General features: G+C 44.2%; 8 protein-coding genes and 1 pseudogene across 18 annotated transcripts; 2 read left to right on the forward strand and 7 right to left on the reverse strand.

Moving 5' to 3' along the window:
• Positions 1-14,378: 14,378 nt before the first annotated feature.
• Positions 14,379-41,671, reverse strand: pdcd6ip (programmed cell death 6 interacting protein). Of its 3 annotated transcripts, none has more exons than XM_079521756.1 (19): positions 41,278-41,671; positions 38,012-38,066; positions 37,613-37,682; positions 36,230-36,357; positions 35,022-35,175; positions 30,411-30,511; positions 27,416-27,532; positions 26,976-27,198; positions 26,328-26,451; positions 25,257-25,434; positions 24,160-24,271; positions 23,538-23,707; positions 22,349-22,597; positions 21,770-21,904; positions 20,602-20,696; positions 20,392-20,506; positions 19,237-19,427; positions 17,291-17,353; positions 14,379-15,979 (listed from the first exon to the last, which is right to left on the reverse strand). In XM_079521756.1, the coding sequence occupies exons 1-19, from the start codon at positions 41,481-41,483 to the stop codon at positions 15,781-15,783; spliced, it is 2,685 nt and encodes an 894-aa protein (XP_079377882.1). In that variant the 5' UTR covers positions 41,484-41,671; the 3' UTR covers positions 14,379-15,780. The 3 variants fall into 3 exon arrangements, 2 of the variants coding, with proteins under 2 accessions (XP_079377882.1, XP_079377883.1); XR_013791656.1 differs by lacking the exon at positions 17,291-17,353 and adding an exon at positions 18,482-18,622 and having other exon boundaries at positions 15,841-15,979; positions 41,278-41,669; XM_079521757.1 differs by lacking the exon at positions 17,291-17,353 and having other exon boundaries at positions 41,278-41,669.
• Positions 41,672-43,155: 1,484 nt separating this feature from the next.
• LOC306938954 (large ribosomal subunit protein eL36-like) lies at positions 43,156-43,590 on the reverse strand (annotated as a pseudogene). The gene has a single exon. The product of its transcript is annotated as a large ribosomal subunit protein eL36-like (transcript).
• On the reverse strand, positions 43,561-59,582 carry piwil2 (piwi-like RNA-mediated gene silencing 2). 3 transcript variants are annotated; one of them, XM_079523356.1, is made up of 24 exons: positions 59,474-59,582; positions 57,571-58,216; positions 57,312-57,417; positions 57,009-57,120; positions 56,341-56,504; positions 55,999-56,104; positions 55,444-55,554; positions 54,825-54,942; positions 54,500-54,624; positions 54,029-54,109; positions 53,750-53,863; positions 52,776-52,964; positions 52,334-52,418; positions 52,015-52,107; positions 51,573-51,713; positions 50,431-50,544; positions 50,098-50,286; positions 48,525-48,626; positions 48,283-48,399; positions 47,444-47,532; positions 47,243-47,348; positions 46,254-46,507; positions 45,732-45,839; positions 43,561-45,389 (listed from the first exon to the last, which is right to left on the reverse strand). In XM_079523356.1, exons 2-24 carry the CDS (start codon positions 58,192-58,194, stop codon positions 45,233-45,235), a joined length of 3,405 nt encoding a protein of 1,134 aa, XP_079379482.1. In that variant the 5' UTR covers positions 58,195-58,216; positions 59,474-59,582; the 3' UTR covers positions 43,561-45,232. The 3 variants fall into 3 exon arrangements, with proteins under 3 accessions (XP_079379482.1, XP_079379483.1, XP_079379484.1); XM_079523357.1 differs by lacking the exon at positions 59,474-59,582 and adding an exon at positions 59,235-59,451; XM_079523358.1 differs by lacking the exon at positions 59,474-59,582 and adding an exon at positions 58,385-58,436.
• A 1,185-nt stretch (positions 59,583-60,767) lies between these two features.
• Positions 60,768-64,911, reverse strand: LOC306938724 (leucine-rich repeat-containing protein 69-like; the record flags this gene model as incomplete). Its single annotated transcript, XM_079522990.1, has 8 exons — positions 60,768-60,875; positions 61,421-61,603; positions 61,841-61,942; positions 62,364-62,435; positions 63,249-63,444; positions 64,233-64,305; positions 64,402-64,528; positions 64,738-64,911. The coding sequence occupies 8 exons, from the start codon at positions 64,909-64,911 to the stop codon at positions 60,768-60,770; spliced, it is 1,035 nt and encodes a 344-aa protein (XP_079379116.1).
• Positions 64,912-67,826: 2,915 nt separating this feature from the next.
• On the reverse strand, positions 67,827-78,296 carry otud6b (OTU deubiquitinase 6B). The gene is made up of 8 exons (XM_079522147.1): positions 78,016-78,296; positions 75,162-75,310; positions 74,014-74,118; positions 73,496-73,696; positions 73,048-73,159; positions 72,350-72,411; positions 69,768-69,874; positions 67,827-69,118 (listed from the first exon to the last, which is right to left on the reverse strand). Exons 1-8 carry the CDS (start codon positions 78,089-78,091, stop codon positions 69,034-69,036), a joined length of 897 nt encoding a protein of 298 aa, XP_079378273.1. The 5' UTR covers positions 78,092-78,296; the 3' UTR covers positions 67,827-69,033.
• Positions 78,297-80,967: 2,671 nt separating this feature from the next.
• LOC306938725 (calcium-independent phospholipase A2-gamma-like) lies at positions 80,968-83,179 on the reverse strand (the record flags this gene model as incomplete). The annotated part of the gene is made up of 2 exons (XM_079522991.1): positions 80,968-82,622; positions 83,167-83,179. The coding sequence occupies 2 exons, from the start codon at positions 83,177-83,179 to the stop codon at positions 80,968-80,970; spliced, it is 1,668 nt and encodes a 555-aa protein (XP_079379117.1).
• Positions 83,180-84,984: 1,805 nt separating this feature from the next.
• Positions 84,985-98,713, forward strand: LOC306938846 (ras-related protein Rab-5A). Of its 2 annotated transcripts, XM_079523182.1 has the most exons (7): positions 84,985-85,276; positions 89,576-89,799; positions 90,903-91,054; positions 92,601-92,723; positions 93,509-93,602; positions 95,843-95,964; positions 96,029-98,713. In XM_079523182.1, exons 2-6 carry the CDS (start codon positions 89,634-89,636, stop codon positions 95,956-95,958), a joined length of 651 nt encoding a protein of 216 aa, XP_079379308.1. In that variant the 5' UTR covers positions 84,985-85,276; positions 89,576-89,633; the 3' UTR covers positions 95,959-95,964; positions 96,029-98,713. The 2 variants fall into 2 exon arrangements, with proteins under 2 accessions (XP_079379308.1, XP_079379307.1); XM_079523181.1 differs by having other exon boundaries at positions 84,986-85,276; positions 95,843-98,713.
• Positions 98,714-100,054: 1,341 nt separating this feature from the next.
• On the forward strand, positions 100,055-120,187 carry kat2b (K(lysine) acetyltransferase 2B). The gene is made up of 18 exons (XM_079522612.1): positions 100,055-100,378; positions 102,295-102,427; positions 103,673-103,818; positions 104,934-105,020; positions 105,850-106,037; positions 108,018-108,209; positions 109,166-109,272; positions 110,612-110,749; positions 112,125-112,261; positions 112,617-112,825; positions 113,253-113,379; positions 115,040-115,150; positions 115,735-115,878; positions 116,426-116,540; positions 117,265-117,295; positions 118,977-119,040; positions 119,217-119,301; positions 119,464-120,187. The coding sequence occupies exons 1-18, from the start codon at positions 100,178-100,180 to the stop codon at positions 119,655-119,657; spliced, it is 2,409 nt and encodes an 802-aa protein (XP_079378738.1). The 5' UTR covers positions 100,055-100,177; the 3' UTR covers positions 119,658-120,187.
• Positions 120,188-124,425: 4,238 nt separating this feature from the next.
• On the reverse strand, positions 124,426-139,437 carry LOC306938229 (shugoshin 1-like). 5 transcript variants are annotated; one of them, XM_079522298.1, is made up of 14 exons: positions 139,254-139,437; positions 137,684-137,812; positions 136,963-137,124; positions 136,534-136,712; positions 135,981-136,030; positions 135,800-135,864; positions 132,496-133,160; positions 131,780-132,095; positions 129,575-129,787; positions 128,763-128,955; positions 127,937-128,011; positions 127,176-127,222; positions 125,742-125,873; positions 124,426-125,058 (listed from the first exon to the last, which is right to left on the reverse strand). In XM_079522298.1, exons 3-14 carry the CDS (start codon positions 137,117-137,119, stop codon positions 124,808-124,810), a joined length of 2,343 nt encoding a protein of 780 aa, XP_079378424.1. In that variant the 5' UTR covers positions 137,120-137,124; positions 137,684-137,812; positions 139,254-139,437; the 3' UTR covers positions 124,426-124,807. The 5 variants fall into 5 exon arrangements, with proteins under 5 accessions (XP_079378424.1, XP_079378423.1, XP_079378426.1 ...); XM_079522297.1 differs by having other exon boundaries at positions 132,496-133,154; positions 135,981-136,036; XM_079522300.1 differs by having other exon boundaries at positions 128,763-128,886; positions 135,981-136,036.
• Between the last annotated feature and the right edge of the window lie 3,436 nt (positions 139,438-142,873).

The following is a 142,873-nucleotide window of genomic DNA, read 5'->3' on the forward strand; positions in this document are numbered from 1 at the left end:
GCACAGTGGAGACTGCTGCGTCGGTGCCGTGCTGCAAATGCATCTTTCACTCAATCATAGGAGGAGGTGATATAACGGCAAGGGTTTCTGTGTGCACTGCGCTGCTGAGAGAGAGAGAGAGAGAGAGAGAGAGAGAGAGAGAGAGAGAGAGAGAGAGAGAGAGAGAGAGAGAGAGAGAGAGAGAGAGAGAGAGAGAGTAAGGTTGCCATTGTGGTGAGAAGAGGGTCTTCTGACAATGAGGCATATTAAAGAGAAATGCATATTAATAACATACTGCCATGGAGCCTGCAAGTGTCCTAGACAGACAGACAAACAAACAAGTGTTATGTGGTTGCCTGCATATAGAAGGTTTGATTTATAGTCTACTGTAGTTGCTCACGGGTGTCGCAGTGTGTATAAATATGCAAGTATGAATCTGGGCATCAGGCATAGCACAGGACTTCTCTTTCATCTGTCATCGGGATGGCTGTGATTGACGGGTCAACATGACGGAAAACCCAAGGGTGCCTATTAAAATGCAGACATATCACATGCACGCGCGCCACGCACGCACGCACGCACGCACACTCACTCCGAGCAGGCCTGGGGCAACTAGCTGGTCAGCAACGATGATGAGTCAAAACACTGCAGAACCACAAGTGTCAGTTCTCAGTTGAGTCTATTGGAATTTGGTACTAAGGATTGATGTGTGTGTGTGTGTGTGTGTGTGTGTGTGTGTGTGTGTGTGTGTGTGTGTGTGTGTGTGTGTGTGTGTGTGTGTGTGTGTATAGCTACATTTAAACAGTAGCGCAGTACATTACTGATGGATCGGGCTAATATGACGATTTAGTACAGTATATCCAAAATTATACTCATGTACCTGTATTCAAATAAATATACAGTACTTACTTACTTACTGTCCACCACCAGTGGTGTAAAGTAACTAAGGACATTAACTCAAGTACTGTACTTGAGTACAATGTTGAGGTATCTTTTACTGTATACTTGAGTATTTCCAATTATTAATACTTTTACTTCACCTCAGGGGCAAATAGCCTATTGTACTTTTACTCCACTACAATTATTTGAAAACTTTAGCTACTAGTTACTTTATAGATTTAGATTATTATTACAATTTAAATTTACAATAACCACTTCAGATCCATCGGCCATTTGAAAATAGCCGATCTACAAGCTTGTGACGCATTGAGAGCTTGTAGATCAGCTGTTTTCCTAAGATTTGTATACATCTGAAAACTTGAAACGTGAAAGTTCTGCAATAAGCACTTTCTACTTTAGGTACTTTAAGTTCCTTTGGTATACTGCTAGTCAAGAACATTTAGAATTCCAGACTTACTTTAACCCATTCAGGACGGGACCCCTTTTGGTGTCTTAAGCATTATGTTATATTTAGATATTGAAAAATAGCAGATCTACAAGCTCATAGCTTGTAGATCTGCTATTTTTGATTTTCTTTTTAATTTATATTCTTTCAGAGTGAACGTTTTTAACTCAAATCTTTGCTTCTGGGGGGTCCCTGGAACAACATATTTTCAGACGGGGGTCCGTGGCCAAATACATATAATTCGGGGGGTCCTCGACATGAAAAAGGTTGAACACCGCTGACATAGAAACATGGGTTTTTCAGAAAACTGTCAGGATTTAGAAGATTTTCTTTTTAAAGAATCGGCCTCAGTCCTAAATAGGTGTAAAAAAACCCAATGTAAAGTACCTTTTCCACCACTGTGTAACATTGACCTGGCACAGACCTCGCTCTTCTCCGAGCGACATAGCGGGCGGGCATCACGACCATACGCTGTGTTAACTTCCGCCAGCTATTTATATGTGTTCCTAATGAGGCGAGATCGCTCTCCGCCATAGCAACGGTCTCTATGGATACCCTGCACTTGGATACCAGACTCACCATCTTGTTTTAACCCATTTGAACCGGGAAATTGCATCCCAGTGTGATTTTAGATGTTAGCTAAATATATAACATACCACATTGGTTTTAAAATCGTAAAAATGTGTGCAATTCTTTGAATATATATATATATATATCTTTTTTTTTGTGAACATTTTTGGAGCAAAAATATTTGGAGATGGTACTCAGCGGCCAAATACATATAATTTTGGGGGTTCATCCGTCCATCCATCTTCAACCGCTTATCCGTAGTCGGGTCACGGGGGGCAACAGCTCCACCAGAGAGCTCCAGACTTCCCTCTACAGAGCAACAATATTAGCAACTTCCTCCTGGGGGATCCCGTGGCGTTCCAAGGCCAGTGGGTCGATGTAATCCCTCCATCTGATCCTTGGTCTGCCCCGGGGTGTCCTCCCTAGTGGGACGTTCGTCGAGGACCTCCCTAGAGAGACGCTCGCGAGGCATCCTAACCAGATGCCCGAACCACCTATTTCGGGGGTCCTTGACATGAAAAGGTTTGAGAACCACTAATATAAGCAACATACGTTTTTTTCAGAATAGAATCGTAGAATGGGCCTCAGGTCTTAAAGGGTTAAATGTTTCATTACGGGGCTGTGCCAGAACCCCCCCCCCTCCCCTCCCCCTCCCCTCGGTGTGTCGCAGCCTAATTAGCTCAGAATTATAGCCCTGCGCTCTCAGCCCTAAGGGTGCAGAGGACGTCCGCCCACAAGCGGTTGGAATCAGTCGCCGGAACCACGTACAGTACAGTACAGTACAGCACATCCCTGTTCCATTGATCACCTCCCACCTCTCATTATGAGGCACAGTGTACTCACTGTACTGTAGCCGAGCAGAGTCCTGAGTGTGCATTTAACACAGGATCCATTTTTCACACTACAAGTTGAATTCACCCTCAGGGTTTAGGCTAGCTGCGTAGATCGTTTTTTGTCGTCTGTGTACCAATAGTTCCCCTTTTTTCTCCCAATTTAGTCATTATGTCAATTGCCGATATCTCCCCCCCCCCCCCCCCCCCACACACACACACACACACATCACTGCTGACTCCTACATGCTGGTCCTATACGGATGGTATATTGAAAACGGTAACTGGTTGGTACAACAACCAGTTCATGTATTCGTTTTAGGGTTAGGCATATCTGTCAAAAGCATAAAGCACACAAAAAAAAGCTGGAGAGCTTATTTCCAATGTGGTTTTTTGAGTGCAAACGTGTGTGTAAACTAAACTGTATTTGGGGTCTGGGTAGCAGAGACAACATCGCTACATTTCGGGGCAGAAACCTCTTATCTCCATATTCTAACCTTTTGTTTTTCCTCCGTAAATTAACGCCTAAATACTTCAAATGTGCTCCAAATGTGGCGCAAAGCGACGCGTTTTGAGCTTGTAGATCTGCTATTTCTGCTGACAAGTAAAAGTTTTGGACCTAAGGTTTCCACCTGACAGAGACGATAATGATCCATATTAGTACAGCACATTCATACAAACAAGGGGTACTGTGAAAGGAACCTGGTACAACTCAACTCAACCGATTGTTGCACAGAGCCTACTACGGTATATTGTGTGTGTTGGAGCACCTGGCCAAGCCAGAGGCACCGCCGTACAGCTTCAAACCCTCCCTCCCTAGTCTCTGTGGTGGAGAGCAGGAACTTCACCTCTGCACCACCTGAGCCACCGCCGCCGCCGCCGTCAAAACGTTCAGGTGGTGTCATTGTGTGTTCTTCTGTGCATGAAGGACACCCTAGCTGTACTTGTATTCTTTGGTATATTCAAGGTGATAAATAAGGTTTAGGCATAGTTTTACCGAGGTAATGTTTAGGAATAATAAGTTTAGGGTTAGGCATAAATGGTGCATTTATATAGCGCCTTTATCCAAGGCGCTTTATATAGATTGTGCATTACATTCACCCATTCACACACCGATTGCGGCGGAAGCCATGCAAGGTACCAACCAGCACATCGGGAGCAATTTGGGGTTCAGTGTCTTGCCCAAGGACACTTCGACATGTAGACAGGAGGAGCCGGGATTCGAACCGCCGACCCATGGATCATTGGACGACCTGCTCTACCTCTTGAGCCACAGTCGCCACATAGATTTACTGGCATAGATTTACTGAGGTTACATTTTAGGAATACCTGGTGGCGAGCGTGTTTTGGGGGCGAGCGTCCTTGTGTTCCTGAGCAGTGAGTCAGTGAGTCTCTCTCTCTGTTTGGGGTCATGCAGGTGTCGTGGCTGGAAGCTCATTTCCTGCCACACAGCGAGACAGTCAGGCAGCCAATCAATAGACGGCACAGAGGTGGTGGTGGACAGTAATGGCAGAGCGTGCACATGTAGGCCACCCACCCACACACACACACACACACACACACACACACACACACACACACACACACACACACACACACACACACACACACACACACACACACACACACACACACACACACACACACACACACACACACACACACACACACACACACACACACACACACACACACACACACACGGCAGAGTAGTGAGCGCAGACTGCACACTATGTTTACAGTAAGAGTTGTCTATGATATGGTGCCCCAGCTCAACTATTTCCGGTAATTTTCCGAGGACGGACATTGTGGGACAGCTGTACACACACACGCACACACACACACGCACACTCTCTCTGACAGGTGCAGCATTGCTGCAGCATTGTCTATAGTCTGTGAGATTCAAATCCCCCCCCAATCTCTAGTGACAGTGAGATGAAAGGGGTTAAGTAAGAGGGAGAAAACGAGGGCTGATGGACAGATAGGGCGAGTTGTGTAACAACTGGGGGTTCCGGGCAGGGGTCAGGGGTCTTTGAGGGGGTTCCAGACAGATAGGGCGAGTTGTGTAACAACTGGGGGTTCCGGGCAGGGGTCAGGGGTCTTTGAGGGGGTTCCAGACAGATAGGGCGAGTTGTGTAACAACTGGGGGTTCCGGGCAGGGGTCAGGGGTCTTTGAGGGGGTTCCAGACCTGATAGGGCGAGTTGTGTAACAACCGGGGGTTCCGGGCAGGGGGCAGGGGTCTTTGAGGGGGTTCCAGACCTGAGGGTGCCCAGCTAAATAGTTGATATTTGTTTGGAGCCTTTTACGTGGGTCTGTAACTACACTCTCAGAGATGTGTGGGTCTATGGGGGCCTAATGCATACAAATAAAAGTGGGCCGTCGTTGAAGTTAAATAGTTTGAGAACCACTGATGTAAGATATACGGGGAAAGGTAGGGGTGTGTGTGTGTGTGTGTGTGTGCGTGCGTGCGTGCGTGCGTGTGTGTATACACAGAGGAATGGGGGGCAGCAGACCCAGCGACCGGACTGACATATTTCGCATTCATTTGAAGTAAATCATAGTGTCATTAAAGCTATGAGAAGAGAAGATTACTTTGCCCTCTGCATGCATGTATGTACGTACGTGTGCCTGGCTTTAATCCCACTGAAGCAGGTGTCACCAGTGACGTCTGCCTTGTTCCCAGCAGTAGGCTACCACACACACACACACACACACACACACACACACACACACACACACACACACACACACACACACACACACACACACACACACACACACACACACACACACACACACACACACACACACACACACACACACACACACACACACACACACACACACACACACACACACACACACACACACACACTTCTCCAATGTCAGTCCCAGTAGATGGATACAATCATTCCTGAAATTCACTTATCATATCCAGTAGCTCGCTGACACACGTGTGTGGACACATGCACGCACAAACACACACATACTGGACTGACTCGATTGCACAAGAGGGCAGAGGGAGGAGGAGGCAGCACCAAATAGGACTTGCTCTGAAGAGAAAGGCGTTTTTCTCCCCGTCTGTTACAAGTGCAGCTCCAATTCCCCTCAACAGGTTACAGCACAGAAAGCTCTGCCAAAACATCCCTGGGTACAGGAATACTGCAGTCAAGCTACCCTTTAAACCTCCCTTCACAACCTTGCACGCGCACACAGGCAGGCAGGCAGGCAGGCAGGCAGGCAGGCAGGCAGGCAGGCAGGCAGGCAGGCAGGCAGGCAGGCAGGCAGGCAGGCAGGCAGACAGGCAGGCAGGCACACAGGCAGGCAGGCAGGCAGGCAGGCAGGCAGGCAGACACTTAGTACTACAGTAGCCAACGTTTGTTGTTTGCCGCCATTGTCATATATATTTGTTAATGACACGTATATATATTTGTGTTTTATTGCTTTGGCAATATTGTATCGTCCACGTTCATGCAAATGTCTCATGCCAAATGCTTTGTTGCTAATGTAATTTTGAGGGAGAGCGATAAACTATTTAGTATTATATTTTCTGGTTTGGCAATACAGGTTTCACATCCGTTATGCCCATACAACTCATTTTAATTTGATAGTGAGATTGGGGATGTTTAGGTTTTTCTCTTCCATTCTCCCAGTTGTTATAGTAACTGCATCTCTACAGCAGTCATTCTGTTATAGTAACTGCATCATTCACAGCTATTTCAGGCATCCGTCCTCTCGGGAACATCGGTATGAGCCCATGCACCTTTCAGCGTTTTCACATTGACTGTAGGACAGTGGTTTCCAACCAGTGGTCCGGGGACCACCAGTGGTCCTTGAGGAGGTTCCAGGTGGTCCCCAGCTAAAATGATGGAGAGTTGGAAACCAAAATGGTCCAACCATTTGGTTTCATTTTACGCTCTCAAGAGTTAATTATTGTTAAACATCTGCATTACTTCATTTACAAGAAGTCTGCACAATTAGAGAATGTAGAATGATTTACTTATTTTGATCAATGTGTGCCTGTTATCTCTCCTAATTGGAGAGATAATTACCAACATCAATAAAGCATGGAATTGTGGACAAAATCTTATCCAACGACAACAAAATATTATTTCGTTTTGGGGGCGGCGCAGCTAAATGTCATCAAATAGTGGTGTGGCTCAAATACCGAATAAATAATGTGCCTTGATATGAAAAGGGTTGAAAACCACTGCTGTATAGGAACTAAAGGATGACTTCGCCCATTCACAACGTATTCTTTTATAATTGATCACTTATGCTCATGATAATATGGTACCATTTTTCCCTATACTCGGTCGGTGTCTCATAGGAGGGCTGTGGACAGTTCAGAAACACCACCTATTTAGATTTGTATTAACTTTCCAGGAATAGAGAGCCTGCAGTTTCTATTAGCTTGGATTCCCCATCGATGGTGTCACTGGTATTGGCGGGTTTCTGAACTGCCCATAGCGTGTGCTTATGGATCCGACCGGGGTTCTAGGAAAACCAGCTGTGATTGATTGGTAAATGGTGCATTTATATAGCGCCTTTATCCAAGGCGCTTTACATAGATTGTGCATTACATTCACCCATACATTCACCCATTCACACACACATTCATACACTGATTGCGGCGGAAGCCATGCAAGGTACCAACCAGCACATCGGGAGCAATTTGGGGTTCAGTGTCTTGCCCAAGGACACTTCGACATGTAGACAGGAGGAGCCGGGATTCGAACCGCCGACCCATGGATCATTGGACGACCTGCTCTACCTCTTGAGCCACAGTCGCCCCTGATAGCCACTGATAGCCGCTGATAGCCGCCGTGATTGACAGTTCTTCCTTCGTATTGTTTTTTGCCGCTATGCCTAACCCTAACCTTAACATCAGTAAAACTATGCCTAATCCTAATCTAAATCCTAACCTTAACCCCAGTAAAACTATGCCAGTCAGGAAGCCAATCAGACACAGGTGGGCGGGTCTATGGGCAGGTCTTCCTAAAACCTTAGTGGAATCCATAATTTAGCGCCCACAGCCTTCCTCTGAGACACAGAGTGAATGGACAAAAATTGTACCATATTACAATGAGCATTAGTGAGGACCAATTATATAAAGATGGGTTGAAAATGGGTGACTTTAAGTCTGGGGCTAAAATGTGCTCCCATCGAGGGGTTTTTTAAAGTGTGGAACTCAAAGAAGCCTTAACCATATATCATTAATGCTTTATACCTATAATCATCATTAGCGTTTCCCAACCGGGTCGGGTGCTAATATAACACATTTTGGGCGGGAACCCCTTTTGGTGTTAGCATTATGTTATGCTTTAGCTATTGAAAAATAGCAGATCTACAAGCTCATAGCGCGCCATCGAGTGGCGCGCTACGAGCTTGTAGGTCTGCTATTTTTGAAAAACCGAAGAATGACTGACATAGAAACATGGCTTTTTCAGAAAACTGTCAGGATGTAGAAGACATTTTTAGAATCTGATCTCAGGTCAGAATGGGATAATAGGCCTGAAACGGTGAAAGGAAAAGTAGGCAGAGAGAAAAAGCAGTGCAGGCTGTAAGTACAGTATATAAAGAATAGTGTGGGGAATTTAACAATATCCTGCTAGTGTTGAATTGGTGAGCCATTAGTCGCTAGGTAATTAATACCTGTCAGCGAGCGTCGTCGTGCTCCGCTCCCCCTGTGCCTACTGCCTTTCTTCCGTTTCAGGCCAATTAAATTATGACAGTCCTCCGGTGGGAAGCGTCTTGTTAAAATTAAGGGCCTGAGATGCACGCAGACACCTTTGATAAACACGCCCGGTGCTCCAATTGGCTCTGACAGCAATGCTACGCTACTCTACACAGCAAATAGAGGGGGGGGGGGGGGGGGGGGACTGACAAATCGAGGGAGAAGTAAGGAGAGATAGTGTGTCTGTTCTAGCTGCCACTTCTACAAAACACTGAGATGTTGGATCTGATTACAAGCCCTGTAACTTCCCCCTCCAAGTTTTTACTCTAGGAGAGACACACAGAGTGTGAGAGAGAGAGAGAGAGACTGGCACGATGTTATGGGACATGTATGAGCCAAGACAGACACAGAATACTGAAGACTACTCACTGCCAGTGATGTGCGGGTACTTGGGCAGCAGAGGGACAGACAGAGACAGCTGGCAGAGAAAAAGATGAGACACCACGACAGATGAGAGAGAGAGAGAAAGGAGAACCTGTGGATTGAGAAATAACTATCTTGAAAACAGTAGGCTATACAACAGAAGAGATCCTTTAGGATTTGAACGATTCTGTGTTCCTTTAACGATTACCTTTATCGATTCCTATAGGGAGGTTCCAAATGGACATTATGGACACACACAGAGGCCCCTTTTCCACCGGTTGGTTCCCAATGGGAACCGGTTCAGTTCTTTTTGGTTTTTAGTCCATGAGCCTGCAGAGCTCCAAAATTGGAACGTTAATTATGAATTGAGTGGGCAAAACCATACCTATATTAATTTGTTATCACCATGAAACTTACACGAAGACAATGATTTATTGTATTACAAATTTTACATTTTTTTAATTAATATGCAAATGAGGCATTAGGAAAATATGCAAAATAATCGAAAATATGAAAAACCTACTACTGTGGAAGGGTTATCATGTATTAAATTTACTTGTATTGATCCTATAGACAATTTACTATAGGTCTAGTTTGCCCACCAATTTTGGAGCTCTGGCTCAAAAAAACCAAAAAGAACTGAACCGGTTCCCATTGGGAACCAACCGGTGGAAAGGGGGTCTGAGTGTGTACATTACAGAGGTGCCCAAAAGGTAGATCGTGATCTACCAGTAGATCACAAAGGCTGTGCAGGTAGATCACATGACATTGCCCTAAAACATATATAATTTAAATAAAAAAATATATAATTTGGCATCTGACACTTGAATTAAGGTGACTTGATTGATTGATTGACATAAAAAATGGCCTGTTAACCCACAACAGAATACTTTGTTTTCAAGAGTGTTGTGCACAAAGATCAGTAGCATTAGAATGTTACATACAAAAACAAAAACTATTTCCATTTCCCCCCCCTATATTTCCCATTCCAAGTGTGTTTGTCATGTTCTTTAAACTATTTTCAGCAATGAGATCCAGTTGCACTGGTCACTTAGAACAGGGGTTCTCAACGTTTTTGGCCGGGGACCCCCGGAAATGCTTTGGCAATGTCTCGGGACCCCCGCCCCGCCCCCTCCCGACCCCCAATATAAATTGACTGCTGCAATAACCTTAAACCATTTTGGGCGGGAACCCCTTTTGGTGTTTTAAGCATTGTTATAATTTAGCTATTGAAAAATAGCAGATCTACAAGCTCATAGCGCGCCACCGAGTGGCGCGCTACGAGCTTGTAGGTCTGCTATTTTTGAAAAATCGTGAAAATAACATTTTTAAAAAGAAAACCCCGAGGGGTCGCGACCCACGGGTTGAGAACCCCTGACTTAGAAAGTAGCTCTCAAGTCAAAAAGGTCTGGGCACATCTGGTGTACAACATGGAACCAAATGGACCCTGGACCCATGTGTACTCTCAGAGTTATGGTGGTCCTTGAACTAAAGTATGAGAACCACGCAGACGTCAAGTCCACATACAGTTCCGGAAACGGTTCCTGAAATGGTTTCAAATGTGATGGAACCGATTCCGGTTCCCGATCCCAAGTTCCCAACCCTATAAAGAGTAGAAGCGGGGCGACTGTGGCTCAAGAGGTAGAGCAGGTCGTCCAATGATCGATGGGTCGGCGGTTCGAATCCCGGCTCCTCCTGTCTACATGTCGAAGTGTCCTTGGGCAAGACACTGAACCCCAAATTGCTTCCGATGTGCTGGTTGGTACCTTGCATGGTTTCCGCCGCAATCGGTGTATGAATGTGTGTGTGAATGGGTGAATGTAATGCACAATCTATGTAAAGCGCCTTGGATAAAGGCGCTATATAAATGCACCATTTACCATTTAGAAGCGAATACTTACAGTTTACACTTATTCTTGGTCGCAGGTAGCCATTGTACAAGCTCACATTGAGACACGCCGTGAGCTATGAATTGATTGCATAATTCCTAGGCCTGGCCTAAATGGAAACAAGACTGCAAGGCCTGTTTTTGGTGCTATCCCTGGACTGGACTGACGCCGTTACTGTTTTTACATTCCGGTATCTGACTCTGTCCTAATAAACTATTCAATCAATCAAGCTTGTAGATTGTCTATTTTTGGCATGCAACCAGGTATAAATCAGGCTTGGGAGAAGTAGAGTTGTAACTCACTAAGACCAGAAGGTGGTTAAAAAAATAAATCACACCCGTGTGAAGTGAGGGGTATCTTATCATCATACATCATCTCATTCCTCTCATTCCTCAGTCCTCGCTTTTGTCTTCAATGTTTGTATTTACACAAACACTCAAAACTGCATGGCCATTCATTGTCAATGGCATTCAATGTTTGTGTTTACACAAACACTCAAAGCTGGACATAGGAGGGGACAGCGCCCCTCAAGATAAATAAATAAAAAAGTGTTTTCAGAAAAGTGTAACGGATGTGGAGTCCATGAAGATGGATGAAACGGAGAGGGGAGCGACGGGGGGGACAGAGAGAGGTAGAGCGATGGATGCAGGCAGGGGGGCCGGCACTTCTCTGCCAACATACATCTCCATGCATCCATCCATCCAGACGTCACACTGCGCTGCCATCTGCCTCACATACTCACACGGATATTGGAAGTGGGTCTCCAAATAACTGGAAAACACTAAGGGACGGAAATTCCACACGTCTATTTTAAAATTTCTACTATAATGGCCCTCAAGTATAGTAACACACACGTACGCACGCACGCACACGCACACTGTCTGGTTGAATTGTCTGTAAAAAGTGTCTTTATGTATGAAGTGTACTTTGTGAATCGCGGACCCCCTTGAAAACGAGATGGTTCATCTCAAGGGATTGTTCCTAATAAAGACATTTCAGACACTCAGGAGGAATAGATATGAGATAATTAGTGTCTCCTGACACTGAACAAATAGGCCTATCTGGGGATGAGATCCTGTTCGTTGTGACAAATGACCTGCGTGGGAAAGGGGGGGGATGGGGGGGGGGGGTTGTATGAGATGGTGACCTCACCATAACGGCATCATGATGTCATTTAGGTTGGCGTGGGAAAGGGGGGGGGGGATGGGGGGTTGTATGAGATGGTGACCTCACCATAACAGCATCATGATGTCATTTAGGTTGGTCTTACACAGGGGTCATCGCCATGCTGGTGCATGGTGGACATTTCTGTCAACGTAAAGTTTTTGCCACAGACAAAACTGAGTGGAAAAATGAGTGGACAATATTATACCAGAAACACGTTAAGAACTAACCCCGAATGACCATAACGGGTCTGTGACTCTGAGAGTGTACTAATGGAACCAAATGGACCCTTATGGGTCCATTTGGTTCCATTAGTACACTCTCAGAGTTAGGGGGGGGGTCCTTGCAAATAAAACATTTGAGAACCACTAGTACTCGTTGGACTCCTAATATGCCATAGCATCGTAGCTAATCAGTGTCATACTGTACATATTCTGAAGAAAACCTGGAGACTGACATTCAGTAATAGCCATTGGGTCAAATATATAATGGTGTGTAAAAAAGAAAATCTAAAATGTTCCACAGAGAAGACCAAGTATTTGGGACACATTTGTCTAGGCATAATGATGACCCCTTACAACTACTAACTCAGGTAAACTCATGACTCTACTGTAGCAGTGCGTAAGCTACAATACTGCCCCCTTGTGGCCATTTGCCACCAGTGTAAATGGACACAAAATTGCTTTTCTTTCGACCAGTTGTTTGCTCCACTGGTTTTATGTCATTTAGATTACTGCTCAGTATTATGGTCATCTGCGTCTAATGTTTTGCTTAAATCTTTTTACATGTTGCTTAAAATAAGGCTGCCAGACTGGTTCTGGTGTGGAATACATGCATGAAGGTCTTAAAGACTTTGTTAGTTTATTTTCATAATTATTAAAACACAGACTGCTAAACCAGTAAGACGCCTAAGGCGAGGTTGCGTGCACACATCCGCCTCATTGACGGCAGACTGCTGGGCGAACGCTGGCGCTTTGGCATGCGGGGTCAGATCAACATGGAATGAATTCTGTACTGGCCATTTAAGGAGCATGTCTTGAGTGTACAGGGTTTGATGAGGCCAGATCAACATATGGAATGTCAGGTCAGCTCTATATATAGAGATCTAAGGGTGGTAGCGGGGACTTTGTCTTGAGTGTACAGGGTACTTTGATGAGGGTCGGGCCTTAATTTCCGTCAGAATAGGTTCTGACATATATCCATATATGGAGATCTAAGGGTTTGAGGTCAGATGTGGAGTTGCTGGCCAATATTGAATTTCATTTTTTCCTTTCGTTCTCCCTTTTGTTTGTTTTTTTGTTCTCTTGTTTTTGAGCTCTTATATTATATTTATTATATGTATCTTGTTGTTTGTTCTCTCATTATTTTGATGTAAAGGTGAAGTCAGGTAATGGCTGGTAGCAGTGTATCAATTATGTGATTTTTTTTAGGGGAAGGTATTAATAAGATGTATGTATCTTCTTCCTGCTCCTTTTCCTTCTTTTATGGAAAATGTAAAAAAACTAAAGTAGTAATAAAATGATAATCATGTAAAACCATAAATGAAAAATAAATATTGATGAAATCAAGGATTTCCATATATGGGCTTAATTACAACAGCAGATCGCATGATTTACTATACGACATCAGATGTCATAGTGATGTCACGAGACCTGTGCACCATATATGGGGGCTTTCCCATGTATGGGGATTTTGAGTGATACACTGACTGACTGACAGGAATTGCACGTTTTCAAAGTAAATGCGACCTGCGGTTTTCAATTTTTCATATAATAATAATATTAATATAACTTGCTGCTCAAATATGCATACATATTCCACTCGTTGGACGAGAGGTTGACTGATGACTTTACCTCTACCTAAGTTTAATTCCACAAAGAGCTGCATTTTATAGGCTAATAGTCTTCCAGGTGATATACGCAACACCAAAGAAAAAGCCTGTTTTAAAAGGAAACTTAAAGATGGAATGCCAAAGTGCCATAAATCACGGCACTCCGTCTTTAAGATATACTGTGCGCTATTATTACAAATGTATCCGAATATAAATTGAAATCATCTAAGCATACTGTATATAGCTTGCTTTTTAGGAGAAAAAAAAAGAAAATGTAATGATATTTTAAAATATATTTTCGTGAACGGAAATGGCAGCTTCCTTACTCAGATTTCGGGAGGTGTAGTTCCAGACTATATAGCATTCGGAGATTGTAGAATAGTTGTCTGGCTACTCGAGACTAGGGAGCTTGTTTTAAAGCAAACTTTAGCCAAGAGAGGCACCGTCAAGCAGGACAAAGCGAGCGAATCACTGTGCCGAATGTGCGAAGTCCCTGCTGTTGCATCTTACTGGCTCACCTGCCAGTGAGGAGCCCCCACCGGGAGGACGTAGAGCCTTCGTCCTAGTCCTCCCGCCAAACACTCTCCTCCGACAGGTGCCGCTGCCCCAAACTGGACACAAGAAGTCTCGACAAAGACAGGAGTCAAAAACACAGTAGAACACGTAAAGCATGCTGCCCATATACAGAGATGTTTTTTAATCACATTAGAAGAAAAACAAAAATAACAAATTTCCAAATAAACACAAAGAGCATGAAGCCTAGATTTACGTTCCGTCACACAACCGGCGTCGCACGGCAAAAACGGCAGACCTACAAGCTCATGACGTGTCGCATCCGCGGCGCGCTATGAGCTTGCAGGTCTGCAATTTTTTGTCGCGCAATACCGCCTGTGCGACGAGCCACGAATCGGGCTTTTAAGAGTGCATCAAAACGAGAAGTGTCTTGGTTAGGGTGTAACCACATAAACAGTCTTTATTTATATATATATAGAATATGTATATATTTACTTATAGAACCAATTATCCCAACTTCTACAGCCGTGTACAGCCTCTGATTGTAAAACATTAATATACCAACGTCCCCTGGGTGAGAGAGAGAGAGAAAGTAGAGAAAGAAAGAGAGAGCCAGAGTGAGATGGAGAGAGAGAGATTTCTTCTCTCAACAGTCATCATATACGTTTAGAAAACCTATAAACCCACAGGCTGCTTGGTTTCTACAGGTTTGTACATCAGTGATGTACGACCATTACAAAAATAGGAATATAGCTGACGGCGGGGAAGGGGATGCATGGGGGGGGGGGTCTTTATGGTCGCGCTGATGGCGGCCAATCAGTGGCGTGCACTCCCCAAGATCAGGAAGAAAGAAAATCTACCCCGAAGAGAGAAAGGAACAAACAAAAAACATGTGCACCCCTTCACCCGCCCTGGGATGCCCTATCCCAGAGTCCTCTAGTGCTGTACAGCCATCCAGCCCGGAAAACAAAAGGACATCCGTCATCGGCAGACAGGACTTAAAATGAAGTTCAGGATTTTTTTATTTATTTAAACCGTAAGAATTTAAACAAAAATCTTTAGAAAACAACAGAAGTACATTAATAATAAAACAATCTACCGGTAAACGGGGTTAGTGCATGGAGTGCAATAAGACCAGGGAGGAGAGAAGATGATGTCGGCCGGCTTAAGAAGCACGATTTATACTTTGTCTTAAGTCGACGTCGCTTTGCCCAATTATTAGCGGGTCTACTAGTGACTTGTAGCTCTGCTATTTCAGGCACGCGGCATCGCTGTACGTGTGTGTTAGGTCAACAGAATAAAGGGGGGGAATTGGGGGGGGGGGTGTTAAGACTGAGCACAAAGCCGTGCCGCCACAGTCCTCAATTTGGCTGCTTGTTAGTGCGAGAGAGAGAGAGAGAGAGGACGAGAGAGGGTCAGAAGAAGACGAGAAGAGGTGCAGGGGGTGTTGATGGGAGTAGTGGCGGTTATTGCTGGGGCGTATTTTACGTCGTCCCCTGCCGGAGTTGCGGCGGCGGGGAGAAAAACACGAACGGGGGGGCGAGTGAGAGAGAGCAGGTTACTGCTGTGGGTAGTAGGGCTGTTGCTGGGGGGGCTGCTGGGGGTAGCCGGGGTAGGGCTGTCCGGTGGGGGGTGCTCCGGGGTAGCCCTGCTGCTGTCCTGGGGCTGCCTGGTAGGGGTTGTAGGCCATGGGCTGCATCTGGTTGTACTGGCCGTAGGCAGCATAGGGGTTGTAGCCCATGGGCACCTGGTAGTACCTGTAGACACGCACGTACGAACACGCACGCACACACACACACACACGACAAAGAGCAAGTCAAATAGGAAATATATTTGGGGGAGACCCGACAGGTGAATGGTTAGGGTAGGGTGGATGCCAAATGGGCTCCTACGCCTATTCTCTCTTTCAAATACCTTTAAAAATAAAAACATCAAGGAAATGTTTGACGAAATTCCAAGTAACTTTTTTTAAAGTTAAAATTTGATCATCACAATATCAGCTAGAGTCTAGAGTCAAGTTCAGTCCGTCTAGCAGCTAGACGGACTGAACGCAGTACAGTGCACACCTCCACAACATGATGCAATTAACCATGCACAAGATTCTGTGAGTTTTATTGCCATTTTTAACCCCACACCATATGCCATGAATTGAATTGTCACCTATGTTATAGGTCCGTGACAAACAGTGATCAACTGAACAATATCTTCTGGGCTGCGTTTGCAAACAGGCAGGAAGGGCACGCACCAACATGGCAGAGGTGCTGACCATGGAGCAAAATAGAGGCTGTACGACTGGAAGCCACGATGCAGACAGTATTTCACGAGAAAGCACAGTTTCAAACCCAACAGGTCTTCTTTAAAGCTGGATTTGCAACAACCTGGGTTGAGTTATCATCATGCCAGTCAGTTATTATGATAATAGTCTCTCTTGAGCCAGACTGGTGCCTCACACAACGTTCAGATGCTTCCGTCACACAGTCTGTGCAAAGGAAGCGTATCTATGTTCCCTGTGTTCTATGTTCCCTGTGTTCTATGTTCCCTGTGTTCTATGTTCCCTGCGTTCTATGTTCCCTGCTTACAACACTAACCCCCTTTGGTAAGCACCTATGTGGGGAACATAAAACTCAGGGGACATAGGGATGACCCTGCAGAAAACGATCAAGGGGCAAAGTGGATGTCCCGCCCCCTCCCCTGTAAATCAACTTAAATCGCCGAATTAGAATTAGTCAACATATATAGCTTGATGCTTATCAGAAATGGGATTTAAAGAATGTTTGAAAGATTTCTTTAGATACATTTTCGTGAACGGAAATGGCGAACAGATGACGCCTTCCTTTCTCGGCTTTCGTGAGGTATAGTTCCAGACCCCCTATATAGCATTCAGAAATTGTGGAATAGTTGTCTGGCTAGTGGCTACGCGAGACTATTATGATAATGACCACATGCTTTGTAATAAAGGTTAATAATAGATAAGGTTCATCACCATCCCAATCCCATCAGATTGGGATGACACTAGTTATATTCCCTCACACGTAGGGAAACACCAGCTTGCTTTCCAAATGCCATACCTTAGGTCAGCGGTACTCACTGGCGGGGACCACGCGGGGTAAGGGTGGTGGACCCTTACGCCTCTGTAAGAGGAGAGCATCACTTATTTGTAGGGCAGTGCTAAGTAGATCAGGGATTCCCAACACCGTTCTACACTGGCCTTTTCTTGGGTGTCTTCTCAGATATTAATACCTGCGTCTCGATAACTCGACTCCTGTTCTGCTTCGGGATCCATTCTTCCTTTATTTGTGTGGGTCTTCAATCAGCTGCCCATCAATGCAACGTCTCCTCCTCAATCAGCTGCCCATCAATGCACCGTCTCCTCCTTCATCTGTCTCTCCCAAAGCCTACATCCTTCCTTCCTTCCCTCGTTTTATTTTCATCCCATGATTTTGTAACCTGTTTTTCACCCGGTGCCAATTGTCTAAGCAGTAATCCTGGGCTCTACTCTCCCTCTGCCAACCTGGGGAGAGCCCCGAACTGAGCACATGCATCCTTCAATGCATGAGGAGTGAGCAGGCTGCTTCTTATCACCTGACAAGGGGGGGGGGGGAGATTTTCCCCGGTACGTGTGGAAGGAACACGATATTCCAACCAGATTGTTTCCCCTCCATCAGGCTGGCCAAGGGGAGGCAGTAATAGTATAGAGACCAGGATTACTGCATGCTTTTTGTGAGGGTACCTACCCTAGGGCAGTGGTTCCCAAAGTGGGGTCCGGGGACCCCACGGGTACTTGAGGGAGTTCCAGGGGGGACCCAGCTAAATGATCATTTGGAACCAAATGGACCCTTATGGGTCTGTAACCCATAAGGGTCCATTTGGTTCCCCTCTCAGGGTTACATTTACATTGATTTTACAATATGAATTGGGGTCTCAGAGATAGAAATCCCATTAAATGGGGGTCCGTGAGACTAATGCATATCAAACTAGGGGTGAAAATGGTTGAAAATCACTGCTAGAGCCGTAAATATCTTCTGTTATGGGGGTCCTTGGCATACCTTTTCAAATGGGGGTACGCAGGATAATTAGTGTCAATTTGGGGGTCCTTGGACATGAACAAATTTGAGAACCACTGCCCTAGGGCACAGGGGATACAGGGTTGTGAGGGTACCTACCCTAGGGGACACAGGGTTGTGAGGGTACCTACCCTAGGGGACACAGGGTTGTGAGGGTACCTACCCTAGGGGACACAGGGTTGTGAGGGTACCTACCCTAGGGGACAGGGGACACAGGGGACACAGGGACAACTTCTCCTTCTCTCTCTCCTCTAGGGGACAGGGGACACGGGGACAACTTCTCCTTCTCTCTCTCCTCAATTCCTCCACCACCAAGACGTCCATCTAATCCACCAACTGTAATAATGACCGTACTGTTACAATATGACGACGCAAACCATTTCTACTGGTACTAGCTTAGAGCAGTGGGTGCCATGGCGTGCAAGTCCATGGGTGCCTCCGAAGACTTTGATAATAATTTGGAAATGTATCCATATCACTTCCGTTCAACAACTTAGACCCCCTTTCTTAGTAAGACGGACCACCAAGGCTCCTCGCCAAAAATAGCCCGATCTACAAGCTTACAACGCTCGATGCGTTGTGAGCTTGTAGATCTGCTATTTTTGGTGAAAGTTCCCCCCAGAATAGGGATGCTGGGGTTCAAGTGGAATAAATGTCAAGTATGAAGTTATTTTCAATCAAGTAGCGGTTGTCCTATGCGATTCTTGATTGAGAGAGCTTAAATAAACCAAGCCTGAAATAACCTGCATGTCTTCTTACCTATATGACCTTCCAGTCAAACCCGACAAACAGACAGAATGAAAATGTGGCTTCAGTCATCTGGTAAAATCAATAAGGAGCACTGTAGTACGCGATCCTAAAATGAGTCCCATCCAGAACTAAACCATACACAGACGCACTGCGGGTCCAGGACATGGAGCGGGGCGTGTGTGTGTGACAGGACAACTTACGGGGCATATCCCTGGTAGGTGGGATACGGTGGTCCCTGCGCCTGGGTCATCGGGGCCATGGGGGGGTTGCCCGTGGGAGGGGCGTTGGGCGGAGGGTTGCCGCCGGGCGCCACGGAGGCAGCCTGTGGGGTGACACTGGGTGGAGGTGGTCTGGCAGGAGGCTGGGGTTTGGACTGGGGCTGCTGCTGGGCCTGGGAAACACACACACACACGTCATCAAATTATTGGCTTAGGAATGAGACAAAAACTAAAAAATATCTTTGAATTCAAGGCTCCATGGCGTGAGTAATCGATAGGAAAAAAGGCTTTTGGAGGTGAACTATCCCTTTAGTTTAAACTCTACTTGGACAGATTTTTTCTGGCTACACCAAAACGGTTTGCTTAAAATAACTGACCAACAAGAGCTTGTAAATCTGCTATTATTTGGCTAATGTCTTCCCCAGAATAATATGGACGCTGGGGTTCAAGTGGTTTCCCAGAGAAATTACATCTGGCCACAAAAGATCACAGGATCTACTGGATATGTCGAACTGACATATTGAGCCTATGACACACAGTGTGGCTTCCCCCCAATAGGCTACCTTCACATTCAGTAGATCCTGTGATCTTTTGTGGCCAGATGTAATTTCTTGGGGTCTAGGAGGACTATAGTAAATAATAAAAAAAGAAATCACTATAAAATTTAGTAAACAAATACATATTTAGCCCCATGCTCGAATGCCCACGCGTCAAAAACAGCTAAAACAAAAGAAATCAGCAAATGAAAAAAATATCATCTTTTACTTTCTCTAATAACAACCTAAAGCATGAACCTTGGTTGAAAAAAACTAAAGTTGTTCTTGTAATGTACCCATTTTGACCTGAGATCAGATTCTAAAAATGTCTACATCCTGACAGTTTTCTGAAAAAGCTGTTTCTATGTCAGTCGTTCTTTTTCAGAACGCTATTTTTCAAAAATAGCAGACCTACAAGCTCGTAGCGCGCCACTCGGTGGCGCGCTATGAGCTTGTAGATCTGCTATTTTTCAATAGCTAAAGCATAACATAATTCTAACACCAAAAGGGGTTCCCGCCCAGAATGGGTTAATAAGATTGTCTGCATTTTGTTAGTTTTGCTTGAAATGTGTAGTTTCTCCGACGTGGACGGGCTCCTTACAAAGACTGTCCTGGGTGCGGGGGTGGGTCCGGGGGCGGCGGCCATGTTGCTCTGGTAGGCGGGAACGTTGATGGACGGTGCGCTGGGCTCCCGTGCGATGCTCTGCTGCAGCTCCCTGGAGGACAGCAACACAACATCAGACAGCTGTTCAACCTTTTGGGGGCTGGTAGACACATACAAACACACAGTGTGTTCTAATGGATTACATACTTGAGCAGTTCATCCCTTTCTGTCTTGCGAGCGAAGACGATGTCACTGCACTTATTTTGGAACTTGAGCAGTATCTCTGTTAAGCCATTGTAGAACTGGGAGGGGAGGGGGGTAAAAAGAACAAGAGAAAATAACAAATAAATGAATACATAAAGTAGTAGCAAGTCAAGAGTGACCACAAAGGGCAACCCATGGGTACAGTGAGAACGCTTCTTCTGGAGACATCGATTTCTGATGAACCTTGTGACACCGACCACAATCATCTGGTTCCCTGCTGTACCTTTGACTTTACTGCCGAACAGACGAACAAACCTGCAATGGAATGAGGTGAAAACGTAACAGCGACACATCGCTAACATCCGTTAGCGTAGTTCAGAATGCCTGAGTAGCACTGTAGCACGTGATCATACAGTGAGATGACTGATAGTAATCCATACAACGTGGAATGGGGGTGAGTGGCATAGCCCCGGTCCCTGGGCCTAGGTTAGTGGGTCAATGGACGACCGAAAATAGGGATTATATGGTTATATATGTCAGTGGTTTTCAACCAGTGGTCCAGGGACCACCAGTGGTCCTTGAGGAGGTTCCAAGTGGTCGCCAGCTAAATGGAGAGTTGGTAAACAAATGGACGATGGATACACAATCCATCTACACAATTAGAGAATGTAGAATAATTATTATTGTTATTTTGATCAATGTTTGGTCATCAATATAGCATGACATTTTGTACAAAATCTTATCCAAATCTTTAGTTTTGGAGAGAGGCTAAATATCATCAAATGGTGGTCCGTGGCTCAAATACTGAATAAGTAATGGATCTTGAGTTGAAAGAGATGCATTTGTGTCCCGTGTCGTGCGGTCATTAAGATACCTTGGTGCTGGCCTGGGCCGGCACCAAGGCTGGTAGTCCCGACGACCTTTGCTGTGTGTCCTCCCCATCCATCTCTCTCCCCCTTTCCTGTCTAACTACTGCAAAATCTATCAATAAAGGCAAAAAGCCCCCAAAAATATCTTTAAAAAAAAGAAGAAAAAAGAAGAAAAGATAGCTTGGTGCCTTCGTGCAGATTGTTTGTGATAGAGATGAGTTTGTGTGGTGCGGTCATTAGATACCTTGGTGCCTTCGTGCAGATTGTGATAGAGATGAGTGTGTGGTGCGGTCATTAGATACCTTGGTGCCTTCGTGCAGATTGTTGCTGATCTCTACGTAGCTGTCGTGGGCGGCGGCCAGCTTCTTCAGCACCTCCTCTCTGGCGTTGGCCTCCGTGTTGGACTGCTTCAGGCTGCTGAACTCCTGGTGGGACGTCTGAAAGGGAAGGGCACAGTCCGTGTTTAATGTCAGAAAGGGAAGGGCAGAGTCTGTGTTTGACTAGCTCACACCTAGACATTCTTTGTAGCACGTCTACATGCTCTGGGGTCAGTGGCTGAAAAGCATGCTTTTCCGATTCCGTCTGGGCCATCTGACAGCAGGTTATAAAATATAAAACTGTAGGGCTGTATGTCACAAATGTCTTTGTATATTGCAGTTATTTGTCATATCTGCCTTCAATTCAATTCAATTCAATTCAATGCTTCTTTTTTTGATTACCAGGCAAACAGAAATGTATTCTTTATTTATATGTTCCCAAGTTCAATGCCAAAAACACAAATCGTTAATTGCATTTATTTGTGTGACAATTAATCGTCAACATGAATTTGTAATCGTATAAGCCCTACCTACATCTGTGTGTGTGTGTGTGCGCGCGTGTACCTGCACTTGTCCCAGCAGGTCCTCTTGTGTGCGGAGGCTGGCCTGTACCCTCTGGTTGTAGGAGCCGTAGAGCTGGTCGAGCTGCGACAGCGACAGCTGCTCCTCGTTGATGCCTCCGTCCTGGGACAGCGCCGTCAGGAAGCAGGAGGACATGTCAAAGGTCACCGCCTTGATCTCCCCCTCCAGCACCTCCCTCTCCCGCTTCACCTCGTCCAGCTGGGACAGCTGTGCGCGCAGCACGTTCACTACCTGAAGAGGACGGACACAAACACACACGGTCAGAGAAAAGATAATTCTCTCAAGCCAGACAACTCTTCCATTATCCGTAAAACGCTACTGAAGAGTAGCCTTGTAAAACGTTCTGCACTGCAACGTTCGTCATTTCAGAATTGCGATTCTTTTAACCAGTAGAGACACAAGTCTTTTATCCAAGAATGAACTGGCCAAGAAAGAGGTGGGCAGGTTACAAAAGACTAGTCTTGCGTGGCCAGAATGTTGCCTCCAACAATGTTCAAATGCTTCCGATCATACAGTCTGGAGCACGGTTCTGTTGATGATCAAGCGAATGTTAAGCCTCCTCCCCAATTCCGTTTTGTCTTTACAGTCACGCAAATGTATCCCAATATAAATCACAATCATCTAAGCATATATAGCTTGCTGCTTTAGCAGAAATGGAAAATAAAAATATAAAAATGTATTTAAAAAACATATATGTTTGTGAATGGAAATGACGAACAGATGCCAGCTTCCTGTCTCGGATTTCAGGACTCCAGACTCTACATAGCATTTGGAGATTGTGGAATAGTTGTCTGGCTACGCGTGACTGCAACAGACATAAAAGGACTATAATGTAGCCTTATGCATTACAAGGCGTTGCAATGCAATTAGCACACAATGCAATTAGCACGTGTAGAATGATTCATTGTTTTGGTGCATGACTCTGGCGCTGAACTAAGTATAAATCAGATATAACTCCAACCTGACAGACCACCTCCACTGACAGCTAAATGTCTAATCCTAACCCCAACCTGAATTGTAAACCTCGAAAAACCCTTTTTGACCACAAATCAAGAATTTCTCTTGAGGACCAGCTAAATAGGTTTCCCAATGTATCTTTCCCAAATTCTACGAGACTTACTGGGACATTAGGCCCTCACAAGTATAGCAATACAAGTACACACACACACACCTCGCTGCCCTGCAGGGTCTTGGTGGGGTTGGCAGAGGGGATGGCAGCTACCAGCTCGTTCTCTGGTTTGCACAGCAGGGCGATCATGTCACAGTGGGTGTTGTAGCGCTCGCGCACCATCTGGTCCGCCTGGGTGGCCTTGTCCAACGCACCGCGGAAGTTAGTGCCCTCTGGAGGCCAGGCGCGGAGGGGAGGAGGAGAGGAGGGGAGGAGGAGAGGAGAGGAGAGGAGAGGAGGAGGAGGGTGGAAATGGTTTACGCTGCAGTTATATGGATGTTGTATCGTTGCCGTTAGGCAGAAACCTCTAATCTCCATATTTAAGACTGAGACCAGATTCTACAAAATGTCTTCTGGTCTCAGTCTTAAACTACAGCGTCGCACAACAGTATCAAAGGAAACATATCTACAATAGCTCGAAATGTGTTGCGTTTTGAGCTTGTCAACCTGCAACTTTTTCTGTTTTTGAATTTGAATCTCTAAAAGTAACAGTTTTGGATATATGAGGTTTCCACCCCGACAGAGACAATATATATACATATAACTGCACTGATGACAAAAAATCACTAATCACACTACTATGCTAAAGTTGTGTGTGTGTGTGTGTGTGTGTGTGTGTACCTACCTGCTCGGAGGGGCTTGTAAAGGTCTCCAGAGGGGGTTCTGTTCCAGCGCTGGCTGAACTTGGCTCTCAGATCGCTGTCTGTGGTCTCTTCATCATCTAGCACCCTTAGAGACTGATGGACAGACACACACACACACATCAGTGCTTGGTAACAGTCACTCCGCTCCACTGTAGGCTACCACCCAGTAGGGGAAATTATGTTCTCCTCTGATTGAATCTAAACATAATAATTCATATCTTGCTACACAATTTCTATTTATGCGATAATGGAAGCCATAGTTCTCACGATAAAAAAAAATCTGCCGGACTGTCCACAGCCCTCCTATGAGGACCGAGTAGATTCTTTTTTTGGTATTTTATCATGATAGGTTGAAAAGTGGTGAAGTGTTCCTTCCTTGCGTACGGTTACGTTAAAGTTTTGAGGGTTGAGCGGCATGTCAAGGTCAAGACTCGTCGTTTGTGAAAGTCAAGGTCCTCACGCACTGCCAGCAGCGTTTGATTGGTGCAATTAATCTGCATTAATTCAAACTGCTGTTTGTGTGACGTGTACACGATTCACGACACGACATCCGTCACGCTCCGGGTGTGTTAACGACCTCTAGGCTCAACTAGAGGCCATGATAGGAACTTGAGATAAAGAAAGCTACCATTGAGAACGATAGTTTCCCAAACACTGTGTTGGGACCCATGTGTGGGTCGCGGACACATTGTTACGGGTCCCCTTAGTTTCTGTTTCCTACATTTGGTTTTTAATTATTATTATTTCAAAACATTTAAAAAAAAAACATTCCCAAAAAAGCAAAACTTTTCATGAATTAAAAACAAAATCCAATGATTTTTTTCAGTAATGTCATGAAGAAATAAAAGACAAATCAAAGAAATTCCATAAATTAGAACAAATATTTAAGAAGTAATCTACAAGCTCACAACGTGGCGCGAAGAGCTTGTGAGCTTGTAGATCTGCTATTTTCACTAGTGAATATCTAATTTCTGTTTTGGGTCACCGCCTGAAAAGTTTAGGAACCACTGTGATAGTGCATAGTGCATAGTGTGTGTGTGTGTGTGTGTGTGTGTGTGTGTGTGTGGCACCACCTAACCTCATCCAGGATCTCTCTGTTGCGGGTCAGCAGTTCCGGCAGGTCTCTGATCAGCTGTTCGATGCTCTGCAGCCCCCCTTGCTGGACGACGCCTCTGGCCTTCTCTGCGATGGACTGTGGGATGGAATCTCCAGACAGGTCCTCCAGGGCGGCGGGCAGGTTCAGGGACGCCAGCACCCTGTCGCACCCACACAACAATATCCATTAACCCACTTAGACCAGCACCCTGTCGCACCCACACAACAATATCCATTAACCCACTTAGACCAGCACCCTGTCGCACCCACACAACAATATCCATTAACCCACTTAGACCAGCACCCTCATTAAAGAGCCCCACAATTATATGTATTTGGCCGCCGACCCCCATCTCAAAATATGTTGTTCCAGGCACCCCCCAGAAGCAAAGAGTTGAGTTCAAAACGTTTCGCTCTGAAAGAATATATTCAAACATTTGGGCCACATTTTCACGATTTCTCAAAAATAGCAGACCTACAATGTCTGCAAAAGCAGAAAGCACTCTCACACTCCAGATTAGATGAAAGTCTTTCGGTGCAGGGCTCGATAATGCAATAGAAGTGAAGACATAGCCAGCACACAATGCATGTCCTTGTGAAAATGACATGTATTGTGTTGTTGGCCAGAGCATACGAGTGGAGTGGAGTGGGAGTTTGATAAATAATAACAATTGATCATTCTATTGTGCCCCTATCCCGGCGCCCAGGCCATTAACCAAGGGGCCAGTGAGGCTATTCAACGTTGAAGCTCTGGGCCCTAGTGGTAGGAGGAGGGACTACAGGCGGACCCATGGATTCATGACCGGGAAACCCCGTGCAGCTGGGCTTTAACATTGAGCACTCGGTTGCACTTCCGCATTTGACCACCAAAATTTGGTGGTCAAATGCGGAAGTAGACGTTCTGAGACGGTACTTCCGGCAGTCTTCCGGGTGCTTCAAAACTCCACTGACATGAATAGCTGGGGGGGCGGAGCTTCGCGCCAGTTCAGTCTCTATCCTTTTATATACTCTATGCCATTAAACAACCACACAGAGGGTCAAACACACAGCGTACCCGTTGCAGAGGTTGGTGGCCTCCCTCATGGTTCCCACCAGTCTGTTGATGGTCTCCGCCTTCCTCTGGCCGTACACGCTCATGGACTGCTGCACGGCCATGGGAACCATCTTCTCAAACAGGTCTGGACAAACACATTGGATGAAAGATAAATACAATCTCATGACTGAAAATGTGTGTATGTCCTAATGTGCGACTTGTGAAACAGTGTCAAAGAAAGGAGCCCCTCACACTAGCGCTGATTCCTAAACAATTAACACAGTATGTAAAATGGTGATGTTTTGGTAATATTGCTCCTCCTGTTCTACATGCTGCCAACCAGGTGAAGAAATCACAGACTGTGACTTTGAACCATTCGAGACCATTAGGGTTTGATGGAAAATTATTCTAAACATATTGCTAGTTTGACCACGTCAAATGCTCTAATCTTTATGAAAGAAATTACCGAAAATAGCCCATCGACGAGCAGGCATTGAGACGAGCTCTCCAACGTAGATCGGCTATTTTCGCTGAGCAACACGATTCCATAGAAGACATGCATGGCTTCTATCATGGAATCCAAACGACTGAAATTCATCGTGGCGACTGAGAACTTTATTCCATTCCATGCAAAGCGTGTGACCTGTGATCTGAGCCCCGGCATCTTACCCGTGAACTTCTGACTGAGGGGGGGCGTGATGACGGTGGCCTTGACCAGCGCTGCCTTGCCAATGTGCTCCAGGTCCTTGACCTCTGGCACGCGGTCGTGGTAGATGAAGTCATTGTCCTTCTTGGCGGCGGCAAGAGCGCGGTTGATCTTGTCGCTCAGGTCCTTGACGCTCACGTACTCGTCGTAGCGAGACGCCACCGTCTTCACGAGCTCCGCTGCATGCTGCGAGTGGCAACAGTTGAAAATGAGTATATACAGTTTGAGGGGGTACAGTAAGGCATTGTGAAAATAGAGCAATGTTACATTGTGTCGTTATATGCATGTAAAGCTTTTTGAAACAACTTTGAATTTAAATAGTATACCAAATAGTGACAAAAGGTATGTCGATGAACATGTTTCGTCATAGTTTTAGTCGGCGAGAATAACACGTTGGGCGTACCTGCAGGCGTGCAATCTCCTCTCCGAATCGTTTCTTCTGCTTGGCCAGGATGCTCTGGTGCAGCTCGGCATTGGCCTGCATGATGCAGTGCTTAGCCGCCAGCACGGGCAGCACTTCCTGAAAATAAAAATACTGACCAGGGAGAGCCAACCACAGAGCAACACACAAACACACACACACGACACCAACACACACAGATATATCCACATACACACACATATATACACACACGCGCGATGGCAAGGCAAGGCAAACCACAAAACGGCACGGCACACAGACAGCGAGGTCAAATCACGGAAGCACAAACACAAACAAGCACAAGCGGTAAGGAGGAGTGCACGTACAGCCACACAGACATGCGCACACACATGCACACAATCATCATCACCACCACGAGGGATGCATAAAGAAAAGGAAGACAGCGAGAGAGAAAACAGAACAGGCCATGAGTGTTTAACCTTTCAGCAACATCCGCTCAACCTGCATCAAACGTTCCATGGCCATCTGCTTGTGTGTGTGTGTGCGTGCGCGTTGCGTGTCAGCGTGTGTAATTATATTCTCATCTGTTCATCAGGAAAGTGAATAGAGGCTGAATTTAAAATGCTTGTTAACACATTGAGAGCCCACGCAAAACTGCCCCAAAAATCACTTTCACCTAGAAAATCCATTCACATTTTTTATAATTCAGCTGACTGTGGAGACACATGCTGGAACTTTTTACGTTGAAATGTTTTATAGTTTCTGAGTTATTTAATTTAAACGCCAAATGCATTCTCAATGGCGAAAACACAAACTTTGGCACCACGTAAAAAAATCAAAAAAAATCATTGTTATGATTTTTTTTTTGAAAAAAAATAAATATATATATATATATATATATATATATATATATATATAAAAATATATATATATATATTTATTTATTTTCAAAGACGTCCACAGACGTCTTGGGTTCTGCCCGTGCGGTAATACCAAAGACGTCCACAGACGTCTTGGGCACAAAATGTGTTAAAAAGCAGGAAGTGGTTCCTGTCGTCCGTGACCTGGGATCATCTTTTACAAGAATAGAAGAATTGGGAGAGGTCAAATACATATCCACCCTCGAATAATTGTGGATTCAACCATAGCAGCGCTGTGTAGCCTGCGTTCGGGGCGGGCGACTGCCCGGATATAACGTTACAGAGTCTGACCATTGTTTGTTACCCAATGTGCATCATTTCCAAATTTGAACCTACCCCCAAAGAAAAGGAATTCCAGTTTAGAGTATCAACTTGTTCTAATCGGTCTAAAAAGTGTTTGTTTGTGTGTGTGTGTGTGTGTGTGTGCGCGCGCGCGTATGGTGCGTGCATGCGCATTGGCCATGCTGTGAGAACGTCGTCAGTAAGCCGTTATCAGAATTCAGAACACCTTCATTAGACGCTACCAAATAGACCCCGCCCCTCATCAAAGGGTGGTGAGAAAGATCCAATCGCAATGCAGTTTTAATGGTAATCATCATAACAGAGACCCAATCAGAATGAGGAGGACAGGACAGAAAACAAAGAGACCAATGAGGACAGAGAGAAGTTGTGATGGGGACAGGCCCACGCCCAGAGTGCCGGCTGCTGCAGTGCTGCACTTCATCTCAAATACACACATCATACAGTATATGTACTAATGCACATGTCAGTCGCACACACACATGGACGGTCAAACATACCCAGAGCACCTCTGTTGAGCTTATCCCATTTTGGGCGGGAACCCCTTTTGGTGTTTTAAACATTATGTTATAATTTAGCTATTGAAAAATAGCAGACCTACAAGCTCATAGCGCGCCACCGAGTGGCGCGCTACGAGCTTGTAGGTCTGCTATTTTTGAAAAATCGTGAAAATATTTATTTCAGAAAACTGGAGAATTTAGAAGATTTTTTTTAAATTCTGAATGGGTTAAAGGACTAGATAGATCTGCACTGAATGGGACATGAGACTATTGATTGGTCCAAGTAGGTGAGATACTAATACTATCCTACCGACAAGGTGTTGTGTCGGTATTCTGTGGGCTGATGATGGTGATGGCTACTATTTGTGGTCGATAAAGTATAGTTTTTCACCGTGACGGAAGGGGAGCCGTCTCAGGTGAACTTGAGCCGCGAGAGGCACCACTGAGCGAGCGAGAGAGTTGCCGTGACGAACGTTGTGGAGACTGCTTGCCATGGTGTTTTGTAACCCGACTCTGCCAGATGGGGCAGCAGAGAGTACACTGGGTTCCCCCCTCCTCCTGCTCCCATCTGCGAACTCTCAGGCAGACTTGATGCTCCGGCCACCAAACGGCCTGGCCAATCAGCGGCAGCTAGAGGCGGGGAACAAGGCACCCAGTGTACTCTCTGCTGCCCCATCTGGCGGAGTCAGGTTAGGTGTTTTGTGGAGACTGGCCAGAAAGCCATCATCAACCCACAGAATAACGACAGAACACTTTACTGGTAGGTCAGTATTTCACCTACCAATCACCTAGACCAATCAATAGTGTGATTAAATGTGATAAATCTCCCATTCGGTGCATTGACCCATTTGAAGGCGCTGCCCAGACTCTCAACAACAATGTTGAGATATCCCTTTATTTTTTTTATGTAGTTTCCTATATTTTGTTTTTAATTATTATTTTAAAGGATATTTTAAAATTCACAAAAACATCTAAAATGTTCACGAGTTAAAAACAAATTCAAACGTTTTTTCAAAACAATTCCATTAAAAAAAAACAATAGTAGTGAAAATAGCAGATCTACAAGATCACAACATGTTTCATCGCAATGTGTTGTGAGCTTGGAGATCGGCTAGTTTCACTATAGTTTGGGTCCCGGGGAGATTTCTCTTTTGGGTCTCGAGCTAAAAGGTTTGGGAACCACTGCTCTACAACATTGTAAATGCAGTGATAGCCCCACGTCTCAACAGAACACAAAGTCAAGAGCGTTCTGTGTGTGTGTGTGTGCGTGCATGTGCGTTTGTGCGCTGTACATACCTTAGGAAGATTCTCTTTGTACTGACATTGCTTGAACGCGTCGCCATAGAAATCTGCTGCCTGATTGGCCAACTTAGCGATGCTGGCATCTTTCATTTTATCTGTTGGAGAGAATAAGCAAGAAAACACAAGCCAGTGTTGGAGTTGCAAAAAGGCAAGCGTATGTATTTAACCACTTTCCACCTGGCATCCATATTTTTGGGCAAGTCATTGTAGGTAAATTCTTAAATAATCTTCCACAAACTTAAAAAAGAAAATACGGAAAATAGATTGTAGAATCTACGTCACGATGCGGATGCGATGCTTTGAGTTTGAAGATTTAGTTGTATGATACAAGTATATAGGTCTTAGTGCTTAACAGTTGTGCTGTGGTTTGATGCATGATTATTTGGCTATGGACATGTGCACATACAGAATTATTATGATTTGGCTATGGACATGTGCACATACAACATTATTATGATTATTTGGCTATGGACATGTGCACATACAACATTATTATGATTATTTGGCTATGGACATGTGCACATACAACATTATTATGATTATTTGGCTATGGACATGTGCACATACAGAATTACAGCACAACCTCTCCAGTCTTTCAGAGCAGCGTTCAGGTTCAGGTTTATTTGTCATATGTATAGATACAGAGTATAAATACAATGCAAATTATTTTGCTCAGAGCACTCTCAGTCTTATATACACAGGACATAAACAAACATCTATAGTGCAAAGTATTTTGGCCGTGTTGCCCTGATGTGTACTGCAGAGCAACAGCAGTGAATGCAACTCGCTGTATGGCCACTGCACAAATTCACCACCACGTGGGTGCACTAATCAAATCCAACAGAGAAGGCCATAAACTGTAGACTTAACAGACTGTTAGACTTCTTAAGTGCAACACTGGCACACAAGGGTGAGATGTCTGCTGTGGTTGATGTACGGCAGCCTTTTAGCAGCAAGGACATCGTAGTCGACAGCCCTGATCTAATGTACGGACTGAGGTTTTTTTTTAGATTTGTTTTTGGCTTTTCTGCCTTTATTAATAGATACAAGTGGAGATTGACAGGAAAGAGTGAGAGAGAGAGAGATGGGGGAGACATGCAGCAAAGGTCGTCATGAACGGGACTCGAACATGCAACGCGCGGAGCTATTATGTGGCATGCATGCGCCTGGACCACAAGGCCAGCGGGTGCCCGACTGAGTACACTTTACAGAGACATTCAACTAGATAGAAATCCATATGCAAAACATATGTCTTGGTTTCCTTTAGGGTTGGAGAGTATTCTTTTTTTTCATTCCATCAAACAATCCCCCAAATATTGCCAGGGTAAGCTAAGCACTACAGAGACTGGAGTCTGATAACTGTATCCCATTTGTACCTGTTCAGTTTGTGAATAAAGCCACATAAATAACCTGACAGTCTACTCTCAAGTCGGTTTTGACCAAATGGAAATGGCGATCTACTGCTTTGCTTAGACGCGCAAAAAATACCAGTGTATGAAATAATGAAACCATAAGAGAAGCTTCGAAAAAGGTAATGGAAGATAACAAACCTATTAACATAGATTTCTGGAAGACATTTTAAACAAGTGACGGTAAATGCGGTATAATAGTATTATAGTAAAGTAAAAAGCCTTTCTGGCATCGACTAACACACGGAATCTGTTATATCTGGCTTACCAACATTGTAGTAGTGGTAGCATTGGGTTATGATTTCATAGATTTATAACTACAGCATATCCAACAGAGATACAGCAGGCTTTATACCAGCGCTCTCCACGCAGGCACATAAAAAAAGCTACGCAGGTATATTTGACACCAATTAAAATATATATATTTACTTATTATATGTCTGAAAAACCAACGTCATCCACATTCGATTAACAAACTCCCATCCTGCACACACTGCAGAGTGTGAGAGACCCATCACAGTCAGCGTTTTGCTTTTCTGCTTGCCTTATGGTGTTATTATTATTCTATGACTTTGGTAGAATCTGTGGATTCTTTTTTTTCATTCCATCAAACAATCCCCCAAATATTGCCAGGGTAAGCTAAGCACTACTAGCCAAGGAGTCTGATAACTGTATCCCATTTGTACCTGTTCAATTTGTGAATAAAGCCACACAAATAACCTGACAGTCTACTCTCAAGTCGGTTTTGACCAAATGGAAATGGCGATCTGCTGCTTTGCTTAAACGCGTGGTGTCTACCCTGTTCATACTGCAGCCAGCTGGACGCAGTTTTGCCGTCACATATGTAGCGACGTGAGCTTTTGATTGGTCTACTAGTGTTGAGCAGACATTAATAAATACAAACAGACATTGATTCAGTCAAACCCTTGGCCTGTAAAAATGCTGTAAAAACCACTGCAGGAGGTTGGAGGCTCTACAGCTCCATGCAAATATGCTCAATGCAAATGTTGTCAGATGTCACGGCTATCTCCCGGTCAGAAAATGAAATACGGTTGCTTACACACACACACTATTCGACATGGGTGTAGTCTTAATTCCTCTCACAAAATGAACAGCTTTACGAAATATGTTGTATACCAAATAAGTTACAATACACAGGCCAGAACAGTACCGTCCTAGTTCACTTGTAATGCCCCCAAGGCCAACATCGTGAGAGATGAATAGCACTTTACACATATGCACTTTGAATGCATCAGCACTTTCTCCTGCTAATGTTGTCTGCTCCTTTTACCTTTTAATGTTTTTTAAAAGGCTTTGCCTCTTTTTAATGTGTCTATTGTTTTTAAATGTGAAGCATCATGAGCCGTGGAGAACGGTATTTTGCTCCCCTGTATGCCCAGTGTATATTGTGGAAGTGACAATAAATCTGATTGATTGATTCCCATCCACAGGCCTGGCGTGTGTGCCTTCCAAAAATCCTGTTTTTAGGTCCGATTTCACAGGAGGAACAGGTTGGCTCCATGCATGCCGTTTGCTGCCAACAATAGTTGTCAAAAACTTGAAAGATAATATTGCATCAGGAAGAACCATGTTGTACCGTAACCGTACTACTGACTGACTCATCTGATTATATCTCTGTTCAAAGCAAAAGAAATGGAATCCGTCACGGAGCCGTCCTTTGAAATATGAATATGCCTGATAGGCACGATCCTTTTCCTCCTTTATAAACACTCCATCAAGTCTCGCTTAACCCATTTTGACCTGAGATCAGATTCTAAAAATGTCTTCTACATCCTAGCAGTTTTCTGAAAAAGCTATGTTTCTATCTCAGTCGTTCTTCGATTTTTCAAAAATAGCAGGCCTATGTAGTTTGTAGATCTGCTATTTTTCAATAGCTAAAGCATAACACCAGCTCAGTGGCCTTGTGCTTAGAGTGTCCGCCCTGAGACTGGGAGGTCGGGGTTCGATCCCTGGCCGGGTCATACCAAAGACTCTAAAAATGGGACCCGGTGCCACCCTGCTTGACACTCGGCATCAAGGGTTGGATTGAGGGTAAGTCCCTGCGACATACTAGCGTCATGTCCAGGGGGTGTACTTGTACATCAAGCTGCCTCACGCTACAGAAACAGGAGATAGGCTCCTGCCCTATGGGCCTCATGGCTCGGCAAGGCTACTTAAAGCATAACATAATTCTAACACCAAAAGGGGTTCCCGCCCAAAATGGGTTAATTAAATAACACCGCTGCCACAGCGTTATCAGAGCTATGCTTTTCCCACGACGGGAACCAACTTCCCTCGTGCCAGTGTCCATGGCCCAATTTTCCATAAAGGTAAAATGTTATTAACTAAATATTAACCACATGAACCCTAGCTTCCCTATTCTGAGCATGTAGGTCAATCTAGCTCGCAGATTAGCAGTTTTTGACAAAGATGTAGAAAGGGGAAAAGGCAGTTACCAATTATAGACCCCTGGGGCATCCCGGTCAACAAAGTATTGGGGTTTTAAATGATTAACAGATTGGAATGATCTCCACATTCATCATTTTATAGTGGTGTTGAGATGGATACCGACAAGTACCTGTGGTATAAATAACAACAACGGTTTTACAGCACAACCTGTGACTTCTTGTGTGACAGTGTGTACAGATTTCACGAACGGAGGGGAACGACAGTGGGACCTAGTTGTCTTGTGTCCTGGATGATCCACCCGGCCGGCAAGTAAAATCGCACAAAACTTAATTGTTCAATACTAGAGTGACAAACTGTGTTGGGTCTACGGCACGTTTTATTATTTGCAGGGGTGACTGTAAAGTCACTTCCCAGCATTTTATGTGGGTAGTCTCTTACAAAATGCCCAGGTATATTTTTTCCTTTTTAAATTAAATTTGTTCCACTCTTCAGTGTTCAGCCTCCGAGCCCTTCATCTACCCCACAACAGGCTGAAGCGTGTTGGACTTCTCTTTGTGACTGTGTGAAAACCACAGTGGATTTGAACCCACAACCTCAAGTGGTGGTGGGCAGGGAATTTACCACTGTGCCACCCAAGCGCCTAAACTGTGTTGTAGTGTGTGTGTTGTGTGTACCTCAGGTGACAGTGTGTAAACTGTGTCCTTGTGAATGTGTGTGCACTCACTGTGCACGTTACCTGAGGTGACAGTGTGTAAACGGTGTCCTTGTAAATGTGTGCGTACGTTACCTGAGGTGGCTTTGAGGAAGACGACCTCCTGAGCCTGGGCCAGCATGATGCTGCTCAGGGTGCCCACGGTCTCAGGAGAGATGTCCATGGTTGGCTCCCTGTTGAGTGCCGACAGCACTGTGTCCTTGATGTGACCGAACGCTCCGCTGGCCAGCTACACAACACAACACACACAAAGAAAATAAACTCCTTGTATAAACCCAATGATCTGACCAAAGTCCCCAAATGCTTTGCTGGCATTTTTTTGCAATTGCATAACATTATAATGTTCTTAGTTTGATCATAAGACCCAATTACTGAATGTCAAGTCTCCAAGGTTTTCTTCAGACACTGATTTACTATGACACCATGTATGGCACATTTAGGAGTCCACATGATCCCTATAACTCTGAGAGTTAGACTCTTCACGTGTTTCTGGCATTTTTCTCATTTCCATGAAAAAATAGAATTCAAAACAAATGTCCACCACAAGGCAAAAAATACCAGTGTATGAAATAATGAAACCATAAGAGAAGCTTCCAAAAAGGTAATGGCAGATAACAAACCTAACATAGATTTGTGGAAGACATTTTAAACAAGTGACGGTAAATGTGGTATAATGATGATTTCATAGATTTATAACTACAGCATATCCAACACAGATACAGCAGGCTTTATACCAAGGCTCTCCACGTAGGCACATAAAAAAGCTACGCAGGTATATTTGACACCCATTAAAATATATATATTTACTTATTATATGTCTGAAAAACCAACGTCATCCACATTCGATTAACTAACAGACTCCCATCCTGCACACACTGCAGAGTGTGAGAGACCCATCACAGTCAGCGTTTTGCTTTTCTGCTTGCCTTATGGTGTTATTATTCTGACTTTGGTAGAATCTGTGGATTCTATGCAACATTGATTCAATACAATGACTTTGTAAAGTTAAGTTACCAATGCTAAAGCCTCGGTAAAAATTGGTAAAAACGTTTTTAAGGTCAACCGCACCAATGCAACTCCGTGCACCTGCCATTTGTGGATAATGGTTGCAAGGAGTTGCATGGTGAATCATTGGTGCGGTTTGGGTTAATATGCAGCAAAGTTGTCATGGCTAAAATTGTCTATCTATTAAAAAAAAGTGTCGTATCGATTACAAATAATGGAAATGTTAAGCAAGATGAAGTCCCTGACATGGTATTCGTTTGTTTTTTATAGATTGATACCTGGTAGAATTTATTTGCAGCCTTCAGTCCTTCATCGCTGTCCAAGTTCTGCTCTGAGGCGATCTGACTGGCCAGCGCTGCTGCATTAAACAGCACACACGTCTTCTCATAGCCCAGACTGGCCAGAGCTAAAACATACACACACGTACACACATTACGATACATGCGATTAGTGATGCACAATATAATCTGTGGCATATCGAAATCAGCCATATCGGCCATTTCAGTATCGGATCGGTCTCAAAATACTTAGATTAGAATCAGATTATTTTCACAGATATTGATGATGCAATAATAATGTGACCGTCAATGGCTTTGTACTCACAGAGCAGCCAGTCTGCCCGTCTGTCACTTTTGTTTGTGAATTTCTAATGTTTGAAGGCAGCAGAAGAATTTTTTAAAAGTGTCTAGTACATTTAGTCTAGAACAAAAGCCAAATCCAAAACATGCCTGCAAGCCCCTGGCCTAGGGCCTAGGCTTGTTTCCATTGTGGTTCCAGAGTGCGCGCACGCACGCACGCACGAACACAAACACACACACTCTTTTCAAAGGCCTAGTGAGACACACCCTGAAAGTGTGCAAAGTTTGCAGAGTGATGTGCAGTTAGTTGACATACTTACATAAATACATACAAATCATAGACATTATATATAAAGGCTAGATGGCTCAAGGCGGAGTCTCTGACGTAGTTCACCCGGCGGCTGAGGGGCTACAGTACAGTATGTTCTATGGCAGCTCAAACAAAAATAGTCATAACTCGCTCAAATCTTAACGGATTTACAAACGTGTTTGTTTAATACAAACGTTATCAACGTGGCTGTGATTCAGGACGCTCATCTGCTTAATTTTATTTTCAAAAGTATGCGGACATCTCTGAGGTCTAAAACAAACCAAACCGTTTGAAAATCGGATGAAAATTGAGCAAGTTATGGTTAATTAAAAAGTATATGCCCATAGACACAATGTTATGCTGCCCCTTGGTAAGATGGCCGCCACGTAGCAACGTCGCTCTCATTGGCCAGCAGCGCGGGTGAGCCATCTAGCTTTCTTATATATATATATATATATATATCTATGCTTCAAATTACTTGTTCTGTGCTAGTCTGTTATACTACCACGTGCTGTATTATGTTCAGAAAGTATGACAATGTTGCTAGATGACAAGTCACCTAAACTGCCCAATCAGTGAGCTACCTGTCCATGTGACTACCCGTCCATGTGACTTTTGTTTACAACTTCTGGTTCATTATGTAATGTGGCAGTGAGAACCATAAATCTTTGTTTGGCATGATTCAGATAGGTGTGATAATGCTCTAAACCTCCCGCCTGCTGAAATGTAAGTAATCTGCCGACACATGTGTAACAAGAGAGGACATGGCTTACTGAGCTTGACTGAACCTCCAAACAGTGACCCTTTGTCGAATGCATCCTTCCATGTGAAGGTTAGGCACAGCTGCAGAAAGAAAACAGAGGAACAGTGTTGATTTGGACAGGACGTTTTGAATAAAACTACATTTAGTTTTAGTCATATTTTAGTCAATTTAAATGTTTTAAACTTTTAGTTGACTAAATATCATAAGATTTTTGTTGACTAAATGAACAGTTGATGTCAACCAAAATGTATTTTGCCAGGCCTTGATGGTGTCGTAATGCTTGATTCACTTGGTTGCATACTGAAAATAGCGGATCTACAGTACATGCTCACAATGCACGTTGTGAGGACATGGTCCATGGTTCCCTCTCCAGTCTAACGCACTAGCAGACAGCACCTGATCATTTTACCTGGTTCTCAGAGAAGGGGAACTTGGGCTCGACGGCACAGAGCTGGTCATAGTACCTGCGGGGAGAAGTGGTGAACAACATTCAGAGAATTTCAGACTCATCATCAGCATCTACCATCTAGTCTACCATTTATTGTGCTTTCCCAGATTACAGGTAAATGATACAAATATTACAGAGCAAACTGTGTGAAAAAGCTGAATATACATAAGCTGTATGACATCATAACTGTTGTGGTTTGAGGAAGTTCTGATGATTCAGAGACACATGACAGTGCGTCAGCAAAAGGTGGTGCCAAAGGAAAGTGCACTGTAGCCCCCCCCCTCCCCCCCGCAGGGTCAGCTCAGCTGTGAGCAAAGCACTACTCAGCTTTGACACGGAGCCAGTGATGTGGAAGATTCTATTCTTAGGAATATTTAGAGGATCATGTTGTTAGGGAATCCTCCTTTTCCAGTTGATCAACTCCCAGTTCTACTCCCGTCTCGAGACTAGTACACACGTACACAATGCTACCCATAAATAAAAACAAAGACAGGCTTTGTGTAGGTTTTACAGCACTAGGCCTTGTCATCACAGTGGCTTTCCCATCTGGGCATGCACAAATGCACAGCGAGAACAAAACTTAGACGAGGTGCGCCTGTGTTGGTAAATAGATCGAGGGGGAAAAGTAAAACGTCCCAGGGCAAACAATGGTTACCACGGTGACACAATAGCTGTCTGTCTGCTGGGTTGTGAAAGGGAATAGGGCCGGTCTCCATGGCTACCTGGCACATGGCTGGTGGAGGACATGAGGAGAGCGCCAAGGAGCTACAATGCTAACATTGAACAGTTACGGCCCACTCTTGAGTAGCACAGCTATGCAAGCGTTCACTTCCTCCCTCCTCAGCAAAGTGTAGCCTCTGACTGCAAATGTTCTGGCATCTGCCAAGTACCAACCCACACCTTACAGCAGCAGGGAACGCCAATTATGCTGCTCTCCTGCATATCAACTATGGCAGCACTCAGCCACTTCAACTCATATCGCAAGTTGCTGGTGTAGCGTTGTTGTAATAATGACAGTCTAATCTTGACAGACGGGTGGACAATATTACCCCTTAGCACTTCAGTTAGAAAGTAGCTCACAGTGGACAGAGAAAAATCTGAGATGGGCTGGGCTCTCTCTGCCTCTCTCTCACAAATCACGTCAACCGGTGGATCCCTGTGCCAATGCCAACCATACGAATGAATCACACTGGCCACAGAGAGGAAAAAGTTCGGAGCAAAGTCTTGAGCCGTGCTCATGTCATCATCATCTCTAAATAGAGCAGGCCTGGCTAATAAGTCACACAATGAATGTCCTTTAACTCATTTCTGAGTTAAAGGACCCAGGCTTGCACTTATAGAGGGCACTGTGTGTTCGGTTCACCACAGTCTTTTGTTATTTCATGTCTCCAGGCCCGAGACCATAAGAGCCAAAGAGCAACTTTGTTAAACAAATCCAAGTCCCACTTCCGTCACATTGCTCTATGCAAATGACAGATGATGAACTTCCCTGATACCTTTAATGTGTATACATGTAAGCCAAGGTAATTGACACCACAGCCATGTTGATTCACATATGATCCTTCTGTGGCCAATGTCTCCATGTAGTCTGGCTCTCATTGACATAATATACACCATCATGTAGATATCTAGCTAGCAAAACCATAATCTATCTGATTACAAGACAAGCCCCAGGTACCCCCCCCCCCCCTTTTTCCCTCACTGTATATGTTTCTTTTCCCTTTTTACCTCCATTATGATGAATTCCTGTTCTGTTCTTTGTCTATATAGAAGTGTCTATTTGTACGTCTCTAAATGTTTTGATGAATTGAACATGGTGGACCCTCTTGTAAACAAGTGTAATGCTTAATTGGGTCGTCCACTCACAGTTAACAGCCTATGTATTGAGTTTGTGCTTGAAATGTACTGTAATTCTGCAAACTGTTAATAAATATTTCAATCAATCAAAAGAAAGCTTGTGAGTTGTGGCACTTGAGTTAAGACATTATGCTTGATCAGATGCTTGTCTGGGCTAGAGGTTTCAATGTTGTCAGTATCATCTCAGAGAGCTATTATGGGCTGTTTAACGTCATACAACAACAACAACAACAACAACACGGGGGTTTCAGAATATTTGGCTTGACTTGACTGAGACACAAGATAAGACCACAGACATGTTCAACCCTGGGTACTTGTTACAAATGTTGTCATAAAACTGACACACCACATTTTTGAGGTCAGCAGGCCGGGGAATAGCGTCTTTAAATAAAATATGAGTCATATGGTGGACACTGGACAGTGCTGAACGCTTCCTTCCGAGAAACGGGGCCTATTTACACCGATATTGATAACCCAATGAATACTGTGACTCCAGAGGTCGCTGTGAACTGAACAGAGTAGACTGGCTCTCCTGTGTGTGTGGTCTCTTTCACACTCAGCCAGGTGACACATTTGAGAGTAGATGACAAGAGGAGGCTGAAAGCCACGCATGGCGTTTTCAACACTCAATCTGATTTTATTTAGGCTATTCCAATTTACTCGAGATTCAAACAAAGTGATCATGCATACCAACAGGCTGTGTAGAATCTACACAACCTGTTTGGATGCATGGTCACTTTGATCTATTCTACATTGTTTTGTAGATCACCAACCCCCTAAATCAAAATAACAGATGTTTTGAACGAGATTATTCCATTGTGTTATTTGGTTATTCAGATTTGAGGTTTTGGTGTCATTGGACACAAAGTAAACAAAGGACAGACGTTCAAATTAAAACGGTCTTAAAGCCCGTTATAAATAACTCATTTCAACACGTAGATATGAGGAGTCGATGGCAAAATCATGAAATTACAGCCGTCACATATGTAAAACGTAAGAAACGCCAAAGCACTAACTTAATAGGCCATCTCTAGTCTGGACAGTCACAGAATTCGATAGGTCACAATGCCGGGTGTAAAAGACCAGTGTTAGCATGACTGAACTTGGAGCTAACAACGTTAGCAGCCACACTGTCTAGTTAGTACTCAACTAGCCCCATAATATGGTACCTCAGTCCCTGAGCGTAGAGACTGAGGTGCCATATGGGGCTAGTTTAGTAGTCAACCAACAACAGCTGGCTTGGGGCGCGGCGGCGGCAGCTCCTCCACCGCAGGTGTACTGTAGTGTAAAGTAAAAAGGGGTGGCAGGCGGCTAGCTGGACTTAGCGACGCGCTAACGGTCGTTACGATACGGTGTCTTGACAGTCTGACCTGAGCAGGATGTCCAGGGAGCTCTCGTGCTTGTCCAGCGGCCTGCCCAGCGCGTTCTTCCGCAGCTTGTTGAGCTCCTCCACGGCGTGGATGTACTCCCCTTGCTCCTCGCCAGCGGCGTACGTCGTCGTGACAAATTTCGACAGCGGCTTCACCAGGTCCACCTCGGACGACTTCTTCAGCGGGACGGAAATAAACGTCGCCATTTTCGGTCCCGCGACGACAACAACAACAAAAAACTAAAACACGGCGACGTTTAAAATGAATGAGGGCTGGCTGGCTGGGGGAAAGAGACCGAAGGGAAACACGGGCTCGCGAACAAACACGGACAAAAACAACAGTCACAGCAGCGCGAGCGACCCACTTCCTGGTGTCTCTGCTCTGCTGCTAAGGAACGTCACGTGACGTCATGGTGGCATGTACAGAGAGAGGCATGTAGGGGTCGATTCGCTTTGCAGGTTGCACATCCGGCCCGGGTCGAGCGGATACGGCTCTAGCTCTAGACCGGATCACACTGCCATTTGGGAAAACCCAGAGCCTTCGAAAACCCATAGGGGAAAACCATAGAGTATAGGGGAAAACCAGGGGAAAACCCCAAACCAGAATAGTCTGTGACGTGTATGTCATCACTGATATAAATTGGAATAAAAACTAATTAGTGTGGTCGCCAGAGTCCAGACTATAGTAATTGTAACACTTTAATATTATTATGCTAGTTATAACAGTAATAATAGTACCAGTAAGACGCCTAAGGGCGAGAAGCCACCTCAGTCCTAAAGGGCGTGCAGTCGTACACCCATCCGCCTCATTGACGGCAGACTGCTGGGCGAACGCTGGCGCTTTGGCATGGGGGGGTCAGATCAACATGGAATGCATTCTGTACTAGCCATATAAGGAGCATGTCTTGAGTGTACAGGGTTTGATGAGGTCAGAATCAACATATGGAATGTCAGAATAGGTCAGCTCCAACACAATTGTTATTGGAAAATAGGAATATATACATTTTTGAGCTGACTGTAATAGACCTGAAACGTTGTAGTAACGTCCTGTAGCCTAATAAATTACTGCTATAAGTGAACTTGAATTCCTTTTTTCTCACTGTTCGCACTGGTTGCCTGGTGCCTGCTCTGACCTTGTAGGTGTGCAAAAGGTCATTGTTTCTAATAAAGGCAGCTGGGTACAGTGGGTACACTGTGTAGTGGACAGTTTGGAACTTTGGACACCATGAACAGTGAACACCCTGCCAAATATCAAAGAGTCCAGTAATAAACCTTCAGTTTAAAAATGGACATATCATGTACAGTAACCTACGTGATGTTTGAGGTGTGCTAGCCCCTCCTATGCCCAGCTTTGTGTACCCCATAGTGATGATTTGAAAGTGATTGGCCGGAATGTGATGTATGATAAGAGCGCCCCTCACTTGACACAAGTGTGATTTTCTTTTAACCTACAATTATACTGCATCTGCTGGCACAATGGAGTGGCAGGAAATTGGCAATGATATAACGCAGTCACTAGAAATTCTGTATGGGCTGAAAGACATACACTGTCCCAGTACATTTACCCAGTGCTTTACTGCGTAAATACCGAGTGGGTCAACTCAAAATACTGTTGATCTATAAGCTTTGAATGGTTTAAGGCCAAAATACAGAATTACTACTTGTACTTTACGTTATCAATATGCCAACTGAGAAGCAGCATAGCCTCTACATTGGCAGTTGGGTAAATGTGTAATGATATATCGTAAATCGATTCAAACTTGTAACAATTTTGAATCTTGATGCAAACAGCAAAGATAAGAAAATGCAGGATCTTTGTAAGAGAATTGATAAGTTTGTCATTTGCTACTGTATTGAAAAGAGAAACAATTCAACCACGTTTAAATGACTCAACCAATATATTGTTTTTCAAAACACACAGAACTCACTGTTCAACATATACAAATACACTCAGGAGTAGGGCCCATCTTTTTAGAAAACCATTAAAATAAAAGTGTATGTAAAAAAACATTGTGGAAAGGTTTTCTTTTTCTTCTGAGAGCCAGATTAGTCCTTGGCAGCAGCCTGGCTCATAGCAGCCAGGACGTTGCTTAGCTCTTCACGCTTTCTCTTGGCGTGGATGAGAGTTCCAATCCTCTTCTTGACAGACTTCGCGGATCATGTCCCACACAAATTTGCTATGCTCAGGTGCAGTGACATTCTTGGTGACGGGGTGGCCTTTGTTAAGGCCTACGGCCATCGGGTAACGGATTGCCATTTCTGCTATATTAATGGCAGTCAGGCCGCCATTACATGTCTTGATTATGCCACTCATGAAAGAAAAGAAGCCAGCATTTCAAAATATTAGAATAAGACCAAAACAATGTTTTTATTAATACATTTCTGTATTATAAATCCAGTTTGATTAGTCTTATTCTAATATTTTAAGATACAGGTTTATATTGATTTGAGTTTATCACTGAATGCTATAATCAAGATGGCTTGAAACATTTCACTTTGTTTAATGAATCTATAAATTCTCACTACAACCTTTCCACTATATGTTTTTACATGCACCATAACATTGTCCACCAACAACCAATAACTACAAATAAAAAAAATAAACAAATAAAATAGAAGTTTGTCCTCTCCAAAGACTGAAAGGAGGCTTAGGGGGGATTCACACTATGGTCCAGGATGCACACTCGGGACCACTTAGCATTGAATACAGTTGAATGAAGTGTACTCTGTAACGGAAGAATTAAGGCCAATGTGAATCATGGCCAGCAGGGACCAGGCAACCGTATTCGGGAACAGTTCAAATCAATCAGACTCATTGTGAATTCCCCAAGCCCCCAGTAAGGCTATCCAACGTTGAAGCTGCCACTACCTATTGGCGAAATGTGGAATTGCAGCACTTTCATGGAGGTGGACGGACGTTCATGACATCACATGCATAAGCCCGTCCGGGGCTAGGCTAGGCTAAACTTCCGCTCGCTCGAGCCATTATGTTATAATTATACTTCCGGCAGTCTTCCGGGTGCTTCAAAACGCTACTGAGCAACTTCCACTGAAATGAATAGCGGGGGGGGGCTAACGCTCCGGTTCGGTCTCTATCCTTTTATTACTCTATGGAATCCCCCCTTAGTCACCCTCCATACAGCAGACTAGGAGGTAACTGCTTGGCTTACTGACTAAATAAAAACACAAATAGTAACCCTCTCAAAATATTACAAATAAAATCTAATTATATTATTATATTATAAAGGACCCTAACTCAACATAAAACAAAACGATACATAAACAAATGTATGCTGAAAAGAAACAAATGCCGTTAGTCATGACTGACTGAAAGTAAACACAAATAAGGTCATAAACATAACTAAATATCGCACACAATAGCAATACAATGAAAATAAAAGAAACCAGTGAAAAAAAAACACTCATCATTTAACAGCTTTTTCCTCTTTATGACACGTCTTCATGTGTGTTTTTAGATTGCGATTCTGACTAAAGCCTTTTTCACAAACTGTACACGTAAATGGTTTTTCCCCTGTATGAGTCCTCATGTGTACTTTTAAATCCCCATTCTGACTAAAGCCTTTGCCACAAACTGTACACGTAAAGGGTTTTTCCCCTGTGGGGAAGATCAAGAAAACACAAATAAGGTCCTAAACTAAATATCACACACCAATAAAAAAAAATCAGACCCATCTGAAGTGAGTGGTGCTGTACTGTACAAGCCCTCCTCCCTGGCCTGTGTGTGTCTGTGTATTAGGCTGTGCAACAGTGACACTTGGTGGTGAACACACACTATAACGCTATTATCGTGCTCGGACACAGCCAGCCACACACATAGCAGTCTATGAGTGGTTGCACCACTCAAAAACCAACAAAACAATTGAACCTTAGCGCTGCTTAGCAGCGAGCAGAAGACAGGGCGGACAAATGTATTAGCTGGCCACATGTGGGGCAGCTCACAAGAAGTACAGCTTGTCGGCCAGCTGGATGGACGGCTCGGCATGCAGATGCTGGCCAGCCAGGAATGCCAGCTTGTGGGCATACCTGCATGGTGCCGGGACACGCACAGTCCCTGGCCAGTTCCAGTACAGGTGGCACATCTTGAAGGTCAGCCTGGTGGGCGGTGGGGGTACAGAGGAAAACATTTTTTAAAGCGCGAAAGCGGTTTGCAAAAACAGGGTTCCCAGGTTCCCCAAGTAAATACAATGTTCATATTATTCAACTACTATGACAAATGCAAATTTTAGGCTATTTTCACCATTCTACGTTACTTGTAAACACAGTAATATTGTAGGTTCAATCAACAAAAACAAAACTGCATGCGTATTGGTTCTCCTTACATTTTAGTCGGTGCCTTTTTAAATTGGAAGACAAAACATGACATGCAAAGGTCCATCAGGTGATGGATTAAGCCACCCACAACCCCAGACAGGAGCAAACTTTAATGTAAATTACCTTTGCAAGTGGTCTGGTGCGAGGTTGGCTGTGTTGTACACGCAGATGTAGTGTGTAGGCAGCCCACAGCCCTGGCGGATTGTGTGAGCCATCAGGAAGAAGTCCACCCTGGGTTAAAAAAACCAAAACAAAGACTTTTAAGGTTGGCTGTGAGCAACAAGGGAGGTGCAGCGGCTAACTAACCTACGACTCGGGTCCCCGGCAGAATTACTTGTATAGCATCAAAATCAGTTTAACCATGTATACAGCTCTTTGAAAATAGTGATCTACTACTAGTTCCCAACTAGCAGTGATGCAATGTGTTGCAAGCTTGTAGATCTGCCATTTTCAAAATAATCTAACTTTTACTTTATCACCACAAATCTTTTATAGGGATTCCTGGCACTTTCAGAATAATTTCAGAAATGGATTCAGCAGCCAAATGCATATTAATTTAGGTGACCGTGACATAACATGAAGACGTTTTAGAACCACTAATACAGAGCATGATGGTTAGTATTAAAGAAAAGGACCAGGACTGACCAGTCTCTGTGGGTCACGGTGTGGTCCAGAACGGTGCCAGGCGGAGGGGACCCGTAGTGATTCCCGCTGATGGAGTACAGGGTGGTGCTGATGCGTTTCTGGACCACCAGGAAGGTCAGCTTGGGCTCGTAGTTGGGGAAGGTCTCGAAGCACTTCAGGAGCTGCGGGATCTCGTAGTGCTCCACCGCGTTGAGCTGACCGTCGCCCACACCGTCTCGGAACACCACGATCTTCTCCGGCAGGCTGTGGTTTATCTGTAAAAGTCATCCATAATAGATTTATATACCGTTATGTGACATTAAATTGGCCCTTGGGCAAGTTGGGCCCTTTCGTCACTAAAGCTTAGAGGGTTATTCAAGTAAGGCTGCATTTATTTTCTTAATGCTGTGATTTCAGTGCTCAAACTTTCCAGCTTCATAAATCGCAGCCTTACCTGATATCGCAGGCACATATACAGGTCCATTAAAGTAGCAGTCTTTTTTCTTTTTTTTTTAAAGATATTTTTTGCGGCTTACGCCTTTTATTGTTTTTTTTGAAGGGACAGACAGTAGGCTGACAGGAAACGGGAGAGATGGGGGAAGACATGCAGTAAAGGCCGTGTCGGGCTCGGGAGTCGAACCCGCGGCACACTGCGACTGGATTACCAGTCGGGTGCCCAGACGGTTACGCCACCGCCTGGGCGAAAGTAGCAGTCTTTGCAGAATATGTACCACCTAATGTTTCACTGCTTTTATCTGTATAATAAGTTCTACAATCTTGAATTAATCAATGTTATTTTCTTGATTCATTCAATACATTGTGAATCCCCATTATCGGGGTTGGGGCAGACTTTGATCTTAAACTGACAGATGGCTTCAGAGGTGAAGGGTCCTCAGCCACCTGCTGGCTGGCTACAGGGGCTGTGTCTGAGGTGAAGGGTCAGAGGTGAAGGGTCCTCAGCCACCTGCTGGCTGGCTACAGGGGCTGTGTCTGAGGTGCAGTAGTTTTACCTCGTAGTACTTCTGGAGAGCAGCCAGGAAGCACAGCCGGAAGCCACTGATGATTTCCTCTGTGGCCGTCTGGAAAATGACCCTCGAATACCACTGTGTCATGAGGCTGGAAGAGAGAAAACGATGGACAAATTCCATTATTAATATTACTACTTCTTAACTTCTACATAGAAATCATAGAGGAACCACTTGTCAGTTTACCTGTTGAGGCTGGCCACGAAGCCCATCACAGACTGCTTCTTCTTGCTGGTGTCGTGGTTCACGTCAACTCCAATCACCATCAGTTGTTTCTATTAATGGGAAGCAAAATGGGGTCCAAATGATGTTAACAGATGAGCCAGAAGGCAAACATTTTAATATGTTCGGTCACGTTGGCATGCCAAATGAAATGGCTAGAGGAAACCTGTCTTATCTGCACAGAAGGACGTGCACCTATAGAGGGTATGCGCATGCTTAAAGTGAATGGCACATAGAGTGGCAAATTGAGTGGCAAAGCAACATGCAAAGTGAGTTTAACATTGTTTAATGCAATCAGATATGACTTTTCTTTGTGGATGTATGGGCTGTCAAGGCCAGAAAGTAGTTTTTTGCCACTCAGTAGGCGTTCCTGCATAACTTCCTGGTTTGATGATGATGTCATGCGCATACCCTCTATACTCAGACCACCTTCCTTCTGCACAGAGTTAAGACAGTAGGTGGAACACACTCTGGTCTAAAATAGTTCAAACTGTCCACTACAATAAGTTAATAAGATAAGAACTCTTACCCATTTGGAACCCTATTATCGCTATTTTGAGGCTAACATTCAGGAATCATAATAAGCTTGCAACAAGCCAAAACGCTCTAGTATTGAGATCTCTTGTTTAGTATATGTCTTGATGAATTTAATACATATATAATACAAATTTATTTTTTGTGTTATCCTTGTAGCATTATTGTATAACTGTACCTCTGTGCAAACTGTTAAAAGTATTTAATCAAAAAAGGAGGGGACCAAGTAATGACCCCATGGGGTCTTAGGTAGTTATAATAATGCTTACTAGAGGGACATTGACGGTCCACAACGCTCCCCCAAGTTTGCAGTTCATCTGCAGAAGAATCTTCTGGGCAACACTCCTGAGTTTCTGCGGTTGGGAAATGGTCCTGACGTTGATGCACTGCAAAGAATGCAAAAAAAAAAGTCAAAAAGCTGACACCCAAACTCAGAAGTTGCATATGTACTGTAGGCCATCTGGTCCTTTAACCCAGACCATTAGACAATAGATTTAAAGTGTTTCCACACCTGGGACGGCACAGGTCTCTGTATACAGCAGAGCTTCTTGATGGCACTGTAGAGGTCATCTCGGTTTCCTGTAATGATTATAACTACCAGCTGCACATTGGGCTGGAGGAAAAGAGACATCATTACTTTTGGCATTGGAAATGAATACCTTAGCACTTGTGTCCAATTGCAAGCAGTTGTTGAATTGTTAGCTATTAACGGTGAGGAATACGACAAGTGTTGGGATTAGGGATTAAATGATTGCTCTATTACTTAAATTACATTTGTAACGGCAACGATAACACACAAGGCAATTCTTTGTTATGGTTGGTTATGGTAGACCTGTCATCTGCAGTCCTCGGGGTAAAGTTTAGTAATAATGGCAGTTATGAAAAAAACTGGGATAATAAAGAAATAAAGGAGGATTTAGAAAAATGGGAAAACAAATCATGCTGTTATAGAACAAAGATTATGATTATTAAGACATATGTATTGGCAAAACTGCTATTTTTGGCGACTATATTTCCTCCCAAGGACCAGACACTGAAATACATAAATAAAACACTAGTTAATTTCATATGGGGAACCACTAGAGAAGTTACAAAGAGAAACCTATTGTATAAGAGTACAAATAATGGAGGCCTTGGGGCTGTGGACTTAAACTAAAAATGTTGTTTTGTAAAAATGTAGCAGCTGGTTTTAAACGGAGGGCTATGTGGATAGGGGAGGCACTGAGCTGGACCAAAAAGAAGGGCCTGGCAAGAAGCTCAGTGCCTTATTTTAAAGTGATGAATGGTGATTTGTTGTTTACTTCTGCACATCTGAATATCGATTGGACAGAAAAGTCAAGTAAATGCATTTATGGCAAAATATGGTGGCATTTTCCCTACAAATACCTAGATGAAAATCAAAAGCAGGTTTGTTTAAAAAATATTAGTAGTCAAAATATCTCTGAAAAAAAGAGAGGTCATGTGGCTGGTCTCTGTGAGGAGACTAGCAGTGAGGGCAGTAGTGAAATGGAGCTGCTTCGTCAAAACCGTTAAATGTCTAGCTTTGTGTGGGGGAAAATGCCACAAATTGGTTTTAAAATTAAGGTAAACTACAGTGCTGCTATGTATGGGGTTTTTGGGGAAAAAAATTCTGCCGTAGAACAGGAGTTTTACTGGTCTATTATTTGCACAGTTGTAAATAAGTTGTGGAAAACCAGGTGTGCCATGGTGATTCACCAGGAGGCCATCTCAGGGGAGGTGGTCTTTAAACAAATCCAAACAGAACTGAAAAGACAAAGAACTCTTGACTCAAGACAAAATAAACTGACACCTTGGCACCTATTAACATTGTAAAAAAAAAAAAAAAGAATGCCTTGAAATTCCTTGATATATATATATTTGTTGTTTGTATTGTAACTTATATGTGTGTATATATATGTGTGTAACTTGTAAACCCCTGAATCAGATTTATCATACATGAAACATGACATAATAAAGAATTAAAGTAAAAAGCAGCAGCATCCGTAGTTCTTGAAGCAGCACTAGAGGGCATTATAACTCAAATAATTTAACTCCTAACTGGTTCTTTGGCAGGGTTAGGATACCTCACTGGTGAGATGAGAGTGGATGGTCTTCACGTAGGTCTCAGTGCGGTCATCCCTCAGTTCCACCCGCACAGGCTTCTGTAGCTGAATTCCCATTGGTTTGCCCACCTTGAGGAAAGTGGACACTAGTTCCTCGGCCTGTTCCGCAGCGCGTCGGGGGTAGAATATAGCCCAAAGATTCAAGGGGACCTGACATGAAAAGGCAAGGGAAAGATGGATGTTACATTTAGGAAAATGTAACCTCGTAGTACAAACATCTACACATCATTCCTGTGTGGGAACCAGGCCGTACTTAAACATTGGACCCGGTTGTAAGACTGGCCACACACTTACACAGCTGATGACAGATTCCCTCGTAACCTCTCTGGACCAGGACACGTCGGGGCCAGTGACAAAGGATGCCGTCTGGAGACAGATGGTCTCCATGGGCAGAGTCCTACCTTGGGTCTAAAAACAACACAGAACACATACACATTATACAATGACTGCTGCAACCACAAGAAAACAGATGCATTAGCGTCTACAAGAACACATTGCAACGTTTTTTGTACACTAGCCCATTTATACCCGAGGACGCATCTGTGTCGCCGTAAAGCTTTTAACCATTATTTTAAACTTTGGCTGTTGATAAATAGCAGATCTGCCCTGCTACGAGCTTGTAGATCTGCTATTTTTGAAAAATCGTGACAATGTATGCAGATCTTTGAATATATAAACTCTTCCACAGCTAACGTTTATATTTTTAACTCAAATCTTTGCTTCTGGGGGAGTCGGTGGAACAACACATTTTCAGATGGGGGGGGTCGGCGGCCAAATCCAGATTATTTTGGGGGTCCTTGACATGAAAAAGTATGAGAAGTACTGATATACAAACATAGGTTTTTCAGAAAAACATTTTTATAGAATCTGGTCCTCAGGGCTAGTAGGCCAAGTCAGGTGTTACCATCAGGATCTCTGTGCCAATGCCCAGTCCCCATCGAGCCAGCTCGGTCTTACCATCAGGATCTCTGTGCCAATGCCCAGTCCCCATCGAGCCGGCTCGGTCTTACCATCAGGATCTCTGTGCCAATGCCCAGTCCCCATCGAGCCGGCTCGGTCTTACCATCAGGATCTCTGTGCCAATGCCCAGTCCCCATCGAGCCGGCTCGGTCTTACCATCAGGATCTCTGTGCCAATGCCCAGTCCCCATCGAGCCAGCTCGGTCTTACCATCAGGATCTCTGTGCCAATGCCCAGTCCCCATCGAGCCAGCTCGGTCTTACCATCAGGATCTCTGTGCCAATGCCCAGTCCCCATCGAGCCAGCTCGGTCAGGGCTTACCATCAGGATCTCTGTGCCAATGCCCAGTCCCCATCGAGCCAGCTCGGTCAGGTCTTACCATCAGGATCTCTGTGCCAATGCCCAGTCCCCATCGAGGTCTTACCATCAGGATCTCTGTGCCAATGCCCAGTCCCCATCGAGCCAGCTCGGTCTTACCATCAGGATCTCTGTGCCAATGCCCAGTCCCCATCGAGCCAGCTCGGTCAGGGCCTCAGGGTTGCTGTTGATGTTTTTCAGCAGTTGCTTTATGGACTGGGTGTGTTGGTCAGCGCTCACGTTGATGTGGATGGTGAGGTCCTGATGGGACATAGAAGCAATTTCGTGGTAAGAAATGTATTAATAGAGCCTACTTATTACTGACCTGACGAAGATCTATCAAGATCGAAACGTTGTCGTTTAATTCAATAAAGTAATTCTTTACCAAAAGAATGGTGTGCGGGCCCTACCTCCTTCCAAGAAATGTATTAATGCCAGGAGGAATTAATGCTGTATATACACTTCCATTTTGAAACAAAAAGGTGTAAAGTGTATTCAAATTAAATAAAATAAGTCAGTGGGAACATCAGTACGCACAAACACACACACAATACCCTTTTACCTTCATGGCGCGGAAGTCCTGCCTCATCTTGTCAGGAATACCGGTCATGAAAGCGAGCTCAGGGACAAGTAGTATCTCCCCTGTAAGGATTTGCTGCAAAACATCAGAATGTTCTTTAGTCATTTCCCCCCCCCCAAGTGCTTTGCATCATAATTCCTTTACATAAAATAGAATGTATCGTCTTGTTTAATCTTACTCGTGATGACAAACCAGGTTATGGAATTGCATAAGAAAAAAGGAGATTCTGGAGGTTCTGTTTCAAATACAGCCACAAGAGGGCAGTCTGTTCAATGAGGTCACACTGGTACATTCTTTGTACCTTCCCTCCAGGCTTGGACCTTTCCTTGGGCCGATTGACAAGCATGGGCTGGTCCATTTCTTTAATGGTGATCCCGTAGTTCTTACTGTTGACACAGCAAGACAGTTCATCGTTAACAAATTCAGTGTAGTGATGCAAATAGCCTGCATCCTTAGACTCACTAAATTGAATAAGGACACAATCATGTCACCCTCCGGGGGTCCTGGGATGCAATACTGTACTCCGTACTGTAACGCTGTTGAAGTAGGACTCATAAAATGTCCTTGGGACCCATCTAAAAGACCACCCCTGGGTCCCAGGACCCATTACATTGAAAACCTATTTACAGTGTACATCACTGCAGTGTTTTCAATTATGTTGGGGGGAGCCAGATACAATGGGAGCACTTTTTGACTGAATAATGAAGTGAAACGAAATAGCGTGTCATGCCAATAAGCCTTACCTGTAATACTCCACAAAGCTGGTCTCGCTGCCGTCGGCCATGGTGAAGGTGTCTTTGGGCGACTTGTCCCACTTGATGTCATCAATGCGGTAGGTGCGGTTGTTGTAGCGGGTGATGACGATGGCGCCCAGCAGCTCCTTGGTGCAGTCGTCCTGGAAGCTCTGTGTGCTCTGCTGGTAGAACGCCGTCCTGAAGAGGAGGAAGAAAAGGACGTTACAGCAGGTCAAACCACGTAGCAGTGGAGGTCAGTGAGTTCCTGGATTTAATGGCCATATTACCCGAGGACGCATCTGTGTCACCTTATAGCTTTTAACCACTTTAACCATTATTTTAAACTTTAGCCGTTGAAAAATAGCAGATCTACAAGCTCATAGCACAGCACCAAGTGCCACGCTACAAGCTTGTAGATCTGCCATTTTTGAAAAATCGTGTGCAAATCTTTGAATATATATTCTTTTTTTTTCCTTCTTTTTTTTTGCGGCTTACGCCTTTTATTGGTTTTTGAAGGGTGTAGTAGGCTGACAGGAAACGGGAGAGAGATGGGGGAAGACATGCAGTAAAGGCCGTGTTGGGCTCGGGAGTCGAACCCGCGGCACACTGCGACTGGATTACCAGTCGGGTGCCCAGACGGTTACGCCACCGCCTGGGCCTGAATATATATTCTTTCACAGCGAATGTTTTTAACTCAAATATTTGCTTCTGGGGAGGTCTCTGAAACAACATATTTTCAGATGGGGGTCTGTGGCCAAACAATTCTGGGGGTCGTTTACGTGAAATAGTTTTGAGAACCACAGACATAGAAACAGTTTCTTTCAGTAAACCGTCAGGATTTAGAAGACATTTTGTAGAATCTGGTCTCAGTCCTAAATGGGTTAAACTATCCAACAGAGAATTGAAACATAACATAAGTCAGACTGCTGTAATCGTTACCATTACAATGCTATACAATGAGTAATAATACTGAGTGGACCAACATGACATTCAGCACAGAGTCGTTGCGCAGCACTTTGTGGGACACATCCACCGACAGGTACAGGCCTCCATCTGTATGTTTGATGCTGGTGGAGTAGCCTGGCCAGATCTGCAGTCTGCAACCACAGAGAAACAAAGGGGTCGGAATAGGATACAGCAGCAGAGGCTAAAATGTTGGCAGCAGTCAGAACATCGTTGGAACAATTATTATTTTGTTAAATATACTATTGAAAACATCAACCTCAACTTAGATAAGCAAACCAAAAAAAATGAACGCTCACCGATGTTTTCCCAGAATGACTGCGCTTTGGGGATCATAGTGATTACGTCCCACAAGTTTCAATCCTACTATCTTCATCAACCTGGAATGAATAAGAGAGAGACATATAATTTTTTCATAACACTTCATTAGATTGTTTTAAGTGCCTAACTGACAAGTAATCATAAACAAGTCAAGTCAGAATATCAATGATGGAGTGAGTGACTGCTTATCAATGAATCATATGTTCAGTTCTGTCAGTTATGCGGTTCAAATGTTTTAATTGTAAGCTTGATTATAGTAATAAGCTGCTCCAGTTAATTCTGTCAAAGGGGCATTTAGGATTTAAATGGCAAATTAACTGGTTTCATAAGTGGCTGTGTGCAGTGGCTTAAAACGTTAAACTGAAGTATATGCTGAAACAGTCTCATCAAAAACTAAATAAAACACTTTCCCACATTTATCCAGACATGCATTAGAAACACTGTTGTACCTCCTCAGCACCACGTTGTAGAATGGAATGCAAAGGTCCGAGTGTGGAGGCAGAATCTTGGTCATCTCAATCTTGATCGTTATTTCCTGGTTGTCAGTCCTCCTCTCGCTCTTCAGGAAAACCACCTGCATGAGGGGACAAGGCAACACGTGGTCAATGTGTGTGGACACTCCAATCGTTACATTTCCACTTGAGACGGATGGAATGGGAATAGATACCAACATAAGGGGTGGTTACCGAGACAACTTTTAATCCCTATAAACTACCAAATTGTCACAATCACATGCAAAACTCCTTCCTTCAAAGAGGAAATGTTTGCACACACCTTCTCCATCTTGACAGGCAGGTAGAGTATGGAGCCATCAAAGGCCACAACCTCCCCTGTGGTGGGGCGGTGGTCTCTCAACATACCGAACCGCATTCCTATCGACTCCACATTTGGTCTGAAAGGTGATTTGGAAAAGAGTAAGATTATTTCATTTCAGAATCTTAAGAGAAATAGTCCAGAATGTCATACCAATGGCAGCAAAATGGTTTCCTCCAATTCTATTCAGCACTACTTGCAGATATACATGTTTTGGTTGCATGTCAGTCCCATATTCTGTTCCATGTGAAGGATCAATTGCAGAAGACTGATGAATCATTCTATTCTACATTTGGTGTATGTGTCCGCAGCCTAAAACTCTGGTCACAGTGAACCGATAACAGCAGACGCTCGGCACAGAATAGATGTAAACAGAATTGTACTGTGGTGAAGGGCAAGGACTGTCTAAAGAGGACGAGACGCGAAGACCGTACGGGCGACGCCATGTTGCTCCATGGTGCTCCATGGAGCAACATGGCGTCGCCCGTACGGTCTTCGCGTCTCGTCCTCTTTAGACAGTCCTTGGTGAAGGGCTACTACTACAGACAAGACACAGGTGTTAGGGCAGGGTCCCACTTACTTAAAGGTGACATGGTACTGGTAGACTGCCTCATTTTTGCAGCAGATTGGGATTTGGTTGGAACCAATCGTCACAACGTTGCCTTTGGTTCCAATCTTGTTTAGTGGCTCACTGGTGACAGCAAGAGGCAAAAAAAACATGCAATAATCGAATAAGAAATAACACAGAGCAAACTACATAGAAGCAAGTATCTTTTGATATTAGCATTCTAGAAAAGACAAAGCAAAGAGAAAAGTAGACAGACTCTCATACATGATCCTCCAAAAAGATATAATAAAAATAATACAAAAGGAAAAAAATGCCTTGTTGACTTAAGTTTTTTGCTAGATTTTTACTTGAAAAAATACCTTTAAAAAGTAACAAATCAACAGCAGTGGGGCAGAGCGAGCGGATGTTAGTGTCCCGTCAGTTTAATCACAATGCATTGTCCCCCCCCCTTAGTAGAAACCAGCATCATGACAAATCTGAGCCATTTGTAGGATAGTTAACAGTATAACAACTATTTCCACTTTTCAAAGTTACTCAAATATGACAAGTTATTGATACATTATTTACCGAGTTGCCTCCATTTTGAGTTCTGTCTTCGTCATTACGTGACCAGGATCATCTGGGGTACTACTATCTTCAGACAGAGCAACAGAGGAACTGTCGTCTGGGGCATCTTTAGAGGGCAACAGGGGACACGGTACAATGTTTGTTTATATTTAATTTCAACAACTATAGATGAAATCATATAGCCGACATTTTATGCAAGTTATCCTCTTACCTTAAAATTATTTTGCAAAGTGTAAATGCTCAAAATTAGGGCGCAAGAATTACTATTTGTTTTTTATAAATTATTATTTTCTTGTATTCCTCCTGTGAAAGATTGCACAGTGTTCTTTCATAGCAGCATACCTGTATAGACGGAAGGCTGAGGGATTGGAGGTGGTGGTACATCTGAGGAAGGCGCTTTGGACATGATGGGCCCAGGGGACAGAACTTGAGTGGGTCCTCTCCCCACGGCCAGTGGAGGCATGGCTGCTCTGCCAACCCCTGGCATAATCCCTCGTCCAAGGAAACTGTTCACAATTCACAACAATGACAGTTAGGTATTGATGGAAGAATTATTTTATTGGCAGCCTTAGCAAGCACAAGAGAGTCAACTTGAGAAAATATCAAAGTGCTGACAGAGTGCAGTAGAACTTGAAAATTCCCCATCATCTCACAAGTCCCATTCGGGAACAATACAGCCTCCCCTTTAATCATGTGTTCCATCATACATTGACAGTCTCACAGCGCAGAAAAAGACCCAGCTAAATGGCTAATAATGGAATATTGATGTATGACATCATATAACGCCAATCGAGGCTTGTCTGTCAAATTATTGTAAAAGAAGAAAAAAAAAAAACACACACACACACACACACACACACACACACACACACGGTAGTTTGTGGTTTTGTTGACAATCTAAGTAAAATCATTTGTAAGCAATTAAGAGCATTATTAACACTATAATCATTTTAATATGTTTGTATTTGATCATTGACAACCGTCTAGATAAATAAAGACCAGTGGTGTACCTGGTTCCTCTGCCCATCACTTCTTCTGGCTGTCCTGGACCAGATAGGACTCCCACGGGTGCAGCCTGCTCCTTCACCTCTGCTCCAAGATACCCGGGTGCCTCCCCCCTCCCTGCAACACAAATAGAAATCCAAGGTAAACCCAACGGTTGAGAGCTGATCCCTCTCAAACAAGAGTCAATTTTTCACGGGAGCAAATCACATACTCATTGATTTCTTGTATATCATTTTGATTAATTCAATACAATTTTTTTTATTAAGCGTCTCTAATATATATTACACCAACACTTTTGTGAAACTCACCTACTGGTGGGCCTCCTCGCCCCCATGAAGTCTGTAAAGGCTCAATGCCCATACCTCTGAACATGGCTACGAGAGCGGACCCTCTGCCATGAGTGGGGACGTCACCCTGTGTGTGTGTGTGTGTGTGTGTGCGCATACAGAAAAAGATGGAGGAAAATAAAGCAGTTATAATAGACAGGACAATTGAATTTCACATCTTGTAAAACAATAAACGGACTGACAGATAAGATATAAGGGCTGCACAATCACTCTGTCTTACACTGCTCGTCTTAATGCCGGCAGGAATCCCTCTAGCAAATCCCACGGGAGGCCCAGTGGCTAGAGGGCCTCCTCGTCCAATTTGCACGGGTGGGCCTGTGGGTAGAGGGGCCCCTCGCCCAATTTGCACAGGCACAGCGTCGGCGGCAAGAGGGGCTCCTCGTCCAATTTGCAAGGGCAGTGCATTGGTGGGTAGCAGAGGGGTTCCTCGTCCAATCTGCACTGGCAGTGAATCGGTGGGTAGAGGACCAGCCCCTCGCCCAATTTGCATTGGCAGTGGGCTTCCTCGTCCAAATTGCACTGGCAGGGCACCAGCAGGACTAGGGGCACCCCGCCCGATCTGCACCAGCAGGTCACCAGTGGGAAGAGGGGCACCCCGCCCGATCTGCACCGGCAGGGTGTTGGCGGGCAGAGGGCCCCCTCGACCAATTTGCATGGGCAGTGAATCGCCAGGGGGAGGAAAGCTTCGGGCCCTTCCAATGCCGGCCCCTTCGGTCAGGAAGGGCAGGCCTCTGGCACGTCCGACTGGACCGGGCTCTTCAGTTGGAAGCCCTCTCCCCAGCTGCCAGGGGAAGCGTGTGGCGCCCAGGAGTCCGGGGAACGAAGGCTTCTTGTTTGGATCCATTTAAAAAATAACTTGTGGTTTTCTAACAGAAAAAAAAGGAGGGGGGGGAATAACATGATTAACATAATTGTAACTCCTTCCAACATTTTACACTCATTACTTAATTTAAAAGAAGTCTACACAATTAGATTGCAGAAGAATTTATATTTTGATCAACGTTTGCTTTTTATCTCTCCTATATGGTACTTACCACATCAATACAGCATGGAATTGGAATTGTGTCCAAAATCTTATCCAACTACAAAATATTTAAAGTTTTGGGTTTGGGAGGCTAAACCTCATCAAATGGTGTATGGTGGTCCGTGGCTCAAATGCCATTCGAAAATGGCATAATATAATAGGCCTATCTATCTATTCAGTCACAAAGGCATTGAGCCATGCATGATATTTTCAGAAAATATTGACAATTCTTCTCTGGTCCATGGTCAAACCATGCTAGCTTCACGCATGTCCTCGACGTGGGTAACAAAGTCTTATGCACACCTGATAGGCTCAGAGACGGTGCGTGGGCAGGGCTCAAAGTATTCAAAACAAAAGGCACATAAAGTGCTCAAATACCCGCACGCCGTCTGCACTTGCAAATATGAACTAAAGTGGCAGCGGTGGCCGAACGGATTGCGGAGCGGTCTTGATACCGGAAGGTCGCCAGTTCGAATCAGCGGTCCGACACGTTAAAATTACCACCGCTTTAGTGCCCTTGAACAAGGCATTGAACCACTACGATGAAATGTTCTATGAGCAGGGCCTGGCTGGAAACAAGTTCTTGAGCTTAGCCCAGATACCCTGGGTAAATATAGTAATCATTTAATTTCATTTCAACACTTTTATTAAGCAACGTTTCGGTCAAAAGACCTTCGTGCATTTCGTGTCCTCGACGTGAAAGTGAAAATGGGTCAGAGCGAGGCAAGCCACTGCACTTGGCTGTACCCCCAGGCTCACCTCTTTCTGTGGCTTATTAAAAAGAGCACGAAATTAACTTTTAAACTCGCTCTACAATCGCAAACAATGTATTTTAACGACGTATTTACCAGCATACTTACTCCGGTTATTTACCTCGGTCCTCCATCCATCCATAAGTCATACAAGTATCACCTGCGCCACAAGCTAATTATTGCAACGCGACACACGTGCGCTCAACTCAAGTTACTACTGAAATTAGCAAAGCAAAATGTAACTTCATAGTAAGTTTACGTCGTGATTGTTTACAAGTTAAACGTAGCGATATACTTTTGCAAATGGTTTGGCATACAATTAACAAAGTTCGAAGGCCGGAACATACCTTAATCTTTCTTTCACTCGATGGCGAAACGTCGTCTTGTTGTGTTGTCGTTGAGAGAGAGAGAGGGAGAGGAGGAGTCTTCGACTCATGCTGCTGCTTATTGGTCGCGATCGTACAGGCCGGGAACGAGGCTAGCGATTGGTTTACCGCACCTGTCAATCTGTGTCGTCGTCGTCAGCTATATTTCTAAATACGTAGTACGACGGTGTCGCTCGCCAAACTTCGCCACAGCCCACAGACACAGTCAGGCAGTGGTTAGTATCGTTACCAGACTGTTAGGCCAGTCAATCTAAGATTTGACCCAATTCAAATAAATTGCAATAGTACGTTTTTTTATGATCCTTATGGTCATTGGTCATTCAGGGGTTGAAAGTAGGAGTAACCTATTAAAAATCACACCCGTGTGAAGTAAGTGGTGCAACTCCGTGTGGGGGTCACCGGAACTTCCAGACCCGCAGGAACGTGCCCAGGGAGCCGGGCCAGTTCCGGCGAGCCGCCCCATGTCCAAATTCCGAAACCAGAGTAATCTAGTAAGAGAGTGGACACGCATTGATCTCGCCGCAAAGCGGGTGCCTATCGGCGATAGTTCCAAACATTGCTCCTATGGCTGGAACTATTCCATTGAGATAGAATGAGCACTTCCGCATTCCATTGTTACAATGAGAGTCAACGGGAGTGTCATTACTCTCTTACTAGATTACTCTGTCCGAAACGAGAAATGACAGAGTTACCGTGTGGGGGTCCCCGGAACATCCAGACTCCCAGGAACGCGCCCAGGGGGCCAGGCCGGTTCCCGCGAGCCACCCTGGCACTAAAAATGATCTACACAGGGACCCTTGTGGGGTTGGTTGTTGTTACTGTACAGTACACTGTATAAAAGAAGCACTTTCACTGAGACGATGAGGTCACTGGTCTGATCTAGTTTTACTTTTCAGTGGTCATCATCTGTCTCCACCCGGTGAACAAAAAAATCTGCTCAAATATATGGACAGAAACATTTTAGGGTCTAACAACAATTTACAAATATCCATTCATCATATTGAAGTGACTCACTATAACGGCCAGGTCCAACTCTGAGTCTTTACTTATTTTTTATTTTATTTCTTTTGATCCATTTTTTATTTATTTTATATTTTCTAACAAGACAAACAAATGTAAATCACCAATGCACATAGGTGGCCATACACAGGGACAGCTAAAACAATGAAACAATGACAATAATAAAAGGGGAGAAAATGTTTTATTTTATTTGTTGGCACATTTTGTGGGCATCAGTAAAAAGCGAAGCTCATCTTTAAATTGGTGCAACAGCATAGTAGGAGTGTCCGTGTCTGTTGAAGCATTTGTAGGAGCAGAGAAGAACCCGCACTGGGACTGTCAAGGATCTCCTCATCTTCATGTCCTGAGAGACAAAGACAAGAGACAGAGACACACACACACACACACACACACACACACACACACACACACACACACACACACACACACACACACACACACACACACACACACACACACACACACACACACACACACACACACACACACACACACACACACACACACACACACACACACACACACACACACACACACACACACACACACACACGCAGATCAACCTTTTATTCTTTTATACTTTTGTGGGACACTGTACTGTAGTTATGACAAAGTAGGGCATTCATTTACACCCAAAAAAGGTTACACAAAACAAAAACACATAAAAGGTTGAAATATAGGCCTACACAAGGTTTCTGCCCGACTACAATGATGTTGTTCATCTATGCATTCTTTTCATAAAAACATCAATCAATCAATCAATCAGAATTTGTCTGAATTTTATTGGGAGGATGGCCCCTTGAGATGCAACATCTTGCTTTAGAGGGGGTCCCAATCAATCAATCAATCAATCAATCAATCAAATGTTCATATCTGCCCACCCTATACCTTCTTCAGGTGGATGAAGTGCACACTCTCCAGCCAGGTGAAGAGGAAGGGGCCCAGGCAGAGAGCACAGCGCCCGCTGTCCTCCAGCATGGAGGTTAGAGAGGGGGGGTAGCAGGGGAGAGCCCGATGGACCAGAGAGCATTTATTCCTGTCCTCAAGCAAGACAAATCTGGCGACCAGCTCCTGGAGGGGGAGGGTACACAGGTTGTTGTGAGTAGCTGTTGAGCGCACAGCACCATATAAAAAGGATATAAATGGTACAGAAGGGGTCAGCAACCCAACAACTAGACCTGCTCTAATACAGTGGTTCTCAGCCTTTCCTTTTCAGGCTGCGACACTGCAAAATAACTCATGTGGACCCTGGGGGTCCCGAGCCACAGATTGAGAACCACTGCTCTAATACAAAGTTGGACAGATTACCTTCAGTGCGAGCACCTCTGCAGGCTGCTGTGACACCAGCGGCTCACAGCTCACAAAGCAGTTTCCTTCACAGTAGAGCTCCTGCAGTTCTAGCAGATGAAACTGGACACAATGGGAGACAATACATTCAATATGTAATCCTACAGCAGCACTGTAATAATGAATATACCACCGTTTAATCACAGCCTGTACATACAGTAGATGTTGACCGTTCTCAGTTATGCATGGCATTATTTTTGGATTTTGCATTTACACATTGTTTCAGTTATTATTACAATGTTGACTGAATACTTTATAGTCAATGTTTGCTAAACATTCTGCATGGTTTGAAATTTGAAATTAGAAAAAATTAACCACACAATGACATTTCAGACAATCCAATTAATTCATTGAAGAATGGTATAATTTTGGATTTTTATTATATTTTCCAGTATCAGTGGGCTAAACATGCCGGACTATCTGTATGGTCCATTAAGTTACCTTTAAAGTTCACCATATAAATAAGTATAATTGAGAAACGTACCTCAACAGGAAACATGGACAACTCATTCCCAGCCACATCTAGGACCCGGAGCTTTGACAAGGACCTTATTCCCTATGAGAGAATCTAATCAAATCTACAATACATAAAACGTAATGATCTAATTCTCTGTGAGAGAAGAGAGAGAGAGAGGGCAATACAGACAGAACACAATTAGCACACAGGAGATAGAATGCCAAGTGAATAATACTAGCTGTTGTTATCTTGAATCCGGGAATCCCTATGCAAAAATAGCCTATATCTATACAAGCTCACAAGGTCCCGCAGGTCCCTTCCTAGAAATGTACTGGATTAGAAATTTGTCATTGAAATGTAGTGTAGTGAAAGTCATAAGCTTCCAAAAGAGCAAATACTTAGGTTAAGTTCAGGTACTCAAAACATTTACTTTAGTACAGTACTACTGAGGTAAATGCACTTTGTTACTGCCCATGAGTGTTGATTTTGACAGCAAATGTTGATGTAGTTTTAGTCATAGTCTTTTGAATAGGATTTCATTTCATTTTGGTCATATTTGAGTCATCTGAAATGTTTTAGTCTAGTTTTAGACGACTATATCTTCAGATTTTAGTCTGCCTGATTTTACACTTACTTGCATGCTGAAAATAGCCAATCTACTGTACAAGCTCACAACAGTAGATCTGCTATTTTCAGCATGCAACCAAACATAAAATGACCACTTCTCCACTATAGTCCCTTCTCAACAATTTGTTTTTATTTAGTTTTCATCAGTGAAAAATGGTAGTCGCAGAATATTCTTCCGTCGTAGTTTTAGTCAACACTGGTGGAGAGGCCTCCCTGGATGCTGCTGTGCCCAAGAAGGGCCTCCTCACCCCTTAATCCATCCCTGGCCCTGCTCCAACCACCCACCTCTGGAAGTGCAGTCAACCTGTTTCTGGCCACGTGTAACTTGGCGAGTGCTTTACAGTTGTACAGCTGCTGAGGCAGCCAGGACAACATGTTGAAGTTCAAGTTCATCTCAGTTAACTTTGTAAGATGACCCAACTCAACAGGGAGTTCTTCCAATGTGTTGTCCATCACACTGAGGTGTTCAAGCTTACTCAAGCTATTGAAGGAAAGAACACATATATAAATGTTTGACTGTGATCTTGCCCAAATATATGCTTATTAGTTATATTGCCTAATATTGCATTTGTATACAAGGACTAAGCCAATTGTGAACTAGATTTGATGAATATCTTTTGAATACGATAGAACGGTAATTAAGTCTGTAGTGTCAAATGTCACTACAGAAACTACATTGCAATTGTTCAAGTTGCAATGTAAGACACCAGGGGAAGGGCCCACAACAAGTAACGCATTGGCGATTAACAAAATGTATTTCACTTTTTATGTTGTGTTGTGTCCAATATCCGAAAAATAAAAATGAACTTAAAGGACCACTTCACCACTTTTCAACCTATCTTCATATAATAGGTCCTCACTAATAATCATGATAAAATGGCACGATGTTTTTCTACTCAGTCTGTGTCTCATAGGAGGGCTGTGGGCAGTTTAGAAACCGTCTTCCAGTGACATCATCATTAGGCAGATTCTTTTTTAAACAAGATTGTTTTACAAAAATGTTTAGATTTTCATTATCAATGGCTTCCATTTCCGCATTGCAACTTTTCAAGACTAGAAAGCCTGCAGTTTTTATTAGCTTGTATTCCCCATCGATGATGTCACTGGAAGACGGTTTCTGAACTGCCCACAGCCCTCCTATGAGACACAGACCGAGTAGAAAAAAATTGCGCCATTTTTTCATGATTATTAGTGAGGACCTATTATATGAAGATAGGTTGAAAAGTGGTGAAGTGGGCCTTTAACTGAACTGAACATGATAATGCCTACCTTTGTATCTCTGGTGGAAGTCTTTTAATCTGATTGTGGTTCAGATTGAGAAGAATAAGATTTGGCCAGCCACCTGTAAAGCATTGAGTGTTTGAATGTAAGTTTCATCCGTCTACTTATTATTTTTAACACGGCTCGCCACCTTACATACAACTTTGTGAAAACATACCTATCACCTCAGGCGACACTGTGGTAATTTGGTTCCTGTAGAGATGGAGTTTTCTCAAGGACCCCAAATGACCCAGGACAGCTGGAATCTCCTTTAAAGCATTATTTCCTAAATTAAGCTCTGAAAGCTGGCAAAGAGACAAGAGATTTAAGCACTAAAAAGACCATTTTATACTTTGGCTATTCGAAAATAGACGAAGCTCTTGGATCGGATATTTTAGAAAAACAAAGACAAATTGAGATATTTTTAAAATCCTGGAAATGTTGACATGCTCAAAATAGGGACGTCATGGTTAATGTCGTTGTACACAACATAAAATAAAATATTAAGACTCACGTGCCGCAATGACAGAAGTTCAACAGGCAAAGTTGTAATGAGATTATTGTTGAGCAAAAGAACAGTTACGTTTTTTAATCTCGAAACTGATGTAGGAACTTCATACATTTTCTTAGAACTCAAATTAAGAGAAGTTGCATTTCCTTGTAATGCTCTAATAACTAGTTTAGCCATATTAACAGGACGTTTTACATGTAATCCATGCTTTTACAATAGGTTTCCATGGATATGTGATGCTTTGAGACCAAAACTAAGCATAGTTTTTCCAACAACAGTGCCATCTAGTGGCAACTTCTGGATATGGAATATTTAGATTTTCTTTGTATCCAAGTATATATTAGTCAGGGAATATTATCAGAAAAATTTCCAATCTGAGAATAAATTCCTTACCAATAAATGTTTTCACCCTTTTGTTTGTAAAGGTGTCTAGTAACACAGCTAAGTGAGCTCACGAAGATTGAAATTCACTAATTCAGTTTCCCTTAGTAGGGGAATCTGTGACAGATGCTGAAAGTTGGGAACCATTATAAGTTAACCTATGCAGGCAAACCGTTAATAAAGTATTAAATCAATCAATGACTCAATCAATCATATGGCTGCTGCCCAACCTACTTCAACAATGTATTTGGTTTTGGTTATGATGGTGATGGGAAGGAAAAAAAACTAGTAGCATCTCTCTTCAGCTCATGTCATATTTTATTGTCGTTTATTTCCAATTCCACCCATGTGTTTTATTGTATGAGTGTTGCTTTGCATTACACAAGATGCCACGCAGTCATGTTTTACAGTCACGTACCGATGCGATGTCAAATCAATATTATATATTCTTTCTTACACAATGCGATACACAGCCAATCAGGAACAAATATTACTAAAACGTCATAATTGTATATTGTGTTAATGGTTCATTTGTCTTGGTCATTTATCATGTACATACAATACAATCAATGTACATACAATATACAAAGATTTATGTTATACAATTGACCGAACGGGAAACTAGATTCAAGGTTGTTGCACTTCATACAAAAACAAAGCATTTGTTGTTGTTGACAAAATGAGTTTTCTAATATTTATTATCCCTTACCAACCAAATAATATTACTCTCAATAATATTAATATTAATGTCAATATCAATAATAATGACTATAAATAATTAATTATACTAATGATAATACTTAGTAATCATAATAATATTGATGATAACAATATAATAATAATAGTAATAATAATTACAATATTATAGGATCGCTTTTTTATGTGTGCACACATACAGTTACACACACCCATACACATATATATGATATGTTTATGAGACAGCGCTAGCGTGCGTGGGGCTCCACTTTTTCACAAATCGCACATTTAGAATTAGAACGTGGCCATACGTGGTTAGTTTTTATATTGTTCTAAATCATGTGTTTGACATTTCCCGTTGTTTCAGACGTGCACATGTTGCCAGTGCCGCGGACGGTGCGTGCGAGGCGGGGGAAGAGCAGAATCATTAGGAGGTCTAGTCGTGTTCACATGCAGAGGTCGTCGAGTGAGGGAAACCCTGGCACGCCCCTGGAGGAGTCGTCAAGTGAGGGAAACCCTGGCGCGCCCCTGGAGGAGTCGTCAAGTGAGGGAAACCCTGACGCGCCCCTGGAGGAGTCGTCAAGTGAGGGAAACCCTGGCGTGCCCCTGGAGGAGTCGTCAAGTGAGGGAAACCCTGGCGCGTCCCTGGAGGAGTCGTCAAGTGAGGGAAACCCCGGCGCGCCCCTGGAGGAGTCGTCAAGTGAGGGAAACCCTGGCGCGCCCCTGGAGGAGTCGTCAAGTGAGGGAAACCCCGGCACGCCCCTGGAGGAGTCGTCAAGTGAGGGAAACCCTGGCGCGCCCCTGGAGGAGTCGTCAAGTGAGGGAAACCCCGGCGCGCCCCTGGAGGAGTCGTCAAGTGAGGGAAACCCCGGCGCGCCCCTGGAGGAGTCGTCAAGCGAGGGAAACCCTGGCGCGCCCCCTGGAGGAGTCGTCAAGTGAGGGAAACCCCGGCGTGCCCCTGGAGGAGTCGTCAAGTGAGGGAAACCCCGGCGTGCCCCTGGAGGAGTCGTCAAGTGAGGGAAACCCCGGCGCGCCCCTGGAGGAGTCGTCAAGTGAGGGAAACCCTGGCACGCCCCTGGAGGAGTCGTCAAGTGAGGGAAACCCCGGCACGCCCCCTGGAGGAGTCGTCGAGTGAGGGAAACCCCGGCACGCCCCTGGAGGAGTCGTCAAGTGAGGGAAACCCCGGCACGCCCCTGGAGGAGTCGTCAAGTGAGGGAAACCCTGGCGCGCCCCTGGAGGAGTCGTCAAGTGAGGGAAACCCTGGCGCGCCCCTGGAGGAGTCGTCAAGTGAGGGAAACCCTGGCGCGCCCCTGGAGGAGTCGTCAAGTGAGGGAAACCCTGGCGCGCCCCTGGAGGAGTCGTCAAGTGAGGGAAACCCTGGCGCGCCCCTGGAGGAGTCGTCAAGTGAGGGAAACCCTGGCGCGCCCCTGGAGGAGTCGTCAAGTGAGGGAAACCCCGGCGCGCCCCTGGAGGAGTCAAGTGAGGGAAACCCTGGCGCGCCCCTGGAGGAGTCGTCAAGTGAGGGAAACCCTGGCGCGCCCCTGGAGGAGTCGTCAAGTGAGGGAAACCCTGGCGCGCCCCTGGAGGAGTCGTCAAGTGAGGGAAACCCTGGCGCGTCCCTGGAGGAGTCGTCAAGTGAGGGAAACCCTGGCGCGCCCCTGGAGGAGTCGTCAAGTGAGGGAAACCCTGGCGCGCCCCTGGAGGAGTCGTCAAGTGAGGAAAACCCTGGCACGCCCCTGGAGGAGTCGTCAAGTGAGGGAAACCCCGGCGCGCCCCTGGAGGAGTCGTCAAGTGAGGGAAACCCTGGCACGCCCCTGGAGGAGTCGTCAAGTGAGGGAAACCCTGGCACGCCCCTGGAGGAGTCGTCAAGTGAGGGAAACCCTGGCGCGCCCCTGGAGGAGTCGTCAAGTGAGGGAAACCCTGGCACGCCCCTAGAGTCGGCGGCAAGTGAGGGAAACCCCGGCGCGCCCCTGGAGGAGTCGTCAAGTGAGGGAAACCCCGGCACGCCCCTGGAGGAGTCAAGTGAGGGAAACCCTGGCGCGCCCCTGGAGGAGTCGTCAAGTGAGGGAAACCCTGGCGCGCCCCTGGAGGAGTCGTCAAGTGAGGGAAACCCCGGACGCGCCCCTGGAGGAGTCAAGTGAGGGAAACCCTGGAGCGCCCCTGGAGGAGTCGTCAAGTGAGGGAAACCCCGGCGCGCCCCTGGAGGAGTCGTCAAGTGAGGGAAACCCTTGCGCGCCCCTGGAGGAGTCGGGTGCTCCCGGAGAGTTTCTGGAGGCCTTGGATGCCTCAGATTTAATTAATTGCCGTTATGGCCGATAACCGATTAAACCGATGTCGATATGATCTTATTAAAAAGTATAATTTTGTCCATGACAAAAGGCTTATAAACACTGAATTTGGAAAAAGGGGATGCCTTTTTATTCCAAAACTAGGGATGCACCGACGTTATAATTGAGATGTTGGCCCATATCCCCACATAGACGTATTGGGATATGTATTACTACTAGTGTGTAGTATTTTTATTTTAAAATGTTCCAACTTGTTGTCACGGCCTGAAAAGGTTGAGAGCCACTGTGGTAAGAGCATGTTAATACAATATTGAAGATGTAGCAGTGTGATATTAGAATAACGGTCATTTTGACCGTTTTCTTTAGATTTTGAAGTTGATTATCTTTGCCCATGAAGCTTTCAGAAGGTTCCCCTTCCATGACCATCATCATCCATCACCATTCTATCATCTCAGAAATTTTTGACATCTGAAACATTTTCTAAATATGAATTTAAGCACATGCTACTTGTGTCCCTTTTTTCTTCAGTCATGCTGCTACATCAGCAGTGGCTGGAGGGCGTTTCCCTGCTTTTCCACTGGGAAATTTAGACCCTGGTGTCTGAAGTAGTACTGCCTTAATCTCTAAAGTAAGCAGTATCTCCCCAAGTGTGTGTTCCATCTAGTGGGAGCGGTAAAGTTCAAATCCCAGGTAGGACATGAAACTGACAGATTGCAGCTTTAAAGCCTGATTTATACTCAGTTGTAACACCAATGTCGCACGTGGAAAACACGAAACAGCTGAACTTTTAAAGGTACACAACGCGTGCCGATGCGACACGTTGTGAGCTTATAGATGGGTTCCTGTTGGCACGCGGCAGCGGTACACAACTAGGTATAAGCAGCATTATACCATGTATCTCTACATCACACACACGCTGATTGTCTGTCGTCTCTCAGCTGTCGTCTTCGTTGGCACCGTCCTTAAGGCCCTCCACAGAGTTGTAGTGCTCTCCTAGTCCGTAGGCGTGACGCATGTATCTGCAGCGCAAGGACAGGGTTTATCAAAGACGTTTCTCCAAAACCCTCTTTTACGGCACTGCGGCAATGTCTGTGTAAAGTGCGTGGTTTCTCCAACGGTCCAACCATATAAAACTTTAAAAATGACCGCCCCCCCGCCCCCCCCCAAAGAAAGTTTATATTGCATTTTCATACAGCATTACTTCTGTAGAGGAGGTCCTACTCGACCACAGGATGTATACATTTCTCAATACAAGAGCAGGTACACCACTTTCAACCATCACAGTTGTCTTAACCCATTTAGGCCTGACGTCGAAATAAAAAAAAGAGTCTTCTGAAAGAATATATATTCAAAGATTTGTGCTGCATTTTCACAACTTTTCAAAAATAGCAGACCTACAAGCTCGTAGCGCGCCACTCGGTGGCGCGCTATGAGCTTGTAGATCTGCTATTTTTCAATAGCTAAAGTATAACATAATGCTTAGTTAAAACACCAAAAGGGGTTCCCGCCCAGAATGGTTTAATTATATCATAGGTCAAAATAACTGTTATTCGCTAAAATAAGTTATAGATCACTCGTTTAATATTGCTAAACATGAATATATTTTTCAACACATTCCCACATAATAATTAAGAAAAGTGGCACACTTGAACAAAGACGAGCTCTTACATAAGAGTGATGGGGGCCTGGTTGTACTCCTCTCCGATCTTGATGGCAGGCGAGTCGGCCTGGATCACCTCTATTGGCTGCTGGAGGACTTGGGTCAGAGCTCGCAGCTGTTGTTGGTGGAGGGGAGCACAGAAAAGCAGGAGACATGGCTCATTGGAAGGACATGCAGCGCCGACGTAGAAGCCAAAGCACAAACTACACCATTTGCATCACCTTGCTGTATTGTAATGCTACGCCTGGGTGTAAGTGTTACACTTAGTGCGTGTCCCACACCTTTAAAAAAAACATATCTACAAGGTCACCTTAAAGATCTGCTACCGGGACACCGTTTAGTATACATTACTAGGCGTAACAGAGATGGTAGCCTGGCTCCAGCTCTGCAGCTACTAATTTACCATAAACAAAACTCGAGTTAAAAAGCACGATAATCCATGGGCTGTCAAACTGAGAACACAGTATTTCTAACATGGTGCCGTCATAACTTGGAAATTAATGAAATTGGAAATCAAATTTGTCTGTCTCTGGAGCGAATCTCACAAACCGATGGCACAATCAGCACTGCACTAAATATCTTGTGTAAACTGTCAGTAGGCAAACTCCACTCATTCTTTTCACATTTTCCACACTTTATACTTTTAAAATATCTCTGCTGTCAGGCAGAAACCAACTACCGGTATGTCCAAAATATTAACCAACTCATTTCTTAACTAGTATTAATTCATGTTTTTAAACAACACAATACTGCCACATCAAAGTTGGTATGGCCACTTTATAGATTGTCAAGTGTGATTGTCAGATACTTGAATGTGTCCTCATATTATCATCACTTTACCCAAATCCAGCTCAAGTGGAGTTAAGCGTTATTCATAGTCTAATATTTTCGGTGGTGAGGTGACCACCGAACTACAACATGACGTCACTGAGCCGAGGTGAAGAGCAAACCACCGCTCTCCCCAGCCCTTCTCTCTGTTTTTACTCACCACCGCTCCACGTTATTACAACTCCGGTGGTCACCTCACCACCGGAGCGGTGGTCACCTCACCACCGGAGCGGTGGTCACCTCACCACCGGAGCGGTGGTCACCTCACCACCGAAAATCCAGACTATGAATAGGTCTTTAGGAGGTGATAGTGTGGAGATAGTTGTTTTGTCCATCATTGATTAGAATGACGAAGTCAGAGGGGAAAAAAATAAGTTGGAGTTAGGTGGTTTGACCGACCAATGGAGCTATGTTTAGTCAGAACTCAGTTCTTTTTAATAATTTTCATTTGTAAAACCCATGTATAACCCATATTGAAAAATGGAGATAGGTGGTTTCTGCCCCACAGTTGCCCCACGACATTGAACTTTAATCTGTCATAATGGAAGTCAGTGGGAGAGGGATTGGTTTGAACACCTTGGCCAAAGACAGAGTCATAAGTCAGAGATATGCCACACCGCTCCCATGTGGAACCGTTTTTTGTGAAATATAGAGTTGGACATACAGTAGCTAAGACCAACTCGGGTGACGTATAGTGAAGGTGTAAGGATCCTGTCCACCAGTGGTAACTGTGGGTTGGTTGCATCCAGCGACCTTTGTCGCCACACCAGTGGGTTATGGGTTATGGGTTGGGGTGACCCCTGTCTGAGGGGGCAGTTGTAACAGTGAGGAGTAAGGCCCTATGTCCTCCTGGTGGGGGCTCAGAAACACTGGTCATTGGCATATAGTCTAGTAGCCAGCCCATATAGCCCCATTGTGAACCCGGACATGTTGAGTACACCAAGGTTTTATGTTAGAAATGTTTAGTATGGATCCCCAGCATGTAGAAACTGACGGATGCTAACTTGCATATGTTGAGCAATTTTCATAATTGGCATAATATGTGACCATACCAATTACAACCTATAGAAGGCAAAATATCATCATGCTTTATGTAGCATGTGACATGTCAAACTAGGGGGTTTTCATGATGCTGAATTCATTCCAAGCATTAGTTTTGCAAAAAAAACACTCATTGGGCTAAAACGGCCAATGCCGTCATCACAAATTGATGATGTCAGCACATTTGGGCAAGTGGGCATGGCCGTTTTAAGCCCAATGAGTGTTTTTATGCCAATTATGAAAATTGCTCAACATATGCAAGTTAGCATCCGGCAGTTTCTACATGCTGGGGACCCATACTAAACATTTCTAACATAAAACGTTGGTGTACTCAACATGTCGGGGTTCACTTTTTGGCTACTAGGCTAATAACAGAAAAATTGGGAGTAAAGGTGGTTATTCAGCTACTCTAAGAAAATAAAATAAATGCTATGACCAACAAATTAGACCAACCCAACAACTGGTGATGAACTTTAAGCATGTAATACTGTGGTGTATTGACAATGTTCTATTAAAAAGCAAGGCTTTTGCACACCTACAAGCGACAGGTGCGTAGGAGAAGGACAAACGGGTGCCCGACGTACTGAAAAAGAAGGGACTCCCGCACACTGTCTTAAAAATGCAGTGAAAAAAGTTAATTAGGGAACCAGCAACGTTTCGGCCTTCATCAGGCTATCTTTATGGCTTTGTTTTATGACAATGTTCTAAAATAAGAACTCACTTCTAGTTGCCCGCCCCAAGCTGCTGTGTGCTCCACGTCACTGCAGTATTTCTCAAACTCATCTGGGAACACAGAGAACATCTCCATAAACTCACACACAAATACTTTGTATCGTCTATATTTTGAGCAGTTTCACAAACCTCATTGCTAAACACCACCGCTGCAGCCTGTGGCAAAGCAATAAGATAAGAGAATCTCCAAATAAACTGTTGTCCTGTGTTAATTTCCTAACTCTGACTAAAACTATGGCGAAAAAAGGTTCGTCGACTACCTTTTTTCACTGACGAAACTAAATATAAGATATGATGACTAAAACTAAGACTAAATACAGTATATTGACAATTTCGTCAACAAATATATTAAGGAGGGAGGGACTAGTAGAGAAGAGATCCAGTAGAACTTAAAGACACTTCATTTTATGTTTGGGTGTTGCGCTCTGAAAATAGCAGATCTACAAGCTCACAACATGTCGCAGCACAACACATTGTGAGCTTGTAGATCTGCTATTTTCAGTATGTAGCAAAGTGTAAAATCAGGCATTAAGACATCAAGGCCCGACAAAAACTCATAAACTGTAGATTTAGTCGACTAGAATCTTCCAATATGTTGTCGACCAAAACCGAAAACATTTCAGATGACTAAAATACGACTAAAAACAAAGTGGAATTTTATTCCAAAGACTACTGCTGTTGTCTTACCTGTTGTGTACATGTCACCAGTGTTTGTGTTGGTGAGGAAAGGGAGGAAGTCATCAGCATGCTGTCTCATATGTTCAGCAGTGCGAGACCGCAGTTCCTTCAAACTCAGAATCTAGAATAGAATAGAACCGGGCAGGATATTAACACATTTAGACCAGAGTGTCGCCTTATAGCTTTTAACCACTTTTAACCAATCTTTTAAACTTTAGCTGTTGGAAAATAGCAGATCTACAAGCTCATAGCGCAGCACAGAGTGCCGCGCTACAAGCTTGTAGATCTGAGAGCTGTAGAGCCCTAGGAGTCGCTACTAGTGCAAGATCCCCTTCCCCTCCCTGCTTCCTTCCCCCTTCAACACCAATCTGCGTAGAATCAGTAAGCCGGATGCGCCATAGTGGATTCGAACCCCTAGACTCCGTGATGGTGGAAAGGTACTCTACTTTAGCCGTACCTGTGCTCGTTGGGCCAGCTGGTCTTGGACGGCGCGGTACATGCAGTGGCCGTCGGACGAGATCTCCTTGATCTGCAGCTGTCTCTGGGTCAGCTTCTGGGTCACTTTCAGGCCCTCCTGGTGCCTCATGCCTTGCAGGTTGTCCACCTCCGCCTCTGCTATCCGCATGTCACGCTCCCTTTCCTGGGCCGCTCTCTTGTCCTGGAAGAAATGATGCATTTCATTTTGTAGAGAGCCTCCGAGCTCAGCGACAAAAACAATGTGAAACTAATAACAAACTTTGACAAAAAGGCTGGGCGCAGTGGCAGTGGCTTTGCACAATTGGACTGTTCAGTGACCTAAAGGTTAAAACAATTTCTATCCACGTTGCAATGTTATGGCAAGTTCAGTAATGAGTTCAATATAAATATAAATATGTAATATATTGGTATAGAAATCGGCATCATTTCAATATCGTGCATCTCCACAAAGTATTTAGGGCATAAGTGTTTAAAAGGACATGAAGGAGTACATCTCACCCGTCTCTTCTGGGCCTTGGTGACGCGTGGCTGCTTGGCGTCGTCCTCTTGTTCTTCATCATCGTCTATCTTCGCGGACTCCACTCTATTGATCACCTCTTCCACCTGACCACATGGATTAAAGCCATGAACCAGTGACCACTGACAATGTCCGTATGACCAAGTCCTAAATGTGTGATTTGTGAGAAAGTACGGAGGGAGACCTCCTCTCCCGCACACATACACTATAGCGCTGTTTCCTAACACAATATGTAAAATGATGATGTTTTAGTAATACTGTTCTTGTTGTCAACCAGGGGAAGAAATCACAGATTTAGGCTTTAACCTTTGCTTTTTTATGAAATATCAGACACAATTAAGGAATATTATGGATGATGCTTCTGAACATATTGCTAGTCTGACAACTTCAAAATGCTCCAATCTTATTTTCTTTTTTAAATAATTGAAAATAGCCTATTTGCAAGCTTTCAATGCAAGCTTGTAGATAGAGGCTATTGTTGCTGTGCAACATGCTTCCATAATTTATTTGAATTTTTATCCCACGATTCTGCAACACATTTTTTCACCCATGTTCAATTATCTAATTTATTCCTGGGCGCTACACTTCTATCCACTGCTTCCTTCTATGCATGAATAGTCCAAGCTGCTTCTTTTCACCTGACAGGGGGAGTTTCCCCGGCCGGACGTAGTGCGTGGAAGGAACACGTTATTCCAACCAGTTCCTTTCCCCTCCATCAGGCACCGCGGCTGGCCGGGGGAGGTAGTTTAGAGGATTAGGATTATTGCATGTTTTTGTGAGGGTACCTACCCTAGGGCCTAGGGGACACAGTCAGAGGGAACATGCAAACTCCACACAGAAAGGCACTTTCGCCAACCCCACCTCGGGTATGGACACTGATGACAGAGGAGAGAACACGCCCACAGCATCCCCAGCGAGAATCAAACCCAGGACCTTCTAGCCGTGAGGCGACAGCACTACCGACCGTGCCTAACATGCTTACATAATGACTCCAAATGACTGAAATCAGTCTGAAATCAGTTGTGGTGACTGACACAAAACCAAGAAAAGACAACACTTTTCACAATAATACGATTATCCAAAATATATGATTATTATCAATATTGCCCAGCCCAAAGCTAAGGTTTACCTTTGTGTCGTCTGTACATGAGACCTGTCCCACCTCCTCTTGGTGTCTGCATTGGAGTTCATCTTCTAGCTTGGCGACGTCCTCCACCAGCTGCTTCCTCCTCTTCTTGTCGTTTTTGGGGACAGCATTTTTCATGCTCTGGATCTTAGCTGTAGAAAAGAATGCCAGCACTCACACTATATCCAGTAGGATTCTTGTTTATTCTTCAATTTCCCCCAGCAGTAAGCAACATACCGGTATGATAAGACATACAACAACACACGTATGTTGCTTGCTGCTGGGGGAAATTGAAAAAAAATCACACCCGTGTGAAGTGAGTGGTGCAACTCCGTGTGGGGTCCTCGGAAGTTCCAGACCCACAGGACCACACCCAGGGTGCCGGGCCGATTCCGGCGAGCCGCCCCACGTCCGAAACGGTTGAGAAATGACAGTTACCGTGTGGGGGTCCCTCTACTGTACTGTACTGTACTGGCACACCTGAAATCATCATATACACAGTTAATATGTCCGTGTGTGTTAGGTTGCGCACAGGTGGTGAAAAACAACCATGCTATTTTCGTGCTCATACCCAGCAACCCAGGCAGGCACCCAGCCAGCCACACACACACAGCTCCGTAAGGGAGTCAATAAACAAGTATCCTACTGGATATAACGCAAGTGTTGGTATTCTGTTCCATGGACTGTATCTACCTGAACCGTGCACCCGTCACTCTACTACTTGAAACTACCGGTACTCAACTGAGTGCTTCCTTCACCTCCTTTCTTCAAGTTACCTGGATCTTAGCTGAACATGGAGTATTCATAGTGCTGATACCAGCAGTAATGGCTGAGCACAGGACATAAATGCTTGTACTTTTTTGTATGTATTGAGCAAATAGATGAGTAGTAGCGAGTAGGCCCGAGTTGTTTATGCTGAACTGTGCCTATTTACAGTAGTTCGGGTAGTACATTTTAATTACCGTTAAATTGAACACTTGTTTTTTCACTGTCTGTGGCTGTGCAATAAACAATGTTGTAGGAGCCATGAATTTAATTGGATTATTGTAAACAGTATATTATAGGTAAACAGTGCTCTTATATTTTACATTCCACAGACCAGAAGACAGAGCGCTCTGGCCAGGTTCAGGTGTTTAGACATATATCTTGTGTTGTGTTCATAGACGGTGGCGTACTCTCTCAAACGAGCACTTGCCCAGTCGGGCAACATGAAAGCAAACTCCATCTTCGTGAAAGTTTTATTTACTTGCCAGGAGCAGGTGGGAAACCCTTAAGCCAAATTCCAATACCAAAAATCTCGGCCACTCGTTCACTCACACTCGGTCACTCCAGAATGGCAAATTGATTAAATTGGTGACCTGCCGAAATATTTGACCATCTTGTGGACTTCACACAACTTACACGGAGGTCTTTATATATATATATGGCCTGAATACCGCTAGGTTGAACTCTGCTAATGAACAAACTGCAAGGATTTACATTCAGACACTGACATTATGTGACGTGTACACGATCTTTGGGCGTAGCTGCATTGAGGACCAACTCTTTACGGTTATGGCTGAATCATAGTGACATGAGCGTGATTTTTTTTAGCCAATTGTAATGATATATCAAATTCAATATTATACCGATATTGTGATACGTGACTAGATATCATGATTTTCCTGTTTTTTTAATGACATTACTGATGATTATTATATAATTTGACCAAGGAATCTCACTGTGTAAATATCTTTGGTGAAAGCACAAATACTCATACCCACAAATACAATATATGAAGGTATTCGGTCAAATTACTATGATTATATCTGATTTTGTCCATATATCCCCCAGCTCTCCTATTTGTCAAGCCCCATTTGGAAGCGGGGGGAGAGGTTCCATATGGAGCTACTATTTGTCCATCTATATAAGAGGTTAGTTTTAGTAGTACTTGTACTTCTATTTCTATTGCTATGACATTACTATTACTACTTAATACTACCCACTGTACCCAGCACAACAGAGGGGACTGCTCTTTAATCATACTAGTTACTTAGGCTACAGGATATACAATTAACCAAAATAAGCCCTATATACACTTCTGTTCATACAATGAACAGCCAAAATAGAAGCTCACAGAGCTTGTAGATCCGCTATGTTCCACTGTGTTGGACCATTTTGTCGCCTTGCTTTAATGACATGCCCAAAATAGCAGGGGTGAGTTTTGACAATGTTTTAAATGCTTGTAGCAGTGTTCAACTTCAACATTGACACATAAAACACATAAAGCTATGGCAGTCATGTTTCAGGGCTAACATAAAGCATAACATGAGGATAAATCACACATTGCAGTGGTTTTCAACCAGTGGTCCGGGGACCACCAGTCAGTGGTCCTTGAGGGGGTTCCAGGTTGTCCCCTGCTAAATGATGGAGGGGGACCAAGATCTTTAACTCTTGAGAGCTAAAATGAAACCAAATGGTTAAATTGGTTTATGGTAGCCCTGAAACATGACTGTCATAAATCATGACAATGTGTTTGTTAAATTGTTGTTAAACATCTGCATTACTTAAAGTCTACACAATTATAGAACGTAGGCCTATAAGAATTGTTATTTTGATCAATGTTTGCCTGTTGTCTCTCCTAATGGTACAATAACAATGCATAGTTTGCATTATTCCTGAAACATGACTATGTGAACCATGGCTAAATTTGCATACACATACAGCATGGAATTGTGAACAAAATCGTTTCGAACGATAACAAAAGTATTGCGGCTAAATTAATCTCGTCAAATGGTGGTCCGACGTGGCTCAAATGCCAAATAAATAATGGGCCTTGATTAGAAAACCACGGACATATATTGCGTTTTACTCATACCTTGCAGATCCTTCTTCTCTTTGCGGTGTCGCTTTGACAGCAGCTCTTCAGCCGTCTCTACCGCATCACCCTCCATGACTGACTGACTGACTCAGTGGATCAGATCACACACGATAACAACAAGTATGATGTTCCTGCACTAGCATGCAGACTGTAGAATGTCACAAAAACATCGAAACATGAAGCCCATAAAAATAAAAACAACGCGTCTATCTCAATGTTGATACAACGTGTGCGTGCGGTGTGGTGCCGCGGTGCGGGGGCTGGGGCCCAACTCTTCTTCTTCTTCTTTGTTTGGCTTCCGGCAGGCTGTACACTGGCGAGTGTAATGCTGCCCTCCACAGGCGATGGGTATACTTTCCCTACACTTTTGGAAGTTTGCCCCTGGTGTAAAAATAGACTTAAAGGAGAATACTTCAAGGCCCTGGTCTGCCAATTCCAAGATCTGCTGCCTCTCATTCCTGTATCTCTCACAGGAGAACACAACATGGTGTACCGTCTCTGGCTGTCCACACTGACAGAGCCCATCCGGATGTTTACCTATGATATTTAGGCAACTGGCAAGACCACAGTGGCCCAGTCTCAGCCTGGTCATAACAACGTTGTCCCTTCTCCCCCAGTTCATACCAGTCTTCTTTTTTTATTTGTTGATGGTTGTATGGTAGCCTATAGTACCGCCTCCCCCTTTCCTCCTCTGCCCACTCCTTTTGCCACCGTCTTTTGATTGATTGATTGATTGAAATATGTATTAACCGTTTGCAGAATTACAGTACATTTCAAGCACAAACTCAATACAAAGACTGTTAACTGTGAGTGGACGACCCAATTAAGCATTACACTTGTTTACAAGAAAGCAAAGCAAAGCAAAGTTACTATATTTACCCAGGGTAACTGGACTAAGCATCAGATACTTGTTTACAGCCAGGCCCTGCTCATAGAACATTTCATGGTAGTGGTTCAATGCCTTGCTCAAGGGCACTTCAGCGGTGGTAATTTTAACGTGCCGGTCCGGGGATACAAACTGGCGACCTTCCGGTATCAAGACCGCTCCGCAAACCGTTCGGCCACCGCTGCCACAATGAGGGTCCACCATGTTCAATTCATCAAAACATTTAGAGACGTACAAATAGACACTTCTATTTCTAGTTGCTCTCTGCATATACTAAAGCATTCAAGCTTTCCTAGCCGGACCTTCAGGTCTATTCTTAATTTTTTTAAACACTCTCTTGGCCACTAGGTCAGATGTTTCATTGCCTTCGACCCCAGAGTGCCCAGGCACCCACAGAAAAACAACTTGGCAGCCCATTCTCTCCGCCCTGTACACACCGCAGGTATAACCTCCAAGATTATCGGAGTGGGCCTTTGACACCCCAACTCTCAAAGCCACCAGAGCAGCCGCAGAGTCCGAGCAGATTACGCTCCTTGCTCCTTGACCGCCTCTATCCACCACATGGCCCTTAAAATTGCCAACAGTTCTGCTGAGAAGACTGACATTATCGGATATGCGGACGCTCTGCTGGATCTGGTGCCCCTCCACATACATTCCGAATCCAGCTTTCCCATGGGTCCTTGGACCCGTCAAATATCTTCACGCATTCTTCCTTGAACTGCCCTAGGTGCCTATGCACAAGATCACTCGAGAGCTCTTCTTTCCGGCCCAACAGGGACAGGTCCACTTTTAGCTCTGGGAGAAACCAAAGGGGAACAGGAGACCGTACCGCCCAAACAATATTGTCCTGATTCAAACCAATGTTGATTGCCAGCTGCTGCCCAACTTCTCCCTCTGCCTTCCCCATAGAAGAATGAATGTATCGTTACCGCCGCCTGCTGGATTGTTAATGCGTAATAAGCTGATACCATAACTCAGTAGTGGATAAAGGATTTCTTTTTCCTTTTACTTATTTTTGAGGGGCACTAGCCCCCCCTATGTCCAGCTTTGAGGGTTTGTGTAAACACAAACATTGAATGCCATTGATAATGAATGGCCATGCAGCTTTGAGTGTTTGTCCCAACACAAACATGAAATGCCATTGACAATGAATGGCCAGCTTTGAGTGTTCGTGACTGTAAACACAAACATTGAAGACATTAAAGGTGAGGACGCAAATTGTGATTGGCCGGGATGAGATGATGAATGATGATAATAAGAGCACCCCTCACTTCACACGGGTGATATTTACTTTAGGAAGAGTATCAATATTGTTGCGGAGTAACTTTCTGTGGTGTAGAGGCGAGGAATGATGCCACAACAAGGGTTTTCAGTAGCAGGATGTTTACTGGCAGAACAGCAGACATGCAGTGTACTTCCAACAGGTTGGCACAATAACAACAGGACTTCATACTTCATAGGTCGGCAATAATACAGCAGCAGTACAGGTAAACACACACACACACACACACACACACACACACACACACACACACACACACACACACACACACACACACAGTTGGACTCTCGCTCAGGTTCTTCTTCTGTGACATAATGTTGTTAAAATGTACTTGAGTATAGTACTTGAGTAAATGTATTTAGTTACTTAAATTTCCACCACTGGCCTGAGACTTGGTTGGGTGTTCAAACAAACACAATTCGCTGTGTTCATCATCATGGGAGGATGCCCATTCAGCAGGGAGCGTTACTGCACAGCTTACCGCGTTACTCCTTCACTGTCAGGTGAAAGGGTCTTGTGACTTCATATGACAGGGTAAAACGTATAGGTGGCAGGGACCGACGTGGGAAAATGGTGAACTGGCATAACACCTTCTATTGCGGAATCTCTGAAAAGCCAAACGTATAGCAATGTTACGAACACCATCAAGATGGATGGGCTGAGTGAGGTGCAGGGAAGTGTTTGGATTATGGAACCTACTACTGTGTATGTTTACAAACTTTAGACCGAGTGTGAGGTAAGAGTCTTTAGCCGGTGACATATGGGTTAGGTTGTGTCGGCGTTAGATTTTGGAGGACGGGGGCTGTCGTCTATCCAACATGTGGGCCGTCAGTCTGGCCCACTCAACCAGCCTCTGGATGAAGCCTTTCTCCCGGGTGAGGATGTGAGCGGCCCTCTTCATCTTCTCCTCGTTCCTGTCCAGGTAGCGGAGGCCCTCGGCCTGCAGCAAGTCAATCTTCTCTGGACGGCTCTCGTCCAATTCGATCCCCTCGCTCATGTAAGGGTTGAAGCGGAAGTAGGTGTCAGGAGGGAGGAGGACCTTCAGTATGGTGTGGATCGCCTCAGTGTCTGTGGCACTGCTGATGACATTGTCCAGCTTGGTCTTGAGGCTGATGGAAGCGCTCTTATTTCCGGGGGTTATGAAGTGGCCCGTTCCCACCGACACAACGCATTCCACAGGCGTGTTAGGCCACAGACTCTTGCACTCATTGATAGCCAGTGCCGTGGGGTTGTTCATCAGCAAACCTCCATCCCCGTGCATATCGTCCCCCAAGATTAACTCCTCAAAGTATCCAGGGGCAGCTGTCGAGGCGCGGATCGCCTGCCACAGCTGGTGCTGGCAGCCTCCTAGGTAGCTGGAGTGTACCCGGGGCAGGAAGTTGTAGTTCCTGAACACGTAGGCCTTAAGTGGAGTGCCCCGGTTCACTATGGTGCTCACCGCTGCCACCTTAGGGCATTTGGGGTTTCTTGACGTCTCCACCATGCGATCACTGCCCACCTGCTCCTTTAGGGTGTTCTCCCAGGTTTCAGCGCTGTAGAAGGCGTGGTTCCAGCCCATCTTCATCCTGCCAATGATGGCGTTCTGCTTGAAGACGTTGGGGCCCAGCTTCCTGTACCGCTCAATACATTCGTCCAGGGAGAGTTGGTTTATGCCCAACATGAAACCAATAAGTGCTCCTGTGCTGACACCACAGATGTAATCAAACAGCTCGTAAATTGGTTTTCCTGTCAGGAATTCCAGCCTACGCAGAGTCTGAAGGGCAACCAGTCCTCTTAACCCTCCCCCGTCTATGGTCAGAATACGTATTCCCTGGCCTTTCACAGGGTCGTTGTATCCGACCAGACTGAGGGCCTGGCGTACTGCTGCCCTCAGATCTGGGTCACTGTCCCTGCGTCTCAGACGCAGCAGACATGCAATCACGTTCTCCTCGACTGCCACACCACAGGTTTCTGGAAACTCCATCAAGTGGGAGTTTAAGTCCTCCACCATGTTGATGTGAACACTTTCTGTAATATCTGAGGCCCTCTGCATGAGTAAATGGACCAGACACCGGGTTTGATTGTCCACACTTGTCCGGTCAAGTTTGCCTTTCTCCTCTTTTGCTTTTTGCTCCTCTGTGACAGTGGCCTCAGCAGCCAGTTTTTCTTCTGGCTTCTTCTCACCAGTACTTCTGGACTCTGTTGCCCTGAACTTTGGGATCAGGGGAGCAATGTAGCTGCCTATAAAGTTCTGGTCAGACTGAGCTGATTGCCCAATGCCCTTCTTGGGTGAGGATGGGGCGCTTGTCGTAGCAGGCTCTGAGGCCAATTTATCAGTATTTGGCACAAGGTCACTAGTTTGATCCTTCTCCCCCTGGGACTGTGTGGCGGCAGGTATGGTCTCACTTCCAGTCGATGATGCTGGCTTGTCTTCCAACCCTCTTGTGGTACCTTTTTCTTTAACAAGGGAACCAGTGCGCCTTATCTTTTTCCCACGGCCACCTGCAGGTGCAGCAGTTTCAGTTGCCTGGGAAAGGTTAGATAAGGTTGACTTGGGTGTAGGTGTTGCAACAGTGGCGTTTGGAGGTGAATGGTTGACAGTAGGTGCGTTTATTGTCTCTCTGGCCTTTGACTTAACTTCAAAGCTGGTCTCAACCTCTTTGTTCGCTTGAGAAGCATTGGGTTTGAGTCTAGCAATTTTAGAGAGGAGTTCTGTTAGGGTGTTCCTGATGTTTGACATGTATTGTCTTAGACCGGCAGACCAGCGAGAGGTCGACGTTTTCAAACATCTGACATTGGGGTGGAGTCTGAGCAGCAGTTTCGCTTCCTGCCTTCCTTGAATCTGTGGGTTCTGGAAGTGCTTCCACTTGAGATAACCAAACTTGTGGCTAAAGGGCTGCTGTACACAAAGACTGTAATGAGGAGAAGGCAAAGGACACAGAGGAAGTGATGATTTCAGTAGCTGAGCTTGCAGGTGCCACAGATCAATTGCTCTGCTCACTTTCAGCACCCATGTTATTGGAGCCAGTCTGTAAATCATCGCTTTATAGGCCAATAAGGTCAGCTGTTCAAAGGGTTTATTATTCCATCCAAACAAACATTGTGTCTAGAAGATCATTTCAAAGAAGTTCATTCATAAGTGTAGGCTATGAAGATGGGCATGGGTGTTCCACCTAGCAAATTATGTCACTTTTGAAATATCTCCCATTATCAACCATGTGACGTCAACATTTCATCATCGATTGCATCACCATCATCAACATTCCCACCCATATAGTCTCATATTTGCCATTGAAAATGAAAGGAGAAATTAGGCCATATGTGCCTCAAATATGACGTAAATTTGAGGCAACACAAACTTTATTTACGTCATATGTAGACGAGCAAATTGGCTAACCAATCACAGTTCATGAGATGTTGTTCATCAGATGATGTATGATGATGTATAATGATAAGAGCGCCCCTCACTTCACACGGGTGTGATGATGATTTTTTAATGCACCAAGTCTCTGTACGTCTGTACATACGTGTGTAATCCACGTAACTCGGGAACTGTTCGCTCCACCGACTTCAAATTCGACACCCGCGTTCCACACCCCCACAAGGAGTGCAGTGCCCGGTGTCGAGTCGGGCAGACCCACGGATGTCCAGAACCGCTACGCCTCTGCCCGGGCTCTTTACAGGGCCCCTGCCCAGGGTCCATCCATATATGGAGCTACAGTAGCCTGTTCTGACATCACAACACTCCATATTTGGGCATGCCTGACACAGAACTCCATATATGGGAATAAAGGGACACAGAGAGACACATACAGAAATCTTCATATATGGGCATAAAAGGGACACAGACAGATGGGTGGAACAGGTACTATGGGCATAAAAAGGACACATAATAACTGGGTGGGGCATGCATTCCAGGTTGTCCAGAAGCATCTGCCCGGGCTCTGGACTTGATCACCCCTATATCTCCATATGGATCTGGCCTGTTCTGACATCACAATACGGCACCACTCTAGTTTAATAAAATAGAATGATTTTATTACTGTGTAATTGAATCTATAACAATTAGACAAATCCTCAGTGATAATAACTGAGAGTCAAAAAAGGACAGGGTCTAATAACAATAATAATAAGTGTGGTTTAATTGGCAAAATTATGTTGGCTAATTGTGAAACAAATAATTCAAAATCTGGCAGCTGTTGTATCTTGACCTCATCTCCTCGCCAGTCGCCACACAGTATAGAAACATTAGAAACACGTCAGTGTCAAGTGATAATAATAATAATACATGGATTTTACAGTATGGGGAGGTGGGTGCGGCGGTGGCTCAGGGGTAGAGTGGCTGGATGGCGCTAGCTCGAACCCGGGCTCCCCAGAATTAGTGTCCAAGTGTCCTTGAGCAAGACTCTGAACCCCTAATGTGCTGGTTGGTTGGTGCCTTCCATGGTTTCCGCCGCCATCGGTGTATGAATGTGCGTGTAAATGTGTGAATGTAACCATTTTACAGTATATACCGGTATTCTCTTTTTTTGAGGGGCGCTGCTAGCCCCTCTTATGCATTATGTGTGCGTGTGAATTTTAGCGAAGATTTGATTGGCTGAGCAAAGTACATATTGAGGATAAAAAGTGAGGGCAGAAAATTTAAGACGACAATTGTGATTTTTGTTTATATTATTGTTATGTTTACATTATTACTATATTGTTACATGATTAGTATTTAAAAAAAAGAAATGATATATGTGTTTTCATAGAATCTCATTGTCACAGTGTGTGGCTAGACGCGCTGTGTGTGTGACGTGGCACGGGAAAGGGAGGGGTGGTGGTGGTGCGATGGAGGGGTGGCGGAAGAGCTTCTTGTTTGTGTTTTGGTTCTGAGGGGAAGTTGTTGCGAGAAGAAGAAAGAAAAAGGAGGAGAGAGAGAGAGACGTCGGTTCAACATCATCGGGGCTTGTTGAGGAGGAAAAACATTCACTAAAAAGTGTCTTCTCTCTCCCCCATCATCATCATAACAACAACTGAACAGCAACAACAACATAGGATTCGATATTTTAGATCGTAGCGTCCGTACCGTGGGTTGGTTGGATCACTGGATCTCTCTCTTCTTCTCTCAGGTACAGTACAGTAGTTGTCAGTTCGATCCTTGCTTGTACAGCAGCTGCTGCCTGGCAGACAGTGGCTTGCTTGCTTTGGGGCTAATAATGGCAAAAAGAATAATAGACGACCTACAAGCTCACAGCGCGTCGCGGAGGCCAAGCGCTGTGAGCTTGTAGATCGGCTAATTTCCCCCCGCGCGCGACGCCGTCTTGCGGACGAAGTGTAACGTTCGTTATTATGATGTGGCTTCTTCGTACTAAATAAATGTGTGACAACAACATACATGCACCGCAGCAGGCCAGCAGCACAACGCTATGCTAACGAACGAACGCTAAACGCTCGTTTCGTTTGGTTGTTGTGTTTCGGGTTGTTGTTTTATATTGTGTCTTCGCTTGGGTATTCTTTTTTTTAATGACGTCTTGTCTTGTCTTGCCTTAAAGTCCGAGGCTCTGAAGCGGACAAGACGAGACAGGACGATTACAGGACAGGACGCCCGATCCCTGTTCGGACAGCCTGGGTCGTTTTTAGTAGGCTTGTTTGTGGCTAACGAACTAGCTAAATAAAGGGGCAGTGGTGTGTCGTTGGAATCGGTGACCTGTCGAATCGTGTGACTCCAGCAAATGCAAAAAATATGTACTAGTCTTTTGGTTAAAATGACTAAACTATAAAACCAAAACTGGATCATTTCCCTATTGTTGGAAGTTATGTGTAACGTTAGTTGTCCAGGAGGTGATATAAGCATTTTTTTCTTCAAAAACATAAAATTATATCAAAGTTGCAAAGGCTCAACTTATGTAACTTAGATAGCATTATTACCAGTGCCATGTTTTGATCTTGCTTACTGTAAATCGCTCTGGATTAAGACAAGAGCATCTGCTAAATGCCTACATTTAAATTATAGAATGTGACATGACTGTCTGTCACATAATAAAAGATAACAATGGATTCTATTACTGAAAAAAACAAACGCAGGCAAACTAAACGGCGCCCCCGGGAGGCACGGTATTTGACAGGTCTCCATTGTGTGTGTAACGGTGGAAGCGGGTCAGTTCAGTGGGTGGAATGCTAATGATGCTAGCGACCTGAACGTTTGTTCTGCTACACCCCGAACCAGAACAACAACATCCCCCCTAAAACGACTTTGTTTAGCCGTCCAGCTGGTCAGGGACACCGGGGACCGGTCGTTTTTTGTTGACATGTCAGCCTGAAGGTGTTACCGCAGTGTGTAAAGTTGTAAAACTCAACAAAACTTTTATTTGTATATATATTGTCACCTATTTTAGCAAGCTAGGTCGCTAACGTCACTAAAGAAACTAGAAAGCTAACAGGCTGCTCAAAACTGTTTTGGGTGGAAAATGGCGTCCTCTGTTCAAAATCAAAACACATAATATGAATCTAAACCTAACCTTTAGTGAGTTGAGTTGACTGCATTATTTTGTTAACCGTGTAACTGCCAGTTCTATGTTGTGGTGTTTTTGTCATCACTGCACTTAGAGTATACTCTAAGGCACTGCAGTAAACTTGTTGACACTTGACAGTCAGTTGACTTGTCAAGTCAACAAACAAACAAGGTTGTTAGCTTAACAGATTAAGCATACACTTCTATTTGTTCCCTCTCTGAGTTGCAAACGGATAAAACTCATCTGTGTTTTAAATACTTAATTGTCTTCCAGTCAACAACAAAAGTTTGGAAAGTAAAAATGTAAATAAACGTATGTCTAATGAGGTCTTCCTGTTGGAACTTGAAAATGGATTGTCTCCTCCACTTACAGTACATGTCATGACCAACATTCATTTCTCCCGGAGAACCCTGGTGATGTGACAGCTATTTGAATACACATGGTGTATAAAGTCAACAATGACTGGTGCTTGTTTTGTTCTTTGTACAGCAGAGCTGTTGCCATTGCTGTGACATCATTTCAAGGGCTGTGTGAATTTGAGCCAAGCCACTTAACACATGTGACAGACATAACTGCAAATGACATTGACAAAAATACTGCTTTTTGGGGGTTATGTTTGCAGAGAAGCTAACTATCTTATTATATACTGTAGCAGATTAGGCCTAACCTGACTCCGCCAGATGGGGCAGCAGAGAGTCCCCCCTCCTGCTCCCATCTGGGAACTCTCAGGCAGACTTGATGCCCGGCCACAAAACGGCCTGGCCAATCAGCAGCAGCTAGAGGCGGGATAGCTGCTGCTGATTGGCCAGGCCGTTTTGTGGCCGGGCATCAAGTCTGCCTGAGAGTTCCCAGATGGGAGCAGGAGGGGGGAACCCAGTGTACTCTCTGCTGCCCCATCTGGCGGAGTCAGGTTAGATTAGGTCTACCTCAGCATGAATCCCCAAAGCCTGTCTCCCCTGGCCAAGGGGGATTACCTCCTGGGCCAAGCCGTTTCCCATGATGCAGGAGGAGACCCGGGTTTCAATCTTTGGTGTTACATATACGTGTATTAAAAATCACACCCGTGTGAAGTGAGGGGCGCTCTTACTGAGGAAAATGATATGAAAATATGTCTTCCCGGTGTATCGCCAATCGCATATACACACAACATATCAATGTTTACCGTATGTTACGCAATGTTTGTGTTTACACGATCACTCAAAATTGTCCATTCATTGTCAATGGCATTTAATGCTTGTGTAGAACAAAGTTTGTGTACACACACCAAAAGCTGGACATAGGAGGGGATAGCGCCCCTCAAAAAGGTATAGCTAGGTCATAAGCACCCTTTAAGAACCCCTTTGTGTTCACAGAGCCAACTACTTTGCAGGGTAACCCAGTGGCACTTATGTAAGGGATAATATCTGGTCACCTAGCTGGATATTATCCCACTTATTACATGGCTACCTAACATAAATTAATACATTGACCCAAAACACAACCAAAAAAGTATCCATTAGTGTCTGCTGGCTGCGTCTGGCGTCTGCCCAGCTGCAGGGCTGGAGCACTGTAGGAAAACAAGGAAGTGAGTTGATCAAATGGAATCCATTTTCGGGTACTGCTTTGTCTATTTCTCGCTCAAATGTTTTCAAAAACATTTTTTGAAAGCAATGTTTAGCTGTAAATGACATTGTGTGTTTACATGGCTGTCATGTTGGAAACTGCAGTAAATCAGGGGGGGCGCAGCCGCTGCTCAGTGGGTTTGATTGGGCAGCGGTCTGTTATAGAGCGGAGCGGTCTGTTATCAAGAAATAACACACCGCTGAATTCAGCGATTCACCAATCAGAATCAAGCATTCAACCAAGCCATGTAATAATGCTATAGAACAGATAGATATACGCATGCATCACAGACACCCCATTCGATGAATCATGGACATGTCAGTTCTTGTTCTATACATGTATTTCTGTGGATTAGGCATTAGCCAGTTAGCCACACACTCCTCCGTCTCAAGAGAACGGCTGTTTGATGGACTCATTGTGTTTATATTGACAACTTCACCATTTGGTGGAACCTTAGTGAAACATGGCAGATTACCAGCTAGGCCGACTGTGTTTCTCTTACCTTGTTTGTTAGAGAAGTAAAGAGAGATCCAGCTCTATCCTTGTAATGTTCTTGATGGAGGAGGAAGGGCCAGATAAACAGATAAAGTCACGACATTCAGGTTTCGCTTTAGAGACAAATTGAACAAATCTGACTCATGACTCATGACAAATTGTTTCCTCCTCCCCTGAGAAACTAAGATATCTGCCACTCTTTCTATAACGGCTCAGTGTTGTGGGCGGATTAATGCACATAATTACACAAGTTACTAGACAATGGACTATAAGAATGTATGGCATGTAGGCCGGCAGAGGTAGCCTACTAACTAAGCAACAATGATAATGGCCTGTAGTGCTGTGGGTAGATGAACTGAATTGCCCTCTGTTATGTGAACATGGTGGGCTTGACTTGATGGTCTCACCCATAAGCACAGAATCATGTTTATTACTACATTCTATAAATTCATGTCAAATAAATAGTTCTAACAGCAACTGCATAGGCCTCAATTATGTCACATGGTTTGTTATTTGCCCGTTATGCTCTCTGTAAAACAACGTGACAGCACAGCGGCCAAATATTTTGTGTTGTTTCAAATGCGGTAAGGTACCACAGTATCTGCCACAAAAAGCAGGAAGGAGCTTGTTGGCGTTGCCATTAGTTGCAGAAGGAATGGCTTAGATTAGAATGATAAGAGTTCTTTAAATAAGAAGAAGGGGGAGAAAAGGTTGTCACTGACTGTTGAATGTGACAAGTTAACTGTAAAAATCCCACTGTCACCGTCAGCCATCCGTTGTTGCACACAATTTCAGCTATGCGTTTGTTTCTTTCCGTAGGCTCTTGCAGCTGAAGTCCTGATAGTGACACACAGGACCCAGGGGATCTGACGAGGTCATGGCCAACCGGGGAGGAGCTACGAGACCCAACGGCCCCAACGCCGGGAACAAGATCTGCCAGTTTAAGCTGGTGCTACTGGGCGAGTCGGCTGTGGGCAAATCCAGCCTGGTGCTCCGCTTCGTCAAAGGCCAGTTCCACGAGTTCCAGGAGAGCACGATAGGAGGTGAGCTCCATGCTGACTGGACACATTCTGCTCCCAGTGCGGTAGAAGCTTCAGTGTCCTGCTACAAACAGATTTAGCCCCAATTCAAATTCAAAGTCTGACATCAATATCGGTAGAGTCCATGGGTTCATGTACTTTTTGTCTCCACCAGGCCGAAGGCATGAGGAGAGAGTATGTTTTGCACTCAGTCCGTGTGTGCATCCGTCTGTTACCAGATAATCTCCGGCACTGTTAACCCAGTCGATGCCAAATTTTGCACACACACTCCCTGGATGCCAACAACGAACCTCTTCCCCAAATTTCCACATTGGCCTATTATAGTGCCACCAGGAGGCTACAAACTGACCTGGCCTGGTGGAGACCTGTGCCCCGAGGGGCATTTTATCTAGTTTGCATTGTAATCCCCATCAGGGGATTTAGATCACCTCATAAGGCTCATATACTGTATGAACTGTGTTTGAAAAATAAACAAATCATCCCAGCCGTTTCACTCATATGGATATGAAGAATCAACTGACTACAAGAAAACACTAATGTTACTGCTGCATAATTAGTTACGTTTTCGCTAGAAACAGACTATGAAATATGAGTTACTGACCGTCATAAACTGTCATCGCGCTCTATACTCACTGGGTGTCTGCGGGTCCTGAAAACGTCTAAAATTCATATTTATTTAAAAGTAGCCAAAAAAGTGTTCAATTGAATTGAAATTGTCTTTGAAGAAGTGAGGTAGCAGTCTGCATTCTCTGTAAGAAAGCCAAGGTAGCAAGCGAACGGCTTCATAGTTAACGATCAATGGCTTATTCACTGGTTAAAATCTGTGCCGCATAGCCTTTGCTTTTCTTGCAAGTTTGGTGTTAAATTTAATTATAGCCTAGGTGGCGTTAAAATTGCTAAATTAAATTTCCTGATACACACGGACACCCTGAATCACCTAACCATATCCTGCTTTTCCCAAAGTCAACATCCGAACCACAATGTGTATTGCCAAGTGAAATGGGATACTGGATAGTGCTAGGGTTTGGTTCATTCATTGACGAGTTACAGCTACTGTGCACGGCATTGTGAAAGAGTACTTGAACCACACTGTTTTCTGTCCTCAGCGGCCTTCCTGACCCAGACGGTGTGTCTAGACGACACCACGGTCAAGTTTGAGATCTGGGACACCGCGGGTCAGGAGCGCTATCACAGCCTGGCACCCATGTACTACAGAGGGGCCCAGGCCGCCATCGTGGTCTACGACATCACAAACGAGGCATGTCTACAGCTCAAACCTGTTTCTACATACGTATTAATTAACCCATAAAGACCTGAGGCCGATTCTACAAAATGTCTTCTAAATAGTTTTCTGAAAAACCTGTTTCTATGTCAGTGGTTCTCAAACTTTTTAATGTCAAGGACCCCCCAAATTATAATGTATTTGGCCGCCGACTGAGTGACGTGCTATGAGCTTGTAGAGCTGCTATTTTTTTAATGGCAGATAAAGTATAAAATAATACTTTAGCTCAAATCTAAAACAACAGACTTTCCCAGTCTTAATGGGTTAAGAATTCCTTTCTTAGCTTTTGCTCTTCAGCAGAGCACAACAACGTATTTAATCGGCGCGTACGATAAACTCAAATGCCTTTTGAAGGTACCAAAAGTGTGATGTTATAGGGATGGGTCCCGAGAACGATGCTATTTTCGTACCAGTACCTTCTGAATGTTGGTCAGAACCAAAATACTGATTTAATTCCTGCACAAATGGGGCTGCTATCTGAATTGTGCTGTGTTCCTACCCGACTTCTATATAACGGCACACCACCAGGCGGTTTCCTGTAAACATTGGTGGGTAGAAATGGCAAAAATGCAATTCATGCAAGAAAACTGTTGTGCGTGAAGGGGGAGTGATACCAGCATCCTCACGAAGACAAATGCAACATGGTATGAATGAATGTGAAGCAGTGCACTAAGTGCAGTGTATTCCACTGTTTGAGAAATGGCTGCTGTGCAATGCCAAGCCACAAACCCCTGTCTCAGAAGATTAAACTTTCCTGAAAACTAGGTAACTTTACCGTCATTACCTGGCTTTGACTAGTCAAGGTAACACTCCCTATCGAAGTGAACATGTCTATTAATTAGGGAGACTAATAACAGCCTTAGTTTTAAATGTGTTTCATTTATACAATCCTTCCAAATAGTTGCCAACAGAAAGGTTGGCAGAATGCCACAGGGCTGTCGGCATGTTTATGTTCAAAGACTTAGAGTGGAGACCAATTGGTTTAGGTATGTTTGATATCCAAGCAAGTTGTCTGACACACACGTGTGGAATGATTTCATTCCAAAATGCCATTAGCCCGAGGACATCAGGACAAACATAACTGTTGCTTATGCTCAACATACAAGCATCAATCATACATATTGGTCATCAATCTATCTACTATTTTGTAAACGGACATTAAGTCTAGATAAAAGAGGGAGAATCCTATTTTTATAGGTATTTTAAAAGCATTTTGGAATTAAACTCTTTGTTATCAACTGTGTAGTGTGTACAGACCTGACTACCAAGGGATAACTTCGGGGTGGATACATTTCCACTGTAGGGACTCGGGAGGGTGACCGGGGTCCTCAGGGATTCCGAAAGCCATAACAGACATCATCTTCCCTTGTAATAATAAAATAAGTTCATTATTTGCATGTGATTTCGTTTTCACCCCCAAGACATTAGTGAGAAGAAGTATCTCACTAAGTTGCGTGTATTGATAAAATCCTAAGGATAATCCATCCCTAATGCCAACGCTGTCTGTTTTGCCTCTGTTCAGGAGTCCTTTGCACGGGCCAAGAACTGGGTGAAGGAGCTGCAGAGACAAGCTAGCCCCAACATCGTCATCGCTCTGTCGGGCAACAAGGCTGACCTCGCCAACAAGAGAGCAGTCGACTTCCAGGTCAGGACAACTTTCTTTCTTTCACCGAGTGTGACCCCATTTGATCATACTTGACAATGATAGTGTTATGGCACTTTTCCAATGCACGATACTGGCTCAACTTGACCTTGACCTGTTTGAGGTTTCCATGGGGAGAAAGTTGTGGATAATCGGGGGGCCCGGTGGACGAAGGCAAGCAGCCCGACGGCGAGCCGCGGGTTCGATTCCCGGGCCTGGCCCTCCTTGTCTACTGTATTATCAAAATAAAGGATAGTACCTGGTATTTGTCCAAGTACCAAGGGAGTGAAAACTAGCATGCTGATATAACTTATAACTGCATGTAAGCTCCTGACTATTGCTAAACTTTAACTAGCCATTGTAAATGTGAAATTAATCAATACTTAACTGATTACTGAGCAACCATGGCCTATTTGTTGTCTAAACGTTATCAGAAACCGCCATTGTTCTTCAGCTCTCTCCTGTGCATGAGGCTTGGATGTTGATCTGTGATCAGCTACATTGAGGTGGTAGAAAACCTGGTAACTGGTACCAAACGCAGTGGTGAGTTGAGCCTGTACCACGCAGTGAAAAATCGGCATTAAAAAGGTTTTATTTTCATGTACCCTTTCGACAAGCAGCTCTGGCTGTGACTTCCCTGTCTTCACCTATTTGGAAAAAAAAAGTAGTAAGCCCTTTGCTCCTCTAGGAGTCTAGGGTGTATAGGCCGTTGATAAATGTCCTCCATTTAACTCCATGCGTGCGTAACTGCGTATGTAGTTTGTGAAGTAATTGCCATGTGTCGACAGGACGCCCAGTCGTATGCAGACGACAACAGCTTACTGTTCATGGAGACGTCGGCGAAGACCTCTATGAATGTGAACGAGATCTTCATGGCCATCGGTAGGTGACTCCTGCCATTTGAGACTGTGGTTGCTGTCGGGTGGAATGTTGGAGTATTAGCAAAAAAGTTATAGAAAAAGTGAAGACCTGGCAAATTCAAAGCAAACAGCACAGTTAATTATTTTTAAATGGTCTTGGCTTTAAAAACAAACCCTGCTCTGAAATCATAACTGATAAAGAGACCAGTAGGAAACCACAAGGTGTGGAAATCCTTTTTTCTTTCTTTCTTTTTTCTTCTTCTTTTGAAAATGCGATGACTGTTTTTGATGCGGTCGGTTCAGCTTTTAGGCTCCGTCTGTCATGAGACCGTTCTCATGCAGTGCAATTTGACGATACATTTTGCTGTGCACTGCAATTCTAATTTATATTACCATTGTTACAGTCTCCAAACAATACAACAAAATCAGTGGCTCAAATTGGAGACCACAACATAAAGCATAGGACACCACAAAATGGGAAGATTTAACAGAAACGGAAACAGAAACATAAAGAAACTCAATGCAGGATACTTTACCAAAATGATGAAACAAAAAGGGAGGCCTGCAGATGCTGGGCAAACTCAAAAGGGGGGAGGGGGGGAACCAGGCCACCCCTATACTATAGGGTTAGGGTTATTTAACTAAATTAAATTACTGAAAGGAAAGGCTCTCTCTAGCCTAAATGATGAACAATGTGGGGCTGTGTCTGAATTGGAACTGAAGCCAGCCAGCAGTAGGGCTGCGGCAGGTGATAATTGGGGAACCTGCTGCAGGTGTGCCAGTCTGATGAGGAGGAGAGACAGTGGGCGTTAGGAACAGCACAGTAATTGAGTGAGTGATTGATGAATCTGTCATGGCCACATGCAACAACCATGACCGTCACCCTACACACTTCAATGCCCTAAGCTCGTCCCTAATGCACACCAAGTGGTTGTTTATCGTCCTGGGTCATACCAGGTCCAATATGGCTGATAAGGACATAACTAACTGGTTTATTGCAGTCATATCATTTAGAAACTTGAGGACATGTTTGTTTATTTACCGTTGACCTGAGGACGCACCCGTGTCACATTATAGCTTTAACCACTTTAACCCATTTAGGCCTGACCTCAAAATTAAAAAAGAATCTTCTAAATCCTCCAGTTTTCTGAAATAAATATTTCCACAATTTTTCAAAAATAGCAGACCTACAAGCTCGTAGCGCGCCACTCGGTGGCGCGCTATGAGCTTGTAGATCTGCTATTTTTCAATAGCTAAATTATAACATAAATGGGTTAAACCATTATTTTATACTTGAGCTGTTGAAAAATAGCAGATCTACAAGTTCGCGCTACGAAGTAGAGATGGGCAGTATTTTAAATACATACATTAAAAAAAAAAAAGGTAAATGTATTTTCAAATACAGAAAATACGTATTTCAATTACATGTATTTCAAATACTGCCCATCTCTGGCTACAAGCTTGTAGATCTGCAATTTTTGAGAAGTCGTGAAAATGTGTGCAAATCCTTGAATATATATTATTTGATAGTGAACAGCAGACAGACAGGAAAGGGGAGAGAGATGGGGAGTGACACGCGGCAAAGGCCGTCGGGCTCGGGAGTCGAACCCGCGGCACGCAGTCGGGCTAGGCTTGGCAGCCTAGGTGCCCAGACGGTTGAGCTAACCATCCGGGCACAGCAAATGATTTTAACTCAAATATTTGCTTCTGGGGGGGGGGTCCCTGGAACAACATATTTTCAGATGGTGTCGCCTGCCAAATACACCATTTTGGGAGTCCTTGACATGAAAAAGTTTAAGAACCACTGACATGGAAACATAAGTTTTTCAGGATTTAGAAGACATTTTGTATAATCAGGTCCCAGGACGGGTGCAGTACTTAGTTTAGACAGTACTTAGTTTAGACTAGTCATTGGTTAGACCAGTCATTAGTCCTACAACTACAACCTATCTCAAACCCTCACCCTTAACATTGACCTCAGAGGTAACTAGATTAAGCCAGACTAAAACTAAATATAAGATTGAGAAACTTTTAGTACTTCTAGTAAGACTAAAACTTAATTGCCCAGACTCTTCTTCAACAAAGATGGCGAAAGCAAACATTCTTTGTTCGGTACTCATACAATAGTATGGTACAAAACACTGAAGTCCTTAAACCAGAAACCTAACCTTAACCCATGTCTAACCAATAACTAGTCTAAACTAAGTATGCACCCCCCCCCAGGTCTAAATGGGTTAACTAATGTTAATTTCTGCCCTTCAGCAAAGAGACTGCCTAAGAGCGAGCCTCAGGCTGCAGGCGCCAACAGCGCGCGGAACCGGGGAGTGGACCTGACGGAAGCTGCCCAACCAGCCAAGGCCCCGTGCTGCAGTGCGTAAACGTGAAGAACCAACCCCCCCCCCCCCCACCCCCTTCGTTTCCTCTCTCCTCCTCCTACGAGCCCAGTACAGAACCAACCCCCACCCCCTTCGTTTCCTCTCTCCTCCTCCGAGCCCAGTACAGTAGTAAAACTAATGCGACCGATGCCTCGAAACGCCACTGCGTTTACTCCACCCAGCTCCCGTGGCGTGCAAAATGACAAAAGGTGCCCTCAGTCAAAACCCACACCCTCCTAAACCCATCACACTGACTTCTTTAACATTTTACCCCTCACCCCTATTGCCCCCTTGTGATTCTACTGTTGCTCATTGAGACCTAGCGATCATCCTTGCCTCTCTATAGCTCTTTCCATATAATTGTTATTACTGATGATAACAGACACGCCCCCCCCCCCCCCCCCCCCCCCACCCATCTCTATGTGTTGGTTATGATGAGCAGATTTGAGAGGCAGGCTCTGAGTGGGCTCTTTATCTGTTCTGGGATAAACTAAAGACTCTGTCGCTGAATCTTTACTAACGGTCTTTTCTTTTCTTCCTCCTTTTTTAAAACATTTTGTTTCAATTGTTTATTTTTGTTTGTTTGTTTTCTATGTTGGAATTATGGGTGCATGTGTAATTATGAGGCCTCAAAGAGAGTAAAAAGAAAAAGAAAAGAAAAAGGTTTTTAACTTCTGTCTTCAGTAGCACAGAGAAGAAGAAAACAAATCTGTCAGAGAAGACGACTAGAAGAGGAGTGAATTCTTGTACGTGTGAGAGAGAGTGAGGGAAGATGGGGAAAGGAGGAAGAGTGAATCTTTGAGTTCCATCGCTCGCTTTTTATCTGCAGCTCGGGGGAGAGAAAAAGAAAAAATTAGACTTTTGACCGCTGGGTTCTCTCTTTCTCCATCTCCCACACTCCCTCCCCCTCTGATTTTTTTCTTACAAGTAATATATCTATGTGCTCATCCCCCCCCCCTCCTAGTTCCTACTGGCCTCCCTTCAATGCCCCAAGGTCCCTTCTGTGGGCCGTGCCTGCTTTTTAGCTGTCCCCTAGTGGCATCGTGCAATGTCTCACAGTCACAGTATTTTAATCTGTGACTTCAGTGTCTGCAATGACCAGCAACGCAACCCTACCCCACAGCAAGGTCTAGGGGCGACCCCCTCCCCCAGTCTAAATGGCTGATGCTACCGCCTCAACTCGGCGCGCGTGCGGTCGGGTCATTGCGGGTTATAGGTCACCAAGTCGGTTTATTTCTCATATCATCTCCTGCCGTGGTTCCTGGATTATGCAGACTACCTTTTTAGGTGTGTGGAAGAAAATGTGATGGGCCAGGCTTTTTTTTGTTTTCCTTTTCTTTCAGGCTATTTGGGGTTATTTGTTTTACACCCAGTGGCAAAAGACGGGTGATGCTATAGCGAGCGTCAAGCAAGGACCTGCATTATCTTAAGATCAGTCGACGCCGACATTTGTCAGCCTCTCCCAAGTCACAATCGCCCAGCATCTTTACTTTAGGAAGTGCTTTAGACACGTTGGTTTGTGTCACCCGTGAACACCAGAGTGGACCCTGGGCTGAAATCCACCCGTAGACTCGCTCAAACATAGCCCACACTGACGTGCACGTTAATGACTTGAGCTCTATTTTCAAGCTCACAACGTGTTGTGTGATGCGACACGTTGTGAGTTTGTATATCACTTTATTTTTCATGTTCACCCAGGTTTTAATTATTTCCCAGAGCTTTTCCTTTCCTCGCTGACTTGTACATCATTGTACATAACGAACACACACAAACACGTATACAACCTGTTACAGCACTTCCCGTCACTTATGTTCCTAGCCAGCCTCGAACTCTCACGACAACCATCATCATTATTGTACAGATGACAAACAAACAAACAACCCACAGCTGGTCGATAACTCCGTTCCACAGGTTCTGTCTTACTCATGCCTTGCACTAATGACGCTCATGAATATATCTTGTCATAATTACAGCCAGTGTGATATAAATATATATAAATATATAAATAATAAACTGTAAATAGGGTGTTGCAATGTAGTCTACTTTTTTTCGATTTACAATTGACAGGACTAATGCTTGCTATAGGGAGTTGTCTAGATAATCATTAAAAAAAACTGTACAGTTCGCAGAAAGATGAAAAAACTGCCTCGGTCCGGGTATGGAATTTTGTTGCTGATCTCTCTCCCTTTTTTTTATTATTATTTTTCCCTTCCCACAAACAATTGTTAAATTATAATCAGTGGTGGTCTTTATAAATGTATGTAGTGTTATTAAACAAATGAAATGGCATTTATTTAGTGGTATGTCTTGTACCTTTTTTCAAAAAGTAGAAAAAACAAAACAAAAACAATGTCCAAACGTTTTGGTTTTTTAACATTCTCAACTTTTTTTCGCACTTCGCACACTCCCCTCCCCACCCCTAGTCGGACACTCCTCATAACTAGAAGTGAACATCCAGAGATCGTGGAGTCACAGGCATAAGACGATATAACTATCGGATTGCCGTGTCTGTCGGAAATGTTGCAGGAACAATGCACAACCGTTTAGCCAGCTTGCTGGTGCATCCAAAAAATTAAACAGTTAACACATTATGTACTTTATGTTTTATTTGTATTATTTCTGCGCCCCCCCCCCCCCCCCCCTTCTTTTTTGTTGTTGCTGTGGACACTTAATTACAGCCGAAACATTTAAATGCAAGCATTTTGCAGTACTGTTATGTAATGACCAAATAAATACTGAAATAAATTTGATCATATATTATTGTACTCATGTTCATGAATGTATGTATGCGTGTGTCTGTCTGTGGTTATATGTAGATTTGATTGTGATGTTTGCGTCTCAATAGCAGGCCATGGATCTCTTAACAAGGATCATCAATGTGTCTGTAGCGAGACTCAACCTTGTCTGTGGCAAATCTTCACATTTTTGTTTTGTTTTTTACATGGCATGATAATGTTCTTATTTTGATCACAAGACTTCAGAGATCTTCAGAATATTTACGACACTGATTTACTATGACACTATGGCACATTTAGGAGTCCATAATATATAACTATGCATGAGAGTTACAGACCTGTAAATGTCTATAGATCTTTATGTAACTGGGAATATTATTGTCTGTTGATTTGTATTATCCATGGCAACAATATAATTTTGACAAATGTCCACCACAAGCCAGCATTGGTGATGACCTCCTGACAGAGCTGGGGGACCTATTGGTCCTTCAACAGCACGACCCCCTTCTCTATTTTAACTTTTGACCAGGTGTTTAATTGATTGCATAAAATATTTGGTATACGTCTGGTAACACTGAGATTTGAACAGATATATTTCCCCCCAAAACAAAGACTTGTTTTTATTGTGATCATGTTGCAGTTAATTTACAAGTTTAAATGCTGTTCATATATTTAAGCCAACCTTTGGTTACTCGTTTTGGTGTTTGGCAATGCATACATTTCGTTATAACACAACATTAGCTCAGTGCTCAACCCTATACCCTAGGCGGCCCATCATGGTAATACCAATAAAAATATAATTGGTTAATTTCATTGTTTTGAACAAGATTGTAGGTAATGTTTGTTCCAAGAGAAAGTGATATGGCTGAGTATTAACCACCTATCTATTCACCTGTGATAATCTGTTCAATATCTCTTCGCATTTTGTGAATGAAGCCTCATTTTGTAACTTAATCATTAATCACAATGTTTTTGTTCATTGAGGTTTGGCCTTATAGATGGAAATGTGGCTTTTTACTGTGTTTCCTTGACATTTGTAAACGTTTCAAAAATAATACTGGCATTTTTAGCTTGCGGCCCTTTGACTTTTGGCATTTTGCCGAGTGGCCCCTGATAAGCCATCCCAGGTCAGTAGCCCTGCTATATATAGCTCATCATACCACACACGCAACACAACTAAAGAGGTCTTTCAGATTCCATTTGACCTTGAGTTTTTGTCACAAACGGTGCGTTTTGTAACCTCTCTCCCGCGAGTTCTCTGTGGTGGATGATGATGGGCCTATCCCACTTTGAGTGAGTCCCCTAGTGGAGGAACAGGGGGCCTGCAGCCGTATAAAAAATAAATAAAATAAGGATGAGCGCCATGTCTGATCCTCCGGTTGTGGAATAGAAAAGAGCCGGACACCAGAGAACCGAGCATTTCCCCCCGGCCGGGGGATCATCATCATCCCATCCCGTGTCGCCGGTTTTCCCCTCCTCCCTCCAGGATGGCCGAGAGCGCCGGGATTCAGCAAGGTTCCCCGGCCATCGGAGCCGCGGGCTCGGTCCCGGCCGCTCCGGGAGCCGGGGCTACGGAGGGCTCCGGCGCCGCTGTGGGCTCCGCACGCATCGCGCTGAAGAAGGCGCAGCTCCGCTGCTCACCTCGCCCCAAGAAACTGGAGAAGCTCGGCGTGTATTCCTCCTGCAAAGTACGTTCTTTTTTCAAACCACCTGATAATAATAATAATTATTATTTTTGCATTTTTCAACTTGTTCTTTATAATGTGTCGTATTTTCCGGGGGCTTGCGTTGCAATACTTTTTTTTTCTTTTGCAAAAAAAGAAAAAAAGGGGGCAAAGCACAGCACAGCAAAGGAAGCCATTGATTGCCGCACTTCATTTTTTTTCCTCTTTTTGCATTTTGCTAAACACGAGACAGATTTCTTAAATACCGCAATCGATTCTAATTCTAATATATGCATACATTTATTTATTTATTTCTCGCATGCGTTGTTACAATGTATCAGTGGTGTGTGTGTGTGTGTGTAGGGGGGGTTGGTAAACCAACGTAAACAGTGTCTTTCTTGGCGCTCTGTCACAATCATCTGCCGTGTCACACATAAAGAGCAACAACAACCGCATAACTGTTAATCCTCCACTTGCAGGAGTGACTGTGTTGTAGTCGCACGGTGCTATTAAATGTCATTTATTGGGTTTGTTGTTGTGATGAGGATCATTCTGCAGAGAGAGAGAGAGAGAGAGAGAGAGAGAGAGAGAGAGAGAGAGAGGAGGACGGTGGTGGTGGTGCCTTTGTTTTGACAGGGTGACAGCTGCCGGAGGGGCGGAGTTTGTTGTTGTTTCTAGGCGCATGCACGCAGAGGGCCGCTTCCAGCTGATAGTGACAAGGCCCTCACAGAGCCCCACCCCCCTATGGGCGGGGGGGAGGAGGGGGGGAACACTGGGCCTGGCTTAAATAACAACAATAAATGTGTTATTGACAATAACACATTTATATATGTCAGAGACTCAGAGTGGTTCTCAAACTTTTTCATTTTTTTGCTTTTAGGGCCAGCCATATTAACTCAAGAGTGTACAAAATGTGTCCCATTTCCATTTGTACACTACATTCTCTTGACTGAGTTTCAGATACTTATCCAAATGATCAAATATGGTACCAAATGGACCTGTAATTTGGGCCCGTTTTTGACCAGGGAGACCATTTTGACCATTATCTTTATAATCTGTAGCTATACTAGGGGATTTGTGTCATGTTTCCTATTTTGTAACTGAAAAAAAGCGTGATTGTAATAAAATGAAAGTGTCAGTTCCCCAGATGACTGGGATTTATTTATTTATTTAAAGGGGGCTAACCATAACCCCCCCACTACCCAAGTGCCCATGACTGACTTAAAATCATATACCGGTATACTGTAGGCTACTGTATGTAGGAATTAAAAGTTGGGAAGCTCCAAAGGAATCGAAGGCAAACAATGTGGCCCCCAAAGTTGGTTAACCACTTAAACCATAGTATACTTCAAGTAGCTGCATGCATACTAAACCAGGACAACCCAAGTCAGTTCGGAAGGTCTGAGAGACAAATTGCATTGATTGATAACAAGATTGTTAACAATACAATCAACAGTTATGCTATACGGTTTACACAAAAGCTACGTTGCTTCCGTTGTGGTCATCCATTGTATTCAATTAATCAGTAAGACATACAATACACATATTCGGTATTCACAGAGAAAGTAGGGGAGAGGAGGGTGCAAGTTGGTGGGGGTAGGAAGGAAGCCAGACTCTGGCTATTTTCGCTGATTGTTCGCCCTCCAGAAAACATGAACGCTAGGGTTCATGTGACCCATTTAGAAATGAACACCTTCTACGTTGTTTTACCTCTCAAGTGAGGAACGCCTCAGTGTCATGTTGCTATACATAAAGCAACATATTAGTTTATTTTTTTTATACAAATTTGAGGTTTTTCAGAAAACTAAGGTCAGGATTTAGAAGACGTTTGTAGAATCTGCCTCAGGTCTAAACGAGTTAATAGATATGTATGAATGTTTTAGTTCATTAATTGTCTGTACGATTCGTTTACCTGATTTTAAACACTTCTTTCCGGGCAGGCCGAAGGAGCCTGCAAGTGCAATGGCTGGAAGAGCCAGAACCCCCCTCCGAGTCCGACCCCACCGCGAACTGACCAGCAGTCCAACGCCGTCAACCTGCAGGAGCCCTGTCGAAGCTGCTCACACACCCTGGGTACGTTCATGACCTCTCCATCTGAGACGTCTGGGGAAGATGGGCCGAGTATGGGATGAAGAAGAAGAAGAAGATAGGAGAGGGAATGAGGAGAGGGATTAGGTAGGGAAATGGAAGAGGAGATGATGGTAGGATGTTAGTGTGAAACTGATGTGCCAAAAACACAACATCCGTAAATCATCAATCACAGTTACTTGCGAGACAGTGAATCATCAAGTAAAATGTAATGATCGTGCCATCCGTAGTCACATGCCTTATCTGATTTCCATCGCCTTCCTTTTGGTCAGGTGACCTGACCACAGGGCGAAGCAGTCGTTCCTACACTAGACCGGGCAGGGCTCCGCCTCCGCCTTCTGCCCAGTCAACACACACACACACACACACACACACACACACACACACACACACACACACCGCAGACTCCGCACACGTCAATGAACATGCATGGGCAACAGAGAAGAATATGAATTGATGGAATGAAAATAACACGACGCTCGCGTTTAGAAAAATCAGATATCACCATTTTGTAATTAATGCACAGAGCGCATTTGTGTTTGTCCATGTTGTTGCCTATTGTGCTGTAACATTGGGGGGATATAGCCTCTGATATTAGCTACACAGTAGGCCTACATTTCTATCTATCTTTGAAGAAAGAAGAAAAAAAACAACAACAGATAAATAGATATTGCTATTTCAATGGAATTAGGTGCATGTAGCCTATAGGGGGGGCATACAGGCTCTAATATTCGCTACACGGTATATTTCTATCTATCTTTTGAACAAAATAGACATAGATATTGCAATTTTAATAGAATTAGAGACGGGGAGGCGGAGGAGCGGGGGTGCGCTGCCTGGCCTAGTGTAGGAACGACTGCTTCGCGACCACGTGACCCAACGCGGAGAGCGCAGTTTGTCTGACCAATCAAAGATAAGCCTATCCTTTGGCAAAGCGTTGTTATTACCACACATACCAGAGGACGTTCCTTCCCACTGCCCTGTGTCTCATGCAGCCAGATTTGAGCCAAGAAAGGGACAGCCTGACCTGAAGCATTCTGTTCTCTGTACACGTGATCCCACTCGGCTAAAGATATCTGCCCATTCCTTCACTGCAGCATAACACTCAAACGTTGAAATCACATCACTCAGCCTGTGTTCAGGCCTGTAGAGTCACACTCATGTTAGCACATTACATTTTAACAAAAACAATTACATTTATTAGATTTCTACGCCCTCCCTTCTGGACAGGTGACCACGTAACGCACCTGGAGAACGTGTCGGAGGAGGAGATGAACAGACTGCTGGGTATCGTCTTGGACGTGGAATACCTATACACGTGTGTCCACAAAGAGGAGGACGCTGACACTAAACAAGTCTACTTCTCGCTCTTCAAAGTAAGAGCGCTGCCGCACGAAAACTGTTCCTTTCTTGCTAAACATGATCACTTGAACAAATGCACAGTGCGGTTGTACATTACCATTATTACGGTATTATTATTATTACTATTTATTATCCACAAGTTTGCCAAATGCATATCAGCCTGCCTGACTTTGGATTAACAGGGCAACATTGAATGCATGGCGATAATTCGTTTATATCACCGATCCATAGCGTTATTTATTCAATAAGCCAACGAGAAAAAAAGGTTCAATTGAAATTTGTTGTCCACCCATCTGTCTATATTATGCCCATATATGGAGATTTCTGGATCTGTCTCTCTGTGTCCCTTTATTCCTATATATGGAGTTCTGTGTCAGGTATGCCCAAATATGGAGTGTTGTGATGTCAGAACAGGCCAGCTCCATATATGGACACTGGGCAGGGGCCCAGCTGTCCAGAGCCCAAGCAGAGGCCTTTTGTGGCGGTTCTGGACAACCGTGGGTCCGACCGACTCGACACCCGGCACGGTACTCCCTGTGGGGGTGTGGAACGCGTGTGTCGAATTTGAAGTCGGTGGGGCGAACGGTTCTCGAGTTACGTGGATTACAGCCGCACACACGTACGTACAGACAGACGTACATAGACATGGTGCACTTATAGATAGATAGGACTCGAATGGAAACAAGACCGCAAGGACTTTTGTTGGTGCTAGACCAAGTGTCTTGATTGTATTCTATAGTGTTTACATTTCTGTCTAATAAAGTACTCTCAACAAGGAATATAACAATGTTATTGTTATATAGCCTAGTCCTGTTGGGATTTACTAACAGTGTCGGGAGAGCGTTTGCTGAGACCACAACAGTTGTTACTGGCTTGTTGCCTGTATCTGTTTGATGGCAACAAAGCCATCTGTTATGTTGCCATTTCCCGTTCTGTATTTTTGATCATTTTATGCACAGATCAAGTCCAGTGTCTCTTCTGTGGTGAATTATGCCAAACAACCATTCAAAGGTTTTAGGTACCCTGTTTTGGGTACCTTTTTATCAAAAACAAACTACTACTTCTTTTCAAATGCGCTTGTTAGGCGATTGATGCTCACCTGATTGCTTCTCTTCTGTTTGGTCATCAGCTGCTGAGAAAGTCCATCCTACAGATGGGTAAACCCACATTAGAAGCACAGGAGAGTCCTCCCTTTGAGAAACCAGGCATAGAACAGGTAAGTTTTCATGCACAAAAACACATCATTTAGACAACTGCATAAAAGTCTCCATATACAGTGCATTTACTTCTTAGACTCCTTTTACACGAGAATGGTGTTCATGGAAAACGGCAAAATAAAGTATTGTTTGCGGGTGTACTGTAGACGAGAACAGCGTTTTTAGGGGGTGAAAACGCAACAAAGTGAAAACACCCTCCAGAGTGGAAATCTTTGAAAATGCTGTTCCTGTCTCCATGTAAACAGGCAAAACGGTGAATATGCAAAACTTGTGATATCATGGCTCACGTCGGCTCACAACGCATATGTTACATTGATGTACATACATATGTATGTGATATAATATTTGGTGTTCCTACAATGAGAAGAGCTCCCTCCTCACCTACAAAGCGCCGCTCATCAGCGATGGTGAATGTAAAACCATGATGTAAATAAAAAGGCTTGTGATAGATGGCAGCAGCGTTTATGTAGCCTAATGTATGTGGCGTGCTCTGCCTGTATGCCTCTGGGCTGCCTGTCAGCCTGTGTGTCACTCGATGCGGTTAGTAGAAAGCAGGCAGAGACGGCCACAACTCCGTTGTGGTCTGGAAGTGTCATTCAAAACCCTGATTTTGTTGTGTGAAGGGGGAGCTACCTAGTTCTTCTTCTCGTACGTGGGTGATTGGTCTATCTGGCAGTCCGTTACCGCCACCTAGCGACATTATAGCGTTTTCATAAAGTGTGCGTTCTCGTGTAAAGGGTAAAAGAAAATGAGAACGCAACGGGACTTTACCGTTTTCTCTGGCGACCGTTCTCGTGTAAAGGTGGTCTCACTGTTTTGACCAAACAGGGGGTGAACAACTTTGTCCAGTACAAGTTCAGCCACTTGCCGTCTAAGGAGCGTCAGACCATCGTGGAGCTGGCCAAGATGTTCCTGAACCAGATCAACTACTGGCAGCTGGAGACGCCGTCCCAAAGACGCCAGCGAGCGCCCACCAGCACCGACGACGCCGCGGGATACAAGATCAACTACACCAGGTACCAGCGCATTTCTACCGAATTTAAAGGACCACTTCACCACTTTTCAACTTCTCTTCCTATAATTGGTCCTAACTAATGTTCATGATAAAATACCACCATATTTTCCTACTCAGTCTGTCTCTCATAGGAAGGCTGTGGGCAGTTCAGAAACCAGTGACATCATCGATGGTGAATCCAAGCTAATAGAAACGGCAGGCTTTCTTTTCCTGAAAAGTTGCAATGCAAAAGTTGAAGCCATCGTTCTCACGATAATAAAAATCTAAATATATTTTAAAACAAATCTTGTTTAAAAAAAAATCTGCCTAATGATGTCACTGGTGGACGGGTGTCCGAACTGCCCAAAGCCCTCCTATGAGAAACAGACTGAGTAGGAAAAAAAATGGTGGTGTTTTATCATGAACATTAGTGAGGACCAATTATATGAAGAGATGTTGAAAAGTGGTGAAGTGGTCCTTTAAACAATTTCACGTTCATCGACTGTTCATCGGGGCAGTTAGCTAGGTATAAAGTGCTTGGAAGCCATTATCGGTAATATGGCCGAATGGTTCATCAGAGCACCAGAGTCCCGTAACGGAGATGTCCCTATAGTTTTCTAACCCTGTGACAAGCCACTCCTTTCACTTTTCTCCTTGTAAAGACCTGATTTACACTTTGTCGTATGACGTGTCGCTCGCCGTAAATAACAGATTTTCAAGCATACAGCGTAGCTTGAAAATGTGTTCTTTTCTTGGCCTCGCATGACAGCCTCAGCTGTCACTTAATGATTTGATTGGATTATCTCCCTTTGTGTGGATTTGTTCCCCTATGGCAGACTACTTTTCTTTGTGGATCTACCATGTGGAGTTTACCTGTGGAGTTTCGCCTTATGTCTGTCTAACCTCATGTACGCACCTGCTGCTTTTTATGCTGTTTCTTTTCTGTTTTCTCCTCCCCTTTTTTACTTTCCTGAAAACACTGAATGGTGGACTTACACACACACACCAACAACAAAATAACGTCACCCCCTTTTCTTTGCACCTGTAAACGGGTGCGTAGCGTTAGTCCGACGTCACAATAATGATCCGACACCCATAAATCCGACTACCCAATATTCCGACCATAGAGACCCATACGAACCCTATCCCCAAACCTTAACCCTAACCATAGAGACCCATACGAACCCTATCCCCAAACCTTAACCCTAATCTACCATAGAGACCCATACGAACCCTATCCCCAAACCTTAACCCTAACCATAGAGACCCATATGAACCCTATCCCCAAACCTTAACCCTAATCTCACACGGAAGCCTCGTGAGTCTTAATCCATTCTGGGCGGGAACCCCTTTACGTGTCTTAAGCATTATGTTACGCTTTAGCTATTGAAAAATAGCAGATCTACAAGCTCATAGCATGGCACCGCCACGCTACAAGCTTGTAGATCTGCTATTTTTTTTAAATTGTGAAAATGTGGCGCAAATCTTTGAATATATATTCTTTCAGAGCGAAGGTTTTTAACTCAAATCTTTGTTTCTGAGGGGGCCCTGGAAGTGGAACAACATATTTTCAGATCAGGGTCGGCGGCCAAATACATATAATTTTGTGGTTCCTTGACAAGAGAATGTTTGAGAACGACGATTTGTAGAAACGTCCTCAGGTCTAAACGTAGTCAGACTAACGGGATGTCGGACTAACGCGTGCCCCCCCCACCCCCCACCTGTAAACTTAAAATTTGAATTTAACCCATTTGACCTGAGATCAGATTCTAAAAATGTCTTCAACATCCTGACAGTTTTCTGAAAAAGCTATGTTTCTATGTCAGTCGTCCTTCGATTAAAAAAAAATAGCAGACCTACAAGCTCGTAGCGCGCCACTCGGTGGCGCGCTATGAGCTTGTAGATCTGCTATTTTTCAATAGCTAAAGCATAACATAATGCTAACACCAAAAGGGGTTCCCGCCCAGAATGTGTTAACATTAAAATGTATTCTTGCTTCCAGGTGGCTGTGTTACTGCAACGTGCCTCAGTTCTGTGACAGTCTGCCGCGGTACGAGACCACGCAGATCTTCGGCCGGACTCTGCTGCGCTCTGTGTTCACCGTGATGAGGAAACAGCTGCTGGAGCAGGCCAGGCAGGAGAAGGACAAGCTTCCTCCTGAGAAACGCACGCTCATTCTCACACACTTCCCCAAGTACGAACAACTACTCACTCCTATATTTACACACCTGCGTGCAGTTACCCAGCCTCTTGTGCAGCTGACTTAAAGGGGAAAACCACCCATTTTCAACATTTTACTATGTCATTAATATACCTTAGAGCTGTTGTGTGGAAATAATAAAAAGTCCCCCCATTCTGTGTTTCCTAGAACTGTAATTATGAAAAAAATCATTAACATGTTTTCAGACCTCTAGTTTTCAGACCTCTAGTTCTAGGAAACACAGAATGGGGGAACTTTTTTATTATTTCCACACAACAGCTCTAAGGTACATTAATGACATAGTAAAATGTTGAAAATGAGTGGAATGCCCCTTTAAGCCCTGTTTTATTCTGCGTTCGACAGACGATAGTGTTGCACATAAGACTATAGACGATCCAATATAGACGTTGCAAACGCTGTGAATGTTGTAGATTGGCCATTTTCACAATTTGTTTTAGATTTATTTTGAACATTTACACCTATAATGACCAACATGGGTGTGCCAGGTTAAAAGTGGTTGGCCTATGTTGCAAAGTGGCTCGGGGCCTCTGCCAGAAGACCAAATATCTCCCCCGGCCAAGGGAGGACTTCCTTCCCAAGTTACTACTGGTTAAGATGTTTGTTGGCTTTACTTCAATTTACAATTTGGGCATTTAGCAGACGCTCTTATCCAGAGTGACTTAACAATAAGCTAGACACATACAGTACATCAATGCAGAGAGACAGTGTGTAGTGCCTCAGTAAGGTAAAATAAGAACCTAGCGTCATTCTAAAGTTTAGACAATCTCCAGTCAAAATAATAATCTGTACATTGAAGCTATTGGATAGCAGGTAAACGATGAACGTAGTAGCATCTGTCTAAATAACAACATTGAACTTTTTAACCTTGTGGACAAAAACACGACGAGCCTACGTAACACAAATGTTTGCTGTGGATGTTTGTGTGTCAGGTTCCTGTCCATGCTGGAGGAGGAGGTGTACAGCCAGAGTTCACCCATCTGGAGCCAGGAATTCTCAGATGGGTCCACAGGGGGACAGATCCCCATCATCCACACAGGTGAGCCCAAAAGAACCCACTGGGTCACATACATCTGCTATTTTCAGAATATATATAATATAACAGAAAATCAGGAAAAAAAAGTTACACATTTGGAAAGTTTTGGAACACAAATCTACTATTCTAACCTGACTCCGCCAGATGGGGCAGCAGAGAGTACACTGGGTTCCCCCCTCCTGCTCCCATCTGGGAACTCTCAGGCAGACTTGATGCCCGGCCACAAAACGGCCTGGCCAATCAGCAGCAGCTAGAGGCGGGATAGCTGCTGCTGATTGGCCAGGCCTACTATTCCCCATCTAACTGAATCTAGAACAAAGCTTAATCAGAAATTACTGGATTACTGCAATTAAAAATAATCCCGTTATGTTAGTAAACGTTACAAAAAACGTTACCCACTGAGAAAAGTAACTCGTTAGAATACTTTTACGTTATCCGATTTTCGAATCCTTACGCAAGGAAATAGTAACGCCCAGCGCTCAGGACGGAGATTAATAAAAGGATAGAGATTTATTGATATCAAAACCGATCGCATCGCTCCACAGGCTGGGAGCGTCTGTTGGGCAACATTCGATGTCATTTCCGGTTGGGACGTCATCCAAAATGTTCCCCCCCATTTTTAGTGGATGAGACCGAAAATCTTAAAAACGTGAATAACTCTTGATCTAAATCATTACGTCCAATTCTAAGCAAAGATTATGTTTTAGACAGGCCATCGCGGCCCCGTCACTAGTCGCAAATTAATCATACCTCCCGTTGTTGTCGATCGCCTCGGGGGTGTTTTGGCTACATCTAGCTGCTTCAGCTACATCCGAGATGGCGCCTGGTGCGTCGCTAAATGTGCTCCGTTGCTGCAAATCGCTGGGCGCTCTGATTTAATGGTCCTAAATACCCCCGGGCGTTCGTGGTGTTAATTAACTCTGCGGTTAAAAACAAGAATGTTCCTCTCCACATTCAACAACACTCTCTTGTGCACGATCTGAGTGGTATCGCAGACTCACAGGTATATTTATCACAGGACTCACAGGTATATTTTAACAGCTGCCTCTATGAAAATAAAACACAGGCTCATGCAGTAGAGTAGGCTGTCGCTGGTCTCGCGTTCGCCATTTCGCTTGAATGAATTAACTCATTTACATGTTGACGAGAAAAGCTTGCTCCCTGGCTGTCTTCTGCCCTCCTCTCCCCCATGGAACAAGGTTGTCTCGTCAAACCACGTGACTCCCATTGAAAATGCATTGCGAGCCGCGCGACACACAGAAGAGACACAGACGAGGAGACAGCTGTCTCTCAGGTGTGAACGGCGCCTAAAAAGTGTCACCTGTGTTTGTGTGCTTTGTAGTGATCAGTGCGCCCCCGGTGGCAAGGCCGCTATACTACAGCACCAGTCCTGTGTCTGTGGTGGACCCGGCGTCCAGCTGTGGCACTGGCAGTGTCAGTCCTGCCATGAAGACGGCCGCTGTACTGGAGCCAAGCCCAGGTAGGACCCCCCCCCCCCTTATCCCATATTATATCCTCTACTGGAGCCAGGCCCAGGTAGGACCCCCCCTTATCCCATATGATATCCTCTGTACTGGAGCCAAGCCCAGGTAGGACTCCCCCCCCCTTATCCCATATGATATCCTCTGTACTGGAGCCAAGCCCAGGTAGGACTTCCCCCCCTTATCCCATATGATATCCTCTGTACTGGAGCCAAGCCCAGGTAGGACTCCCCCCCCCCCTTATCCCATATGATATCCTCTGTACTGGAGCCAAGCCCAGGTAGGACTCCCCCCTTATCCCATATGATATCCTCTGTACTGGAGCCAAGCCCAGGTAGGACTCCCCCCCCCCCTTATCCCATATGATATCCTCTGTACTGGAGCCAAGCCCAGGTAGGACCCCCCCTTATCCCATATGATATCCTCTGTACTGGAGCCAAGCCCAGGTAGGACTCCCCCCCCCTTATCCCATATGATATCCTCTGTACTGGAGCCAAGCCCAGGTAGGACTTCCCCCCCTTATCCCATATGATATCCTCTGTACTGGAGCCAAGCCCAGGTAGGACTCCCCCCCCCCTTATCCCATATGATATCCTCTGTACTGGAGCCAAGCCCAGGTAGGACTCCCCCCCCTTATCCCATATGATATCCTCTGTACTGGAGCCAAGCCCAGGTAGGACTCCCCCCTTATCCCATATGATATCCTCTGTACTAGAGCCAAGCCCAGGTAGGACTCCCCCCTTATCCCATATGATATCCTCTGTACTAGAGCCAAGCCCAGGTAGGACTCCTTATGCAACGTGATATCTACAAAAAACTGGTCTACCAGGTCTAGCAGTCGGGAGGAATCAGGATTTGCTTTTAGTTATTTATAAATCCATTTGAGGAATGTTCCCCCACTGTCTGTCAGCTATGCTTTGCTGGAATATTGCCATTCGCTGTACCCGCTCCCAAACATGGCTCCACTTAAAAGTTCCAAAAATGCGTTCTTCAGAAAGAACCAGATCTGCTCTTTGGAAACATGCTTCAGAATCATTATGAATGGCCCACAGTAATCCCACTGAGTCTGTTCTTTGGATTAAATGCAGATTCTGTTGACTGTCATTGCTGTTAGCCTCATTCATGTTTTATATATGTTTTTATGTTATTTCTTTGTGTTATTTTAGTGCATTGTCAAATTTATACTGTTTCATTTGACAGTCATTTATTTTGTGCTTTTTCTGGCCGATCTTCAAGCTCACAACGCATCGCAACAAGGTGTGACGTGATCTTGTAGATCTGCGATTTTCAATACTTTTGCACGACACGCATAGGATGGAATAGGCCATTAATTTACGACATTGACGATATGCGTGCGTGTGTGTGTGTGCGTAGTTGGGGAGAAGCGTAAGCTGGCGGAGCCTGCTGTCTCCCAGGAGGAGACCAAGAGGCCCAAGGTGGTGGGAGACATCCCCATGGACCTCATCAATGAAGTCATGGCCACCATGGCGGACCCCACTGCCATTCCAGAGGTACACACGCACACATGTGCGTGCGCACACACGCACGCACGCACGCACGCATGCAGAGACAAATTACAGAGGGCACTGGAAATCCTCTTCCTATTCACTTGCATGGAGTTGCACAGTGGTGTCACCTCCGTGCGCTACCCTGTGCGCAAACTCGTGAGTCGAGCCCATTGAACGAAACAAGTTTCGCTCGTTCATGTGTCTGGCCCCAGCCGTAATACCCGTGTTGTACCTATGATCGACCCCAAAAACATCGGATAAGGTCGGGTTCGGGCAGAATTTGAGAACTCTAATAACCACTGAAATAGGGCATGAATTAATGAAAACCAAAGCCCCCGCTCCTCTCCTCTCCTCTCAGACCAGCCTGCTATCGGCACACTCGGCGCGAGACGAGGCCGCCCGCCTGGAGGAGCGGCGAGGCGTGATCGAGTTCCACGTCATCGGGAACTCCCTCAACCAGAAGCCCAACAAGCGCATCCTCATGTGGCTGGTAGGCCTCCAGAACGTCTTCTCTCACCAGCTGCCCCGCATGCCCAAGGAGTACATCACCAGGCTGGTGTTTGACCCGTGAGTAGTACCCCCCCCCCCCCCCCCACACACACACACACACACACACACACACACACACACACACACACACACACACACACACACACACACACACACACACACACACACACACACACACACACACACACACACACACACACACACACACACACACACACACACACACTACATGACCGGCACCTGCGAGTGCAGTTTGTAAAGCCAAAATATGTCTATAAAATCTTACGTCAGTAACGTCATGTGGACTCAGTCACTGGACCCCAGGAAGAATAGCCACGCTTTTGCAAGTGCTAATGGGGATCCATAATAAAGTAAAGGTAAAGTATGTGAAATACTGACACTTTGCTGGCTCTTATCGCTCTTAACTGTGAACAGTGAGCGACCATTTTCAGAGGAAACATTTATTTATTCATACTCCCAACAGGAAGCACAAGACTCTGTCACTGATCAAAGACGGCCGCGTGATCGGAGGGATCTGCTTCCGGATGTTCCCGTCGCAGGGCTTCACGGAGATCGTCTTCTGCGCCGTCACCTCCAACGAACAGGTCAAGGTGGGAGGACCGTTCCTGCTTTTCACCCTGATGTTCAACGTGTTCGAGAGAGCTGGGGCACTCGGGTTGGGGCAGGGGCAAAGTTACCTGTCCAAGAGAGCTGGGGTGCTCGGGTTGGGGCAGGGGCAAAGTTACCTGCTCACCACTGTGGAGAGCGAGTCCTCAGTTATTCTTATACCTGTTGGCCGTGCGCTTCCCCGCGCCCCGCCTCCCTGCTCCTCTGGCCCCCGCACCCACCTCCGAGGTGGATAGTCTGGTGACACCGACGCGAGGTTGGAAAATGATGGTGGGAAATAAATATTGCTCGGTGTTGACATTGCCTTGGGGGGTGGGGGGGGGTGGGGGGGGGGGGGCTAATCATTTACTATTCTCTCCAAATCGGGTTGCAACTCGAACGGAGCTGAGTCGGCTCTACCGAACTTCGCAACGTTCGACACGGCGCGCTTTAGCACACCCGGTGGTGTCTCTCGTGGCTCAAGTTCGGTAAAAAACTATACTTTAGTAACCTCCGTCAGTGTCACCAGACTATCCACCTCAGAGGTGGGTGCGGGGGCCAGAGGAGCGGGGAGGCGCGGCGCAAGGGAGCGCACGGCCAACTGGTATAAGAATAACTGAGCTATGGAGACAATCTTATTAAACCCCACCAGCCTGTCCGCCAATTAAGGTCCTCTACCTTAGCCCTACTAGAGGTGCCTAGAACTAAAATGATGACAAAGGGGGATAGGGCCTTTTCAAGCAGGGCTCCCAGGCTCTGGAACAGCCTGCCATCTGACCTGAGGTCTATTAGCTCCTTGGCTATTTTTAAAACTAAATTAAAGACCCACTTTTATAGGAAAGCCTTTTTAAACCGATAACCAATGTTTGCTTTTAATTCCCTTGATAATGTCATTTTATTGCTGTTTGATTGTTATTGATTGTTATGTAACACTGTTGTTTGTATATTGTTAAGCACTTTGTGACACTGTCAAAAAAGGTGCTATATAAATAAAGTTTATTATTATTATTATTATTATATAATCCTCCGACATGCATCTGGCTTGGCCCGGGGCCCCAAAAAACAACAGGCTCAATGAAACTAGTTCCCTTTTACAGAAGGTTACTCCGTCAGTTCTTCATAGTTTAATTTGATTGGCTCAGCAGCAGAGTCGAACGGGATACACATTATGAAAGTGTTGTGTGTTTCCGGGTCAAATCTGCTGCTGCGCCAATCAAACGAAGCCATGAGAAACAGACCCTGAATCGGGATTTCCACTCTCCGGAAAAGGCAACCACAGTAATGTACGGAGCCTACTGGCCGTGTTCGCGGCAGGGAAGCCGGGGCGGGGAAGGTCATCGAATAACTGTACAGAGAGAATTGGCAAAATGAAAAAATTGGCAGAACGAATTAAAATGAATTTGTCTTCTTAACCCATTAAGACCTAAATCAGTAGTTTCAACCACCATAAGAGAAGGTTTCCGTTCAAAAATAGCAGATGTACAAACTGGCAGTGCGCTGTGAGCTTGTACATCTGCTTGTATATCTTGCTTTTGCAAGAGTTAAGCTATTATAGCTCAAATCTAAAATGACACAGACTCTTTCCCACTTTTAATGGGTTCGCGCTGTCCGACCAGTCAGCATTTGACTGTGTGATTATGGTTCTCTTGTCTTGTCTGCCGGCAGGGATACGGTACACATCTGATGAACCACCTGAAGGAATACCACATCAAGCACCAAATCCTCAACTTCCTCACCTACGCCGACGAGTACGCCATCGGTTACTTTAAGAAGCAGGTCAGTGTCACCCTAACCCAGTGGTTCTCAAACAATGAATACGTGGAGTGCCGTGGTCATGGATCTTCCCAAGGGAATGAAACCTCTTAAGCCCCAATCCCCCGTCGGCGGGGGCAGCGGCTGTCCACCTCATGAACAGCTCTCAGCGGGTAAATGGGGCTGGTCAAGGTCTCAGGTTCCAACTCAGATATTTTTGATTTTCCCTCCAGGACCCCCCTGGGGTTTAAGAGGTTAGATGTATTGACCTACACTCAAAAAATAAATGTAAAAAAAATTCTCAAAAGAAATTTCAAATGATCTAAGAAATTCCATAGATAAAATGGAAATAAAATAAACTAATAAGTAGTGAAAATAAGCAGATGCTGTAGATCTGCTATTTTCACTAGTTTGGCCCGGGGGAGACATTTCTCCTTTGTGTCTCTAGCTAAAACGTTTGGGACCCACTGGGCTCACCCACCTTATCATCCTACATGTCCTGCTGGAACACATGCTGTTCTAATTTACAGTACTGTGTGTATGTTCATGCATATAATCACAGATATACAACTCTTTGACTCTCTCTCTCTTTCTGTCTCTATTCTCAGGGTTTTTCGAAAGACATCAAGGTACCCAAGGCCAAGTACGTGGGCTACATCAAGGACTACGAGGGGGCCACACTAATGGGCTGTGAGCTCAACCCCAGCATCCCCTACACAGAGTTCTCTGTCATCATCAAGAAGCAGAAGGAGGTGTGTGTGTGTGTGTGTGTGTGTGTGTGTGTGTGTGTGTGTGTGTGTGTGTGTTAGAGGTTAGCTCTTGGGCTTTGTACTGAAAATAGGCGATCTACAAGCTCACAACGTGCCACGATGTGATGTGTTGTGAGCTTGTAGATCACCTATTTTTGGCTTTAGGTTTAAGCTCTAAAAATTGGCATTCATAAAATCAGCATCCTAAAATGTTGATGTCCTTCCAAGTATATTAATACAAACATGTGTGTTTGTGTGTCTGTGATTGTAGCGTTTGATAGATTTTTGAAATTGACATAAAATCATCGACTTTTGGGCTGGGTCGGCAGAGCGGTCCAGGCACCTAGGCTGGTAATCCAGCCTGACAGCATGTTGCGGGTTCGAGTCCCGATCCGAACAACCTTTGTCCCCCCCCCCCCCCCATCTCTCTCCCCCTTTCCTGTCTAACTACTGTAAAATCTATCAATAAAGGCAAAAAGCCCCCAAAAGATATCTTAATAAAAAATGATAAAAAAAACTAATCGTTTTTTTTTTTTCAAACCTTCTTCAGATCATCAAGAAGCTGATCGAGAGGAAGCAGGCTCAGATCAGAAAGGTGTATCCTGGACTTTCCTGTTTTAAGGAAGGTGTACGGCAGATTCCCATCGAGAGCATTCCTGGCATCCGTACGTAACGTGTGACCTCTCTCTCTCTCACAGTAGATGTCTCGCCTGTTTTAGCATACAGAGTAACAAAATACAAAGTACTGAAGTACCGTACTTATGTACAATTTTGAGATATTTGTACTTTACTTGAGTATTTCCAATTTCTAATACTTTTACTTCTACTTCACTACATATCAGATCCAAAAAAATTACTTTTACTCCACTACGATGATTTGAAAACTTAAGTTACTAGTTACTTTGTAGATTTTGATTATTATTACAAAACATACATTAAGCACTATATACATTTCGGCCATTTGAAAACAGACGATCTACAAGCTTGGCGATCTGCTATTTTCAAAAGATTTGACAACTTGAAATGGGACATTCTATATAGTGAGTACTTTTGGTGCTCTAAGTACATTTTGATGCCAATACTTTTGTACTTTTGGCTGTATTCCCGTATTGTCCCGAATTTAAGACGACTCTGATTATAAGACGACCCACATTTTTCAAGACTCATTTGTGGGAAAAATAACATTGAATGTCAAATAATCTAGTCCCCGATTATAATATGACCCTGTTTTTAGGATATTTCCATTGGAAAAAAACATAGTCTTATATTCAGGCCAATAGGGTAATACTTTTACCTAAGTAAAACATTGTGAGTTGACATCACAAATTGTGAGAGACATCTAGTGGCAGTTACGATCAAGGACTTAAATGGGTCTCTTCATGTCAACAGGTGAAACTGGCTGGAAACCGATAGCTAAAGGGTAAGTTGGGTGACCACCATCTCCTCTCTTGTCTGTCGGTTTCATGAAACGTCCCCAAAGAGCCTCCGGGTCGCTGCACACGTTTGAGTCTGCAAGGGAACTAGCAGCGCCCAAGGTTTCTAAATGTGAGGACCCCAGTGCGCCTTGATACTTGGCTGTGTGTGTGTGCTGTGGATCTACAACCTCACAACGTGTTGCAGTGGTGTGACACGTGGGCTTGTAGATCCACTGTTTTCCTTGCGGAGACACCCGGCACGCAGCCAAGTATAAGTCACCCTTAAGTGCAGTCATGACTCACTGGGCTCCATTTCCGTCACCGCTAAACCCCTTATCCCTAAACCTCTTTGCCTTTTTTTGAATGGTGCAAACCACTCCAACAACCAGCTTTGTTTGTACCCGTGTATGTGTGTACCTGTACGTGGGGCCCAAAAGAATGAGCATGGTTACTATGGTCACTGACATTACGTCAGACCACAGCTGATCAGGCTATATAAGACCTTGCACCACTCAGTTTACACGGGTGTGATTTTCTTTTACTATTTTGAAAAACATTTTTGAATAGTTCAACTAGCCAATCTAGATTGACACGTTGTGAGCTTGTAGACTGGCCATTTTAACTATTAAATCAAATTCAACAATGTTTTGCAAAATAGTAAAAAAAAGGCAAAGAAGTTTAGGGATAAAGGGTTTAGTGGTGACGAAAATGGAGCCCATAGTCTCTTGATTAGTTTCATGACTAAAGATGCGGACCCAGAGGTCAATATTTTCTATTTTGTTCTCCTCTCATCAAAGCCGTCATCAGTCCAAAACCAATCATGAATTACGAATGTATTCATAGGGTTTGCAAGTTTACAGACAGGAAAAACATTTACCGGTATAGAGCGTCACAGTCCCGCCCCCTTTCATGACGACGAGAGACCCGGAAAAGAATTCCCCGTTCATTTTCCTCATAGACTTTTCAGAAAGTATTTATTTAACCCATTTTGTGCGGGAACCCCTTTTGGTGTTAGCATTATGTTATGCTTTTAGCTATTGAAAAATAGCAGATCTACAAGCTCATAGCGCGCCACCGAGTGGCGCGCTACGAGCTTGTAGGTCTGCTATTTTTTTTAAATCGAAGAACCACTGACATAGAAACATAGCTTTTTCAGAAAACTGTCAGGATGTAGAAGACATTTATAGAATCTGATCTCAGGTCAAAATGGGTTAAAGACGTTTACGCCGCGGACAAAGCCAACTGGAGTTGTGACAAATCATGACAACAAACACAATGTTTTGGGCCGATCAAATAATTTGTAAGAAGTAAAACAAAACAAAAAGTGTTTTATCCTGCCTTTTTTGGGGGGCTGATCAAATAATTAGAAAGAAGAAAAAAAGGCAGGATACAACACTTTTTGTTTTGTTTTACTTCTTTCTAATTATTTGATCAGCCCAAAATTTGAAGATTTGTCACAACTCGAGTTGGCTTTGTCCGCGGCGTAAATGTCTGAATGAAAAGTTAACCTCCCCATAATACAAAAATAAATAAAAATTAAATCCTAATATCTTTAGTAGGTTTACATACAATATTATGAATTTATGTCACAATTACAGTAGTTTTCTAACTACTATAAAGCTTCTCGTGTTTATCCTACCTTTGCTGATGTTCTGCTGATCAGCTTCATGTTGTCTGTCTCTGTAGAAAGGAGCTGAAAGACCCAGAACAGTTGTATAGCACTTTGAAGACCATCCTCCAACATGTGAAGGTGAGTCCTTACAGCGCACACACACACACACACACACACACACACACACACACACACACACACACACACACACACACACACACACACACACACACACAACCCAGGAATCGAACTCGGGCACACACGCACGCACATGCGCAGACTTTTGTCTTACCAGATGTGTTTGTGTTTTTTAGAGTCACCAGAATGCCTGGCCTTTCATGGAGCCTGTGAAGAAAACGGAGGCTCCTGGTTATTACCAAGTCATTCGCTTCCCCATGGGTATGTATGTATGTATGTATGTATGTATGTATGTATGTATGTATGTATTGATGTATGTATGTATATATATATACTCTGTACTGGAATACCACCTTGTGCGTTTTAAGTTCGGTGCTTTACTAAATGGTATCAACCGTGTCCGGTGCGTTCCTGTTCCCGCAGACCTGAAGACGATGAGCGAGCGGCTGAAGAGCAGGTACTACACCACGCGGAAGCTCTTCATGGCGGACATGCAGCGCATCTTCACCAACTGCCGCGAGTACAACCCGCCGGAGAGCGAGTACTACAAGTGTGCCAACCTACTGGAGAAGTTCTTCTACACCAAGATCAAAGAAGCAGGCCTCATCGAGAAGTAAGAGGAACGGCACAGAGGTGGAAGAAGAGGAGGAGGATGTGATGGTGGCCTCCGGGCACAAAGAGGACCATCGGGGGTCGTCCTTTCCGCTGTCGGGATGTCGTGACGAAGAGGCGATGAGGTAGATCAGGACCTGTGCGCATCAGCAAACCAAGAAACAGGATCGACGGTCTGCTCTCATGAATCCCAGACTGGCGATCAGCAGCGTCGACTTCTGAAGAAGTGCCGATCTTGAATCGGTTGATATTTACTTTGAAGAGAGAGAGAGATTAGAAAGGATGAGTGAGAATGGAAGATGGAAGGTTTTCTTTTACTGATACGGGAAGATCGAAATTTTGCCAATAACATACAGTAGTAAGTACAGTAAAGGTCTCATAGGAAGTGATGACAAACAGGAGGTCAAATAACATTAAGTAGAGCTTTGCTTGTCTGCATTGTCATTGTGCTAGATCAGGGGTTCTCAACGTTTTTGGCCGGGGACCCCCGGAAATGCTTTGGCAATGCCTCGGGACCCCCGCCCCGCCCCCTCCCGACCCCCAATATAAATTGACTGCTACAATAACCTTAAACCATTTTGGGCGGGAACCCCTTTTGGTGTTTTAAGCAGTTATAATTTAGCTATTGAAAAATAGCAGATCTACAAGCTCATAGCGCGCCACCGAGTGGCGCGCTACGAGCTTGTAGGTCTGCTATTTTTGAAAAAAAGTGAAAATAAAATTTAAAAATAAATCTTTTTTTTTTTTTTTAAATAATTTGGGGACCCCCTAAAATAATTTGGCGACCCCCCGAGGGGTCGCGACCCACGGGTTGAGAACCCCTGTGCTAGATCAGTGGTTTTCAACCTTCTTCATATCAAGGTCCATTATTTATTCAGCATGATTTGAGCCACGGACCATTTGAGGAGTTTTTACCTCTCAGAGAGATAACGGGCAAATGTTGATCAAAATAACAATTCTTCTACATTCTCTAATTGTGTAGACTGTGTAGAAATTAAGTAATGCAGATGGTTTAACAATACTTTGACTCTTTATGAAACCAAATTCATTTTACACTCTCAAGAGTTAAAGATCTATAAAGGGTCCGTTTGGTTTCCAACTCTCCATCATTTAGCCCCGGGGACCACCTGGGAACCCCCTCGAGGACCGCTGGTGGGCCCCGGACCACTGTTTGAGAACCACTGTGCTAGATGCTAAAGGACAGCATGAGCCGACCGAGGGTATGATGCGAGGTGCACAGGTACACGTACACCTCAACGTTTTTTTCAGTCATTCAGCTGACGCTCGGTCCAGATGGCAGGTGGAGAGTTACACTGTCTTGCGGCGAAGGGCAGAATGCATGCCTTGCTGATGGACACGCAGTCATTATAGTCATTCCTTGGATCGAGCCCCGGCCGCGACCTTCTCACTTACTCTTAACCGCCGGGTTTCTCCCCACGCAAGCCTCTCCCTTAACCCATTCAGGCCTGACGTCGAAATTTAAAAAAAAAAGTTTTCTAAATCATGACAATTTTCGGAAAGATTTGAGGCACATTTGAACGATTTTTCAAAAATAGCAGACCTACAAGTTCATAGCGCGCCACTCGGTGGCGCGCTATGAACTTGTAGATCTGCTATTTTTCAATAGCTAAATTATAACATAATGTTTAAAACACCAAAAGGGGTTCCCGCCCCAAAATGGGTTAATGGTTAATGTGGTTAAACGCTAACGTGACATGGATGCGTTCCAGGTCTCAATGGGTTAAAAAGGGCCACTTCACCCCTTTTGCAACCAGATCTTATTTTAATGATGTTTGGGAGACAAGAAACACTTTCGTGGGGTAATATGGTGTTATATATATATATATTATATATATGTGTTTTTAGATATTTTAGTATTTCAAAGTGCCAGTGATGTCATGCACAGACACTGGTCTCACTCCCTTCCTGGACTACATGTCTCAGTAAAGCGTTATTCATAGTCTGGATTTTTGGTGGTGAGGTGACCACCGAACTACAACATGACGTCACAAGCCGCGGTGAAGAGCAAACCACCGCCACCGCCCCAGCCCTTCTCTGTTTTTACTCACCACCGATCAACGTTATTTCAGCTCCGGTGGTCAGCTCACCACCGGAGCGGTGGTCACCTAACCACCGAAAGTCCAGACTATGAATGAGCCTTAAGACAGCCCCTCTCCCTCTCCACAAGGTGGGGTGAGCGCTGCAAAGCATTATGGTCATTGTAGTAATCCAGCAGTGAGACCAGTGTCCATGACATCACAGACACTTTGAAATACTAAAATATCTAAAAACACAAATTACCCACATAAAAACCCCAGGAAAGTGTTTCTTGTCTACCCAAACATCATTAAAATAAGATCTGGATGCAAAAGGGTCACCCCTTTTTACAGTAATCACCCCCTGGCCTCCCTGTTTTGGACATGTTGTCATATAGGCAAACTTTTCTTTTTTTTTAAATAGGGCTTAACATGGTTGACGTCTTCAAGTGTTCTTTCTGGTCTTGTCGTAGTCTACTGTCCTTTGTTTCTTTAGCGTACATGCCTCTTTCCTACTCTCCCTCTCTCCTTTGACTCAGGTAAAAGATAATGTCACACGCCCACAAACCACATTTGTATGGAGTCGTAGTTTTTACAAGTTTGTTGCCCGTGAAGAACTGGACTGAGAGATCAGGATTTTTCCCGTCTGTCTCTGGTTGTCGTTGAGTCTGTTTCCTAATTGTCACACTGGAAATGGTGGGCTATTGAATTTTGCGATGCCGAGATGTCACTGTATTTACATTCAAAACTATTTTCACTAATAATAATAATAATAATAGCCGTCAGGACACGTGACATGTAACTTAATCCATTTAGACCTGAGGACGATTCTACAATGTAAACAGTTTTCTGAAAATGTTTCTATGTCAGTCGTTCGACCCCCAAACATATATGTAATTGGCCGCCGACCCTCATCTGAAAATATGTTGTTCCAGGGACCCTCCCAGAAGCAAAGATTTGAGTTAAAAACGTTGAAATAGATTTGCGCCACATTTTCACGATTTTTCAAAAATAGCAGATCTACAAGCTTGTACATCTGCTATTTTTCAATAGCTAAAGTATAACAATGCTTAAAACGCCAATAGGGGTTCCCGTCCTGAATGGGTTAAAATAAACAAATCTAAAACACTCAAAATTAATACTATTTATATATACTATTTATATTTTTGGTAAAGAGCAGAACAGCTACCTCTGGCATCACAGAATTCCATAATTCCACAGGTCACCCGTTTCAGTGTAAAAGCTTACTGCATTACCCCATCGTGTGAGTGCAAAAGCGTCTGAGGTCAAAATTTGTCTGTTACTAGAGTTCATCCTGCCAAAAAATAAAAAATAACTACACATATTTTAAATTTGTACAAATTTTAACTCTTTTAAAGCACTTAAAACGGCTCAATGTATATTTATAATGTAAATATATACATATATATTTTCTTTGTTTCAAAACTCAAAAGCTCCTTTTTCTTTCAATAAGCCACATAGGGCGAAATTTGATCATCAAAATGCACTATTATTTTTTTAAACAAGTATTCTTTAACATGGCAAAAGAGCAACTTTTTTTCCTTCAAAATCTGTTTGAGATTTTAAAAGACTATTGCTGTTGACTAATGGCTAACTTAATTATCTAGAGTTTATTCTTATTTATGTGCTGTAATTTAAAAAAAAGAATAATGCTTAAGAAATGGTCTTAATTTATTCTGTCTTATTTTGTGTGTATTTGCTGATGGAGATTGATACCTTTGTACTTTGGAGATACATGAAAAAACATTGTGCAATACTATGTAGTTTTGCTGTTTTGTAAAAATATGTTTGTACTTTTCAAACTTTAGGAAAAAAAATCTGGATTTTTTTTTTAAAAGTCTGGAAAAGCTATTTCATGCTCTTTGTACTATTGGTTTTAATGAACATAGTATTAGCCTATTTTCTAGACTGAATAAAATAGAAGCTCAAGTAATTTCTTGCCCTTTCTGTGATTGATTCCATTTTTTTACAGCAATGCTTTTGTTAGTATGTTATTCACCAACATAGAATATATTACATTAGGAACATAGAATACAAATTAACTTCCACAATGTGGAAAGTCTCTCCATGACCACATAGAAATTCACAGCATAGCCCATTAGCTGACAGGAACACGGTTGTGTGTAGCCTATAATATAGGCCCTATATATATATAATACAAAAGGTCCTTAATGTACATACCGTCCCCGATGTCAGGCCCTGTCACATACATTACATACATGATAGATATACTGACTGACACTGTCGACACCGACCATGATACCATTACTGATATTGACCATGATTACGGACACCATTACTGACCATTATACTGGCATGACACTGACCATGATACTGACATCAGTATCTTGTCAGTAGTACTAGTATCACATCATCAGGCCCTGGTGTGGTAAGAACCAGTTGGTGTGTAAGCTTTGAAATGGCATGAAGTTGGGTAAATGCTCAATGACTTGACACTTTGTGTTTTCATATGATGTAAGTTTAAAAAGGGACATTTGAAAATGTTGGATATTGTGCAAGACGGCATAGTCCCCATCTAAAACTACATACAGACATACAGTACTATTTAGTATGTCCAAAAACGTTGTAGCTTACTAACTGGTATGTGAGATGCATACTAAAGTCAGGCTCCATCCAAAATTGCATAATACTATGAATTATGATTAAATGTATTTGTGATCATCAACCAGGACTTGGAAATAAACACCCAATCATGTAACAATAGTTAAAAGACATATTTATTATTCATAAAATGTGCACAAAACAGTAAGACACAACCAATAAAATACAATACTTTTACAGCTGTAATTATGAGTGAATAGAATATTGAGTGAAGGGGTTTGTGGGGTCATTATAGACTGGGTTGCCTTTTTATTGGTTGTATACAGCCATAGGTTCTCAAAGTGGTGTCCTTGAGTGAAAGTCCAAATTGAACAGAACTAAATGGTGCATTTGCACACTCTCAGACTCAGAGTTAGCACTATTTGGGGTTGCAGATATAGAAAATACCTTCAAATGGGTGTCTGTCTGTGGCATCAAATTGGGGGTCCTGAAGTTAAAACAAATAAAACTAAAATAAATAACAAAACTCCAAGGAATTACAGACATCGGTATAAAAGGCATGGTTGAGCAGCTGAACTGGAGCCTCGCTGTGAGGAGACGGTCCAATGCTGCCACCTCCTGGCAGAGGCTGAAACAACAGGTGGCGGCTGGTCTGTTGGTCTCATAGGTCTGTTGTCGTTATTGTCTGGACTTCTTGTGCACAGACCTCCCACCAGACTTCTGTTTGAATATGGGGGAGCTGCTGAGGAACTCTGTGTCCGTGAAGTGGTCTCTACTCCGGAGTTTACTAGAGTGATATAGAGAAACGGCAAGACACAGTTCAGAGACGGAGCCGGACAAGAACACTTTTAAATAAATGTCATTATGTTTAAAAGGTTGCGTCAGTCATTGATATTTTGTTGTTTAAACAAAACAAAACAAGTTAAAAACTTTAAATAAAGCTCTATATTCTGAAAATCATTGCTATAGTAACACTAACACAGTGTAACAGTAACAGGGGTCTGCACATCTTAACTTTAATGAACAGAATTTCTCATCTGATCAGGAGAGAAGAGATCACATTTTAGTGTTAATTTTTTTCCTGCACATTCCTTTGAGTCATAAATTCCAACTTGTCATTTATCCTACTGTATGAGTTCTCTGCTCTCCTGATTGGATACAATTCTATCCCGATCTAAAATAATGTTTTCCGTTTGCTAAAGAGCTGGAGACTGAACGAACATGCTAGCAATGATTACATAACACTTTTTTTAAAATATCTGATTAACTGTTAATCAGATCAGACCAATCGATTTAGTCGAGTCTAAACTAACAGCCTACACATTTTCTCATGTTGATATAATTAGGCTATAATAAAATAATCAATTAACCTACAAAATCGAGATTCAGTTATTGGTTTTTAAACATGGGTTTTGATATATTTTTTGATTAACTGCCCAGCCACAGTGTAGTGTGTGTGTGTGTACATACTCTGGCATCGATGGTAACTTGTTGTAATGGGGGGGGGCATCAGGCGTGGCTCGCCACAGGTGAAAACGCCAGAGGTTCCAGGGGACGAATTTGTGACATCACACAGACCCGTCCCCCCGATGTCGAGCCCACCTGAGGAACCGTGAGGGAGGAGGAAGTGATCTAGACCAGGGCTTACCAAATCTTTTCAGTAGAAAACCAAGAGACATTTGGTGTCTCCTCCTCCGGGGCCTAAACTTACCTGGGACCCCCCAGAGGACCTCGAGGGGTCAGCAAAATGAGGCAGTTTAAACACTGCGCCAATCTCCAATGCCACCAACGGCATCGCAACACGACAGTCTTAGGTGAGGTTGTGGAATGGCCATTTAAAAAAAAAATGGTGACAAATATTCCCTTATGGCACAAACCCTTCTGGCCAAATACTTCTATAAATTGGCTTTGTGCATAACTGTAGTACCGGGTTTCCAGAAAGTGGCAAACCCATTTCCTGTTCCAGCTCATTTCCCCATAGCTTTGATTGGCTCGGTAGCAGATTTAAACTGGAAAGACATAAGGTGTCATTTTGTTTCCCCATTCAAATCTGCAGCCGAGCAATGAACAGGGGAGGGAAAAAAAATAGTATGTCATCTTCTGAAAACCTGCAGGACTACAGTTGTGCACAGAGACGTAGAATAGATCGTAGTAGTCAGGGGTATGAAAACCTTTCAGAAGAACCAGACTTTACACACACACCAGTGGTCAGCTCAAGTGGAAACGTGCAGTCGTTATAGTGCATAGAGCAGCGATTCTCAACCTTTTCTGGAGAAGGGCCCACTTGGAAATCACAGAAGCGTCCACCACTGAACACGGCAGCCGATAGAGGTAGTGGGCCACGATGCCGCGTTCATTTTAAGAGCACGTTTACTTAGATTCGATTCCGCCTCAACGGAACTAACCCAGTATAACATTTATTGGCATCACTATGAAACCAGTCCTCAGGGTTTTAAAGAAGATATAACTTATATCATTAATCTTTTGCCAATTTGCTGGGGCCCACACACACAGGTTGGAGATCACTGGCAGTAAGTGTTAAAAGCGTTTTAACAGCGGAGACAGCCTGGTGTATATTTCCGGAAGTGCGTCATTTGTCTATGGGACCCGGCAACTACCGGCGATAGCAGGCGAAGAGGCGATAGTGGGCAGAGTAACGTCGCCCAAAAACATAAAAATATTTTATCTTTTTGGTCCGGCGATAGCCAATGAAATTCATGTGTTGCTTAGTTTACCTTCCATACCACCTATACAAGGAGGTAATGACAGCAGGAACACCCACTAGGTGATTTCTATCACCCAGAGTCACCGTTGCTCTCCTGCTGTTAAAACGCAGTGTTAAGTGCACACGCAGGTGAGAAGATCTATGCACCACACACACCGACCCCCAAAAACAAATAGTACCGTTGTCCTTACGCTTCGTGCAGGTCTTGGCCCCCTGGGGCATTCGGCTGGGTAAGAGAAGAGTCTCGTTAGCAAGTCAAACATGTCAACACATTGATGAAAGGTTGGCTAATTTGACCATGTATGAGGTTGACCATGTATGAGGTTGCAACAGAAGACAATGAGAAGCATCGGTCAGAAAACTCAGGATATTTTAGGTTTAATCCCTTGAAATCACAGATAAGCGGTTAGATGGGGATACAATTCATGAGATGACAATACAATAATATTCACAGTGATGAATCTAAAGAATGATTCCGATCTAATTTTATTTGCCAAAATAAACAGCGTTAACTATGAGTTGTTTCTAATAGGGTGTTTATTAAGCAACAAAAGGGGTCTCCATCTCTTTAGTGACGAGACAAGACAACTTTTACGGTATAAGCAAGGAAATGCATTTAGTTTATTAAAGAGATGGAGAGAATCCTGTTACTAAATGAACACGCCGAGTTACGACTGTAGAGCTTGGTCTTCAAAAAAAAACCTTGACACTAGAGAAATACGACACGTGAAAAAGCTATGAATTAAAAAAAACAAAAAGTCAAAAAACTTAAAGACCTGAAAATTGCCTCAAACAAGCCTTGAAGTTAAAAAGAATCAGTTTAAAAGATCCAATTCCAAGGAATTACAGACATCCGACAAACGACTCATTGTATTTCTGAAATGGCTGCTGAGTGTTTGTGGATTTTCTGTTCGTGGATTTTCTGGAGTTCTGCACAGACCTCCTGGCAGACTGCTTGAAGATCGGCGAGCTGAGGAACTGCACGTCTGTGAACTTGTCTCCACGCCGGAGTTTCCTGGAGCGATGGAGAAACGAAAGGACAAAGATGAGAGGCAGCCGGACAAGAAAAAGAAAATGTTTAACCACATGAACCCCTAGCATCCATATTTTAGGCATTTAGATTTTGTTATTGGTGAATTTCATTAATATTACTTAATTTTACTAGAAATAGCACCCAATGGATTTTGATTGGTTGCACTCCAAAAAAACAACAAATCTAAATATTGCGCTGCTCTCAATTTGCACCAGCGCCACAGATAAGACGCCAAGTCTGTATGGAAGACAGGTTGGCGCCCAGTGTAATTTCACAATAACACACCCTCCATGCACAAAGTGGCATCTAGAAAATGTAGAGTGCATGAGTTTACATGAACTTGTAGATCAGCTATTTCTTAAAAGCCAAAGTATAAAATAAGGTTCAGTGTGAGTAAGGCAAGCGATATTTGGTTAAAACAAGTTTATAATCCGATAGTAATCATTGCTATAGTGTTCAGTAACAGGGTCTCCCCATCTCTCTGCCGCTTCAGGTGGGTTGCCAAATTTCAGCCAATCAGAAATGTTGTGCCATCTCTTCCAATTTCACTCTGTTATCCTGCGAGTTCTCTCTCCTTAAATTTAGAGCTAGAGACCCCTGTTTCTGAACTATCGCAATGAGTACTATCAGAATATAGAGCTATTTAACTTATTTTTAGCACAGAAATATCACTTACCCTACCTTCAATACTTCAGAGATAAGTGTCTGTGTGTATGCGAGTGTGTGTACGTACTTCCCCAAGGACGGCTCCTTGTAGTCCACCATGGCGTTGGAGCGACGCTTGCGTGGCTCCGCGACGGGGGTGGAGCACCGAGCGTCTGAGAGGCGGGACTTGCCAAGAGAGAAATCCCGATAGGCTGCAGGGGTCACATTGGTCACGTCACACAGACTCAAGCCCCGCCCTTCCATCCTGATGCCGAGCCCGCCTGAGGAACCGTGAGGGAGGGGGGGTGGTTTGGGGGGGGGGGGGGGGGGGGGGGGGTCAGGGAAGTGAGGGAGGGGGGAGACCACAGGTGAGGGGGGTGAGTTTCTAGAGACACTGGTTCCCAAAATATATACCGGGACCCATCTTTGAGTCATGGGTAAAACTTTAAAAAAAAAATCAGAGATGTTCAAAAACAAAAAATATTTTTCATGGAGGCTCAGCCAACAATAAATACTAAGCATTGAAATGAAAACCACTATACCAGTGGTTTTTTTCTCTCCATCCTTTTATCCATGGTGAAAATGGCATAACGGCTATTTTGACTATTAAATATTGCTCAGCAAGTAAATCCTAATGTCTGCGAGTTTGGGTCCTGGCCGGGACCCAAGCTAAAAACATTTGGGAACCAGCGTTCTAGAGACAGTTTTACACACCAGTGACCAGCTCCAGGGGAAATGTGCAATTAAAGTAGTTCATAGTGAAGTGTATAAAGACAGGGTTTCAATTAAAGCAGTGCATAGAGAGAGAAGTGTACACCAGAGTTTTAAAATGGGGAGCAATTGTAAAGGAGAGGTAAAACTAATGAATTACAAAGATACACCAGACCAGGGGTGCCTTACGCTTTTTGCAGGTTTTGGCCCTCTGGGGCTTCTGGCTGCTGCTGTGCACGAGGGGAGGGGTCTCAACGTTGGGAGGGGTGTCAACGTTGGGAGGGGTGTCAACGTTGGAGAGGGAGTCTCCGAAGCTGGATAACACCTCCTCTATCCGTCTCATGTCAGCCTCCACACCTGGAGTGACTGGGAGCTCGTCATCCTCTGGCCCGCTGCCAGCCTCTGCAATATAACATACAATTTATTAGGAGGTTTTCAAACTTTGTTTAAGCCATACAAAATGGGACAGGTGATCAATATTAGAGATAGGAATATGATTAGTGACAAAACAAATGGTGATGCACGATAGAATCGGTAGCATATCGAAATCGGCCATAAAAATGCCATTATCTGTATCGGATCGGTCTCAAAATAATCCAGATTATTTTCACAGCTATTGATGACGCGTGACCGCCAATGGCTCTGTTGCTTTAGTTTTGTAATATCTCAATCGGCAGATTGACCCTGCAAATAATTAGAGATCGGATATCTGTCATAATTTCATAATCGTGCATCCCTAAAAAATATATACTTCACAAGAGAAGGATATGAATATTGACTTGGATAGTGTACTTATAACTTCCTCAGATAGATCCACGATTAAGAGGGTCTCTGAATATAAATATCTTGGCATCGGGCTTGACGATAAACTTTTAAATTTCATATTGTTGATCTTGTCTCCAAACTAAGACAAAAACTAGGTTCTGTATAGCAATACATTCAGTTTTCCAAATTCCAGTAAAAAAAAAAAAGCTATTATTGAGACCACTTTCCTCTCGGTCCTGGACTACGGGGACATTATTTATAGGTCTGCTGCTCCTTCACTTTTAAAGCGGCTAGACACCGTGTACCACTCTGCCTTGCGGTGGACTACTGGTGATAGTTATGGTACCCACCACTGTGCACTTTATGAGAACTCAGGTTTATCCTCTCTGACTGAGAGGCGAGATAAGCATTGGCACCTATTTTTATATAAAGCCATTGCTGGGATGCTCCCTGACTATATTTGTTCCATGATGGAACTGAACAATAGCACCTATCAGACCCGCTCTAGTGATTTCTTAAGGCTCAAGGTTCCTCAGGCCCAGACAGAGTTGGGCAAGACAGCTTTTTCTGTCAATGGCCCAACTTCATGGAATGAACTCCAAAGCTCCTTAAAACTGAGCTCCCTGCCATCCTTCGGTCAGTTCAAAGGAATGCTCCAGAATATTTTTCACCGCGATTGCTCCTGCTTCAATTGATTTATTTTACTGATGGTTGTTCTGTATAAAGTTCCTTTGTAATTTACCCAGATTTATAATGTTGTTTGATGTATTGTTTTGTGACTGCATTTTATGCATTGTAACCTCGGCTACGTTGAAAATGAGGGCTTGCCCTCAACTGTATTCAGAGTATAAATAAAAGGTGAGAAAGAAAGAAAAGAGATACTTTATTAGATTTGTGTGCTGCTGTAACCCAGGCCCAGCCATACCTGTCCAACGTGTCAATAGCACCAGTCCAAATACTCTCCATTAACCAGTACCGTATGTATCCCAGGCATCTCCTAACTACTTTAACCCTATTTTGAGCGTCATAGGCAAAAATGTCACAATGGTGACAAGCTGGAAAGTTGTAAATCACTCATTTGTGTAGGACTCAGAGAACGTATAAAAATAGGGGTTGTGCTATTCTATGCATTTTGACAGCCAAGATACTGTAGACGCATTTTACAGCCAACACAGCCGAGCGGTTGCCTTTCCTTTGGTTTTCTGTGGTTCAAACACGTTCATGTGAAAAAATGCAAGATAAATTAAGGTGGATAAATTCCACCTTTCTTTTGTCTTACAGCTAAATGCAGTCATTTGTGAAAAAGTGAGTGACTTTGTTTCACAGTTCAATGTAAGTCAATGAGGAGACATTTGGAATATCAATTCCTAAATCAACACAAAAGGGCAACTACTGAAGATATTTCACCAATCTTTGGAGTTACATGGCAAGGTAACCAGACAGCCCCAAGCCTTTCCCTACCGTCAATCTACCTACTGATAAGCAATTTTGTGGGAAGTGAAATGGCTGTACTATATTATACTACCCTTGGAAGTTAGCACATCAAAACCTGTCACCAATATCGATGTAAATGTGAGCAGCGGGGCCAGCCTGCGAATATATATAAAAATAAATAAAAAACATTCTCACCAGGTGTCTTCTGTTCCGGGGAGATGTTTTCCTTCTGCCTGGATGCCCCGGAGGGCCGCCGGCTGCGAGTCGGGATGACCTTCTTCCGCTCAGGCGAGCAGCGCGTTTTCAGTTTCCCGTGTGGAACATAGGGACTGTCCTCCGAGTCAGACGATGTCGAGGAATCATCCGGCGTGGTCTCCATGGAAGGTCGTTTCCGCGACACCCCTTCCCGGACGGGCGTAGCCGGCTGACTGTTGGCGTCGGCCGGCTTGCCCTTGAACGGGGTGAGGTGCACCCCGTCCTCGCAGTCAAAGTCGAACGTGTCGTTGAAGCCCTGCGAGTAGGGACGGGCAATTAGGTTTTAGCGGATATTTTATAATAATCATTTTGAAAAATAAATTAAAAAAGCCTTGTGTTATGATGAAGGCTGCAAATTCTATCAGTGTTTTCTGGGGAAGCTTTCAAAAGAGTTAACAAGTTGGAACATTTTTAAATAAAAATACTACACAGTAGTACTACTGTCCCAACACGTTGTTAGGATATGGGCCAACATCTCAATAACGCCTGTGCATCCCTAGTTTTGGAATAATTTCAGAATGGACAAAATTATACTTTTCAATACAGAATGAGATCATATCGACATCGGTTTAATCGGTTATCGGCCATAACAGCAATTAATTAAATCTGATATGGGACAAAATGTCTCATTGGTACATCATTTGGTACATCCCTACCTGCGAGGTGTTGAGTGTCGAGTTTGCCGTCTGCGGCGGCGGAGGTCCCCCACCTCTGGCTGCCCGCGTGGCCGACCGGTCGCGGCTCTTGGAGCGGGCTCTGGGTTTGGGATTATCCCACGGTTTCTTCAGCGGGGCCCGCTCTGGCTTGCGGCCCCTCTCCGGTTTCCGAGCGGGAGCTGCCGGGGCTGGGTCTGGCGCGTCCCGCGGCTGCGCCGCCTTCCTGCGCGGTTGCTGCCGACCGTCAGGTTTGGCATCTGATGCGTTTTTGCGTCGTGGCGGCTCCTTGGAGCCGACACGGACAACATACGGCTCTGGTTCAGCTGCCTGTTGCCGTGTCTCGTTCTGGAGCCTGGCGTTACCGTCCGGGGGGCAAATGGGACTTGCCGTCAAGGCATCCAAGGCCTCCAGAAACTCTACGGGAGCGCCCGACTCCTCCAGGGACACGCCAGGGTTTCCCTCACTTGCAGTCTCCTCCAGGGGCGCGCCAGGGTTTCCCTCACTCGACGACTCCTCCAGGGGCGCGCCAGGGTTTCCCTCACTCGATGACCTCTGCATGTGAACACGACTGGACCTCCTCCTAATGCTGCTGCTGCCACGCTCAGTGCTCTTCCCCCGCCTCACGCACACTGTCCGCGGCACTGGCAACATGTGCACGTCTGAAACAATGGGAAATGACAAACGCATGATTTAAAACGATATAAAATCTAATAACTGATTTGACACACACACACGCTAGCGCTGTCTCATAAACCATTAACACAATATAAAATTACATTTTAGTAATATTTGTTCCTGATGTTCTACATACAGCCAACCAGGTGAAGAAATCACATCGAGGCTTTAACCTTTTGCCTTTATGAAATATCCTAGACTATTAAGATTTTATGGAAGATGCTTATTGATAGTTCGACAACTTAAAATAACCAAACATAGCACATCTACAAGCTCTCAATGCGTCTTGACTCTTGACGCACTGAGAGCTTGTAGATGGGAAATTTTGCAACATGCTTCCATAGAAGACATGCTCTATGGAACTCAAATGACTGGAATCAGTCGTGGCGGCTAAGCAATGTAATCCATGCAAACATAAATATGGCAGCAACGTCCAGCAAGCAACACATCCATGGATATTTTTCATGTTGTACTGATATCTTGTCACGTGTGGATGTCAAAAATTAACTGATGAAATCTCCATGTCAGATCTATCAACAATAATTGCCATTACGGATTTAATTGCGTTTTTTGGCATTGGCCATTGGGAATGTAAAAAATATATATATACACACACACACACATTTCCGTTTGCCTTTTAGGCTTTGTAATAGAAAATGTATTGCACAGGGAAGATACGTCAAATAACTGCTGTCCTGATTCTCCTAGACCTATCGGCGGCATTTGACACAGTGAACCACCAGCTGCTCCTAGACACCCTAGCGGATCTAGGCATCGGCGGGACAGCACTAAAGTGGTTCTCTTCCTATCTCACCGACCGGACCTACCAGGTTTCCTGGAAAGGTCTGCTATCATCCCCCCGAACCCTCCAAACTGGGGTCCCACAGGGATCTGTACTTGGTCCCCTCCTTTTCTCACTATACACCAAATCCCTTGGCACTATCATCTCTGCTCACAATATATCCTATCACTGCTATGCCGATGACACACAACTGTTTCTATCCTTCCCCCCCTCTGCCACTCAGGTGGAAGAGCGCATCACTGCATGCCTGGCTGACATCTCACAGTGGATGTCCTCCAACCACCTCAAGCTGAACCCAGACAAGACTGAGCTTCTCTTCTTCCCAGCTAAGTCCTGCCCTGTAGCAACTCATAATGTAATAACTGCTCATAATGTAATAAGGGCTCATAAGGGCTCATAACGTAATAATTTAAATGTAATAAAAACTTATTACATTATGAGCAGTTATTACATTATGAGTTGCTACATGCCCTATGCGGGAGCTAACTATTTTCGTAGACAACGCCCTGGTAACGTCTGTCCCAACAGCCAGGAACCTTGGTGTTGTCCTGGACAGTCAGCTCTCGTTTAAAACTCACATCACAGCTGTCACTCGATCCTGTAGGTTCACACTCTATAACATACGACGAATTAGACTGTTCCTCACCCAGGAATCAGCCCAGCTCCTAATCCAGACAACAGTCTTGTCAAAACTTGACTATTGTAATTCGCTCCTTACTGGCCTACCGGCATGTGCACTTAAGCCTCTCCAAATGATCCAAAATGCCGCAGCTCGTCTGGTCTTCAACCAGCCAAAATTCTCACATGTCTCCCCCCTGCTCCGCTCCCTGCACTGGCTCCCAGTCGCTGCCCGCACAGAATACAAAACTCTGATGCTGGCATTCAAAGCAACCAAAGGTATGGCTCCCCCATATCTTGCAAGCATGATTGAACCCTACAAACCCTCCCGCGCACTCAGATCAGCCAACGCAGGAAAGCTGGAAGTACCCTCACTAAAAACGCCGGGCCAACGCTCCACACGTCCCAAACTCTTCTCCCTTCTGGCCCCAAAACTGTGGAATGCACTCCCCGTTGCAGTCAGAACTGCGGCATCACTCCCAATCTTCCGCCGTAGTCTGAAGACCCACCTTTTCAGACTCCATCATGGCCCATAGCACTTATCCTACCCCCTTAGATAGCACTTTTTAGACTTAGATAGCATTTGAAACAGACTTATAGCATGTCATGTAGACAGCACAATAATTGCATTGTATATAGTCATAGCACATCATAGTAGCCTACATATGTATAGCATAGTATAGTATATATGCATAGTTAATATGTATAGTGTCATTATATAGATATGTTCTAGTTACGTTCTTAGCTTACGCATGTTTCTTGATAAATGCATTTTATATATGTGATGTATTCCCATACTTTTGTTCCTGCCTAATGTAAGTCGCTCTGGATTAAGAGCGTCTGCTAAATGCCTAAATTGTAAATTGTAACTGAAATGTACAAAGAAATTACTGATTTATACAATAATGATCCACATGCTTACATGTCACATTTTTCAACATTGAAACGACAACAACAAAATTGCAATTATCTCAAATAATTGCAATTGGGACGATTATAGAGGGTATGCGCGTGACATCATCAAACCCGGAAGTTATGCAGGAATGCCTACTGAGTGGCAAAAAACTACTTTCTGGCCTACATCCAAACAGAAAGGTCCTATATAATTGCATTAAACAACGTTAAACTCAATTTGCCTGTCGCTTTGCCATTCACTTTATGCATGCGCATACCCTCTATATGAAACTTGTGACAGGCCTGTTAGCGTACCTGCAGATGTGGCCACAGGCTCACACCGGAGGGGCTCGGTGAGTCTCGGGGTGCTCTGGAGTCTCCTGTCAAATTAGAGGCACAACGCAGAGGAGAGGGGTCATAAAAGTCTGGCGTAATGGAAGCCAGAAAATATTACAAGTTTAAGTTTTACTAGTCGTCCCATTTTAAATAAAATTACCTGGATGGATCCGTGCCCACGGGCTCAGCGGTGATCTCCACAGGTCGACTCTGTGCCTTGAAAATAAATGGCAATGTTTCTTTGTAAGTTTGGCTGCTAGCTTAATGCTTGCCATTTATTTCCACATTAAAATGAGGTCAGGTCACATACGTTTGGCTCCCTTGTGCAATAAATACGTATGCACCAACGTACTTCCTTGTGCTGGTAAATCGTGTTGCGTGGCCTAAAACCTCAGCATGCAACACAAGCACATTTTATTGAAATCTGTATGGTAGAGATGGGCCCCTGCAAGCGCGGGCAGAATTTAAATACCTGCGGTCAGGAACAGGCCACGGTCCGCAAAATCATATACAGAGCTTATTATACGATATGAATACTGTATGTCTGAGAAGAACGTAATTTGGACATCGCACGTTGAGTCTCTCATTCTCGCAGCTGTGTCCATGACATGTCACAAAATATAACATAATAGACCTACCTATAATATGTCCCATCGCAATAATATTGTCGCCGAATGTTTGCCCACAGAACAAGGATGCTAGAGTAGGCTCACCTTGGCCTTCTGCTCGCTCAGCACCTTTTTGAGGATGAGCAGATGTCCGAACAGAGCCTGGCGTTCCCCCTTCAGCCTCAGGTTGATGTCGCTGAGCTGCCTCACCTTCTCCTTCTCCCCCTGCAGAGCCACAGCCAGCTCCTTGTTATTGCCCTGGAGGCCCGTCAGGATACGGTCGTCTGGTGGTGGTGGGGGGACACACATTCAACATGACCAGATTATGCACTGAAATGTTGGTGTGGGAGACTCTGTTACACCAATCATTGGCAACATCGACGAGGTAGGCCTACCACAGGGTTTGTTTAATTTAATAGGTTGATGGTATCCATAATGTATGCATACACAAATGTGAGGCAAAAAAAAAGGTTTTTTATGATCGATATTCATCGTGTATGCAATGCATGTAGGCAAAATGAATGATATTCCTACTGCTGGTTTTGTTGACCAGTATCCGTCGTCCTGGCTTGCCGTTCTGGGCTCTGTCCACCCGAGCGGCACGAAGGGCCCTTTTCTCAGTCATCTTATTTTTAATGTCCTCTAGGCTGTTCTTGAAGGACTTCTTCTGGCCGGGTTCCCTAGTCGCCATGGCAGCTGGTCAGACAGAAGACATTACTTTAACCACACACAAATACACCGCTACGCAAATGGTCTACAAAATAACTAGTAACTAAAGTTTTCAAATAATTGTAGTGGAGTAAAAGTACAATGTGACATACTAGCGTCATGTCCAGGGGGTGTACTTGTACATCAAGCTGCCTCACGCTACAGAAACAGGAGATAGGCTCCTGCCCTATGGGCCTCATGGCTCGGCAAGGCTACTTATCTACTTATAAAAGTACAATATTTGCATCCGAGATGTAGTGGAGTAGAAGTAAAAGTATTGGAAATAGTACAAATATCTCAACATTGTACATAAGTACAGTACTTGAGTAAATGTACTTTGTTACTTTAGTTTACACCACTGCTAGCTATAGTTAAAAGAGAGAACGAGGTCACACGTTGCATACGGATTCCAGGAATGCTCTCGATGAGTCGATGGGACACACATTTTTTTCTTTATTCATTTTTAGACCCTAGTAACCCTAAAGCTGACAATAGGCGATATACAAGCTCACAACGCATCACATCGTGAGCTTGTGCACACACACACCTCCTCCTTCTTGATGATGACAGAGAACTAGGGGATGCTGGGGTTGAGCTCACAGCCCATTAATGTGGCCCCCTCGTAGTCCTTGACGTAGCCCACGTACTTGGCCACCTTGATGTCTTTCGAAAAACCCTGAGAATAAAGACAGAAAGAGAGCGAGTCAAAGAGTTGTATATCTGATGATATGCATGCAGATGCAGAACATACACAGTACTGTAAATAAGAACAGCATGTGTTCCAGCAGGACATGTAGGATAATAGAGGTGGGTGAGCTCAGCCTCAGTGGGTCCCAAACACAAAGGAGAAATGTCTCCCCAAGACCAAAACTAGTGAAGCTTGCATAGCAATATGAAGTCAACCAGTACCATGTTTTCCCAATTCAATCTTACGGAAGCAGTACTGCGCATGTGGACAGGGGTTGACTCACTGGCCACAGGCTGACTAAATAAGCAATTTAAGCCTGATTTAAGCAGTTGTTTCACCCCCCGTCTAAAAATGCCTGTCCTAGGTTTATCATCTATAGCTAGTCAGAAATACCTTTAGTTTTTGGAAACTATAGCTAATGCAAAAAAGGGGTTTTCAACATCGTTCTTGGATGGCTCAAACTCCCTTCTACCAATGCATGGATACCTCTATACGGGACCTCTTCTTGGCGCTAAGAGCATAAAGTCAAGTTCCAATTCCAAACAGAGCTAGAGTTGTACCTGTCATTGTCAACGACGGTCACAACATCAGAGGGAGTTCAACAAACCACATGCAACCCAGATTCGGGAACAAACAAGGGACTAAATTATTTTCGCTAGTATGCCACCAAAATGTGGAACGCCCTACCAACAGTCATTAAGACATGCAAATCCCTTGACTCCTTCAAAAGCGCTCTCAAGGGCACCTATACGGACTGCAATTCCAAACTGGCCCCCATGAAATTCGAATCCCCCACTCACCACTTTTTTCTCCTCACTGTATATGTTTTTTTTTTCCTTTTTACCTCTGATGATTTCCTGTTTTTGGCTATATAGTAGTGTACATTTGTACATCTCTAAATGTTATGATGACTTGAACATGGTGGACCGTATTGTAAACAAGTGTAATGCTTATGGTGTTGTCCACAGTTAACAGTTGTGTATTGAGTTGTGCTTGAAATGTACTGTAATTCTGCAATCTGTTAAACACTTCACAATCAAAGAAATGTGAATCCTCCTTCAAAACAGACGGGTGCAATTTGAAACATTTCTATAATATAAACGTTTCTCTTTTATCTTACTTTCTTTAACTGTATGATGATTTACTTTGTGCATAGCAGTGCATATTTTTTAAATGTCCGTCCTGGTGAATTGAAAATGGACGACCACGTCTTAGTGCTTTTTCTGGTTTTATACTCGTAGTTGTATTGACCGGTACTTTCGTTTGAATTGAACTGTACCCATAAATACCCATGATTCTACAAACTGCGAATAAAATGTTCAATCAGTTGTTGTAAACAGACGTTAGCACTTGGCAGTGATGCGATCACAAGTTAGCATGCATGCTAAGTTAACTAAGTAGTCACTCACGCCACGCCAAACAAACGTACCTGTCTGTCTCCGTCCGCAGAACGTCGAAAAACAACCGTTTAACAACCGGTGACAGGAGTACTTTACACCAAGAAGTATGGTAGAGACACAGAAATAAGAGACCTTTGTTAGTATGTTATTGTTTCTTCTCTCGCATACACTAGCATCATCTCGGCTGAGGCTCGCCGAATCCGATTCAAAATGTGCAACTGACGCAGTGACGCTGCCTGATTGGTGGACGTTTAGTAGTAGTAAGCTCCCAACGGCCGGCGCTGATTGGCGGAGGACACGCAGGCGACAGCTTACCCCAAGAGAGTGGCGACACGACCATAGTTCCAAACATTATTTGGAACTATCCCATTGAGATAGAATGAGCACTTCCGCATTTCATTGTTACAATGAGAGTCAACGTTAGTGTCGTCACTCTCTTACTAGATTATACTCTGGTTTACCCAACCGTCTTGCTGCCTGGCTGCCTTCAACCACACGATGGCGAGCTTTCCTTTCTCAGCTCAAAATTTGTATTTATTTTATTACAGTAGTTTTCAACCCTTTTCATGTTAGACAAGGTTCATTATTTATTCTGCATTTAAGCCACGGACCACCATTTGATGACTTTTAGCCTATACAAGATCTCCTCACTGGTCAACAAAAACACCTTGAAGACCCTAACAGGAGCCCTCGTACAAGGTTTCTTCGACTATGCATGCACCTCCTGGTACCACAGCACCTCTAAGGCCCTTAAAACAAGGCTTCCCAAAACAAACTGGTCAGGCTACTACTTGGCCTCACTCCCCAAACCCACCTCATCCCTGCCCACTTTGACAGGCTGGAATGGCTTAGGGTTGACGACAGAGTACAGCATCTTGCAATGGGTCTGGTCCACAACGCTACACCACCAAGATACCCATGTACCTTTCTAAATACTTCCTTAATGTCAACGGAGTCCACACACCCACAACACCAGAGGGAGTTCAACAAACCATGTGCAACCCAGATTCGGCACAAACAAGGGACTAAATTAATTTCGCTCCTATGCCAACCAAAATGTGGAACGCCCTACCAGCAGTCATTAAGACATGCAAATCCTTGGACTCCTTCAAAACTGCTATCAAAATAACAATTCTTCTACATTCTCTAATTGTGTAGACTTCTATCTATAAGGGTCCATTTGGTTATCAACTCTCCATCATTTAAGTTTAACAGGGGACCACCTGGAACGCCCTCAAGGACCACTGGTGGTCCCCGGACCACCGGACCACTGATAGGCCTATTACATCAGTGGTTCTCTTTTTCATTTTATTATTATTATTATTAGTATTATTATTAGTAGTAGTATTATTATTAATTTTTTTGTATAATTTGATTGAAATGAAATGAAATGAAATGAAATCTATATTTACCCAGGGTATCTGGGCTAAGCTCAAGAACTTGTTTCCAGCCAGGCCCTGCTCATAGAACACATTTCATCGTAGTGGTTGATGCCTTGTTCAAGGGCATTTCAGCGGTGGTAATTTTAACGTGTCGGACGGCTGGTTCGAACTGGGAACCTTCCGGTATCTAGACCGCGCCGCTATCCGTTCGGCCACCGCTGCCATTGGCCATCTTTGAAAATAGCCGATCCACAAGCTCACGAGTCACAACACATGGCATTGCAAAGCGTTGTGACTTAAGTGTGAGCTTGTAGATCAGCTGTTTTTGAAAAGGTTTGACAAAAGTTTGAGTACTGGGCGCCTGCTGGTCTAGCGATCCAGGCGCATTCCACAAATAGGCTCTAGCCTGACAGCGTGTCACGTGTTCGAATCCCGTTCATGACGAACCTTCGCTGCATGTCTCTCCCCTTCTCTCTCTCCCTCTTTCCTGTCAGTCTTCACTTGAAACTATCAATAATAGTTGCACCGTGCCGGTGGCACAGTTGGTAGTGCGGTCGCCTCACAGCTAGAAGGTCCTGGGTTCGATTCCCACTCGGGACGCTGTGGGTGCTGGCGGCATGTTTCCTCCTCCGCGTCATCAGTGCCCATACCCGAGGCGGGGTTGGCGAAAGGGCCTTTCTGTGTGGAGTTTGTGTTCTCCCCGTGTCCCTTAGGGTAGGTACCCTCACAAAAAACATGCAGTAATCCTGGTCTCTAAACTGCCTCCCCCTGGCCAGCCGGGGCGCCTGATGGAGGGGAAAGGAACTGGTTGGAATAACGTGTTCCTTCCACGCGCTACGTCCAACCAGGAAACTCCCCCCTGTCAGGTGTAAAAGGAGCAACTTGGACACTCAGGCATGAAGGAAGCATGAGTTCAAGTCCGTTGCTCTCCCCATGTCCCCCATATATGGGGACTAGGTTGGCGGAGGGTGTGTAGAGCCCAGGATCACATTAGATAATTGACACAGGGGTAAAAAATGGGTTACAAAAGGGATACAAATTGAGGAAAAAAAAGAAACTATCAATAAAGGCAGAAATACAAACAAAAAAAAAGTTTCAGTACCTTTACTTTGGTAGGCTGCTGTAAGCATTATTTTGTTGCCAAAATGCCAATACTTTTGTACTTTGAATACAGGTACTTTCACCATGCACCATTAGTGTAAAATGTTATTAGATTTGTTAGCGGCGGCATGTTGAACGGATGGAACAATACAAGAATGTATTATGCTACCAGTTAAGCAGTGTTAATGGAGGGAAGGAACTGATTCATATAGTGCTGGGTGGGGTCAAACCTGAAGAAAGCCCATAAAGAAACTAGGACACCATACTTTAATATTAATACGCGCACGCACGCACGCACGCACGCACGCACGCACGCACGCACGCACGCAGTGAATCAGTTCCTTCCCTCCATTAACACTGCTTAACTGGTAGCATAATAAATACTTGTATTGTTCCATCCGTTCAACATGCCGCAGAGAATACATAAGGTATGCATCAGAGCAGTCATTATGGGCCTGCTGTGAGGCGACAGGCAGCTATAACTTTAGGCCTGCAGGTAACCAGATGGGAGGAATAGAAGGGATCCTATTAGTATTTATAGCGCTTAGTCGAGGGTCTGTCCAACTCAATTGGTTAAAGCATTCACACCTTCACAGCGGAATGCTCAGACCACACATTGCAGTAAAACACTGGATAGTCTACAAATGTTAGTCTAGCAGTAAGACGCCCTGAGGGCGAGAAGCGCACACATCCGTCTGGGTGACGGCAGACTGCTGGGCGAGCGCTGGCGCTTTGGCATGGGGTTTGATCTGACCGATCAATGATAGGGATGAATCAACATATGGAATGTCAGAACAGGTCAGCTCCATATTATGGAGAATTGGAGATCTAAGGGTTTGACGTCAGATGCAGAGTTTGGTTGCAACCGCTTGGTTGCAAGGTGTTGCAATGCGACCATTTGGTGTGGTTTGGGCTTAACACCCAAACTGCCATGATGGACGGTCTCCCGGGGGGCCAAGTTTAGTTTATTTGCTCATCATCACAGTAACAATACAACTTATTTGTCAACACAAGGTTACAATAACATAAATGGAGGTGATCAAAAGGAATAGGCTGAAGCTGAAAGCTTATAAATGCCTATCCTACGAACAACAAAAGAAAAAATCCTCAAGTGGTTACAAAAATTGAAGGAATTGCAATAAACAATCCAAACAATTAATTACCAC

The sequence above is a fragment of the Electrona antarctica genome, assembly GCF_951216825.1.
Source record: "Electrona antarctica genome assembly, chromosome: 15".
Taxonomy (NCBI): Eukaryota; Metazoa; Chordata; class Actinopteri; order Myctophiformes; family Myctophidae; genus Electrona; species Electrona antarctica.

Bases quoted from the DNA above. Each gene is read 5' to 3' on its own strand.
- pdcd6ip (XM_079521756.1), bottom strand. From the start codon at position 41,483: ATGGCGACGTTTATTTCCGTCCCGCTGAAGAAGTCGTCCGAGGTGGAC. The intron at 26,452-26,975 runs GTAAGATGCCGG...GTGTTTGTCCAG, and splicing joins CCTCAGTCAGAAGTTCACGG to ACCTGTTTGAGAAGATGGTT. The intron at 23,708-24,159 runs GTAGGTACACAC...CCTGGCCTCCAG, and splicing joins TTACAAGCCCCTCCGAGCAG to AGGGCACTAACTTCCGCGGT.
- piwil2 (XM_079523356.1), bottom strand. From the start codon at position 58,194: ATGGATCCAAACAAGAAGCCTTCGTTCCCCGGACTCCTGGGCGCCACA. The intron at 55,555-55,998 runs GTAAATAATGTA...TGCTGTCACCAG, and splicing joins CTCAAAATGGAGGCAACTCG to TGAGCCACTAAACAAGATTG. The intron at 52,419-52,775 runs GTAAGGCTTATT...CTGTGTCAACAG, and splicing joins AGCTTTGTGGAGTATTACAG to TAAGAACTACGGGATCACCA.
- otud6b (XM_079522147.1), bottom strand. From the start codon at position 78,091: ATGGAGGGTGATGCGGTAGAGACGGCTGAAGAGCTGCTGTCAAAGCGA. The intron at 72,412-73,047 runs GTAAGACAACAG...CTGTGTTCCCAG, and splicing joins TGGTGACATGTACACAACAG to ATGAGTTTGAGAAATACTGC. The intron at 69,875-72,349 runs GTGAGTTCTTAT...CACCAACAACAG, and splicing joins CTTGGGGCGGGCAACTAGAA to CTGCGAGCTCTGACCCAAGT.
- LOC306938846 (XM_079523182.1), top strand. From the start codon at position 89,634: ATGGCCAACCGGGGAGGAGCTACGAGACCCAACGGCCCCAACGCCGGG. The intron at 91,055-92,600 runs GCATGTCTACAG...GCCTCTGTTCAG, and splicing joins TCTACGACATCACAAACGAG to GAGTCCTTTGCACGGGCCAA. The intron at 93,603-95,842 runs GTAGGTGACTCC...TCTGCCCTTCAG, and splicing joins CGAGATCTTCATGGCCATCG to CAAAGAGACTGCCTAAGAGC.
- kat2b (XM_079522612.1), top strand. From the start codon at position 100,178: ATGGCCGAGAGCGCCGGGATTCAGCAAGGTTCCCCGGCCATCGGAGCC. The intron at 117,296-118,976 runs GTAAGTTGGGTG...CTGTCTCTGTAG, and splicing joins TGGAAACCGATAGCTAAAGG to AAAGGAGCTGAAAGACCCAG. The intron at 119,041-119,216 runs GTGAGTCCTTAC...TGTGTTTTTTAG, and splicing joins CCATCCTCCAACATGTGAAG to AGTCACCAGAATGCCTGGCC.
- LOC306938229 (XM_079522296.1), bottom strand. From the start codon at position 137,119: ATGGCGACTAGGGAACCCGGCCAGAAGAAGTCCTTCAAGAACAGCCTA. The intron at 128,956-129,574 runs GTAAGGCACCCC...ACGGTTCCTCAG, and splicing joins GGCCAAAACCTGCAAAAAGC to GCGGGCTCGGCATCAGGATG. The intron at 125,874-127,175 runs GTACTATTTGTT...ACGGTTCCTCAG, and splicing joins CACGAAGCGTAAGGACAACG to GTGGGCTCGACATCGGGGGG.